The sequence below is a fragment of the Dendrobates tinctorius genome, unplaced genomic scaffold (genome assembly GCF_039654945.1).
Source record: "Dendrobates tinctorius isolate UK_male_01 unplaced genomic scaffold, ASM3965494v1 ptg000020l, whole genome shotgun sequence".
NCBI lineage: Eukaryota > Metazoa > Chordata > Amphibia > Anura > Dendrobatidae > Dendrobates > Dendrobates tinctorius.
The window spans coordinates 11176627-11301825 of NW_027361688.1; the positions used below are offsets into that span (position 1 = coordinate 11176627).

A 125199-nucleotide genomic window follows, 5' to 3' on the forward strand; every position below is an offset into this window, starting at 1 on the left:
TTAACTTGCTGCGCAGAGCTCCCCGATGAGTTAGGCTTCAAGGCAAAGAGGAAAAAATATACATAAAAAAAAAAAATTCTGACACTTTTTTTTTAACAATTCTTTCCTGCCATTGAGTACCCTAGAATCTGCGGTATGGCTGGTGATTCTGTTATGAATGAGTCACCGGAGGAGGAAAAAACAAAAATACAAGCTAAGTCCTGAAAACCGGAAAGGTTGGTAGCTAGCGGATTGCAGACCCCAGATCCTATTCACAACAACTAACAGTAGCCGTGGAGCGTTCCTACGGTGGTCCTAGACGCCTCGTCACAGCCAGAAAACTAAATAAGCCTAAAGAAAGAAAGGGGAACTCTAAACTGCCCCAGAGCAGACCCCAAAGCAATAGACAGCCCCCAACATGTATTGACGGTGAAAACAGATGAAAACACAAACACAGACAGAAAGACACGCAGAGCAAACGATGGGACCCAACTAACTAGATAGGAAAGGACAGAAAAGATGCTGGCTGCAATCCGCAAAAACCCTACCAAAAATGTCCCAACACGTTTGATAGGAAAAACGGCCCTGAAGTCACTAGACTTCAAAATCCCTATATCAGCACTCCGATATATTCTGAAGACAGAGCAAAAGAGAATTAACCGATCAGGGACAAAAATGGAAATTCAGCAAAGCCCCAGCCGGGGCTGGCTGAACACAAAACTAAGCAAATCAGACAAAATCTCATGGAACAATAACAGAGCAAAAACTTAGCTTTAGAAGACAGGAACTGAACTAGAGGCCAGAGCTCAGAGCAGAGAAATCACCAGCAACCCTACAGGGCGTCGGCTGCCTTATATCCACTCAGAGATTCCAGATGTCCAATCGCAATCCACCTGTTCAGGTGACAGGTCTCTCCCATCCAAATCAGTTTTACCACCTCCTTTCACCAGCAAAGGGAGTTCATCGGACATCAAAGGTGAACGAGAAAATGAGCTCATAACAGTTCACTCTTTCCTCAGAGGCCGGCGGTGAGTGGGAAGTACAGCATTGCTGGCTAGGGAAGTGCCCGCTACGATACATTTGAGAATAAAACTGGAAAAAATAGATTTCTCAGTAATGCCCCAATAAAATTGTACTAGAAAAGTACGAATGTAAAAAGCATTAAAGGGGCTCTACACTCATACCTTTAGTTAGGGATCAAATTTTCTTCTGGCAGCTCTTCTTTAAAGGGCATCTATCAGTGGAATCAATACTCCTAAGCCGTCAATATATGGACAAGTAGGTCATTGTCACGCATGCAGGTGGTGCACATGGTTCATGGACCCACAGTCGGGCTTGCCTAAGAGAAGCATAGCTAAGCGGCTAACTGATTTTCACTGGAGCTTCTAATGGTGGAGTCAGGCTTGAGCTGCAGGTAGTTGCCAGTTACCACTATTAGGCAGTCTCCGGTACGGCAGCTGCTGAGATTTGCTGACACGGGCTATGCTCAGAGTCACACACAGGGCTGGATTCAGTTACTGGAACAGGTTCAGACAGTACGGACTTTGGAACAGTTACCAGAAGAGACACCGATGCGGGTTCACGTATCGCCAGAACAGTTTCAGGTTACAAGTACTACCAGAGCGGCTTCATGGTTCAGGTACCATCGGTGAGGCTGCGATGTTAAGGGTACAGGTACCACCAGAAGCCGTGTCAGTGTTCACGAGCCGCTAGTGCGGCATCAGGCTCAGGGAACGGTGTCATGGATCACGTGCTGCCGGTGCGTCTTCAGGCTCTGGTACCACAGGGAACGGTGTCATGGATCACGTGCTGCCATTGCAGCTTCGGGGTCAGACACCGCAGGGAGCGGTGTCAAGGTTCATATACTGCTGGTGCAGCTTCAGAGATCAGGTACCAACGATGCAGTTTCAGGTTCAGGACCTGACCACACAAAAACCTGGGGCTCATATTTAGGCCCTGGCTACGCAAGGGCCAGGGGTTCAGGGATCTGGCCACACCAGGACCAGGGGTGCGGGTTCAAGGGTTCAGGGCCTAGCCACACAAGAACCAAGGGTTCAGGGTAAGGGCCTGGCCACACAAGGACCAGGGGTTCAGGGCATGGCCACGCCAGGACCGGGTGTTTGGGTTCAAGGCCTGCCCACACAAGGATGAGGGAATCAGGAGAGTGCACATGTACTAGGCGCGTCGCTGGGAAATCTATGCGACATATGCAGACCAGACCAGGGTGCTCACCACGCTGCCGGGGTGGTGAGTATGTTGGCGTCCCTTCATTGAGGGGACAGGGGAACCATTCAGGGGCATCGATATTAGTGTTACAGTCATAGAAAGTTGAATCAAATGATACCTTGATATCTGTAATACAATGAATGGTTCCTGAAAAATCCAAATTTTTTTAAATATGCAAATTAGCCTAAAAGATCTCTAGGGAAGATCCTTCTCTGCAACAGAGCTCACTTCAGCTCATTTACATATTTGAAAAATGGATGTATTTCTCTGGAACCGTTCATCGGATTACGTATATCAAGATATCATTTGATCCAAATTTTTATGATTTTAAGGGATTCAGAAAGAGAATTGGAGGGATCCAATGGCTGGATATCCTTAAAGACAAAAATGTCCAGGAAGGATGGGAAATCTTGAAAAATGAAATTCTCAAAGCACAGTTGTTAACAATTCCAAAAAGAGGGAAGAATAGGAAGCATTTAAGGAAACCAGGATGGATGAACACAGAACTTAAGCACATGCTAAAAAGGAAGAAAAAAATGTTTATAAAATGGAAAGAGGGAGGCATATCTAAAGAAGAATATAATGCTGTCTGCAGAACCTGCAGGGCACAAATCAGATTAGCTAAAGCTGAAAATGAATTGAGGCTTGCAAGAGATGTCAAAAGCAATATTAAAGGATTTTGGGGATATGTCAAAAGTAAAAGAAAAGTCAAAGATGCTATAGGATTTTGACAGGATGAAAATGATGAAATGGTAAGACAGGATGTTGAGAAGGCTGAACTTTTAAATTCCTATTTTGCATCTGTTTTCTCTCAGAAAGGAAATGTAACATCAACTGTTCTTCACTGTCCTATTAAGGGAATAGAAGAATCCAGGATATCTATAAACAGAAAGATAGTGAGGAAACACTTAGCTAACCTAAATGAATTCAAGTCTCCAGGTCCAGATGAATTACACCCCAGAGTACTGAAGGAGATAGCAGAAGAAATTTTTGAACCCCTCTCCATAATCTTTGAAAATTCTTGGAGAACAGGAGAAGTGCCAGAAGACTGGAGAAGAGCAAATGTTGTTCCTGTCTTCAAAAAGGGGAAGAAGGTGGACCCAGGCAACTATAGGCCGGTGAGTCTGACTTCTATACCAGGAAAGATCTTTGAACAAATTATTAAACAACATGTATGTCAATACCTGGATAAGAATGAAGTGATTAAACAGAGTCAGCATGGGTTTGTAACTAATAAGTCATGTCAGACTAACTTAATTTCCTTCTATGATGGTATCACTGATTGGGTGGATCAAGGAAATGCTGTAGATATAGTATATCTTGACTTCAGCAAAGCATTTGACAAAGTCTCTCATACAATCCTTATTGAAAAAATGACTAAGTATGGAATGGACAAGGCAACTGTTAGGTGGATTCATAACTGGCTTAGTGATTTGACCCAAAGAGTGGTCGTAAATGGCTGCACATCCAGTTGGAAGAATGTCTCAAGTGGGGTACCACAGGGCTCTGTCCTGGGCCCTGTATTGTTCAACATCTTTATCAACGATTTAGATAAAGGAATTGAGGGTAAACTGATTAAATTTACTGATGACACAAAGCTAGGAGGGATAGCTAATACTAGAGAAGAGAGAGAGAGGATTCAAAAAGATTTAAATAAACTGGAGAAGTGGGCAGCAACTAACAGAATGGTTTTTAACAGGGAGAAATGCAAAGTACTACATCTGGGCAATAAAAATGAGAAAAGCAGATATAGAATGGGAGGAATAGGGCTAAGTGACAGCACATGTGAAAAAGACTTGGGTATACTAATAGATCACAGACTGAATATGAGTCAACAGTGTGATGCAGCAGCAAAAAAGGCAAATGCAATTCTAGGATGTATTAACAGAAGCATACAGTCTAGATCACGTGAAGTCATTATTTCCCTCTACTCCTCTTTGGTCAGACCTCATCTGGAATATTGTGTCCAGTTTTGGGCACCACATTTTAAAAAAGACATCAACAAACTGGAGCAAGTTCAGAAAAGAGCGACCAGAATGGTGACCGGTATGTAAACCCTGTCTTATGAGGAAAGGTTGCAGGATTTGGGAATGTTTAGTTTGCCAAAGAGAAGACTGAGAGGAGACTTAATAGCTGTCTACAAATATCTAAAGGGCTGTCACATTGTAGAAGGATCAACTTTATTCTCATTTGCACAAGGAAAGACGAAGCAATGGGATGAAACTGAATGGGAGGAGACACAGATTAGATATTAGAAAAAACTTTTTGACTGTTAGAGTGATCAATGAGTGGAACAGCCTGCCACGAGAAGTGGTGAGTTCTCCTTCAATGGAAGTCTTCAAACAGAGGCTGGACAGACATCTGACTGGGATGATTTAGCGAATCCTGCTTTGAGCAGGGGGTTGGACCAGATGGCCCAGGAGGTCCCTTCCAACTCTACGATTCTATGATTCTATGATTCTATGATTCTATGATTAAGTCTACTGACAGATGCTCTTTAAGAACCATATAGATGGGCAGATAATTGGAGGATAAGCATTTGTAGGAACACTTGTTCCCGACTGCCTGCCTAAACAGGTCGGCACTCACCTGACGAACAAGCAAAACTCTCGATCATTGGGTGCAATGATTGTAAGTGGGTTTAAAAATTATTTTTCTCGGCAGCGCATTGTCCTGTGTAAACAGGTGATATGCTGTCAATAACGTGATATTCTATGCACACATAACAATTGTATTTTTCTGTTCGCATAGAATTCTGCTTGGCTCGAACATAGAGTCCATTAATTGGCTTGTGTATAGCCGATTGGTGGTGGTTTAACATGCACGGTTGGCCGGTATAATTGGGCCCTTACACTAGTCCATCGCCCCGTAGAGACCATAGCTTTCATCCACCTTGAGTTCTCCCCTTTGCCAGTTTTTGTTGCTACATTTCTTAGTAGTCAGTACTAATCCCCATCACAGTACAAGTACAACCTACACAATAAGAAGGTCAGAGCTCCGGTTGACTGGGGAAGAAAATCGCAATGACGGCTGTTGACATAAAGACGATACGCCTGTTAGAAGGGCGACCAATTTTTTGTTTGTAGATGGAGACTAATCTTTAAGCCTTGGTGAAGCCACAAGATGAAGAAGCATCAGTTTCATTCGCAAATATTTTCTCATGGCCAGGTCACGTAACCCTCTGGGATTTATGTTCACGCTTACAATTTTTCATATGTTTTAGTTATCCATTGTGAATATAAGAAGGGTTTGTGATTGTTTGACTTCCAAGAAAATGTAGGACACGATGTTGTCAAGGAGCATACCTCCAAAAATTTTAAAAAAAGAGGCACCTTATAATTTTCCATTTCAGTCATAAACTATCTCTTTCACCAATTTTCGGTTGGAAAGAAAATTAAACCATGGGCTTGGCCACTTATTACAATCCAATTTTGTTAGACGGATTTCCAAAGTTGATTACATGTCATCCCACTCTTGGGATCCCTTGTCATATATAGTAACAAGTGTTACATTTCCCTACAGCACCTCCAGAGGGCAAATTAGGCATTGCATGGTGTTCTTTGAAATCTATCAGATTTTTTAGTAAAGCAATCACTGATTGCTGGTGATTTCGGGATTAGGACCAAATATCAACATTACAAACCCCTTAAGACAGAATCGAAAGTAACCTTTATAATACCCGCCATGCAAACTGAGAATTTTACATGTTTTCAAATGGATGGAATTTGGACAATTTTGTTTTTATCACTACTGCTGTCTTTCACTCTTATGATATGGTCACACAACAGCTTTTGTCACTTCTTCTAACCTTTTTCTGGTTTTGGAAGCCTTGAAGTGGCTAGAAGAATTGACCTGTCCATTTCTCTACTGGCTTCATCTTGGGAAAAAAAGTTGTTGTGTGTACATACACTAGAACTACACATTAGTTGATCTGCAAGTTGTCCCCAAAGTCAGGACTTATTTGCAGAGTTTCGATGTGTGACCGGACCTGTACATCAGTCCATGTTCCCTACAGGTCTACAGGATAAAGTGGTAGCCCTATAGGGTCCCATGCCATCACCCTAGAGGCAATGAGATCATTAGGCACTTGTTTATTCTGAGGGAGTCTTATGGAAACTGTGAGAGAAAACCTCTTTGAGCTTTCATGTCCAGTTAAAGGCGCATGGCCACTCTTTCTGACGGCTATGAGCCATGGATCCAAAATCCAGCCAAGTAAAAAGATTTACAATTAATTTTTTAGAATTAGTCAGAGTCCCTATGATGTAAATTAGACTAGAACTTAGAGGAAATCTTCTGCCATGTTTCTTGAAGCCCTAAAGAGGTTATAGCAGAAATGTCTTTATCGGGAAAACCACCAAAATGTAAGGAAATTTTTTTTCCTTTCTAAGAATTGAAGAATAACAATCTTGTTGAAATCTCTTAGTCAGAGTATCCCCCTCGTCCAAACCTATTTTTGGCTTATTTCTCTTTAATGATAGACAATTAGCCGGTAACTCTATATTCTCATCTGCATTCTTTTCTGGGTCAACGAACCAAACATTGTCTCCATTTGGTTCAAGGTTGTCCAGCAATTATTCACACAAAGACACCATATTAGCTTCTAGGGGTTTTTAGCCGAGATTTAACGAGGACAAACTAGAAGAATGTATTTGGGTTTTATGTGGTTTGGCTCTAGGAGGTCCCGAAAAAAGGAGGCGCTCGTATTCTCCAGGGCAAGTTACAAATCCAAGGTCTGAACAGCATTGAAAAGGGTTTAAGACTAAAGGTTTGTGGTGGAGGCAATGACCTTAAAAATTGGGGATCAAATCTCTAGGATTTCTGTAATCTTTTAGTCTTGTTGGGATGTATACCACTGACGTTTGGGCGCCGGTTGAATAACAACTTTTGATATAGCTTGACTTGACTATGCCCGCAGTATTTGTTCATAGAAGCCAGGTCTATGGAGAAGCCTGGCCTTTACGGGCAAAAAGCATAAATTATTATATCCATGATCCAGAAGACATGTTCCAATCACTTGGTAATCTAACACCATCTTAGGAACTTTAGGGTTAATTGATGAGCGACACTAAATTTGAGACCTCCATTAACTAGTGTGAAGCATTGATGGGAGTCATATACAAGGGTCGTTACGTTAGGAAGGTAGAAGGACGAATCTCTCCCTCCAGTATGGGTCTTGCAAGTGGCCCATGGGTCTTGCAAGTGGTCCGTGGCCACGATTCACATGTAATCCTGCAGGTAAGGGTTGGGTGTGTCAGTTGTTGTTTTCAAGTGCAGCAGATTCTGTGTTTTGCCTGGCTGTGTGAGATTGAGCACAGACCAGAGACTTGGGTAAAGTTGTTACCGCACCTAGTGTACATACGGTGGTGCAGGCGCCCACAGCAACAGACTAACGGACTATATACAAACGTTCCTGACTGCGATCCGGATGATGAAGGTTTGGAACTTCGGTTTGTAAAGTTTCGAAAGTAAATACTTTTTTTTTTTTTTAACTTACCAGAGTCACTGCCTCGCTAACAAACTGACATGAAAGCTGATGCCTTACGTATGCTGGAGAATTGAGGCATACCCCAAAGAAAACTGCATGTCTGTGATTTCAGACAAGATGGAGGAGCTCATGAAGCAGTTGGTCCTCTCCAGATACTCTACAGTAGCAGACTACCAGCCTGTTGCTACTATAGATTACGGCCCTGCGAGAGACACCCCCCACCGGCAACCGGAGGCCGAGGACAAGGTTAGGTTGGCACTGAGGAAGATGAGCCCCTAGGATGACCTGAAAGCTTTTCTCACCGTATTCGAAACAACAGCGGAGCAGGAGACGCATAGAAGGCATATTTTGACCTCAGCCGGGAGTACACTCAGCACTATGGGAAACTCAAAGGTGAGAGCCTTGCCCAAATGGGGGTTAATACGTATGAAATGTACAGGAAAAATGAGTGTATCAATGGTCCTTTTGTGGAGGCCCGACCCACTAGTCTCAGGCATATGACTTACTGCATCTAGTAAAAAAGTGGATCCAGCATGAGACCTTGATCCCATCCCAGATGATTGAGAGGGTTGTAGTCGACCGGCTGGAGCGAAAACTGCCAGTAGCCATACAGTACTGGGTGTGGCAATGGGACCCGGGCAACCTTGTTCAGGTGGTTAGCCTGATCAAATGTTATATGGCCACCCAGGACTTGGTACTGGACTCTGCCTCACTGCAGGTGTCTCGCTGGCTCCCTCAAGCCCAGGAGCCTGGAAAAGGGACACGACCCTCTGCTGGGCTCAATCAAAACCAAGCCCATACTAAGGGGGAGTCCCCAGAATGAGAGTAGAAGGTACCCAATTTCCTCTAAAAACTGGTCTAGTGGACTAGCAGTGCCACCGCTATCAGGTGTTAGCGGTGTCAAGGGCCAGAACATGTGGCTGCCAACTGCCCCCTGACTGCTGAACCCAAGGACTGCGGGTTTGCTTCCCAAGTACTGATGTATACCCATAACGTTTATACCACTGACGCCAACGCTACATCTAGTGAACCCCATCTGTGTCAGCTGTGCATCAACGGGCATCAAGCGGATGGTCTCTCGGACTCAGGAAGCCTAATGACACTCGTTCACGTGTAGGGTCGGGCTGAGGGAGGCGATGAAGTGGTGCTGATCAAACAGGACTGGGGGGGTGACCCACTTCATGGTGCCGGCAGACATGAGACTGAGACAAGGGTTGTGTCCAACAGTTAAGATTTTATTGGCCCGCTTTTCGGACGATCACCGTACTTCATCACAGGAATAGTCCACAATTCACTTTTACACACAGACCCGGGTACCTTCTCTTCTTAGTTTGTCACCGTTCGTGGCGTCCTCTATGGCTCTTCTCCGCTGTGGTTGCCCTAAGCACTTTCACCACAGTGTTTCACCCTTTAGAGTACGCTGTCCACCTGACACTCACAGTCTGTCTCTGTCCGCAGCCACTGTCCTTTTGGGTCACCCCCCGTGACCGTCTCCACTGTCAGTAGCTCTCTGTAGGCCTTTTCCGTCTTTCTACCTTCAGCAAACTCTCCTCTCTAGTGAGCTCCCTTGGCTGACTGGACCTTCCAGAACCTTCCCTGACCTCTTATACTCTCCAGTCCCAGTAGCTCCGCCCACTATCACCTGACAGTAACCTTTAACCAATGGCAGTGACCTTGACCCATGGCAGGTACATAACCACTCTCTCCTACGCTCCCCACTGCCCTCTAAAGGAGGTTTTACACATAGCGATATCGCTAGCGATATCGCTATAACGTCACTGATTTTGTGACGTTATAGCGATATTGCTAGCGATATCGCTATGTGTGATACTTACCTCCGACCGGCTCCCCCGCTGTCCATCGCTGATCACGCGAGAATGTCCGGCTCCATTTCTCGTCGGGCACTTCCTGCTGGGCTTCCTGCTGTGATGACAAGCGACGCGTGGAGGCGGGCGGGAGGACGTCAGGATCGCTGTGTGTGAAAGGTGAGTATCGTGCACTGCGTCGCTGCTGCATCGCTATGAGGTCTGCCTGTGTGGCAGCTCACTAGCGATCATTTAGCGATGCACCAGCGATCCTAACCGGGTCGGATCGCTGATCGGATCACTGGTGCATCGCTAAATGTAAATGGCCCTTAAGGCTGAGTTCACATGTGGCGTTTTTTTCGCGTTTCCGCGGCGGTTTTAAACTCACGATTTTGCCTCGAAAACGCGAAAAATAAGCATCCCATGCATTCCTATGGGATTCCGCAATGCTGTGCTAATGCTGCGGTTTTTACCGCGGCGGAATCGCTTCGCGGTAAAAAACGCAGCATGCTCATTAATTTCACGGAATCGCGGCGATCCCGCACCCATAGGAATGCATTGTTCTGCTTACTTTCCGCATGTGGCTGTGCACACCATGCGAAAAGTAAGCAGAAGGAGTTGCGGATGGTACCCACGGTCCGGAGGAGAGGAGACTGTCCTCCAGGCTTTGGGTACCATATCCCTGTAAAAAATAGAATTTAAAATAAAAAATATTGTTATTCTCACCTTCCAATGTCCCGTGCAGCCTTCCCGCCTCTCTCCACGTTCCCGGTGCCAGTAATCCTTTGCGAGCGATGACATCCGTTCTCGCGGGATCGCGAAGTCTCACGGTCATTCGCGCGACATCATTGCGAATGACCGCGAGACGTCGCGATCCCGCGAGAACAGACGTCATTGCGGTAATTGTCGCAAAGGATTACTGGGACCGGGAGCGTGGAGAGAGACGGGAAGGCTGCGCGGGACGTCGGAAGGTGAGAATAACAATATTTTTTTTTTTATTATTATTTTTTACATTCTATCTTTACTATTGAGGCCGCATAGGCGGCCTCAATAGTAATAAGTTGGTCACACTCGTCAAACACTATGTTTCACGACTGTGACCAACCTGTCAATCAGTTCTCCAAGCGATGCTCCAGATCGCTTGGAAAACGCTAGTAATTCTGCAAGCTAATTACGCTTGCAAAATGTTAGTTTTTCCTCGGAAAAATCGCGGGAATTTAAAATGCGATTTTCCCACAGAATGGAATTCCGGAATTCTCGCAGTAATTTCCGTGAGAGTTCTGCTACGTGTGAACCCAGCCTAATGGTCAAACTATCACATGATACTCTTTTCTCTTTATCTCAGCCTACACTGTGCTCTCTGTCTCTTACTACAGACAGACCTGTCCGTCAGCGCAACCTCCCCACATTCTCCCTTCCTTTATCCATTGTCGTCCCCGACAATCTTATCTCCTTCTTTTCCGTTCTGAAACTTCCCCACCTTCTTTTGTCAGACCAGTTGTTGAGCCAGGCCCACGATACGCGGGGGCTGAACCAAACCGGGAGGAATCATGCTCCGAGTAGCTCACAGCTTACTAGCCAGCGCGTACGCCACCATGACCGAGGCCCTAACCTACCAGGTCATCGTCAACGTCCTCCTAACTTTCTGGGGGTTTGTGGTACTGGGGCCTGACGCAAGGACCACTGTCTGTCTACACTCGTCCTGTCTTGTCGTCCTGTCTTCTTAAATACGTCGTGGTCATCATACTGTATGCACCCGGAACCTGTTGAACACACTTTTTTTTTTTTTTTACATTTCAACCTATCAATTTCATCACACACCTCACCAGGTTTACTGCAACACGTTTTCTTTTTTAAAACAATACTCTTTAAATAAACAAACCAAGCAAGCACAAAACAACAACAAAAAATGAAATGTTAACAGCATGAGGACAGGGGTACTCCCCCTTCCTTTACGAACAACACCCCCACTGGCATTCCTGTTACATCAGGAGGAGGGTATGCTTTCTATGTGGATGCGGAACAGTCCCCTCTTTGTGCAACGGTGCACTGCAGTCCTGGCAGTCCATTGTATGGGCCCTCCGGGCCACCTCCTGGCGGCCGTTGTCTTGCCGTAACAGGGGACTCCACTGCCGTAGAGTCTCTGGGATGCCAGTAGTGTCTCTATTTTGGGGGCTCATACCCCTCAGGGTAAGCAATTACCGCTATGGCATAGAGGCCACGGGGACAGTGTTCCTTATAAATGAGACCAAGCCTCCCTCCCACAGGTCATGTTCATTCTTGACGGAGGCTACATTTAGGTAGATCTTATAGCCGGTGGCAAGGTCCCAAATGAAACCATATCCTTTTCCCTTGTTCAGGTGTATCAGCCGCCCGTATGATCGTGGAACAGACATGGCGGCCTCTCCTTTCTTATGGAGTCGCGCTCACACCTCCCTCTCTCTGGCCTTTTTCTTTTCAATTATCTCCGCAACCCAAACGGAGGGTCCGGGATATGACGCAGAGTCCGGTGGGCGGGCCGCAGCCGAGGGTGGAGCAGAAGCGGCCACGGACAAGGGGAAGCAGGCCGCCACCGGAGTAACAGGCGGGACTGAGGAGGCCGCGGGCATCTTCAGATAAGTTGGGGAGTCGGTCACAACCGAAATCAAGGCGGCCGTGGGCTTCGGTAAATAGGCCGCAGCCTTGGCTGTGGACGCAAAAACGGCAGCTGCGGGTGTTGGTCCGTAGGCCGCGGTTTTCTGTGGTGGGCCCGTGATGACGGCAGGTTCTGATGAGAAGGCCGCAACCGGACGCCAGAGCATGGCAGGGGTGGCCGTGGATTGGTTCCACGCCGGCGTGGCCGGGCGAGGCGGCTCAGAATGGTCAACAAGAGCCGTGAGCTCATCCAGGGTCATAGTCACTGTAGAGCCGGGAGTCGTCCAGGGAGGTTGATGGCTCATGTCCGGACCCGGGGTCCCGTCTGTTGCGCTGGGCATGGGGGCGGGCACTGTCGGGGAAGGTGAGCATTCCCCCGGCCCAATCGGCGGCATCGCAGCTCCCAGCAGGATGTCCCACCGCTCCTCTAATTGCGATAGATCTTCCAACGGCAGCTGCATCGGGGCACGGAGCACTGAGACTGGCTCCCAGGGACAGGTCTCCCGGCGGGCTTCAACTTCCTGATGCCATCTCCATTCTAGGCGTCTGAGGCCACGACAGCTGCAATGCCGCATTTTGCCCGAGTTTCCGAGGCTCAATGGCGCCAAACAACTACACCCAGTCTCTTCACCAGGGCCACTCCCGCTCAGGGGTGGGGCGTTAATCGGCCTCTCTACCCACTTTCCAAGGGCCAGCATGGGAGGGCGGCTGCCTTCTGATGTAAGCCGTTCCCCCCAGGGGCGGATGCTACACAGTCCTGGATTGTCAGTTACAGCTTCAAACTCCTGTGCTTCCTCCTGTCGCTGATACGTCACAGCCATATTAGCAGTACACTTTTCTGCTCTGGTTTATCTTATTAGCAGCCAGCAATCCAAAGCGTAGGTTCAAATTGTAATCCACAGGAAACGAAAGAGAAGAAAAAAAAAAACTTCTTCACCCCACACAGCTTGGGGACCTTTGTTACTTGGTGGCAGGCTTGCCGCTGAAGATGTTGTATTGGCAGCAACGATCCTTCCGACTACACCAAATGTAGGGCCGGGCTGAGGGAGGCGATTAAGTGGTGCTGATCCAACAGGACTGGGGGGTGACCCACTTCATGGCGCTGGCAGACATGAGACTGACACAAGGGTTGTGTCCAACAGTTCAGAGTTCAGATTTTATTGGCCGCTTTTCGGACGATCACCGTACTTCATCACAGGAATAGTCCACAATTCACTTTTACACACAGACCCGGGTACCTTCTCTTCTTAGTTTGTCACCGTTCGTGGCGTCCTCTATGGCTCTTCTCCGCTGTGGCTTCCCTAAGCACTTTCACCACAGCGTTTCACCCTTTAGCGTACGCCGTCCACCTGACACTCACAGTCTGTCTCTGTCCGCAGCCACTGCCCTTTTGGGTCACCCCCCGTGACCGTCTCCACTGTCAGTAGCTCTCTGTAGGCCTTTTCCGTCTTTCTACCTTCAGCAAACTCTCCTCTCTAGTGAGCTCCCTTGGCTGACTGGACCTTCCAGAACCTTCCCTGACCTTTTATACTCTCCAGTCCCAGTAGCTCTGCCCACTATCACCTGACAGTAACCTTTAACCAATGGCAGTGACCTTGACCCATGGCAGTTACATAACCACTCTCTCCTACGCTCCCCACTGCCCTCTAATGGTCAAATTACCACATGACACCCTTTTCTCTTTATCTCAGCCTACACTGCCCTATCTCTCTGTCTCTTACTACAGACAGACCTGTCCGTCAGCTCAACCTCCCCACACACGAGTCATTCATTCTCCAGCCAGAACCCACTGGAGGGAAAATCGGAGTCATCTTTATATACGGGGAACTCCAGGAATATCCGACAGCAGCGGTTACTCTGTCCACCCAATGCAGAGAGATTAAACATGTAGTTAGAGTAGTGAAGACCCTTTCTTACGGGACTATTTTGGGAAGAGATTTACCCCTGTTCCTGTAGGAGGGCAAAGCTAACCTTCCCATAGTAAAGGTCTGTCCAGGCACAGAAACCGAAGATCCCGAGTTAGGGATACCTGCCGTAGGGGAAAAGAATGTAATCCCAATAGATTTCCCCTAGAGATCTTGTCAGGAGAAGTTGAAGAGACCTCATGAATCCTGGAGCTGGAAGTATCTCGGGGTATTTTTGGGACAGTTAAGCTCCAGGATCCCACTCTGGCCTGGGCACGGAAAATGGTGATAAAGATAAATGGGGTGGCTCAACAACCTGGGGCAGAGGTGGTTTTTCCTCAGATGGCGGTCTACCTGAAGTTGCAATACCAAGTTGACAAAATCCGAGATAAAGTCATAAAACAGCTGATAGTGTCCCTATCTTATCGCTGGGCGATGCTTGAGTTGGCCCATAAATATGTGCTGGGTTTTAACCTAGGGGTTAAAAAGACACAAGAACGTATTCTGCAATGATTCTTTTGGCCCGGGATTTATGCCGAGGTTCAGAGGTTTTATGAGTCTTGCCCAGAGTGTCACATAGTCTTCAAAGATATGAAGGATTGGGATATGTTGATGCACTATTTAATGTTTGAAGTCCGGGAGGTACCGCGGTAATCAACGGGGTTCTCTCTATTGAAATGATTATATGGCAGACATCCCAGGGACCTGTTGGACATTGCCAAAGAGACATGGGAACAGGAGCCAAGGACTACCCAGGCAGCGCAGATCCGAGCGTATAATAGAAAAGCCAAAGTCGTCCTTAAAAAAAGGGGATCAGGTATTGGTTTTGGTGCCCACTGCAGAAGTTCATGGTTAAGTGACAAGGGACATATGAAGTCCGGGAAAAGGTTGGGGAGGGGAATTACAGGATATGTTAGCATGGGAAGACGAAACCTGATCAACTGTATCATGAAAATATGTTAAAGGTGTGGAAACACTGGGAATGTGTGGTTACAGACGTGACACCGGTCGTATCTACTATGGATCCTCCGTCATCGGCCCGGGAAGAGGCCTGAAATAAGGTCAAGAGAAGAGATGCTTTCTCTAAACAACCTGGACGGGAATCTTGGAAATTAGTCCAGCAGACTACGGACGTATTCTCGGAACTGCTCGTCCGTACATCTGTGATCCAACAAGACATTGTCACCGAGCCTCAGGTAAGGGTACGAATGAAACCGTACTGTGTGCTGACGCTGGGATGTTGCAATCAAGTGCGGACGCCCTGTCACGGGCACCTTGTATGGTAATACGATGCACCAGTGATCCCGACAATGATACGACCTGGTCAGGATCGCTGGTGCATCGCTACATGATTGCTGGGGGAGCCGTCAAACAGGCAGACTCAACAGCGATCAGGACCAGCGAGGACGCTGGTATCCAAGGTAAATATCGGATAACTAAGTGCGCGCGTCGCTTAGTTACCCGCTGTATACCTAAGATACCAGCGTGCTCGCGCGAGCACCCTGGTATCGAAGGTACACAGTGGGTAACTAAGCGACGCGCGCGCTTAGTTACCCGATATTTACATTGGATACCAGCTCCCAGCGTCTGCTTACAGCGCTGGGAGCTCGCTGATCGTTGGTCTCGCGCTGCCACACACAGCGATGCACGCTGGCCAGCAGGAGACCAACGATCAAAAAATGGCCCAGGACACTCCTGCATGATCAGCGATAACCGGCGGGGGGGCAGTCGCTGATGCATGTCACACACAGCGATATCGTTATTGAGATCGCTGTGACATCACAAAATCAGCGATCTCGCTAGCGATCTTGCTGAGTGTGATGGGGCCTTAAGTGTGGACTGGGTCAAGCTATTTGACCAAGTCAGATTTAGGAAAACCAGACATGGGCTTTTATTATTGGAGAGATCTATGGGAAGGTAGTGGGACAGATTTTGACCCCAGTATGGGTCTTGCAAGTGGCCCATGGCCACAATTCACATTTAATCCTGCAGGTAAGGGTTGGATGTGTCAAATGTTGCTTTCAAGTGCAGCAAATCTGGAGGTTCTGTGTTTGTGCCTCGCTGTGTGCGACTGAACAAAAACCAGAGCTAGATATCAGGGGTGATGAGATAATAAGAGGCTGCTCACACTGCAGTCCACCCAGTCCATTTGTTCTAATACACGAGATACCAAGAGTGCTGAAATAGGAAGAAGCTGCTCACACTACTATCCATTCTGTCTAGCTGGTCTAATACTGAAGATACCAGTAGTGCTGAGGTGAGAATAGGCTGCTCACACTGCTGTCCACCCTGTCTGTCAGATCTAATACTGGAGATACCAGGAGTGCTGAGTAAGAAGAGGCTGCTCTTACTTCTGTCCACCCTGTCTGTCAGACCTAATACTGGAGATACCAGGAGTGCTGCGTAAGAAGAGGCTGCTCACACTGCTGTCCACCCTGTCTGTCAGATCTAATACTGGAGATACCAGGAGTGCTGAATAAGAAGAGGCTGCTCTTACTTTTGTCCACCCTGTCTTTCTGATTTAATATTGGAGATATTTGGGGTGCTGAGGTAAGAATAGGCTGCTCACACTGCTGTCCACCCTGTCAATCTGATCTAATACTGAAGATACCACAGTTTGAGTTAAGAAGAGGCCACTCACACTGCTGTCCTTTCTGCTTTTCTGACCTAATACTGGAGATTTCCATGGTGCTGAGGTAAGATGAAGCTGCTCACACTGGTGCCCACCCTGTATATATGTTATAGTACTGGAGACAACAGAAGTGCTGAAATAAGAAGAACTGATCACACTGCTATCCACTCTCTCTAGCATAACAGGCTGCTCACAATGCTGTCCACCCTGACTATCTTATCTAATACTAGAGATACCTGGGATGCTGAGGTAAGAAGATGCTGCTCACACTTCTGTCCACCCAGTATATCTGATCTAATACTGGAGATAGCAGGGGTGCTGAGGTAAGAAGAGGCTGCTCGCACTGCCGTCCACACTGTCTATCTGATCTAATACTGGAAATACAGTACCAGTGTACTAATGTAAGAAGAGGCTGCACACACTGCTGTCCATCCTGTCCATTTGATCAAATGTTAGAAATACCAGGGCAGCTGGTAAACAAAGACTGTTAGAGCTTCTGCACTGGATCATCAGTGAAAAGAAGGGGTGAGTATATTTTTTTATGTAATGTTTGAGTATAATTTGTATATGTTGTTTTTGTTATTGCTACAAAAGGTTTCTCATTTCTAAAGCAGTTTAGCTTTACAAATTAATGGGAATTTCTGACTTTTGAAGACCCATCCTCCAGCTGTAAATTACCTTAGCAAACCAATCTGTTCTTTATTCATTTTCCCAGGGTCCTGTGCTCAGTCTGCGTCACTTCGTTGCTCCAAGTGTCTGTTATTGTCTTGTCTGCAGCGCCGTTGTAGTATTGTAGTATCTTCAGTAGTATTGGTCTTCTTATAAGAACCAAAGGAACCCATTGGGTGTGACTGCACCCTATTAGACATATCTATGGATTCCATGAAACCTCCAGTTAAACTGCAACTCTGGTAATTTTCTTTCCTGGTGCTTGGATGCTCTTCTATGAGACAGATCCAAATTTCTAATTGAGGGTTGGGGAACGAGGATGTAGAAGGTGTTGGCCAGAAAAGGAGGCATGGTAATGAAAAATAGTTTCCTACGCACTTCGGATTTTCCTGCACCTCCATCTCAACAAATTGACAACTGTGTGCCTAGAATATGACCGCACGGGCACTTTTTCAAAGTGTCAGTGGTTAGAAGGGCCTTTAACGCACCCTAAATCCAGTGCAGGAAGCATGGCGAGTTACTCGCTATCCTGTAATCTCAGCACTTCAGGGTTAAAATATTATAGCATATTTATATATATACACTCACTGGCCACTTTATTAGGTACACCTGTCCAACTGTGTGTTAAGACTTAATTTCTAATCAGCCAATCACATGGAGGCAACTCAGTGCATTTAGGCATGTAGACATGGTCAAGACAATCTCCTGCAGTTCAAACCGAGCATCAGTATGGGGAAGAAAGGTGATTTGAGTGCCTTTGAACGTGGCATGATTGTTGGTGCCAGAAGGGCTGGTCTGAGTATTTCAGAAACTGCTGATCTACTGGGATTTTCACGCACAACCATCTCTAGGGTTTACAGAGAATGGTCCGAAAAAGAAAAAAAATCCAGTGAGCGGCAGTTCTGTGGCCGGAAATGCCTTGTTGATGCCAGAGGTCAGAGGAGAATGGGCAGACTGGTTCGAGCTGATAGAAAGGCAACAGTGACTCAAATTGCCACCCGTTACAACCAAGGTAGGCAGAAGAGCATCTCTGAACGCACAGTGCGTCGAACTTTGAGGCAGATGGGCTACAGCAGCAGAAGACCACACCGGGTACCACTCCTCTCAGCTAAGAACAGGAAACTGAGGCTACAATTTGCACAAGCTCATCGAAATTGGACAGTAGAAGATTGGAAAAACGTTGCCTGGTCTGATGAGTCTCGATTTCTGCTGCGACATTCGGATGGTAGGGTCAGAATTTGGCGTAAACAACATGAAAGCATGGATCCATCCTGCCTTGTATCAACGGTTCAGGCTGGTGGTGGTGGTGTCATGGTGTGGGGAATTTTTTCTTGGCACTCTTTGGGCCCCTTGGTACCAATTGAGCATCGTTGCAACGCCACAGCCTACCTGAGTATTGTTGCTGACCATGTCCATCCCTTTATGACCACAATGTACCCAACATCTGATGGCTACTTTCAGCAGGATAATGCGCCATGTCATAAAGCTCGAATCATCTCAGATTGGTTTCTTGAACATGACAATGAGTTTACTGTACTCAAATGGCCTCCTCAGTCACCAGATCTCAATCCAATAGAGCATCTTTGGGATGTGGTGGAACGGGAGATTCGCATCAGGGATGTGCAGCCGACAAATCTGCGCCAACTGTGTGATGCCATCATGTCAATATGGTCCAAAATCTCTGAGGAATGCTTCCAGCACCTTGTTGAATCTCTGCCACGAAGAATTGAGGCAGTTCTGAAGGCAAAAGGGGGTCCAACCCGTTACTAGCATGGTGTACCTAATAAAGTGGCCAGTGAGTGTATATATATATATATATATTACTTGTCAAGCCATTCCGGGATGACCGCACTGAATTCTTGACCCTCATGTGAAACCAGGGTTGTATTTTGTGTTTAAACAAGCCAACAATTTGTGAATGGAAGCTATTTATTCTACTGCGTATATAGAATATAAATGTGGCCGCAGAAGGAGCAATTACATATAGTAAAAAGCTGAGTCAAGGTATTGTAGCTCCTTTTATATCAACCTCATTACAACCTACGTTCTGGCAGTGGAATTCACTACTGAAGTCATTAGTGTTCCATTTCATACATATGCATAGTATAATAGGCTACAATTATATATACTGTATGTGCGTGTATATATATATATATATATATATATTTATATATATAAAAATATTTGGACAGTGGCGCACGTTTTGGCATTTTAGCTTTTCAAGATACAGTTATATAATCAGCATACACTTAAAATGCAGACTCTCAGCTTTAATTTGAGGGTATTCAAATCCTAATTGGAGTAATGGTTTAGAAATTACAGCTCCTTTTGAGTTTCCAAGTTTACAGTGCTCTTTTTTTTTGCAGAATGCACCAAACTGTTGATGGCTGCTCCTAACATTTCTTCTATCCCGGATGGATTTCTTATTCTTTTTCAGTGTAATGGTTTTGTGGCGCCCCTGAGGCTCAGTCGCCACAGAGGTACTGCACCTCCTCCTGAGGTGTAGTACCCCACCATCCAGGTAAGGTGGAGACTCCTGACCACGCTCCAACACCTGCACCCCACACCACAAAGTAGTGTAGCAAAGCACCCATTGGTGGCTCCCTGCTTGGAACACGAAACGTGCTGGGAGGTGAGTGGAGTTAGATTACATTACAAAGAGCGGGAAGAGGTTACGATTAGTCGGTCAGTTGGTTAGAGAGTTGGAGAGAAGAAGATCCCCGGAGAGAGGGATAGATGGATGGAAGTGCTGCAGCAGATCCCAGTGACTTGGGTCTGCTGGCACAGGAAAGGGAGAGAGAGCAACATAGACTGGAAGCCTGACTCTCCATAGACAGGAAGATCAGTACGGAACGTGAGGAGTAAAAGAGAACAGAGGATGTGGGTTAGAAGAGAACCCTTCCTAGAAGTTCTTAGCGCAAGGCCAGGGCCCGGTCCCCGAGGTTGTATGGATACTAATGGTCCTGCAGCAGACACCGGAGAAATAGAAGTAGTGACCACTTTATTCCCACACAAGACTTGGGGGCACAACAGCAACTGGATAGTGAGCCGAGACTTAGTAGCAAGAAGTTCCCGAAGCAGGCTACAGCTGTCTGCCGTACAAGTAGAGTTCATAAGAACACCGGACAGGAGGAACTCCAGTGTAACTCAGTACTAGGAGTACTTCACATAAAGGCGCTATAAGAGGAGACGTTCAGAAAGGTACATATTGGCGGAGTGTTGGAAAGGAGTATTCCATCTGGCCTGGAGGTTGACTGAGTCCCCGACCCGGAGGACACGGCACGGAGGCAGGCACCTGTTTGTACAAAAGACTGTGAGTAAGGCTTTGGAACTACATGCCCTGGTGTCCTCCTCTTATTCCTGCGCCAACCTGCCCAGCACTGCTACATCCCTTGCGCCTGACACTACACCATCTACGTGTCACTTCATTTACTCTGCCCTGGGACTACAGCCCTGCCTGTGGAGGGCTATAACATCATTGCTGCACCACACCATCTGTCCCAGAGGATCTGTCTGCAGCGTAGGCTTATATCTTCATTGCCAAACAACACAGGTGGCGTCACGAATCACTTATAAACTTTCATCACTATAAGCACACTGAAACAACCCCTTTTACAATGGGCGCCCAGGGCCACGGGCCGGGTTACAGCTGCCGTGACATCTCCTATTGAAGCTCATCGGGCCCGGTACCGAGTACCCCACAGCCCTGGGAGGGCGACCCAGTTTCACTTCCATTGAGAGCTCCATTGACCGCATGTTGTGGGTTCACAGCAGCAGCTTCCAAATGCAAATGCCACACCTGGAATCACCTCCAGACCTTTTATCTGCTTATTGATGGTGGATTAACGCGGGAATAGCCTATGTGGCAGCACATTAAAGAGAGTTTGAGATATCTTTTTATTACTTTTGGTCCCTTTAGAAAGAGACAGCTACATATTAAAGAGCTACAATTCCTAAACACTTACTACAATTAGGATGTGAATATCCTCAAATTAAAACTGAGAGTCTGCACTTTGAACTCATATTTACATAACTGTATCTTGAATATGCTTTGGTAAACAGCCAAAATGGCAAAACTTGCGAAACTGTCCCAAAAAAATCTTACCTCTCCAAACTCACACTGCTGCAGAGCTGCAACTCCAGTTGTCTTCACCGGGTCTACAAGTGATGACGTCCCATACATACAGTCACTTGAATACTAAGACTACTGACTGGTTGGATGGCCGAGAAATCATTGTCTCTAGTGGGCTGATGTCCTATCCATCAGTTTCCTGACTAAACTGACTAATCGTTCAAGCTTAATGCATACAGCTTTATTACTAGAGATGAACGAACTTGTCGGAAAACGTTCACCAATCTCAAAGTTAGCACGAACCTTGCACATTCAGATTCGTGTTAGGATTCCTGAGCATTTTTCTCAAAATTGGCAAAATTCATCCAAAATTTGGTTTAATTAACTTAATGTGTGGAGATTCCGGCAGCCAATCAGAGAGCAGAAACCATCCAAAACTTCCAGGCACAAGGGCTTGTGTCATTTGCTGACCAAGTGACATGTCCCTCTTCATATAAAAAGCAGCAGATATGTAGCTTTGGAGCCGTTTTGTGAGTGTAAGGCTGTGTGCACATGGTGTGTTGTTTTGGACTTTCCTATGGTGTTTCCCACGCTGTCAACTGTGTGACAATGCGAGAAACACTGGCAGTTCTGATCAGCTGTGATGTTACCGCCGGTAAGATTGTTAACATCAGTCAGAGCACTGCGGAGTCACGCTGTCAAATGTCAGCATGACCCCGCAGCTGTAACTGTGACCGTCGGTAAAAAGCTTACTGCCGGTCAGCAGGCGCTGGCTGATAAGAGACTACTACTCCCATCAGCCTACGCCTGCTGTCACTGATATACTCACCTTAACGCCTAATTCCCGATGCCTATGTCACCTGGAAAAGAGAAAAAATAATATACCATCCTATCCCTCAACTACACGGCATAATCCATAATGTCCCAAGAGGATTCAGATCACATGTAGAGTAGTCACATCAGCTAATGCGGCTGCTTTACCCCGAAGCCGGCGACTCACTGAGGAGCATTTAATCACTCCTGCAATGATTAGTACTGAGCTGCCCTAAGTGAACTCTGGTGAACTTTCTCACCTCAGCTCAGTGCTACACGCTGCAGGAGTGATTACACTTTCCTGTTAGTGTGTCGCCGGCTGCCAGGACACACATCAGGATCGTTGTGGGACATTATGGATTATCTCTTCACTTTGGACAAGTGAAGAATATGGTTGTTTATTATTTTAATTCATTTGCATGGGACATTGGCTTCAGTGGACTGGATGATGACGTGAGTATGGTTTACTTTAGAGTCAATAAAGGAGTCATTCTTTCAAATAAAGGATTTTATTCTGGCTGTGTGTTTATTTACAATACAACTATAGGATTAGTAAGGCCTGTTTCACACTTCAGTTTTTTTGTGTCAGTTAAAATCCGCCAAAATGGCGGAAAGCGGATCCGTTGCTAACTGATGTGAACAGATGCCACCGGACCGTTTTTTTGACGGATCCGATGAATGAAGAATTTTAAAGGAACCACAGCCCGGGGGGGAGAGAGAGAGAATTGTTTTTTTTCCAGCCGTCAGAACAGACTTTCCGGGTGAGTGAAATCTTTCGGGCATGCGCAGTGTGAAGTGCGGATCCTGCCGGCCGAAAAAATGTTACATGCTCCGTTCGGGCATGTCGGCGGATGGCAAAATTTTGGAGGATCTGCAAAAAACGGATCCAACGGATGGCCATCCGTCAAGATCCGCCAGTAATGCAACTCAATGGGAAAAAAAACGGATCCGCAAAACAAAATGGCGGATCCATTTTTTTGCAAAACGGCGGATCTTGACTGATGGACAAAAACTAAAGTGTGAAACAGGCCTAATGGGTCTTTGAGATGCCTTTCTATTACTAAGTTGTGGGCTTGATGTCACCTGACAATACAAAGGTGACATGAACCCCACAAATATGAACCCCACTTGCAACCGCTACATAATAAATGGGAAGAGCCAGACAAAGCGCCAGAATTGGCGCATCTAATAGATGTGCCTTTTCTGGGGCGGCTGTGGGCTGCTATGTTTAGTTTGGGGGGAGGGTAATATCTATGGCTCCTTACCAGCCTGAGAATACCAGCCCCATCTGTCAGCTTTAGCTTGGCTGGTTGTCAAAAATTGAGGGGATCCCACGCCGTTTTTTTAAATGATTTTTTAAACTATAGCGCAATTGATAGGTCAATTGATGCCACTTTTCCTGGTGTCTACCCCTAATTTGAGTTGTTTTGGCAACTTTTGCCCCCTCCCTCCCGAAGGTGTCTATGCATTTGGTTTTCCTTTCCATTGTACTCAATGCTGTTCGGTAATGTTCGGCAAACATCGGGAAGTTTGGAGAACATAGCCGAACTGAACCTTAAGAGGCTCCCTCATCTGTCTTTTATTCGTTTTATGTATATGCTGTATACAGTAACCTCTTGCGCTCCCCCTAGTGGATATTGTTTTCTGTTTTTTACTTTTTATCTATTTAGGATGCAAATTTATTCAATTGATCCCAGCACCGTTGACATGAATGTAAGATAAAGTTTTTGTCATCTGTGTAAGTTGTAATTAAGAGATAAGACCACAAAGTCTATATTATTACAGCGATTTATTATACCATTAACACAAAGCACGACATCATAATAATATCATACAACCCTCTAATGACTTTCTGCTGAGCGAAAACGGAATAATACCACTGGGTATACACGGCGCAGATGAATCTAGTATTTAGTGCCAAGCAGCGAGCGTTTCATAAAATAACATCTGCGGCTACGAGTAGGAATCACAGCTAAATCTATGTACATCGTTCTTTAGCAAAAATAAAATTAGATTTTTCAAAATAATGAGACTTAAAAAGCGCCGTCCGGTCATCTGCTGGTCAATCTTACTCAATGGGGTTGTGATTTGTTGACTCCAGTCACTGGCAGCAAGCAGAGATCTTGAAAATGGTAAGAAACTGAACAGCGATGTTACGTTGTTGCAGACCCACTCACAAGATAGGATCTAAATGTGTGATCACCGGGGATCTGACTAGTGGGACCCAAACCGATCCCGAGAACAGAGCTCCCAAAGTCTCCTGTGCATTGATTCAGTCACCGCTCTCTTTACTCTAAAAAGGGCGATCACTTCTATGGGGCCAATCCCAAAAATGGGGTTCCGGAAGTCTCCTGTATGCATGAAGTAGTGGTGCCCTGTGTGGATGGAGCAGTGGTGCACATACTTGACCACCCTCCATTCTTTTCTATGGGGCCGAACCCAAGAATAAGGATCCTGAAGTCTCCTGTGTGGAAGGAACAGTGGTGTGCATGCCTGACCACCTTCCATTAACTTCTATGGTTCAGTCCAAATCATGGAGTTCCTGAAATCTCCTCCTGTGTAGATAACAGTTGTGGTGTGCATGCTTGACCCCCCCTCCTTTAACTTCTATGGGACCAATCCCAAGAATGGGGTTCCTGAAGTCTCCATTCACTTCTATGGAACTGAAACCAAGAATAAGGTTTCAGAAGTTCCCTGTGTGCATAAAGTAGTGGAGAGCATGCTTGGCCAACTCTATTCACTTCTATGTTTCCGATCCCAAGAATGGGACGTCTGAAGTCTCCCGTGTGAAAAGAGTTGTGATGTGTATGCTTGGCCACCCTCAATTTACTTCTATGGGTCCAATCCAAATAATGGGGATCCTAAAGTCCCGTGTGTGCATACAGTGATGGTGCGCATACTTTACCACCTTCCATTCACTTCTAAGAAGCCAAACCCAAGAACGGTGCTTCTAAAAGCCCTTGTGTGAATACAATGATGGTGTGCATGCTTGACCACCTTCCATTCACATTTTTGGAGCCAAACCCAAGAACAGGGCTCCTAAAGCCCCCGTGTGAATTCAAAGATGGTGCGAATGCTTGACCACCTTTTCCATTCACTTCTTTGAAGCCAAACTGAAAAACAGGGCTCTTAAAACCCCCTGTGTGAATACAATGATAGTGCACATGCTTGACCACCTTCCATTTACTTCTATGGGCCAAACTCAAAAATGGAGTTCCTGAGGTCTCCTGTATGAATGGAGCAGTGATGACCACTACATTCACATACGGTCGACATTAGGACCAATGGTGCTGTCGTATCCCCAGCGATTATATATTTATCATCTATCATGTGGCATAAAGTGGAAAAACCCCTTTAATTAACAAACATTTTTATTACATAAAACTGGAAGACCCCTTTAAAATCCTGATGTCTACAGCTGCAGGGCGTGTTTTTCCTGGAGGTATAGAAAATGGACGGAGTTATAGATTTTCAATTTTCTCTTAGGGCCTATGAACCATAAATGCACAGAAAAATTTGTCCTGACTTAGAAAATAGAATATTAGTATTAAGAAACGGCGCCACCCTTCTTCATGGGCTATGTCTGGTAATGCAGGTCATCCCTATTCAAGTGAATGAGATTAAGCTCCCTTTCCAGGCACATCCTATGGACAAGGGTGGCGCCGTTTCTGGAAAAATAGAGGCAAAAAATAAAAATTCCGGTCACCCCCATTAACATAAATCAATGCTCTTGAGAGGTCTGTCTGGTGGCTGTAGGTTAAGGCATTTTATTTGGGGCGCCCATGATCACCTTTTTTAATTTTTATTTTTTAAATAATGCCCAAGACAAGGTAATAATATTTACCCCCAAATTTTTGAAAGTGTAGTTACTCTTTACATTTTTGTTAGAAATAACAAAGCTCCAAGATAGGGGAACGGTGATGTAACTTGACCCCTCACTGGTAACAAAGCTCCAAGATAGTGGAACAGTGATGTAACTTGACCCCTCACTGCAAAATCTACAACAGTGCCCCCAACTATAACAGGCATTGGCCTATTATTTAGAACCAAAATGGCTTTTTGGCGCCCCCCCCCCTAGGAGCCAGGTCTTTGGCGCAACTGGAGTCCACTCCACCCACTATAGTTACGCTCTTAGAGAGGGTTAGAAAAACTAGTACAAATTTTGGTGTTACCAACGGCAGCCAATCATGTCGTAGCCTTCCTTCTGCCACTTAAAAATGACTAGCAGCCACCCCATGGGGGCAACTATTTAATTTTTCTAAGCACAATTTTTTTTTGTTTTGTTTTTTTTAATTCCCTCCAATGGGTTTTGGCCATGATATAAGGCAGTCATTTTCACATGGTTGACCTTGTACAACAGTGATCCACATTCATATCGGTTTAGAAGTTCAGGTTAGTTAAGTTGTACCAAAAATTTGTAAAAAATTTAAAATTAGGCCCATTATTTGACCGAAAAGTAAAAAATAAAGCACATTTTATAATTCCAACGATGATTTGTTTTGATAGGGATGCTGTACACACTAATTTTTGTAGGTTGATTGGATAATTACAGGGATCAACTGTTTCGGTAGTGATGCTGATCTTCGTAGGTGTGAGGAGAGAGGCAAAATAAAAGGTTTGGAAGACCCTATGGACCAAGAGGCCGGAAGGTAGAACATATTTAGAGTCACAATATTAGGGTTTATAAGACAGGTCAGGAATGATGTGATTACTGATGGAAAGAGAAGATTCTGATGTCACTTAGAACCAGAATTCTGATACAAATATGTTGACGTTGACGATGTTCTTGTGGGACACCACTCCACCCATGACGTAGCTCATCTCCAGCTTCAGGACGGTATGGAATGGACCTACGATGGGTTTAACTTGACGCACGACACCTGGGTAAGGAGAGGAGAAAAAAAAAAGCTGGTGATTTAAGAAGGTCTGTTGTCGGAGAAAATGAGTCCATGTAAAATGCATAGGCAGATTTTCAGGGCATCTTCCAAATGGATCTGTTGAGGCTGAGGAATCATTTACTCGGAGAATGTTCCACAATTCTTTCTTAATGGTGAGACGTGAACCAATTTTTTTTTTTTAATTAAAGTCAAACGTTCCTAGAATCTTTGACCCGAGGTTGGCCATAGTTGAGAGGTTGGCCATTAGAACATGGCCAACGCTGCCATTCTAAGGTTCTAGAATTACAGGCCAAAAATAATGTTGTTCTTAATTGGAGATATCCTTAACACCCAATTAACAGGGTCTGGTTAAACTCCACACTCACTACGTTCAAGTTCTGATAAAGTCTGGAAGAACTGGTAGTCCCCATGCTAATGAGATGATTTAGCGAGAGCCATTAGTGTGGTGACTTCTTCAAACATTTTCCACTGCCTAGTTGAGATAAATGTGGGGGCTAATTGTAAAGCAATTGATTTGGAGCAGAGGGTGACAGTACGGTATATATTGTACTCTAATTGCAAAAATGAAGACTCCAAAGATTAAATAAAGGAACACTTCACTTTTCTACAACAATACATATGGCTCATTACAATATATCAGAGCTGTTAGACAGAATGTGGGAAGTGGGGGTGTATTTGTCTCTCTACAGGAAGTGGGGGCGGGTCTTTGTCTCAATAGCAGGAAGTGGGGGGCGGGTCTTTGTATCTCTACAGGAAGTGGGGGCGGGTCTTTGTCACTCTACAGGAAGTGAGGGGCAGGTTTTTGTCTCTCTACAGTAAGTGGGAGTGGGTCTGTTTCCTCACAAAGTTGGGACTGGTGTTTGTCTCCCTACAGGAAGTGGAGGCAGGTTTACGCCTCTCTACAAGAAGAGTGGTCTAGTTTTTGTCTCCCTACAGTATGTGTGGGTGGGTCTTTGTCTTTATACAGAAAGTGTGGGTGGGTCTTTGTCTTTCTACAGGCAGTGGGGTTGGGTTTTTGTCTCTCTACAGGAAGTGGGGGGGTGTCTTTGTCTTTGTACAGGAAGTGGGGTTGGGTCTTTGTCTTTCTACAGGAAGTGGGGGGTGTCTTTGTCTTTGTACAGGAAGTGGGGTTGGGTCTTTGTCTTTCTACAGGAAGTGGGGTGGGTCTGTTTCCACACAAAGTGGGGACGGGTGTTTGCCTTCCTACACGAGTGGAGACAGGTCTATGTCTCTTGACAAGAAGAGTGGGCTGGTCATTGTCTCGCTACAGTAAGTGGAGGCGGGTGTTTATTTCTACATAAAGTGGGAGTGGGTCTTTGTCTCTATACATAAAGTGGGGGTGGGTCTTTGTCTCTACATAAAGTGGGAGTGGGTCTTTGTCTCTCTACATAAAGTGGGGGTGGGTCTTTGTCTCTCTACATAAAGTCGGGATGGGTCTTTGTCTCTCTACATGAAGTGTGGGCTGGTTTTCGTCTCTACAGGAAGTGAAGATGGGTCTTTGTCTACAGGAAGTGTGGGCGTGTCTTTGTCTTTCTACAGGAAATGGGGTTGGGATTTTGTCTTTCTACGGGAAGTGGGGGTGGGTCTTTGCTTCCACATAAAGTGGTAATGGGGGTTTATCTCTACATGAAATGGGGATGTCCTTTTGTCTTGCTACAGGAAGTGGGGGTGGGTCTTTGCCTCTCGACAGGAATTGGAGGTGTGTATTTGTCTCTCTAGAGGAAGTGGAAGCGGGTTTTTGCTCTCCACAGGAAATGTAGGTGGTTCTTTGTCTCTCTACAGATAGTGGGGTGGATTTTTGTTTTTCTGCTCCTATTATCTTTCTATTAAACTGAATACAAGCAGAACAGAGACTAAAACTTTCAGTTCAGGGCTGTAATGTATAATAATTAGATCTGTCTCTTTAAGCAAGCCAGACTTATGGGACTTGGGGGGTGGAGACAAGAAGGATGAGAAGGGAAGTTTCACTTTCACTTCTGGTAGCATGGGAATGCAACTGTTATGCTGTGTGCTGGAGGACGAAGAATAAAACATATCTAAAGTTTAATACCTTGAATTCTTCATAACGTGTGGATATTACAACTGGCGACGAGGATGGGATATAATCACCTACTGCTGTGAGTACGGACTCTATTTTACCGCTTCACACGCCAGCACCACTGAGAGACTCTATCATGGCTGACTACTTGCACACATTCCCACAGTTTGATATGACTGATGTCATTAATCTCTCCCATAACTGGAGAAAATGGCTAAACAGATTTGAGAATTTCCTAGAAGCCATGGACATAAAGGAGGAGAAAAGAAAGAGAGCTTTGCTCCTGCATTGTGCAGGCACAGGAGTCTATGACATATACAGTACGTTACCTGCAGCAGAAACAGACACATACAACAACTGCACTAAAGCTCTCACTGGCTACTTCAACCCCAAACAGAACATCAGATATGAAAGATATAAATTCAGGATTGCCAAGCAGCTTCCAGAAGAGTCCATAGACACTTATGTCACACGGCTGAAAGAGTTAGCACATGGATGTGCCTTTACAGATGTAGATGATGAAATCCTAACTCAAATAATTGCCACCTGCTCGTCTAATAACCTAAGGCGTAAGGCTCTGCAGCAGGATATCTCTCTACATGATTTGCTCAAAATGGCCCGTGCTATAGAAATAGCAGATCATCAGGCTACCGTAATGGAGAATGGGGATAAATTACATGTGCATAATCTCAAACAGAAAAATTTACCAGACAAACAAGCCCAGAAACAGAAGAAATGTTATAGATGTGGACAGGATTTCCCTCACCACCAGAACAAATGTCCAGCTATGGGACAAACCTGCAGTAAATGTGGAAAAGGGAATCATTTTGCAGCTGTTTGCAAATCAGCGCACTACAAGCCTCCGCTGCCTATGACAAAATCTGCAGAGGTAAAAGTGATAAATCAGGACACAGAAGAAATGTCTGCGACTGAGAACTATGTGTTCACTACCTCTGTCACTGGTTCAGTACAGTCTCCCTGTGTTACACTCTCAATCTGCAACACTGACATTACCTTTACAATAGATACAGGAGCTTCAGTGGATATCATAGATGGCACTACATATGAACAATTGAAAACAAGGCCAGTCTTACAACAAGTGCAGACTAAAATCTTTCCTTATGGATCTAAAACACCTCTAGCTATAATGGGACAATTTGATGCTGAAATTAGATATAAAGAAAACAGGCAGAAAACCACTTTCCACACATTACAAGGATCGGGAGGCTGTCTTCTCAGCTATCACACTGCCTTGGAGCTAGGGCTCATCCAGGTTATTCATACCATAACTGACCCTGCGGATATGGATGTACAAACTATGGTGAACAGCTTTCCCTCCCTATTTAGTGGTTTGGGAAAACTAAAGGACTCTCAAGTACACCTTCATGTGGATGACAATGTTCATCCAGTAGCCCAGCCTCACAGGCGTATTCCATTTCACCTGAGACAGAAGGTAGAAAAAGAACTCCAATTGCTCATGGATGAGGACGTTATTGAAACTGTTACTGGTCCCACTCCGTGGGTCTCTCCACTTGTGGTAGTTCCAAAACCAAAGACTCCTGATCAAGTGAGACTGTGTGTTGACATGCGCCTGCCCAACACCGCTATACAGAGGGAAAGACATATCTCACCTACGATTGATGACATTATTCATTTATTAAATGGAGCCACCGTCTTCTCAAAGCTCGACCTCAATAAGGGATATCATCAATTAGAACTGAGTCCAGAGTCCCGATACTTGACCACATTTTCCACCCATGTGGGCCTCAGAAGATACAAAAGATTGACTTTTGGAGTCTGCTCAGCAGCAGAAATTTTTCAGGATGCAATAAGGAGTGTCATTCAACACATCCCAAATGCCTTTAATTACAGTGATGACATAATGGTTTTTGGTAAAACTCAAGCTGAGCATAATCGTGCTCTATATGCTACCTTCGAATGCCTGCTTTCTGCTGGACTCACTTTAAACAAAGAGAAGTGCGAGTTTGACAAGGGTTCATTAGAATTCTATGGTCACATCTTCTCGGCAAAAGGAGTACAACCAGACCCCAAGAAAGTGGAAGCTATCAGAACAGCCTCAATTCCACAGGATGCCAGTGAAGTGCGTTCTTTCCTTGGAATGGCAAGTTACTGTGCTAGATATATTCCGAATTTTTCAACAATCAGCAATCCACTACGGGAACTTACAAAACAAAGTTGTATTTTTCAATGGTCTCAAGACTGTCAGGCCTCTTTTGAAACAATTAAAAATGAACTCTGCTCGACAACCACTATGACTTATTTTGATCCAGCTCTTCGAACTGAACTGATTGTGGACGCCAGTCCCGTGGGACTGGGTGCTATTCTAGCGCAGTACAAGGATAACAATCAAAATCCTCACATCATTTCTTATGCAAGTAAGAGCTTAACAAACACTGAAAGAAAATATTCTCAACCTGAAAAAGAAAGTTTGGCAGTTGTCTGGGGATGTGAACACTTTCACTTATTTCTCTATGGAGCTCTCTTCACCATTGTCACAGATCATCAAGCACTTCTTACGATTTTTGGAAATCCCAGAGCTAAAATGCCTGCACGAATTGAACGATGGGGCCTACGTCTACAGGACTACAACTATAAAATTGTTCACAAACCTGGAAAATACAGCAATCCGGCTGATTATCTTTCAAGACATCCTACTAATGATGATATACCTGTGCATTCCTCCATTGAAGAATACCTACGTTTTGTTACAGATCATGCCGTGCCAAAAGCACTTTCTCTTGATCAATTTATAAATGAAACAACAAAAGACAAGACACTCTGTGCCCTAATACAAATCATCCAAAATCGAAGGTGGCATGAAATTCAAAAGGAAAAATTTCCTGATTCTGAGATTGATCTGAAAGAGTTAAAACTATTCTCAAACGTACGTGAGGAATTATCAGTCACTGAAGAACACCTCATTCTTCGAGGTACCAAACTAGTTGTACCTAAGACTTTGCGTAACTTAGTCATACAGATAGCACATGAAGGTCATTTAGGAATTGTTGGCACAAAGAAGTTACTCCGAGAAAAAGTGTGGTTCCCAAACATGGATCACTTGGTGGAAGAAAAGATTAGACGCTGTTCTACTTGTCAATTAATCACTCCATCATCAAACTTAGAGCCATTACAAATGTCTCCGTTACCCACTGCTGTCTGGGAGGAAGTGGCAGTCGATATATATGGACCATTGCCAAATGGCCAATACATTCTCGTAACAATTGATGAATATTCTCGATACCCTATCATTTCATTTATCTCTTCAACATCTGCTAATAATGTCATACCAGAGCTGGACGACATTTTCTCGGCATATGGTATTCCAAGAGTGGTCAAAACAGACAATGGACCTCCATTCAATGGACATGTGTTTACACAATTTTCTGAATATTTGGGATTCAATCACAGGAAAATCACACCTTGCTGGCCGCAAGCCAATGGAATTGTGGAACATTTTATGCGTACTCTGGGGAAACGTATCAAGGCAGCGAGTCTGGAGCACATCCCACTGAAACAGTCATTATACAAATTCATGCGTAATTACCGCAATACGCCACACTCCACTACTAATGCTGCTCCAGCTCATTTAATGTTCAGCAGAACCCTGCGTATACGTCTCCCTGATGTGACCAGCCATCCCCGACCGAGTGACTCCTCAGTGAGATCCACAGATTTCTCCAACAAACAAGCCATGAAACGTTATGCAGACAGAAGGCGAAGGACACAGTCAAGTGCCATCGAAAGAGGGGATGTCGTGGTGGTACGTCAAAGACCAACCAACAAGACCTCACCTGTATATGGTCCTGCAAAATATTATGTTACTAAAAGGAAAGGCAGCATGATCACAGCTGAACGAGATGGACACTCCATAACGCGAAATTCTTCATATTTTAAAGTCATACCGCAGAATGATGACAATGAACTCTCTTTGGTGGAAGATTTGGTATCTGATGGTGGAGAGGACCAACAAGAGGTAGCTGGTCCATCAATAATGAACCCTCTCAATGAGCCCAGACGTTATCCTACACGAGAGAGAAGAGCTCCATCGAGGCTTATTGAAGAAGTGTAACTACAGTTTTGTTTGTTTTGGTTTTTTTTTGTTTCTCTGGTTTTTGAATTGAACAAATAAGACAAAACGGACATATGATTTCTTTGGACGTTTTCATGTTGTTGCATTTATCAGTAATATGGGTTACTTATAGTAAAAAAAAAAAAAAAAGAAAAAAAAAAAGGGGGATGATGTAATGTATAATAATTAGATCTGTCTCTTTAAGCAAGCCAGACTTATGGGACTTGGGGGGTGGAGACAAGAGGGATGAGAAGGGAAGTTTCACTTTCACTTCTGGGTAGCATGGGAATGCAACTGTTATGCTGTGTGCTGGAGGACGAAGAATAAAACATATCTAAAGTTTAATACCTTGAATTCTTCATAACGTGTGGATATTACAAGGGCAAACAAGTCATTGCAAAATAGCATAATCAATGCATGCTAGGTAGTGAAACTAAGAAAGGAAGTTCCAGCACCTATAGTTCTAGCAGAGTTCTGATGAAGAGAAACTGTCCACTGAAAATGAATGGATGGCAAGTTCTAAACAAAATAGAGACTGTTCCTTGACATATTAGATGATTTGATAAAAGCAATTAAAAAAAAAAGGTTTTCAAAAAGGAAATTCACTTGAAAAATTGAGGAAGTTGTAAGGAATAGAATAGCAGAGTCATCAGTGAGGGTCAATTAGTCTATTTATTTGACAGTTGGGCATATTTCTTGTATACATGACACAATTTATAGAAAACTTCAGTGAATTTGAAGCTCAAGGTCAAAACCCAAGCAGACATTACTAAGTTCATCGGTAACACACTGGACATACAGAAGTTAGAGCTGAAATTGAAGTGAGGTTTGGGCCCGGGACAAGTATTATGATCCCAATAAGGAGTAGTACTAACCTCAGAGGCATATACGTATCTTTAGGGTTTGGCATGTGTAAAATGGATTCAGAATTCGTCTGCTTTGGCAACCGGGGAAAACCAAAGTTCTTTAAACTGACAAAAATGCAGCTATCTGGAATCACTCAAACTTAAACAAGGTTTAACAATGTCTGGCATTAATGCTTCTGGGATCAAACATCTGGCCCGGCTTCCATCGAGGCTGGGTACTGTGGCCAGAGACTTCTCTGTAGCTTTCCAGGGACAGCGTGATAAATGTGTCAGCAGCTATACACTTTACAAGTCACTAATAAGTCTAAATTTAAAGGGGAGTTCCATAAAAAAAATATTATTACTTAACTGATTAGTTATCGTCAAAAACTACCCTAGTTTTTTTCTGATGATATCTTCTCACCTAAAGAGGTTGAGATCATGTGAGCCATGTATAGAGTCCTTTTTATTGGATTATCATGTGGCCTCTTTCAGATTTTCTGAATGGCTAATTGAGAGAAGCGCATTAACTGGCACCCACAATAAGTGGATCTGTCCCTTTAATCGGGTTGTCTTACTATACAAGCCCTTTCTATATGGACATCAGGGCCTCATGCTAAGAACACTCCCTTTACTCCCTTTATGTGTCAGGGTGGGGAGCTTCTCCTGCTGTGGTGGACCCTCCCTGCTCTTGTGTTAAAGACTTAAAAAGGAGTTTATGTAAATGTGAAGAAGAGAAGTAAATTGTTTAGGTGTGAAGGAAATGCTGCTGAGGTGTTTGCCAGCAGACTGGTCTCAAGTATGAGCAAAGTGTCACCAGTGTTAGCTCCTCTCTGTAACACAACTTTCCACCTCTGTTTAAAGGGATTATCTTGGACTTTTATATTGATGGCCTATCCTAAGGATCGTGATGATGGGGGGCATGTTACCCATGCAGATCAGCTGTTCCTGTTGCCAGTGGTGGACTGATTTGCTGAGATACAGAGCTGCAAATTAATAGGGGGTAGCTCCAAACGTCAGCATATTCCGCCCCGGCTGGCACAGGGAACAGCTGATTGGCTGGGGTGCCAAATGTAGCAACCCCACCGATCAGCTATTGATTACCTATCCTAAAGTCCCCGTCTCAAATAGCGACATCGCCAGCGATCTCGCTACGTGTGACACATAGCGGCGACCAGCCCCCCGCTGGATATTGCTGATCGTGCTCGATTGTCCCAGGCCATTTTCTGATAGTTGGCGTCCCGCTGGCCAGCATGCATCGCTGTGTTTGACGCCGACAAGCGACCTCGTTGGCGACGCAGAACTCAGGGATGCAGGCGGGAGTCATCAGAATAGCTGCTGTGTGACAAGGTACCAACGACCGCCGAGGTCGTTATATGGATCGCCAGATTGTTGCTGCGTTGTTTAGTAGATCTGTCTGTTTGACATCTTACTAGCGATCATTTAGCGACGCACCAACGATCCTTACCAGGTCGTATTGTTGTTGGGATCGCGGGTGCGTCGCTTAGTGGTACCCTAAGGATAGGCCATCAATATAAAAGTCCCACACAAACCCTTAAAACAGAGGCGGAAAGTTTGTTTACAGAGACAAGCTAACACTGATGAAACTTTGCTTAGACTTGCAAACAGTCTGCTGGCAAACACCTCAGCAGCACTTCCTTCACACCTACACAATTTCTTTGTCTTCTTCACATTTGAATAGGATAGACACCAAATATTGAAAACCTCAAATTGGGCCATTTAGGTACCACCACCAAAACTGACACTTCAAGGCAAGTTTGCTGAAATCTTGCCCTGCTTTTGGTTTGGAACATTCGAGTCTCCTGGCAAAATTGTGACTGTTGGCAAGTATGGAATAGATCTAATACTACTTTTATCCAATAAACAAAGGCTACTAAATGCATGTGTGGCCTCAACTGCAAATCACTAAGGATGACGATCAGCTGATCGTCATTTTGGATCTATTTCAAAAAGAGTTTGTCCTGGTGGACCTACTCACTTAAAGAGGACTTGCTCGAAAATCAATAGCCTATGCCTACTGTTGCCCATCAATTTAAAGGGATTGCCTGAGATTCTATAAAAGTTTCCTCATAGCAGCATGGAAGCTTGAGTGGTCCCTACCGGTCTTTGTATAGTTGTTCTATATTCCATCTTAGAACAGACATTTTTTTGCTTTATTTCTTTTTTTTACGTTATTGTGATCACTACTCGCTGGATCACTGGACTTTTATAGTCTCATCGGGGAGGATTCTGGGTGATTTACAGTCCATGAGGTCATACAGAAGGATGTCTTGAGTCCTCCATTGTCTCTGAGTTCCTGATAAAAATCTCAGACATTTCTTAACCCAGGGGCTGTCAACACTTGCAGCTACTTAAAAGGGCTGAGATGTTACTTTGGCTAAGAAGAAAGGACATTTATCCATCCTCTGGTAGCCAAAACATGAACTTTAACCTCCGTGTCGATTAGTAATTGTATTTATGAAGGCCTCGGGTGCAAACAAATGTTTCCCCCTGTGTGGTTATAAGGTTGGTTATAATAGCCGTATGGCTTTTTGAGCTCAGAGTAAGATGTTGTCACACCATGTAGGATAATATAGGCACCCACTGTAAATTATAAGCTTATTACAATACACCAAAGAGTCTTGGAAGTTATGAAGATGCCACCATCTTGCCATGGTATCATTTAGGCTTAGTTTGGCACTATTTTGTAGCATCATGTGAGTTTGTACTACTATTTAGCACAAAGTGGCGGTATTATTTATTTCCCCTATTTAAAGAATATTTGCTCAGCTACTCTGGGGGAATTCCTGGAAGAGATAGAAAATTTCCTAGGGTCAACAAGAACCTCCAGACATCTCCTAAGGAAGCAGTGCTTCCACAAGATTTCTTATGTGGGACATGAAATCATGAGACAAAGACCGATCTCACATTCAAGGGGCAAGAAACAGGCCACACAGGAAGATGGGGAAGGAGCATAAAGTGGTGTAGCATAGAACAGAGATTGTGGCCTCAAGGAAGTACTGATACCAATGTAAGAGGTGCACCAAACTGGCATGGCAGGCAGCAACCTGTCACGATCCATGTTTGGATCTGTGTCAGATTCTGGATTCTCTTATATAAACGTTTTTCCTTTCAGGCCATTGGGGGTTAATATTAGTTTTTTGCCCCCCCCCCCAGTGGCCACTGGTGTTACTACAAGTTTAGTTAGTCTGTTGGTGGGTTTTTGCCCCCTGGTGCTACTACGTGTTTAGTTAGTCAGCAGATGGAGGCCACTCCCATCTTCCTATATAAGGTCACCTGGTACACCGGCTGACTGTTGGTAATACAGGTGTTAGGCGTCGGATTCCTGACGCTGCACAGCGGGAATCCAGAGCCAGACATCCCGTGGTCCCCCATTCTGCTCCGACCACTCGGACTCCTGCTCAGCAATCACGGCGAGCCAGGCATTCTGCCCAGACTCGTTCTGTGAGTCTGGATGTTGCTGCCACCTCTGGTGCAGCAATGGTAGCGCAACCTGCTCTGCAGAGAACCGCTCCAGAGGCTAAGTCCTCGTGCCGTGCTACTGGGCATGCCCGCAACTTGTCCTCTCAGTGGAGAGCAGGGGTCACAGGTCCAGGTCCTGCGTCGGATCTGATTGGTTCTTCCCAGGTTACTGGAAGGTCCCGGAAGCGCATGGCTATAAAAAGCCCGCATGGCGGCTCGGCCATGCGCTAGTGTAGACCCACTATGCTATGTGTGAATTGTGATGGATGCATGTTCTGGTGGATGACTTATTCTGAAACCCCTACCCTCTGATATTACGAGTGGTGACAGAGTGTGTATAGTCAGCTCCAGGTAGTGGCTAGCTATTTGCCACTGTGCTACCGCACCTAGCACTAGCGCCCGTCGGTGTCCGCCTGTCGGCACCGTCGTCTAGCGGCGTGAGTTACCGCCGCGCCTGCGCTTAGCAGTTCTGCCGCGCTGCGCTTAGCAGTCCACTGGCGTTCGCGGTTGCGATGCCCCCGCTGGTTACCTTGTGCGTTTAACAAGGCCAGCGTTTCTGTATTTATTTGTTAAAAGGTTTTCTGTGCGTGAACAGAGCCGGCCTTAGCTGCTCGGGTGACGTTAACCCGAGCGCACTACTTCACTCATTGGAGTATCTGCCATTGTGCAGCAGCGGTCTTGTCATCTACTGCACGGTGGACCCCGGGCGGCGAACGCACCTGGTATTATTTTTATTAGGTGCGTTCTGCTGACCATAACAACAGGTCCTTTGGAAACATACTGTTGTGAAGACTGGTCCTACCTGGTGCAGAGGTGGTTCAGATTATCTGGAGCAGTGGTGATGCTGCTGAAGAGAGGAGCTTTCTGGAGCAGTGGTGATTCTGCTGGAAGTTGTGTTGGGGTGCCTTACTCTGCGGTCCGGTGCATGACTGCAGAGGAAGCTAAGTGTAGTTTGTTTTTTCCCTGTCTGTTTTCTTTCCTTGGTGTCTTATTAGTGTAGCAGTGGGACCAGTGTCCGCACTTGCCAGTTCCCTAGTAAGGGATAGGTGCAGGGCAAGTGAGGAACCCAGGTATCCTGTTCGGCGACAGGTTGAAAGAACCTGTATAGGAAACGTCAGGAGAGTTCAGGGCACATCCTTAGGAGAGTGCAGGAGGTGTCCATTTCCCCGTTCCCTATTGCAGGGCCCACCGTTGTAATTGTGTCCCCGGTGTCCCCTTGTTTGTCTTTGTTGGTTTTGTGACCAACCGATCGTCGGGTCGCGTCACGCAGGGTCAGTCACATCGTGACACAACCTCAGTATAATTTACAGGAGGGCCTTGGTTAAGGATTCTGCTCTTGGGGTGGCGTAATGCCAACATGAGACAGTGTTTGGTCAGTGGTAACTTTACTTGATATGACGCTCAGCCATAAGCATTACTTAACGTCTTTTCAGTTCTTGGAATAGGCAGTGACCAAACACACAATTCAGGGCTTCATCCGGCATCCAGCGTTTCGCTCATACTCTTCTTCAGGAGTCTCCTCCTTTTTTCAGTTCACATACGGATCGCTCTCACTCTGGTCACTGCTGGTTTTTACTCTCAGTGCCTTCATCAATTTCACACATAAGACACTAATCCCTGTAGCGGCACACTCTTCACCTACAGTATGGTCACTCCTGTTACGCACTTGTCCCAGATCCTGGCTGTGGTCCCCTCACTCCTGTCCCAAAGGGACTACAGCTCTGTACAAGGTTTAAATTAATGGTAGAGAATGTTCCCTAATCTAATTGGACCAAAGTTTGCTTTTACTAGGGAGACTTGCCTTCACAATCTAGAAGCAGATACTACGTACTATATATTTTCCATACCACAAATTTACAGATGAGACATGGGGGTGGGGAGTGGGGGATGAATGACTCCATTAAATTAAAAAGCGGTCCTCCTGCTCCATTCAGCTGTTGTAGGTCTCAGATAAATAAGAATTGGCTGAGTGGCATTTTATCAGCCTGACAAAAAAAAATCATGTGTAATACTACATTTCACCAGTAGTGGTCACTGTAGCTGATTACCAGAAGTTAGAGAAGCCCAATCGGTGACAATAACCTGATCATGACCGTGCCTTTAATTGTGGTTTATCTAGACTTTTGTAGGAAATGCCCGTTAATCATCTTGGTGGAAGGGAAACAGTACTTACCGACTATGTTTCCATCCATATAACGTTTTTGGATATCAAAAGAGTCTCTTACATTTCCCTCCGTGATATGAAATATAATGTCAGGCTGAGGGCCAGGTGAATATGCAGGAGTCACGGCGCGGAGGAAGATAATCTCTGCGGAGAGACAACAGGTTAGGTTTGTTATAAGAAGGAAATGTGAAAGAGAACTACACTGAGGGCCAGCCATAGGTCGATAGGTACCCTTAGTTGGCAACCCCCCCAAGTAATGTAACGTGTGGGGATTCTGGCCAAGGTGTATCATCAGCTGACATCTGGTTGGCTGCAACAAACTTTTTCATCTGTTCTGGTTCTGAGAACTACACATAAATGTGTCTTATGACAGACTGCTGGCAATCACTTCAGCAGCACTTCCTTCACACAAACACAATCTCTTTGTCTCCTTCACAGTCCACATTGCTGGTCATGGCACCTTCTTATGGTCACCACTCTTGGCAGTGGTACGGTACCCTGTAATAGGGTAATAGGTCATGCATACTTGTTACCCTACACACTCAGTAATTTCTCACACAGGAACCTTTATCTGGCCGGAGGACATCTGTTTCTCATGGCTGAGACTACAACCACTGCAATGATGCATAGGTCGTCTTACATGCTCCTCTGTAGCACTAACTAGTTTCCTGGGGTGGCATTCCAATAGACAATTGCTGGCCTATTATCTAGGTTTCTTGCTGTTGTCTGTTTCTGTCAGCAATCCTCTTCGCAGCACAAACAACCCACCCTCCAAACATCAAGTGAAGCTTGGCGAGACTCACTAATGCTGACCCAACACTTCCACTGATTCAGCATTTCACACTGCCGCTCAGTGTGCTAACTGTTTATGTCTGCACTTAAGACCTCACTACAACTACTGGCCTGTTGTCCGGACATGTTAGGCCCGTAGCGTTTCTCCTCTAAATGTATGGATGCACAAGACAAATCAGCGAGCTCACCTTCTGGACGACTGAATTCCCGAGAAGTGGGCAGAGAAAGGACAGTGTTGGATATGGAGTGGACGGGATCTGTTATGCAGCTGAAGTCGTTCGGTTTGCAGGATTTAATACAGCGGCTGTTGTCTGATCTCTCATATCTAGAATGTGGAAGCAGAAGGAAATGTCAGGCATGACCCATATTATAGTAATAAACATGTTAGAAATTGTGGCATGGTCATAGTCAGTGCCCCATAACATTGACAGTCCTAGTCAGTGCCCCCATATTAATGACAGGCACAGTCAGTGCCCCATAGCATTGACAGCCACAGTCAGTATCTCCATAACATGGACATCCCCAGTGCCCCATAACACTGACAGCCCCTGTCAGTGCCCCCATAACATTGATAGCCCCAGTCAGTGCCCCATAACACTGACAGTCCTAGTCAGTGCCCCCATAATAATGACAGGCACAGTCAGTGCCCCCATAACACTGACAGCCCCTGTCAGTGCCCCATAACATTGATAGCCCCAGTCAGTGCCCCCATAACATGGACATCCCCAGTCAGTGCCCCCATAACATGGACATCCCCAGTCAGTGCCCCCATAACACTGATAGCCCCAGTCAGTGCCCCCATAACATGGACATCCCCAGTCAGTGCCCCCATAACAATGACAGCCACAGTCAGTTCATAACATTAGCAGCTACAATCAGTGCCCCACAATAATGACAGCCATAGTCAGTGCCCGATAACATTGACAGCCACAATCAGTGCCCCATAACAATGACAGCCACAATCTGCCCCATAACAATGACAGCCACAGTCAGTGCCCCCATAACAATGACAGCCACAATCAGTATCTCCATAACATGGACATCCCCAGTCAGTGCCCCCATAACACTGACAGCCCCTGTCAGTGCCCCATAACATTGATAGCCCCAGTCAGTGCCCCCATAACATGGACATCCCCAGTCAGTGCCCCCATAACATGGACATCCCCAGTCAGTGCCCCCATAACATTCACAGCCACAGTCAGTGCCCCCATAACAATGACAGCCACAGTCAGTTCCTCATAACATTAGCAGCTACAATCAGTGCCCCACAATAATGACAGCCATAGTCAGTGCCCCATAACAATGACAGCCACAATCTGCCCCATAACAATGACAGCCACAGTCAGTGCCCCATAACAATGACAGCCACAATCTGCCCCATAACAATGACATCCACAGTCAGTGCCCCATAACAATGACAGCCACAGTCAGTGCCCCATAACAATGACAGCCACAGTCAGTGCCTGATAACATTGACAGCCACGGTCAGTGCCCCATAATAATCACAGCCACAATCAGTGCCCCGTAACATTAACAGCTACAATCAGTGCCCCGTAATAACAGCCATAGCCAGGACCCCATAACAATGACAGCCACAATCAGTGCCCCATTACACAGGCAGCTATAATCAGTGCCCCATAATAATGACCGCCCCAATCAGTGGCGCCATCATCTTCTATATACACCACTCAGAAGCCTGAATAATGAGGTCTATATTGGAAGTCTGTTGGGAACTCTTAGTCTTGTATCTACGAGCCGTCACCCATAGCAACCAAATATGATCCCAGCGCTCACTATTCCGAGGCCCTTTGGAAAATGAAATTAGTGACCTGATTGGTTGTCATGGGTGACTACTACACTTTTTTGCCACGCACCAGTTTGGACATAGGGCTCCCTGACAGGCCGCACTAGACCCATAGGCCTCAATTCTCCTAATCTATGGTGGGCCTACAGGTGAGCGAGCCTCCCTCAATTAACAGACATTTTACGACATATCCTGTGGAAGACCCCTTTAAGGAGTATGTCCCTTCTCTCTCATATATAGACCCTTGAAAAATCATCAAATTGCTAAAAATGACTTATTTATGCCATCCCTATTTTTTGGATAATGTAGTTGATGATCAAAATTCCTCTATAGGGGCATAGATACCAACAGAATGTTGGGGGGAAAAGGGACCCTGAGTTCCCCCCAAAAATCCCCTGACCTTCCTGGGAATGCTCTGACCCCCCATGGACCACCACTTTTAGGCAAGGGTTGGCCCTAAATTCTGGACTGTTTCTGAGGTCCAAGGGGAAACGTTTCTCCTAGCAGAGATTGACATGCCAAGCCTGATATGTCAGAGTGAGGAGACTTATAGGCCATACAATGCTCCTCTAGGAAATGAAATATGCAAATTGCCTCTCCAGAGAGGATGAGGACTAGAACGCTAGCGCCACCTATTGGAAGCAGTGATCCTAAAAGTGACCCTTTATCGAGCCTTGCCATACGACTGATTTGGCACAGTTAGAGGCTCTGGACTGGGGTCTAAGGGCTAACATTTCTCCTTGTGGAGAATGACATGCCAAGCCTGGCATGTCAGAATGAGGAGACTTATAGGCTATGTATACTCCTCTGGGAAATTAAATATGCAAAGTGTGGACTAGACCTCTAGTGCCACCTATAGGAAGCAGCGATCCTTTCTGAAAATTTGGAAAAATCCCAGCAAATTCAGGACAGTTGACATGCATGTAGGTGGTCACATAACTTTTCCAGGAGGAATAACAACGGAAATGTACATAATTCGAAGGGGAACACCCTGCTGATGTATTTGGGAATAGTGAAACCCTTTTATCACTTTATTTTTTACATTTCCAGGAGGAATAAGAGAGGAACTGTACAATTTATAATGCCAAAGGAAACACCCTGTCTATATATTTGGGAATGGTGACAGCCCTTTAATTCTCTATTTTTTACATTTCCAGGAGGAACAACAGAGGAACTGTACTTTTTTTTTTTTTTTTACATTTCCAGAAAAAATAACAAAGGAACTGTGCATAATTCGAAGGGGAATACCCTGCTCATATATCTGGGAATAGTGACACCCCTTTATCACTTTATTTTTTTAAACATTTCCAGGAGGAGAACTAGAGGAACTGTATTTTATTTTTTTTTTACATTTCCAGGAAAAATAACAAAGGAAATGTGCATAATTCAAAGGGGAACACCCTGCTCATATATCTGGGAATAGTGACACCCCTTATCACTTTATTTTTTTAACATTTCCAGGATGAAAAACAGAGGAACTGTACTTTATTTTTTTTATATATATATATTTCCAGGAGGAAAAACAGAGGAACTGTACTTTATTTATTTTTTATATATTTCCAGGAGGAAAAACAGAGGAACTGTACTTTATTTATTTATTTATTTTTACATTTCCAGGAGGAACAACAGAGAAACTGTACATAATTCGAAGGGGAACACCCTGCTCATATATCTGGGAATAGTGACACCCCTCTATCACTTTATTTTTTTCGACAATTCCAGGAGGAATAACAAAAGATCTTTGCATTTTTCCCAAACCAGACCAACAACCACATGCAACAAAGTCAACTTTATTGAATCTGTAAAAAAAAAAACGTAAAAAAAAATTAAAATAATAATAAAAAAAAAATAATCATGAGGATGAGACGCGGAGCGCGGGAGGCTTCAGAGCTCTGCTGTGACAAAGACGTGCAGTTTGGCTATAAACGTATTCAAGGTCCCATGTCGAATGAGATCCATCTGGATAATTAGGAGGAAGTCCTGGGGCTCTGTGATTGGCTGCTGGACAGCCACGAGGCCGCTGTGCGAGTTCACGTTTTTGGTGACGAAATAACCCTTCTCGTTCCCGCTGGTTATGGAGAGCTGAATGTTATCGCCAGGAAGAGCATGAGAGGGGCCCATGCGGAAAATGTCGGTGGGGACGGGGATGTTGGTGGGGAAGGAGAGGTGGTGATAGGTAATTCTCAGGGGTTGGCTCTGGCACTCAGGGTCAAAACAAGGCAAGCGCTCGCAGCGGCTGCAAGAAAAGTGAGAGACAAGAGAAGAGAAGAGTTAGTGCGGGCGAAGCGAGCGGGGCAGCGGAGCAGAAGGGACCACCCGTCAGGGCGGCCCAGAATAAAGCAGCTCAAGCCATCGGAATACTGGTTCTACACTTATATTACAGGTCACATGTCCCCCCCCCAAAAAAAAAAAAGTCCAAAAAACATTCTAACTCTCCACTCACATCCAGAGCTGCAATCACAAAGCTACTAACTTCTAAGCGCTATACAGACAATGAGTCAGCAGAGGGCAGCGGTGAGGCTCGAGGGCATGTAGCGGATAAGAGCGGTATTATTTTGGGGGGAAGCTTTGGATGTGAATGGAGTAGAAGACAGGAAAAGATACAATGGAATCAAGAAGATTCGCAGGACGCGTCCAGAGCCCTGCGGGGGGGGGGCGTGGGGGAGGGGTTTATAAAATCCCATCCCCTCCTCAGGCCGGGTCGTACCCAAATGTATCCAAATTATATATATATATATATATATATAATTTTAATTTAATTTTTTTTTTATTTATTTACATTTATGTATATATCCCATAATTTTGAATGTAAATCTGAAGAAAAAATTTTTTAAAAGAAGACAAAGAAGAAAAAAAATATATATCTTTTTTCCTTTTTAATTTTCATTTATTTATTTTTCTTTTGATTTGTCCGATTTTTTTTTTTCTTTTCGTTTTCAGATTTGCCAATGGAGTTGGGTGTTATATATATATAATTTTTTTTTTCCTTTTAGTTTTAATATTATTAATATCTTTTTTTTTCAGATATAAGTCAAAATCTCTCTCTCTCTCTCTAATAATGTATGTAAGTATTTTTTTATTTATTTTTTTAGGTCTGCCAGATGAGTTAGGTGTTCTATATGCCTGAGAGATGGCTTGGCGTGACGCTTGGCCTAGAGAACTGGAAGTGAAGCACGTATAGAATATACTGTATATACGCAAGTGCGGCCTCTTAAACAATAAAATGAAAGAACCGGGGGAATAGGAAAGAGGACTACAGATACCAGCAAACCCCAATAAGGGTGATATCTGCTGCTCCCTGCAGTCAGCTGGAGGTTACCCGCTGCTGCCTGCGACGCGAGCGCTGGTGCGCAGGCTCTCCTGTGCCGTACTCCTACATCCGCACTCTCCAGCATTTTATGGTATCGGTTAAAGAGCTTTGGCTTCTAACGTCACTCGGTGCGGCCTGGACAAGGCATCCTGGGACATGTAGTCCCCCAAGCTAAAATTTGCAGCAGTGATTTCTATTCTCTTCTGAAAAAAAAACAAGTAATCCCTAATGTAACCAAAATAAGTGGACAGGTCACTGCCCCATACAAAACCAACACACTCTTCTCCCGCCGCTGTCTACATTCTCATGATTTGATTGGTTGCACGCACTCTCGGAAAAGTAGTAGTAAGTTAGAAAAATACTTGGCCCTTCCCTAGCCAGCATCCATCGCCTTCCTTGTGAGTTTCCGTACAACTACATCAATCGCATGTGTCTACTTGGATCAGCTAAAATCCGCCGGACACGATGGATTTTACTTACGTCTCTATCGCCTTGCGGTAATTCTTGGGACATTCGAATAGCAGGCACTTGTATCCTCCCTGGACATTGAAGCAAGTCTCAGAACCGGAGCAGTTGTGCGTCCCGGTGACACACTCATCCACATCTGGGTAAGGGAAGAGATCATATGTAAGAGGAGTATATACTGCCCAGTAATATATACAGTGTAGTCTGTACTGAATTCTTCTACTGATTCTTTCTGAGGTTTCTTGCCCTTCTACATACCTTGACAGTTTCTGCCATTAGGGGCCAGTGTGTATCCGGTAGGGGGACAGGTGCAGCGGAAGCTGCCGGGGACATTGTTGCAACGGTAGGAACATATGTGTCCACCGGTGGGGAGAGCGCACTCATCAATATCTATACAGGGGATAATAGTAATCATCAGGATAGGTAGATAATAGATAGATATGAAATTTATAGATAATGAATCTTGAATACATTGTTTGTTCTCAGTACATCTTTCATTAAAAGTCTAATGCCACTGTAATAAACAATAGCTCTCTGCTGTACAATATACTGCCTCCATGTGCTGCACAGACTTGGATTAGGTCCCTAGCAGTTCAGCCACAGGAAGCATCAGGAAATATTAATTTACCTTCACATGTGATTCCGTCCACATCGCTCAGCTGATAGCCTCGGCGACAGTAGCACTGATAGGAGCCGTAGACGTTGGCGCACTCCTGGCTGCAGGGATTGCTGCCACATTCATCCACATCTAAAGAATAAACAAGAAAAAAACGTAACAGACTGGTCTCTGGCTGTACACAGGACAAGTGGCTGCAGCAGGAGCCTCCCCCCACTTCTCTGCCTGCTATAGACCAGATGAGCACCTTCCTTCAGCACCCACCTTCACAATTTCGACCATCCAAGGCCAATTTGAAGCCCGTGGAACAACTGCAGTAGAAGGAGCCATCGGTGTTTTCACACTTGTGGGCGCAGACACGACCCGAGTATCCTCTGCACTCGTTAATATCTGGAATACAGAACAGTGTTATACTGCATGCACCTCTCTCTCCCCTCTCACAGCATAAATATCACAGGCAGAAGCTGAGAGGCTGCAGCTGCATCTCCCTTCTCACTCACACAGTATTAATCTATTAGACAGCTGCTGAAAGAACACAGCTTCATCCCTTTCCTCCCTTCACAGCATAAATATCATAGGTAGAAGCTGAGAGACTGCAGCTGCATCTCCCTCCTCCATTCACAACATAGATCTTATAAGCAAAAGCTAAAAGACTGCAGCTTCATCTTCTCCTCCATTTATGGCATAGATTTCATAGGCAGAAGCTGAGAGACTGCAGCTGCGTCTCCCTCCTCCCTCTCACAGATGAAATCTCATTGGGAGAAGCTGGGAGACTGCAGCTGCATCCCCCTCTTTCCTCTCACAGCATAAACCTCATAAGCAGGAGAGAGACTGCAGCTTCATCTCCCTCCTCCACTCACAACAAAAATCTCATAGGCAGAAGCTGAGACACTGCAGCTGCATCTCCCTCCTCCATTCACAACATAGGTCTTCTAGGCAGAAGCTGAGACACTGCAACTGCATCTCCCTCTTCCATTCACAGCATAGATCTTCTAGGCAGAAGCAGAGACACTGCTGCTTCATCTCCCTCCTCCATTCACAGCATAGATCTCATAGGCAGAAGCAGAGACATTGCAGCTGCATCTCCCTCCTCCATTCACAACAAAAATCTCATAGGCAGAAGCTGAGACACTGCAGCTGCATCTCCCTCCTCCGTTCACAGCATAGATCTCATAGGCAGAAGCAGAGACACTGCTGCTTCATCTCCCTCCTCCATTCACAGCATAGATCTCATAGGCAGAAGCTGAGACACTGCAGCTGCATCTCCCTCCTCCATTCACAACATAGATCTCATAGGCAGAAGCAGAGACACTGCTGCTTCATCTCCCTCCTCCATTCACAGCATAGATCTCATAGGCAGAAGCTGAGACACTGCAACTGCATCTCCCTCCTCCGTTCACAGCATAGATCTCATAGGCAGAAGCAGAGACACTGCTGCTTCATCTCCCTCCTCCATTCACAGCATAGATCTCATAGGCAGAAGCTGAGACACTGCAGTTGCATCTCCCTCCTCCATTCACAACATAGATCTCATAGGCAGAAGCTGAGACACTGCAACTGCATCTCCCTCCTCCGTTTACAGCATAGATCTCATAGGCAGAAGCTGAGACACTGCAGCTGCATCTCCCTCCTCCATTCACAGCATAGATCTTCTAGGCAGAAGCAGAGACACTGCAGCTGCACTCCATTCACAGCATAGATCTTCTAGGCAGAAGCAGAGACACTGCAGCTTCATCTCCCTCCTCCATTCACAGCATAGATCTCATAGGCAGAAGCTGAGACACTGCAGCTGCATCTCCCTCCTCCATTCACAGCATAGATCTTCTAGGCAGAAGCAGAGACACTGCAGCTTCATCTCCCTCCTCCATTCACAACATAGATCTCATAGGCAGAAGCAGAGACATTGCAGCTGCATCTCCCTCCTCCATTCACAACATAGATCTCATAGGCAGAAGCTGAGACACTGCAGCTTCATCTCCCTCCTTCATTCACAGCATAGATCTTCTAGGCAGAAGCAGAGACACTGCAGCTGCACTCCCTCCTCCATTCACAACATAGATCTCATAGGCAGAAGCTGAGACACTGCAGCTGCATCTCCCTCCTCCATTCACAGCATAGATCTCATAGGCAGAAGCTGAGACACTGCAACTGCATCTCCCTCCTCCATTCACAACATAGATCTCATAGGCAGAAGCTGAGACCCTGCAGCTGCATCTCCCTCCTCCATTCACAGCATAGATCTCATAGGCAGAAGCTGAGACCCTGCAGCTGCATCCCCCTCCTCCCTCTCTTCTAGTATATACATATAGATATATTTTTTCCTATAGTCCTGGTGGATTAAGCGACTCACTCACCAACACACAATCTGTTCAGGGTGTCGAAGTGATATCCAGCTCGGCATTCGCATCGATACGATCCGGGCACATTTAGACAAGTGTGCCCCTCTCCACACGGGTTCTGGATGCTGGAACACTCATTTATATCTAAAATTAACACCAGGGAAGTCTGCATTATTAAATTCATTTGGATGCAGCATTGCCAAGATCTTTGCTTGTGGTCACCGAATGGAGCCGCCTAGAGGTTAAGACTTTTCACAGCTGAGTGTTTGGTGCAATTTTATCCAGTCTGAACAATCTTTCGTAAGGTAAATACTGTAGATATGGATTCTGGACCAAGACAGGACGGGTGATAAATGTATGATTTCTGGGGTCCCGGCTGCTGAGACCACCACCAATTCCGAGAATGCAGCAGTAGTGAGCATGTGCGACCATCAAACCTCACTGCACAAAGGAGATTTTGGAACCCCCCATATGGCCACTGCTTGCATGCAAGGAAAAAAAAAGGGCACCCCCTACCTTCACATTTTGTTCCATCGGCATTTAGGTGATACCCTCGTCCACAGTTGACCACGTGCCGCTGACAGGTGTAGGAGCCTTCCGTGTTGATACAGGTCTGACCCGGGGGACAGGGCGCACTGTTGCTGACACATTCATTAATATCTGGAGAGAAAAAAACACAGGGCAATAGAGGGTTAATGGGGCTTTTCAATCATATACAGTAGGTCTGACCGCTGGGATCCCTCAACAATCTTGAGAATAAGCCGGTTATAGTCACTGTAACAGGCAATTATTGCAGCAGGAGCCTCCCCCCAATTTTTTTTTGCTGTAGGAGACCTAAGAATGAACCAGTTATAGTCTCACTTACAGGAGGTGAGTAAGACAGCTAGCTGCGGCAGGAGCCTCCCCCACTTCTCTGCTGTAGGAGACCTAAGAATGAACCAGTTATAGTCTCACTTACAGGAGGTGAGTAAGACAGCTAGCTGCGGCAGGAGCCTCCCCCACTTCTCTGCTGTAGGAGACCTAAGAATGGATCAGTTATGGTCCCACTTACAGGAGATGAGAAAGACAGCTAGCTGCAGCAGGAGCCTCCCCCCACTTCTCTGCTGTAGGAGACCTAAGAATGAGCCGGTTATAATCCCGATTATAGGTGGTGAGAAGAGGGGAACTAGTTCCAGCAGATGCCTCCCCTGACTTTACTGTATGAGACCTAAGAATGGGCTAATTATAGTCCCACTTACAGGAGGTAAGGAAACTAGCTGCAGCAGGATCCTCCCCCCTCTTCTTTGCTATAGGAGACCTAAGAATGAGCCGGTTATAGTCTCACTTCTAGAAGGTGAGTAAGACAGCTAGCTGCAGCAGGAGCCTCCCCCCTCTTCTTTGCTGTAGGAGACCTAAGAAGGGGCCGGTTATAGTCTTGATTACAGGCGGTGAGAAAGGCAACTAGTTCCAGTAGCTGCCTCCCCTGACTTTGCTTTATGAGATCTAAGAATTTGCTAGCTATAGTCCCACTTACAGGAGGTACAGTGGGGCAAAAAAGTATTTAGTCAGTCAGCAATAGTGCAAGTTCCACCACTTAAAAAGATGAGAGGCGTCTGTAATTTACATCATAGGTAGACCTCAACTATGGGAGACAAACTGAGAAAAAAAAATCCAGAAAATCACATTGTCTGTTTTTTTTTCATTTTATTTGCATATTATGGTGGAAAATAAGTATTTGGTCAGAAACAAGCAATCAAGATTTCTGGCTCTCACAGACCTGTAACTTCTTCTTTAAGAGTCTCCTCTTTCCTCCACTCATTACCTGTAGTAATGGCACCTGTTTAAACTTGTTATCAGTATAAAAAGACACCTGTGCACACCCTCAAACAGTCTGACTCCAAACTCCACTATGGTGAAGATCAAAGAGCTGTCAAAGGACACCAGAAACAAAATTGTAGCCCTGCACCAGGCTGGGAAGACTGAATCTGCAATAGCCAACCAGCTTGGAGTGAAGAAATCAACTGTGGGAGCAATAATTAGAAAATGGAAGACATACAAGACCACTGATAATCTCCCTCGATCTGGTGCTCCACGCAAAATCCCACCCCGTGGGGTCAGAATGATCACAAGAACGGTGAGCAAAAATCCCAGAAACACGCGGGGGGACCTAGTGAATGAACTGCAGAGAGCTGGGACCAATGTAACAAGGCCTACCATAAGTAACACACTACGCCACCATGGACTCAGATCCTGCAGTGCCAGACGTGTCCCACTGCTTAAGCCTGTACATGTCCGGGCCCGTCTGAAGTTTGCTAGAGAGCATTTGGATGATCCAGAGGAGTTTTGGGAGAATGTCCTATGGTCTGATGAAACCAAACTGGAACTGTTTGGTAGAAACACAACTTGTCGTGTTTGGAGGAAAAAGAATACTGAGTTGCATCCATCAAACACCATACCTACTGTAAAGCATGGTGGTGGAAACATCATGCTTTGGGGCTGTTTCTCTGCAAAGGGGCCAGGACGACTGATCCGGGTACATGAAAGAATGAATGGGGCCATGTATCGTGAGATTTTGAGTGCAAACCTCCTTCCATCAGCAAGGGCATTGAAGATGAAACGTGGCTGGGTCTTTCAACATGACAATGATCCAAAGCACACCGCCAGGGCAACGAAGGAGTGGCTTCGTAAGAAGCATTTCAAGGTCCTGGAGTGGCCTAGCCAGTCTCCAGATCTCAACCCTATAGAAAACCTTTGGAGGGAGTTGAAAGTCCGTGTTGCCAAGCGAAAAGCCAAAAACATCACTGCTCTAGAGGAGATCTGCATGGAGGAATGGGCCAACATACCAACAACAGTGTGTGGCAACCTTGTGAAGACTTACAGAAAACGTTTGACCTCTGTCATTGCCAACAAAGGATATATCACAAAGTATTGAGATGAAATTTTGTTTCTGACCAAATACTTATTTTCCACCATAATATGCAAATAAAATGAAAAAAAACAGACAATGTGATTTTCTGGATTTTTTTTTCTCAGTTTGTCTCCCATAGTTGAGGTCTACCTATGATGTAAATTACAGACGCCTCTCATCTTTTTAAGTGGTGGAACTTGCACTATTGCTGACTGACTAAATACTTTTTTTCCCCACTGTAAGTAAGGCAACTTGCTGCAGCAGGAGCCTCCCCCCACTTCTTTGCTGTAGAAGACCTAAGAATGGGCCGGTTATAATCCTGATTATAGGCGGTGAGAGGGGCAACTAGTTCCCTGACTTTACTGTATGAGACCTAAAAATGGGCTAGTTACAGTCCCACTTACAGGAGGTAAGTAAGGCAACTAGCTGCAGCAGGAGCCTCCCCCCACTTCTTTTGCTGTAGGTCACTAAGCACTGTTTTGCTGCTGAGGATGACACCACACATTTCCCTTGCCACTTAGCAAGAAAGGAAACCAAGTCAAGCTTTGGGCATGATATCTGGGGAGCTGTTGTGGAGTCAGCAGGAGGCATCACAGTAGGGGGGCGGATCTGGGGGTTTCTAGGTAGCCAGTTCACCAACCCCTTTTGATTCATGCAGGACTTTTGAGATAATTCGGTTTCGATGGGTCAATCGGTGGCAGGTCTAGGATCCTCCTCACCATGCAGGATAGTAGTTAACAGCCAACAAATGCCCGGCGATCCAAAAAGCGCCTGTGTGATCTTACCAATGCAATTTCCCAGTGCATCCTGAATAAACCCAGTGCTGCACTGCACTTTAGGGCGACAGCGGAAAGATCCGGGCGTATTCTGGCAATTGAAGGTTGGGAGACAGTTGTGGATCCCGGTGGTGCACTCATCAATATCTGCAAATCACAAAATACAACTTTTTGGGGGTTATTTTTGTAAGAGTCAGTTCCGGTCCATAGCCACTAGAGGGCGGCAATGCATCGCGGAATAGAGATAATGACTCTTGCCACCAGGGGGCAGTGTGATAAAGGCTTTACTATGGATGAAATTGTAAATGGTAGACCGACCTCCCTCTCCCCATATACCTATACAGTTGTTATCATCGGTGAGCTCGTAGCCGGTGCCGCAGTTGGCTTCTCTCTGACAGCGGAAGGATCCGGGTAGGTTGATGCATCTCTGCCCCACCTTACAGTTGTGCGCTTGCGCGATGCATTCATTTATATCTGCGTAGATGGAAAGAACTCATTATCTATTTAGGCATTGTATGGCGGTATTATTTTTGGGCATTGGATGGCAGTATTGTATGGGAAATATAATGCAGGGTTACGTGGGCACTATATGATCCGCTTTTATATTGGATACTGTGATATATTATTTATGTATTGTATGGCGGTATTATATGGGCACAGATTAGCAGTATTGTATAAAAAATGGTACTATTATGCGGTCATTTTAATGTAGCATTAGATAATGGACATTATGTAGAAATATTACATAGGCATTGTATGGCGGTATTATTTCATCATTAAAGGGCAGTTTTATTTGGGCACTGAATGGCAGTAGCGTATGGGAAATATAACGCAGTGTTACGTGGGCACTATATGGTCCTTTTTTCTGCATTGGATACTGTAATGTAATACTGTAATATAATATTTATGTATTTTATAGCGATATTTAATGGGCACTGATTAGCAGTATTGTATAAGAAATATATGGCGCTATTATGTGGCCATTTTAATGTAGTATTAGATCATGGATACTACAGAGAATTAATATTCAGACCTTATACGACGGTATTATTTGGGCACTGAATGTTAGAATCATGTGTTAAATATTTGGCAATATCATATGGACACTATATGGTAGCATTTTTATACTGAACATTGTGGAGAAGTTTTATTTTGGGGCGGTAGGTTAGAATTATTTGGGCACTGAATGGCAGTATTATGTGGGAAATACACGGTAGTATTAGGCGAGCAATATATGATAGCTCTCCCTACTGGATAGTGTAGGGAAATATTTCAGCATTGTAAGGCGGTATTATTTGGACACTGAATAGCAGTATTGTATGAGAAATATGTGGCACTATTACGTGGCTATTTTAGTGTAGTATTAGATATTAAATACTGCAGAGAAGGATTATTTAGGGATTGTTTACCAGTATTATTTAGGTACTGAATAGCAATATTGTATAGGAAATATATGGCAATATTATGCAAGCATTATATAATAGAATTAGACATAGAATTCTTATGAAAGTACTAATTAGCGATTGAATGGCGGTATTATTTGAGCACTGAATACCAATAATGTGTGGGAAACATTTGCTAATATTATGTGGACACTATATGGTAGTATTTAATATCAGACCCTAAAAGGAAGTTTTATTCGTGGCTGTATGGTGGTGGTATTTAGACAGCGAATGGCAGTATTGTGTGGGAAATATTTGGTATTATTCTGTGAGCACATTAGTGATCGATGTTGCATACTGTGGCAATCTATCTTTTAGGTTGTAAGGTGGAGTTATTTGGCACTGGATGGCGGTATTATGTGGGAAATAGATGGCTGTATTATGTACGTATTATGATATGGTCACTGAAAGGCGGTATTATGTTCAAAATATATGGTAGCATTATATGAGCACTATCTAGTAGCATAGACCTTGGATATTATAGGGGGGCATTATATGAGCATTATTTGGCATTATTTGGATGAGAAAAAAATGGTAATGTTATGTGGTCATTTAGTGTAGTATTAGATATTGAATACTGCAGGAACGTATTATTTTAATATTGTACGGTGGTATTATTTGGCAGTGTTGTGTGGGCAAATATATGGTGGCATAACGAGATCATTATATAGGAGTATTAGATATTGGATATTGTAGAGAAGTATAGCTTAGGGACTATGCGCTAGTATTGTTTGGGTACTGTATGGCCGTATTGAGTGGGAAAATATATGGCGGTATTACGTAAGCATTATATAGCAGTATTTGATATTGTAGAGAAGTATAGCTTAGGGACTGTACTGTACTTATTTTTGGTAATTTTATTTAGGAACTAAATAGGCAATGTATGCAACATTATATAAGAATTATATATAGTAGTATTAGGCATGGGATTCAGTAGGAAAGTATTATTTAAGGATTGTATGGTGATATTATTTGTACAGTGAATTTCAATATCGTGTAGCAAGTATAGCAAACATACGGGTGTATTATCTGGGCACTATATGGTTGTATTAGGTTTTGCAGATGTATGAAAGTATTATACGGGTGTATTATCTGGGCACTATATGGTTGTATTAGGTTTTGTAGTTGTATGGAAGTATTATACAGGTGTCTTGTCTGGGAACTATGTATTTGTATTAGGTTTTGTAGATGTATGGAATTATTATACGGGTGTATTATCTGGGCACTATATGGTTGTATTAGGTTTTATAGATGTATGAAAGTATTATACGGCTGTATTATCTGGGCACTATATGGTTGTATTAGGTTTTGTAGCTGTATGGAAGTACTATACAGGTGTCTTATCTGGGCACTATATGTTTGTATTAGGTTTTGCAGATGTATGAAAGTATTATACGGGTGTATTATCTGGGCACTATATGGTTGTATTAGGTTTTTCAGATGTATGAAAGTATTATTTACCAAGATAATGTAATGAAGAGGTTAATCCTCTAGGACCACACAATGCAAGCAATGAGAAAAGCAGATGTAAAAAATATGTAAATAGCGCCTCTGGGAAATGAAGATACCTGGACCCCGTCCAACATGTCTTCAGAACCCCCCACCCTCTTCGCTGACCCCAGGTTAAATACCGGAGCAATTGGAATCGACCCAAGTGGCTGGAAGGTTTTATATTACAAGAGTAAATGAAAAAGAGTCTATAGACATGCACAGCACTGCGGTGCTGGATGATGGAGATATAGTACATCCTTGCAGTCGGTTTGGATTATATCGACGCACATTCATAAAACTGATACCATTGCAGGTGACTCCATCAGGTTGGAGCTGGTAACCGGCATAACAGGAACAGATGACACTGCTTCCGGTATCTCTGCACTGCTGGGAACACCGTCCGCCACCTACAGGTAGAAAAGCATCATTATTTCACGGTCTGCTTCATTGTCTTTGAAGGTTACAAAATTAAAGGGGTATTTCCGTTTTCATACATGAATACCTTGTTGGATAGAGATCGTAAAAAGAAGCACTTTTGCAATTTATTGTTTGTTAAAATTTACAGCCGTTCTTGAGATATTAACACTTTTTTGTTGTCTATAGCTCGTTGCCTAGGAGACCGACCACCGCTGCTGTCCAGCTTCTAAGCTCTGTGCCGAAGCTAGGGAGTAACAGCGAGCTCCAGGGATGCTGGCCAGCTTCAAAACAAGGCTTAAAAGTTCAATAACCAAAACCTTGTAAGCTCTGCTCATGTTCCGCTGTCTAGCAGCGGTGGTCGGTCTCCAAGGCAACGCGTTGTAAACAAAAGAAAAGTGTTAATATCTCGAGAACGGCTGAAAATTTTAACAGGCAGTAAATTGCAAAATTGCTTGAATTTGCAAGCTCTATCCGAAAATGCCCATTTCTTAAAAAATGGACTCGTCCCTTTAAAATTTCTCACCTCTGCATCTGTCATTCAAGGAGGGGTCTTCATTATCCGTGTTGGGACCTAAAGGTTTGTTGGCTTTGGGAATAAAAATATGTATTTTAGTTCCGTCTGGCAATGATGCCTCTTTTTATTTTTAGCATGTTATGTAGATTATTGCACCTTCATCCTGGTTGGGGGCATCGCTGCCCTCCTGCTTTACACAGCAGGCTCTGAACACCAGGCTGCACTGGTAGCCCAGGAACATCTGCTCGCAGGATTCACCCCGTGCCTGGGCCTCCTTACCCAGCTGGCAGCATTTGCAGCATCTCTGTAATGGAAATAATACAGAATGAAGAAGAATCCATTAATGCTCATATAGTATTTGACTTATTATTAGCCGCAAAGATTAAAAAAAAGCGGCTTTTACAAATATGCTGCGGGTCTGTGGTATGAGACAGTCCCGACGCTGAACCTGCTTCCTTTACCTGCTGTGATATTGGCAAAACGGCTACCTGCAGACACCACTAGGGGGAGCTCACTGCATACTGGCCGCGCACAGTGTTCACATCCGTGACACCACAGCGCTGTGCACTGTGCAGTGGCCATTCTTAGGTACTGCGGTTCAGTTTCTATTCATTGGACTGCAGTACCCAAGAATGGCCACTAGACGGTGTACAGAGCTATGACGATCAGGCTCTGTACATTTAGGACCCGATTCATTATTGCTTTTATGCTTTCTTTCTCCCCCTAGATTTTGGTGCTTTGTGCCTTTATTTTAAAGTCTGCTTTATATGTGTCTGTTATTGTGGGTGGATTTTTTGTTTTCTAGAAGTTTTCTGCCGAGTCATCAATTGCGACTTTTTAAAAAGTCACATTTTTAGTGCAGATGTACTACAGTACCCCCCGGTCCTTCCCTTACCTGCAGTGACTTTATATACCCCAGTTATTCAAACCCCCCCAACCGAAAATGTTTACAGAGAAAAAAAACTAAAATTTTACAGCAAATGCCACTTTTTGTGCTAGGGGGCAGTAATAAAAATGGGTATCCACTAGGGGGCGGTAATAAAAATGGGTATCCACTAGGGGGCAGTAATAAAAATGGGTATCCACTAGGGGGCGGTAATAAAAATGGGTATCCACTAGGGGGCGGTAATAAAAATGGGTATCCACTAGGGGGCGGTAATAAAAATGGGTATCCACTAGGGGACGGTAATAAAAATGGGTATCCACTAGGGGGCGGTAATAAAAATGGGTATCCACTAGGGGACAGTAATAAAAATGGATATCCACTAGGGGGCAGTAATAAAGATAGGTATCCACTAGGGGGTGGTAATAAAAATGGGTATCCACTAGGGGGCGGTAATAAAAATAGATATCGATTAGGGGGCAATAATAAAAATGGGAATCCACTAGGGGGCGGTAATAAAAATGGGTATCCACTAGGGAGCGGTAATAAAAATGGGAATCCACTAGGGGGCGGTAATAAAAATGGGTATCCACTAGGGGGCGGTAATAAAAATAGGTATCTACTAGGGGGTGGTAATAAAAATAGATATCCACTAGGGGGCGGTAATAAAAATGGGTATCCACTAGGGGGCGGTAATAAAAATGGGTATCCACTAGGGGGCAGTAATAAAAATGGGTATCCACTAGGGGGCAGTAATAAAAATGGGTATCCACTAGGGGGCTTTAATAAAAATGGGTATCCACTAGGGGGCAGTAATAAAAATGGGTATCCACTAGGGACAGTAATAAAAATGGGTATCCACTAGGGGGCAGTAATAAAAATGGGTATCCACTAGGGGGCGGTAATAAAAATGGGTATCCACTAGGGGGCGGTAATAAAAATGGGTATCCACTAGGGGTCGGTAATAAAAATGGGTATCCCCTAGGGGGCGGTAATAAAAATGGGAATCCACTAGGGGGCGGTAATAAAAATGGGTATCCACTAGGGGGCGGTAATAAAAATGGGAATCCACTAGGGGGCGGTAATAAAAATGGGTATCCACTAGGGGGCGGTAATAAAAATGGGTATCCACTAGGGGGCGGTAATAAAAATGGGTATCAACTAGGGGGCGGTAATAAAAATGGATATCCACTAGGGGGTGGTAATAAAAATGGGTATCCACTAGGGGACGGTAATAAAAATGGGTATCCACTAGGGGGCGGTAATAAAAATGGGTATCCACTAGGGGGCGGTAATAAAAATGGGTATCCACTAGGGGGCGGTAATAAAAATGGGTATCCACTAGGGGGCGGTAATAGAAATGGGTATCCACTAGGGGGCGGTAATAAAAATGGGTATCCACTAGGGGGCGGTAATAAACATGGGTATCCACTAGAGGGCGGTAATAAAAATAGGTATCCACTAGGGGGCGGTAATAAAAATGGGTATCCACTAGGGGGCAGTAATAAAAATGATATCCACTAGGGGGCGGTAATAAAAATGGGTATCCACTAGGGGACGGTAATAAAAATGGGTATCCACTAGGGGGCAGTAATAAAAATGGGTATCCACTAGGGGGTGGTAATAAAAATGGGTATCCACTAGGGGACGGTAATAAAAATGGGTATCCACTAGGGGGCGGTAATAAAAATGGGTATCCACTAGGGGGCAGTAATAAAAATGGGTATCCACTAGGGGGTGGTAATAAAAATGGGTATCCACTAGGGGACGGTAATATAAATGGGTATCCACTAGGGGGCGGCAATAAAAATAGGTATCCACTAGGGGGCAGTAATAATAATAGGTATCCACTAGGGGGCAGTAATAATAATAGGTATCCACTAGGGGGCGGTAATGAAAATGTGTGTCCTAATATGTTTTCATCCAGTTTGAAGTTATTCTCTAACCCACAGATTGGGGATAAATTCCTTATTTCTGGGGTCCGACTGATCCCAGAAATGGGGCGCTCTTGTGCCCACACACCCCCATGACAATGCATTGTTTCGCTAGTTCTCCCACTTGTTGTAGGATCACTAGTCCCAGCTGATCTCCGCTCACCTGCACAAACCTGGCTTCACAGCTGGACGCCTTCTCCTGCTCACTCGCATCACAAGAGTTTTTCTCGTTGGCGATGTTGATGCCGGTCGTACAGTGCAAGTCCTCCAGCTGATTGAGGCAGCATTGCTCCTGGATTAATCTAGGAAAACAATAAGACGAAACAACATCAGATATTTCATGAAAAAAAGTCGATGTAATTCCTCATGGAAGCTTTCTTACAGGAACAGCGCCACACCTGTCTACAGGTTGTATGTGGTACTGCAGCCTAAACACACTCACAGACAGGAGTGGCGCTGTTTCTAGAAAGAAGCAATGTTGTTGATCTAGTGGACAAACATATCAAGAACATCAAAAATTATTTAAATCGGGATTTTATGTTAAACGCATCTATTTTTCTAATTTTGTATAATGTGTTTACATTTTTTATATCACTATCTGTATTTAAAAAAAAAATTGAAATGTTAGAATTTCTGCACTGGCCACCGTGCCTAATAATAATTTATTTTTTTTGTTCTGTACAGATGACTTTTCATCAGTCTCATTATCATCACAGACAGGATTGTAATGCATGATAACACCTTTACATACAGTAGATAACACAAGATCCATCATTCACAGGTCCTGAAGCAGCAAAACAGCCCCAGACCATCACACTACTACCACCATATTTTACTGTTGGTATGATGTTCCTTTTCCGAAGTGCTGTGTTACTTCTACACCAGATGTAATGGGACATACACCTTCCAAAAAGTTCAACTTTTGTCTCATCAGTCCACAGAGTATTCTCCCAAAAGTTTTGGGAATCATCAAGATGTTTTCTGGCAAAACTGAGACGAGCCTTTATATTCTCATGGTGGAGTCATGAACACTGACCTTAACTGATGCAAGTGAGGCCTGCATTTCTTTGGATTTTGTTGTGGGATCTTTTGTGGCCTCTTGGATGAGGCGGCGCTGCACTCTTGGGATGATTTTGGTTGGCTGGCCACTCCTGGGAAGGTTCACTACTGTTTCATGTTATCACCATTTGCGGGTAACGGCTCTCACTGTGTCTCGTTGGAGTCCCAAAGCTTTAGAAATTTCTTCATAACCTTTTCCAGACTGATAGATCTGTTACTTTGCTTCTTATTTGTTCCAAAATTTCTTTGGATCGCGGCACGATGTCTAGCTTTTGAGGATCTTTTGGTCTACTTCACTTTGTCAGGCAGGTCCTATTTAAGTGATTTCTTGATTGAAGTGTGGCCGTAATCAGGCCTGGGTGTGGGTAGGGAATTTGAACTCAGCTTCCCAAAAATGTGATAAACTACAGTTAATTTATGTTTTAAAGGGGGCAATCACTTTTTTTTTTTTTACACAGGGCCCTGTAGGTTTGGATTTCTTTTTCCCTTAATAATAAAGACCTGCATTGTGTGATTACTTGTCTAATATATGTATGTTTGGTGATCTGAAACATTTCAGTGTAAAAAAACCAGGAAATCAGGAAGGGGGTGAACACTTTTTCACACAACTCTATATAAAGTAGATAGCACAGGATCCACAGATTTTGCCTTGGGGCCCAGGAGCTTCATGTTTCGCCCCCGTTTATGTGCAGAGAGCAGTATCTGGACATCAGATGCTCCCCCCGCCCCGCTCCAGCTCCAGAGCAGCGCTCACATGTGGTTCCTCTTTCAAGTCTCTGACGTCGTCTCCCAGGAGTGAACTTTTCAAAGAGAAGAGGACTTCCTAATTCACTCCTCTGAGACGTTTCGCCGTTTCCTTGTGTTTAGCCAAAGGCCTAGAAAGATTCCTTTTATGAAGCGCCAGGGAGCCCCCGAGCCAACAGATATCAGACTGCGACTGAGAGGATTTGTAAAAGTTGTATTCTGTCTAACCCTACATCTGCACCGCCTAAAGTAAAGAACGCTGGGGGAGGATTAAGCAGAGAAGGAATTGCCTGTGAGCGCTCAGGATACATTCATCGTTCAAGCTCTCACTATTTCTTTCAAATCCTCTTCTCCAGTTATTATTTTTTGCTTCTGGCAGTACATTATTAGTTTTATTTCAATCTTTTTTTTTTAAGAAGGATTTTCTTTATTTTTCTATTTTAAACAGCGCCACTTATATTCGGTGGCTATGTCTGGTATTGCAGCTAATATAAGTGAATGAGTTGCAATACCAATCAAAGCCACAGAAGGGAGGGAGCTGGTTTATTTTTTTTTTTTTGCAAGGATCATAAAGGAGATGTCCATAGATATATTTTATTTTGACTTATTAAGGAATGCGTACATCACCACTGGAAAAATAGGGATCTGTAAGTTCTAGTGTCTGTCAATATGACCCCATACATGGGAAAAACTGACTGATTACGGGTTGTGTTACTTAAACCCCTCACTTTTTTGGCCTCTATTTACTAGGATTGTATTTCAAAATGCACGAGCTGCAACGGTTTCAGCATTTTATGTTTTTGAAAAGTTGGATGTGGCCTGAGATATATTTGTAGACAATTTATTACATCATCTCATTATGTTTTTTGGTCATTAATTTATAACACTAGCCCTAACCCTAGTCAAACTCTTACACTAGCCCTAACCTTAGCATGACCCTAACCCCTAACCCTACTGTAACCTTTACCCTAGCATTACCCTAACCCTACTGTAACCTTTACCCTAGCATTACCCTAACCCTACTGTAACCTTTACCCTAGCATTACCCTAACCCTACTGTAACCTTTACCCTAGCATTACCCTAACCCTACTGTAACCTTTACCCTAGCATTACCCTAACCCTACTGTAACCTTTACCCTAGCATTACCCTAACCCTACTGTAACCTTTACCCTAGCATTACCCTAACCCTACTGTAACCTTTACCCCAGCATTACCCTAACCCTACTGTAACCTTTATCCTAGCATTACCCTAACCCTACTGTAACCTTTACCCTAGCATTACCCTAACCCTACTGTAACCTTTACCCCAGCATTACCCTAACCCTACTGTAACCTTTACCCTAGCATTACCCTAACCCTACTGTAACCTTTACCCTAGCATTACCCTAACCCTACTGTAACCTTTACCCTAGCATTACCCTAACCCTACTGTAACCTTTACCCTAGCATTACCCTAACCCTACTGTAACCTTTACCCTAGCATTACCCTAACCCTACTGTAACCTTTACCCTAGCATTACCCTAACCCTACTGTAACCTTTACCCTAGCATTACCCTAACCCTACTGTAACCTTTACCCTAGCATTACCCTAACCCTACTGTAATCTTTACCCTAGCATTACCCTAACGCTACTGTAACCTTTACCCCAGCATTACCCTAACCCTACTGTAACCTTTACCCTAGCATTACCCTAACCCTACTGTAATCTTTACCCTAGCATTACCCTAACCCTACTGTAATCTTTACCCTAGCATTACCCTAACCCTACTGTAACCTTTACCTTAGCATGACCCTAACCCTACTGTAATCTTTACCCTAGCATTACCCTAACCCTACTGTAACCTTTACCCTAGCATTACCCTAACCCTACTGTAACCTTTACCCCAGCGTTACGCTAACCCTACTGCAACCTTTACCCTAGCATTACCCTAACCCTACTGTAACCTTTACCCTAGCATTACCCTAACCCTACTGTAACCTTTACCCTAGCATTACCCTAACCCTACTGTAACCTTTACCCCAGTATTACCCTAACCCTACTGTAACCTTTACCCTAGCATTACCCTAACCCTGCTGCAACCATTACCCTAACCCTACTGTAACCTTTACCCTAGCATTACTCTAACCCTACTGTAACCTTTACCCTAGCATTACCCTAACCCTACTGTAACCTTTACCCTAGCATTACCCTAACCCTACTGTAACCTTTACCCTAGCATTACCCTAACCCTACTGCAACCTTTAACCTAGCATTACCCTAACCCTACTGTAACCTTTACCCTAGTATTACGCAAACCCTACTGCAACCTTTAACGTAGCATTACCCTAACCCTACTGTTACCTTTACCCTAGCATTACCCTAACCCTACTGTAACCTTTACCCTAGCATTACCCTAACCCTACTGTAATCTTTACCCTAGCATTACCCTAACGCTACTGTAACCTTTACCACAGCATTACCCTAACCCTACTGTAACCTTTACCCTAGCATTACCCTAACCCTACTGTAATCTTTACCCTAGCATTACCCTAACGCTACTGTAACCTTTACCACAGCATTACCCTAACCCTACTGTAACCTTTACCCTAGCATTACCCTAACCCTACTGTAATCTTTACCCTAGCATTACCCTAACCCTACTGTAATCTTTACCCTAGCATTACCCTAACCCTACTGTAACCTTTACCTTAGCATGACCCTAACCCTACTGTAATCTTTACCCTAGCATTACCCTAACCCTACTGTAACCTTTACCCTAGCATTACCCTAACCCTACTGTAACCTTTACCCCAGTATTACGCTAACCCTACTGCAACCTTTACCCTAGCATTACCCTAACCCTACTGTAACCTTTACCCTAGCATTACCCTAACCCTACTGTAACCTTTACCCTAGCATTACCCTAACCCTACTGTAACCTTTACCCCAGTATTACCCTAACCCTACTGTAACCTTTACCCTAGCATTACCCTAACCCTGCTGCAACCATTACCCTAACCCTACTGTAACCTTTACCCTAGCATTACTCTAACCCTACTGTAACCTTTACCCTAGCATTACCCTAACCCTACTGTAACCTTTACCCTAGCATTACCCTAACCCTACTGTAACCTTTACCCTAGCATTACCCTAACCCTACTGCAACCTTTAACCTAGCATTACCCTAACCCTACTGTAACCTTTACCCTAGTATTACGCAAACCCTACTGCAACCTTTAACGTAGCATTACCCTAACCCTACTGTTACCTTTACCCTAGCATTACCCTAACCCTACTGTAACCTTTACCCTAGCATTACCCTAACCCTACTGTAACCTTTACCCTAGCATTACCCTAACCCTACTGTAACCTTTACCCTAGCATTACCCTAACCCTACTGTAACCTTTACCCTAGCATTACCCTAACCCTACTGTAACCTTTACCCTAGCATTACCCTAACCCTACTGTAACCTTTACCCTAGCATTACCCTAACCCTACTGTAACCTTTACCCTAGCATTACCCTAACCCTACTGTAACCTTTACCCTAGCATTACCCTAACGCTACTGTAATCTTTACCCTAGCATTACCCTAACGCTACTGTAACCTTTACCACAGCATTACCCTAACCCTACTGTAACCTTTACCCTAGCATTACCCTAACCCTACTGTAATCTTTACCCTAGCATTACCCTAACCCTACTGTAATCTTTACCCTAGCATTACCCTAACCCTACTGTAACCTTTACCTTAGCATGACCCTAACCCTACTGTAATCTTTACCCTAGCATTACCCTAACCCTACTGTAACCTTTACCCTAGCATTACCCTAACCCTACTGTAACCTTTACCCCAGCATTACGCTAACCCTACTGCAACCTTTACCCTAGCATTACCCTAACCCTACTGTAACCTTTACCCTAGCATTACCCTAACCCTACTGTAACCTTTACCCTAGCATTACCCTAACCCTACTGTAACCTTTACCCCAGTATTACCCTAACCCTACTGTAACCTTTACCCTAGCATTACCCTAACCCTGCTGCAACCATTACCCTAACCCTACTGTAACCTTTACCCTAGCATTACTCTAACCCTACTGTAACCTTTACCCTAGCATTACCCTAACCCTACTGTAACCTTTACCCTAGCATTACCCTAACCCTACTGTAACCTTTACCCTAGCATTACCCTAACCCTACTGCAACCTTTAACCTAGCATTACCCTAACCCTACTGTAACCTTTACCCTAGTATTACGCTAACCCTACTGCAACCTTTAACGTAGCATTACCCTAACCCTACTGTAACCTTTACCCTAGCATTACACTAACCCTACTGTAACCTTTACCCTAGCATTACCCTAACTCTACTGTAACCTTTACCCTAGCATTACCCTAACCATACTGTAACCTTTACCCCAGCATTACGCTAACCCTACTGCAACCTTTACCCTAGCATTACCCTAACCCTACTGTAACCTTTACCCTAGCAATATGCTAACCCTACTGTAACCTTTACCCTAGCATTACGCTAACCCTACTGCAACCTTTAACCTAGCATTATCCTAACCCTACTGTAACCTTTACCCTAGCATTACGCTAACCCTACTGCAACCTTTACCCTAGCATTACCCTAACCCTACTGTATCCTTTACCCTAGCATTACCCTAACCCTACTGTAACCTTTACCCTAGCATTACCCTAACCCTATCTCTTGCCTGTCATTAGCTGCAGCCCTACAATAACCCTAGCCCTAACCCTAGCATAACCTAAACCCTAACTCTAGTCTAACTCTTACACTAGCCCCAACCCTATCATGACCCTAACCCTGAAGTAAAATTTAACCCTAGCCCTATCTCTAAACCTAGCTCTAACCCTAGCATAACACTAACCCTATTTTATCCTTTACCCTAGAATAACTCTAACTGTAGTCTAACTCTTACCCTTGCCCTAACCCTACTATATCCCTAATCCTAGTCTCTTATCCTAGCCCTAACTCTAGCCTAACCCTAGGCTAACTCTTATCCTAGTTCAACCCTAACCTTAGCCCTAAGCCTATTGTAACCTTTACCCTAACATAACCCTATTATAACTCTTTTTTTCTAGCATAACCCTAAGGGTATGTGCACACGTTGCAGATTAGTCTGCAGAATTTTCTGCACAAAATCCGTATCTCTTGGCAGAAACCGCTTGCTGATTTCAATCGGAATTGATGCGGATTTCCTGCGGATTGTAATGCGTTTCTGTTGTGATGATTTTGGATTTGTACATTTTCTTCCTCATGGTTGTGGAGGAGAGAGAGAGACACTGGAAAACGCTGCTGCGGATCCGCAAAAAGAATTGACATGCTGCGGGAAAAAAGCCGCTGCGAATCTGCACGGATTTTTCTGCAGCATGTGCACAGCGATTCTTAATTTACCATAGACTAACACTCCCTGCGCACTACACTGCAGATTTGATGCAAATCCGCACGGCAAAAAACGCTGCGGATCCGCATCAAAATCTGCAATGTGCGCACATACCCTAAACCTAGCATAAATCTAAACCTAGTCTAAACCCTAGGCCTAAACCTAGCTCGGATTAGAAAGGAAGAGTGTAAAACTGTAATATATATCACTTGTTTGACAGCTCTCTCAGCAGGTTGCTGTCAAAAAATTACAAGTGAGCGGAGACTCGAGGATCCCGTCCTGACTTTTTACCAACGCTTTCAGCATTTTCTATTTTTTAAAAGTTAGATATGACCTGATACTAATTTGTAGATAATTTATTACATCATTTTTAGATTTTATAACCCTAGCCCTAACCCTAGCCATAACACTAGCCCTAACCTTAGCCTTAACCCTAACCCTAAACGTAGCTAACCATAACTCAAGCCTTAAACCTAGCCCTAACCTTAGTCCTAACCCTAATCCTAACCTTTGCCCTAATATTAGCTAACGATAACTAACTCTAGCCCAAAACCTAGCCCTAACCTTAGCCCTAACCCTAGCCATAACACTAGCCCTAACCTTAGCCCTAACCCTAGCCATAACACTAGCCCTAACCTTAGCCTTAACCCTATCTTTAACCCTAACCTTAGTGAACCATAACTCTAGCCTTAAACTTAGCCCTAACCTTAGCCCTAACCCTAGTCCTAACCTTAGCCCTAATATTATCTAACGATAACTAACTCTAGCCCAAAACCTAGCCCTAACCTTAGCCCTAACCCTAGCCATAACACTAGCCCTAACCTTAGCCTTAACCCTAACTTGAACCCTAACCTTAGCGAACCATAACTCTAGCCTTAAACCTAGCCCTAACCTTAGCCCTAACCCTAGTCATAACCTTAGCCCTAATATTAGCTAACGATAACTAACTCTAGCCCAAAACCTAGCCCTAACCTTAGCCCTAACCCTAGCCATAACACTAGCCCTAACCTTAGCCTTAACCCTAACCATAACTTTAACCCTAACCCTAGCCCTAACCCTAATCTTAGTTCTAACCCAAGCCGTAACATTAGCTAATGATAACGCTAGCCCTAAACCTAGCCCTAACCTTAGCCCTAACCCTAGCCCTAACACTAGTCTTAACATTAGCTTACCATAACTCTGGCCCTAACTTATTACTTCTATCATGATCAGAGGGGACATATATTATTTTTGCCACTTTCTGTGACACATGGAGGACACTGCAGTATTATGATTCCCCTAAAATGTTTAGTGGACGATACAATTGTATTTCACTCACCTGCACTGTTTGTCTGCGTCTGAGATAGTAGGGAGGCTGGCACAGTCCTGATTGAGTGATGCCCACTCGTACCCGCTGGTGCAGCAGACATCGGCCTTCACCTCAGCAGCGGCTGCAACAGACAACATAGTATTCATCATTTTCATCAATGACAGAAACATACTGGACCCGATTCATCAATGCATTTTTGCCTGTTCTTTGACGAGTTTTTATTGTTTTTTCCTTGTTTTTATGTTTGGGCCATTTTCTTCCTTCCTTTTGGTCTTTTTTTAAGCTTATTTTACATGTGCTAACCTTTTTTTATTTTTATTTATTTTTTCCCATTTTACAGTTTAGGGTTTTTAGATGTTTTAGCCGGCATCATCATTTGCCACTTTTCGAAAAAAAATTGGCACAAATTTGGACCAGATATTTTGGTGCAATTTTCTCACCTTTTAGTGAAACGTGCGACTTTTTGGCCTAAAAAGTTGCAAAAAGAGGTTAAAGACCAAAAAATGTTGACTCTGCACAAAATTCATCAAAAGCGCGTGAAATTTTTCAGAATTTGGCACATAAAACGACAGAAAAGTGTCTTAAAAAAAAGCTTGCGAATGATGAATCGGGGTCTGTATGAGTATTTCATTACGGAAAGTCTTTGTGGCTGAAGGGTGATGATGAGAGGGCTGCAATATCAGCGACAGACCCCCTACTCCCCTCCCTTCAGTTATTGGGCTCGGGTTTTATAACCATATTGTTGTCCTTACTCCAATGACTCCGACGCTGGGAATTTATTTAATGAGCAGTAAAGGTTTCAGACGTCGGCAATTCCCAGCTCAACACAAAAGAAGTTTCTTGGAAGAAAAGGAAAAAAATGTTATACTACCAGTAATATCTTTGTTTTTCGCATGCAATTCTGGTCACTTTGGAAGTGTCCTGAACCAGAAAGGGATGGTGTTTGTGTAAACCCCACTTAAAAGTGTGTGGCCATGTCAGAATTGAGGAAATGGCATAAACATGAAAAATTGAAGAAACTAGTTGGAAAGTATATGTACAGTGCTTCAGCCCCAGATGAAGCCATTTGGCGAAACGCTAATCAGACATGCATTCTTCTTAATGGGTGTTCCCTTTCTTTTTTTTTTTTTACTATCGCCATGCTTCTTATTACTCCTGTATGGCATTGGATAATGCCCTGAGCGGTACAATATGTTGGCACTCCCCCCCCCACATAGTGTTCTGCCATACAGTAAACCATATAGTGCTGAAATATCAGCATCTTTCAGGAAAGTGCCCAAATAGCAATGCAGTACAACAGTGTTGCTGCACCAGCTGAAATATTATACTACCAGGAATTCTTTTATTTTTCTGATGAAATCTTGAAAAATTTGGGACTGCCCTGAACCAGAAAGGGATGGGGCTTCTGTAATGATCACTCAAGTGTGTGGTCATAGAGGGATTGAGAGGATGGGGTAAATATCTCTATACTATCTATTCCAATGTTGGAAAGTATGTGTACAGTGCTTCTACTCCAGATGAAGCTGTTTGGCGAAACGCACATCAGACATGCATTCTTATCAATGGTCGCTCCCTTCATTGTGTTACTTGTGCCTACTCTCTCCATGCTTATTGTTACTCCTGTACTGCACTGGATAATGACCAATATTGGCACCCCCCATATAGGGTATTGCCATACACTAAACCGATATATTACCATCATTCAGGATAGCACCTAAATAACAGTCTAATGCACTGCTATAGTTGTGCTGTCACCATCTGCAAAAACATTATACTACCAGGAACGCTTTCATTTTCGAGATGCAATCTTGGCCAATTTGGGACCGTCCTGAACCTAAAAGGATTGGATTTGTGTAAACCCCACGGAAAAGTGTGTTATCAGGCAGAATTAAGGGCATGGCTTAAACATCTTTATACTACCAGTTTAAATGTTGGAAAGTGTGTGTACAGTATTTCAGCCCCAGAAGAAGCCATTTGGCGAAACGAACATTGAGAATGCATCGTTCTCCTCCTTGTGTTATTATTATTATTATTATTATTATTATTAGAAGAACATATATAATTACTTATCAACTGGGTTCTGCACATTTTGGTTTAGTATATGGGTATTTAAGTATTTCGTGCATATAGGACATTCGCATTATTAATGTTTGGGATGACAGTCTTTTTGACTTTGCTTAGTAAAATCTGTAGCATTGTGCTCAAATAATACCAACATACAGTGCTTCAATAATTGTTCTATACATAATATCTGATAATAGTACTATAAAGTAACTAAAAAATATATATATATTAGTGGTCCATGGTCCATGGGTCTACACACAAGCTGCTTGCCCCTAAGTTTCCATCTCAAAGTCATCCAACGTACTAGACCCAATAAGGTCTCATCCTCGCCAATTCTTGATATTTAATTTTTGGGGGGGGTTTTAGCCACTGAAAATTTTTGAGTGTGTCTGGAAATTTTTTTTTGTTCCCATAACCATGCCCCCCTTTATTCAGACCAACCCCCTGAATATGTGAGGAAACAATGGGGCTGCATCTGATGGCATCACGCGCAAGGAACCATTGGGAGGTGCAACTTTCCTGTAAGTTTTTGGAGGCTTCAGCAGCACCCATGAAAATGTCCAACTCCTCACACTTCTCCCCCCATCCTCCTTTATGTTCTGGAATCCGGAAAGACCCCTAGGAAACGGTTGTGTAAGGGGAAAAAAAGGCAAAAATCCAACATAGGATAGAAACGTTTTGCAAGGTATGGGCATCTCAATGTGTCTATGTATGGAAGGAACAACGGCCACTACCGTAGCCTCCTAGGAAATTGACTTCCAATCTGTGCCTTTCTGGATGTTTCGAAACTACAGCTTCTATTATGTCCACGTAGATATAGAGATTTCCACCAATTTTGTTGCGCAATTTCCCCAAAATCAGATCATTTCTCGTGTTAAGTATTCTAGAATAGTTTTCTGGAGCCTGTAAGGATATTCCAGAAATTCATCGTAGAAGTGTGATGCTGCCAGATGTCCACCTCGCTCGATGTATGGACGACTTGGCAGGAAAACGTAACACATCATTCATCATCATTCCCAGCATTAGACCCCTTTTCTGAGTTTATAATAAAACACAATGATGAATAAGACTTTTTTTGGTGTAAATTTTCTAATACGTTCTTAAATTCTGAAAAACATAAAAATGACAAAAATCTGAAGGAGAATATTTCAGATCTCTTCTAAGAAATGTAACCGAGACAGTCCGAAATAACGTCAGAGATGCATGAGCTGGAGCCACCAGAGTTCCCAAAAGTTCCCAAAAATTACTGTAACATTGACACACCACCACAAACCACCAAAGCCAATCCACTGATATCGTTAACACCCCAACAATTTCCGGATTCTTGATCAAGTACATTACGTCCACATTTTGAGAAAAAGACCTTCACCCATGGCATCTTCTCACCCTTTTTGACATACAGAACATTACATTTAAAGGGAACCCATGAACCAGTTCAATCTGTGGGCGTCCACCAGCAGGAGGATCTGGGCAGATCGATATATACGTATATGGCAGAAGATTTAGGAGTTTACTCAGTGAAACCTCTGATTATTTTAGGCTTAGGAGTCCAGTGGGTGGTTAATCATTAAGACCGCCCACCGGACTCCTAAACCCAAATTGAGAAATTAATAAATTATTAGTTGTGCTGAAAATTTTCCCACAAAAATATATATCCATCTGCTCAGCTCAATTTGCTCTAAAACATGGAGACAACACATTAGATAGTGTGGCGAATTTCCTTTAAATGATTTTGACCCTCCCAACGACCCAATTTTTGTTCTGTCTCCCTTAATTATGTCCCAATATATCTTGGAAGCCTTGTCCTATAAATACCTAATTTGAAGTTACTTTTTGGAAATGGAGCAAAGTTCCTTTGGGTCCCTCCTTGTGTACAGACAATAAGTGGTTGTTGGGTGCTTGTTCATTAGGTGTGACTTGAGGCTTCTGGACCCAATGCAAACCCCGTAGCAGGACCCTCCACCTGCCATTTTTGCTACTGGTAAAGTAAAATTATGCGGCCCCTTAGGCACCAGCTCCCTTGTGCAATGCTGTCCCTCCACCCAATATATCTACCCTAGGCCTCAATTGACGGGATCGCTATAGTTTTTCCATCCTCATGGTACCATCAAAGCTTCAGAGGAGCAGGAGTCTACACGCCACAGTCAAAAATTTACATAAACAAAAAGCTCTTCTTCATCCAGACAAATAAATACACAAGCGGCCATTCGCGTCATCATCTTCACTCTCTCCCCATCCATCAGACATGGTGAATAATAATATTGTATAATCTCATCCAATGTCGGAGCCAAGGAAACATAGACAGAGGAGCAAGAAACGCATTACATGTTTTCGGAACCGGCCAAATGTCCTCATTTGAAAACCAAATTTCAGATACAAATTAAGTCAACAGGATAAACAATGACATGGGCGAAACCAAGATGTCAGCCAACTGGTTGATGAGGGATAAACATGGACATTCTTACGTCATGTCCTAAAAGCATTTCGATCTACAGCTGTTTTTGACCTGAATGATTTATACCATTGTATGCTCAATCGCAGGGAGAGGTCTGCGGCCAAATGGCTAACACGTTACAAAATTGACATCAATCTTTGGCAAATCGAAGAGGAGTCAGAGATTGGGATATGTCCACCATAGAAGGAAGGAACAATGATAATATAAAGCTAAGCGGGAAGAGACAGGATCAGTAATGTAATGTATGTACACAGTGACTGCACCAGCAGAATAGTGAGTGCAGCTCTGGGATATAATACAGGATGTAACTCAGGATCAGTAATGTAATGTATGTACACAGTGACTGCACCAGCAGAATAGTGAGTGCAGCTCTGGGATATAATACAGGATGTAACTCAGGATCAGTAATGTAATGTATGTACACAGTGACTGCACCAGCAGAATAGTGAGTGCAGCTCTGGAGTATAATACAGGATGTAACTCAGGATCAGTAATGTAATGTATGTACACAGTGACTGCACCAGCAGAATAGTGAGTGCAGCTCTGGGATATAATACAGGATGTAACTCAGGATCAGTAATGTAATGTATGTACACAGTGACTGCACCAGCAGAATAGTGAGTGCAGCTCTGGGGTATAATACAGGATGTAACTCAGGATCAGTAATGTAATGTATGTACACAGTGACTGCACCAGCAGAATAGTGAGTGCAGCTCTGGGATATAATACAGGATGTAACTCAGGATCAGTAATGTAATGTATGTACACAGCGACTGCACCAGCAGAATAGTGAGTGCAGCTCTGGAGTATAATACAGGATGTAACTCAGTATCAGAAATGTTATGTATGTACACAGTGACTGCACCAGCAGAATAGTGAGTGCAGCACTGGGGTATAATACAGGGTGCAACTCAGGATCAGTAATGTATGTACACAGTGACTGCACCAGCAGAATAGTGAGTGCAGCTCTGGAGTATAATACAGGAGGTAACTCAGGATCAGTAATGTATGTACACAGTGACTGCACCAGCAGAATAGTGAGTGCAGCACTGGGGTATACAGGATGTAACTCAGGATCAGTAATGTATGTACACAGTGACTGCACCAGCAGAATAGTGAGTGCAGCTCTGGGGTATAATACAGGATGTAACTCAGGATCAGTAATGTATGTACACAGTGACTGCACCAGCAGAATAGTGAGTGCAGCTCTGGAGTATAATACAGGAGGTAACTCAGGATCAGTAATGTATGTACACAGTGACTGCACCAGCAGAATAGTGAGTGCAGCACTGGGGTATAATACAGGATGTAACTCAGGATCAGTAATGTATGTACACAGTGACTGCACCAGCAGAATAGTGAGTGCAGCCCTGGGGTATAATACAGGATGTAACTCAGGATCAGTAATGTATGTACACAGTGACTGCACCAGCAGAATAGTGAGTGTAGCACTGGGGTATAATACAGGATGTAACTCAGGATCAGTAATGTATGTACACAGTGACTGCACCAGCAGAATAGTGAGTGCAGCACTGGGGTATGATACAGGATGTAACTCAGGATCAGTAATGTATGTACACAGTGACTGCACCAGCAGAATAGTGAGTGCAGCTCTGGAGTATAATACAGGATGTAACTCAGGATCAGTAATGTTATGTATGTACACAGTGACTGCACCAGCAGAATAGTGAGTGCAGCTCTGGGGTATAATACAGGATGTAACTCAGGATCAGTAATGTAATGTATGTACACAGTGTCTGCACCAGCAGAATAGTGAGTGCAGCTCTGGAGTATAATACAGGGTGTAACTCAGGATCAGTAATGTAATGTATGTACACAGCGACTGCACCAGCAGAATAGTGAGTGCAGCTCTGGGGTATAATACAGGATGTAACTCAGGATCAGTAATGTAATGTATGTACACAGCGACTGCACCAGCAGAATAGTGAGTGCAGCTCTGGAGTATAATACAGGAGGTATCTCAGAATCAGTAATGTAATGTATGTACACAGTGACTGCACCAACAGAATAGTGAGTGTAGCTCTGGGGTATAATACAGGATGTAACTCAGGATCAGTAATGTAATGTACATGACTGCACCAGCAGAATAGTGAGTGCAGCTCTGGGGTATAATACAGGATGTAACTCAGGATCAGTAATGTAATGTATGTACACAGTGACTGCACCAGCAGAATAGTGAGTGCAGCTCTGGAGTATAATACAGGATGTAACTCAGAATCAGTAATGTAATGTATGTACACAGTGACTGCACCAACAGAATAGTGAGTGCAGCTCTGGGGTATAATACAGGATGTAACTCAGGATCAGTAATGTAATGTATGTACACAGCGACTGCACCAGCAGAATAGTGAGTGCAGTTCTGGAGTATAATACAGGAGGTAACTCAGAATCAGTAATGTAATGTATGTACACAGTGACTGCACCAACAGAATAGTGAGTGCAGCTCTGGGGTATAATCCAGGATGTAACTCAGGATCAGTAATGTAATGTACATGACTGCACCAGCAGAATAGTGAGTGCAGCTCTGGGGTATAATACAGGATGTAACTCAGGATCAGTAATGTAATGTATGTACACAGTGACTGCACCAGCAGACTAGTGAGTGCAGCTCTGGAGTATAATACAGGAGGTAACTCAGGATCAGTAATGTAATGTATGTACACAGTGACTGCACCAGCAGAATAGTGAGTGCAGCTCTGGAGTATAATACAGGATGTAACTCAGGATCAGTAATGTAATGTATGTACACAGTGACTGCACCAGCAGAATAGTGAGTGCAGCTCTGGGGTATAATACAGGATGTAACTCAGGATCAATAATGTAATGTATGTACACAGTGACTGCACCAGCCGAATAGTGAGTGCAGCTCTGGAGTATAATACAGGAGGTAACTCAGAATCAGTAATGTAATGTATGTACACAGTGACTGCACCAACAGAATAGTGAGTGCAGCTCTGGAGTATAATACAGGAGGTAACTCAGGATCAGTAATGTAATGTATGTACACAGCGACTGCACCAGCAGAATAGTGAGTGCAGCTCTGGAGTATAATACAGGAGGTAACTCAGAATCAGTAATGTAATGTATGTACACAGTGACTGCACCAACAGAATACTGAGTGTAGCTCTGGGGTATAATACAGGATGTAACTCAGGATCAGTAATGTAATGTACATGACTGCACCAGCAGAATAGTGAGTGCAGCTCTGGGGTATAATACAGGATGTAACTCAGGATCAGTAATGTAATGTATGTACACAGTGACTGCACCAGCAGACTAGTGAGTGCAGCTCTGGAGTATAATACAGGAGGTAACTCAGGATCAGTAATGTAATGTATGTACACAGTGACTGCACCAGCAGAATAGTGAGTGCAGCTCTGGAGTATAATACAGGATGTAACTCAGGATCAGTAATGTAATGTATGTACACAGTGACTGCACCAGCAGAATAGTGAGTGCAGCTCTGGGGTATAATACAGGATGTAACTCAGAATCAGTAATGTAATGTATGTACACAGTGACTGCACCAACAGAATAGTGAGTGCAGCTCTGGGGTATAATACAGGATGTAACTCAGGATCAGTAATGTATGTACACAGCGACTGCACCAGCAGAATAGTGAGTGCAGCTCTGGGGTATAATACAGGATGTAACTCAGGATCAGTAATGTAATGTATGTACACAGCGACTGCACCAACAGAATAGTGAGTGCAGCTCTGGAGTATAATACAGGGTGTAACTCAGGATCAGTAATGTAATGTATGTACACAGCGACTGCACCAGCAGAATAGTGAGTGCAGCTCTGGGGTATAATACAGGATGTAACTCAGGATCAGTAATGTAATGTATGTACACAGCGACTGCACCAGCAGAATAGTGAGTGCAGCTCTGGAGTATAATACAGGAGGTAACTCAGAATCAGTAATGTAATGTATGTACACAGTGACTGCACCAACAGAATAGTGAGTGTACCTCTGGGGTATAATACAGGATGTAACTCAGGATCAGTAATGTAATGTACATGACTGCACCAGCAGAATAGTGAGTGCAGCTCTGGGGTATAATACAGGATGTAACTCAGGATCAGTAATGTAATGTATGTACACAGTGACTGCACCAGCAGAATAGTGAGTGCAGCTCTGGAGTATAATACAGGATGTAACTCAGGATCAATAATGTAATGTATGTACACAGTGACTGCACCAGCCGAATAGTGAGTGCAGCTCTGGAGTATAATACAGGAGGTAACTCAGAATCAGTAATGTAATGTATGTACACAGTGACTGCACCAACAGAATAGTGAGTGCAGCTCTGGGGTATAATACAGGATGTAACTCAGGATCAGTAATGTAATGTATGTACACAGCGACTGCACCAGCAGAATAGTGAGTGCAGCTCTGGAGTATAATACAGGAGGTAACTCAGAATCAGTAATGTAATGTATGTACACAGTGACTGCACCAACAGAATAGTGAGTGTAGCTCTGGGATATAATACAGGATGTAACTCAGGATCAGTAATGTAATGTACATGACTGCACCAGCAGAATAGTGAGTGCAGCTCTGGGGTATAATACAGGATGTAACTCAGGATCGGTAAAGTAATGTATGTACACAGTGACTGCACCAGCAGAATAGTGAGTGCAGCTCTGGAGTATAATACAGGATGTAACTCAGGATCAGTAATGTAATGTATGTACACAGTGACTGCACCAGCAGAATAGTGAGTGCAGCTCTGGAATCAGTACAAGATAAGTAATGATTTGTGTTTTTTACAAACTCCAACATGCCCGCTCCTTACAAATTACACAGGCAGCCGGTCCCATTTAAAATGGCACGCTCGGGCAACTTTTATGTATTTCAGCCCCTCAGCCCCCCATGTTTGGCCTCTTACTGGGACATCCTTCAGGCGACACTTATCTCCTACTGTTGTAGTAAAGTCTTGACTACGGTGTATCTCTGCCTCAGACCATCAGAACTTTTCTCCTGATAATAAGCTGATGACAATGTGTCCCCCCATGCGATCAGCTTTATCCTGGGCAAACGTGGCAGTAAGTATTCAGTTCTGCTGTAGCGCCACCACAGGAGAAACTAAACGTTACATCATGCTTATTCATAACGATTGGTTGGATGTGTGAAGCAGGACAGGATGGGTCCTCCAGAGCAAGAGACGCCCTTGAAGGTCTTCTTTTTGGCGAAACACGTGAGGATGCCGGAAAAAAAAAACCTCTCCCTATACTACAAGTGTATAAGAAAGTGAGTTTTCTAAGCTTTCTCTAATGATTTTAGACAAACCATACACCGACATTCTGTCATGAGGCGAATTCTGAAGGACACGTTCTTCTCATCCCGTAAACCTCAGTCACCGGATAGGACGTCTTTGAAGATCGTCAGACATTTCCTTTGAGTTTGCTCAGGTGTTCAAACAGTTGTGTGTCCTTGTCATTCACATTGGCTTCAAAGGAGCCACCTGTCATCTAATGTGGAGTAATGGCCGCCCCGTTTAGGACAAGTGGTTGTTTTGAAATTTGTGATCAAAGCCAAAAAAAAACCAAGGTTTTAACGGAACATAAAGGAAACTTTCCCAAAATCAGGACCTTCAGAACACGAGATAAAGCAGATGGAGAAATACTGTCCGTACGGAAAATCTGAACGCGGGATGTTTCTAAAAAGGCCTTTTCATAGTTTCGAAAAAGGACTTTTAAAGGCCACGATATTAAAAAAAAAAAACTTTTACAGTCTAGGGGCTTATGTATAAGTCCCCCAAAATCCTCTGCAGATCCCCAAAAATTCCTCCATATGGTGCCGTCCGGTCAGAAGGACGTTTCTAGTCTTTCTTCGACGTCTCCTCTCTCCTCATCCACCTTCCCTTCTTCGTACAGGTGCTTTGAAAAGTCTTGGAAAAGTTTTTTTTTTGGAAAAGTTTTTTTTTGGAAAAGTTTTTTTGAGCCTTTTGAATGGACTGCGGCAAAAAAAGTGAGCAAATGTAGACATGACATAGAGGTTTTTTGCTTTTTTTCAAGGTTTTGGAGCAGAAACTCTCTAAATCCTTCTTGACAAATCGAGACTCCTCAAAATCTTGGAGGATCTGCTCAGTTTCTGCTCCGAAAAGTCTGAAAAAAGGCTCCACGTGCAGATAAAGTTTGGGTACGCACACACAATGTCTTTCTCCAGCGTATTTTGCCAGGTGAAGACGTACCGAAAAAGCTCCCCATAAAATGACCTTGCCGTGCACGTGTTACATCTTACATCACTTCTTCGACAACCTGAATGAAGTGACGGCCACCGGCGGAGGAGACTTTTTGCTGAATTTTCAGAACCAAAAGTGAGTGGAAACTCCAAAGTTTTTAAGACGTTTTGAGATTCGGAGAGTTTACACTCAGTTTCTGCTAAGTTTCCGCTCCAAAAAACTCCTCGAAAAAGTCAACTTTTTCAGGCGTATTCCTTGAGGAACTTCGTCAAACAGCAGAAGCTCCAGGTTTTCGAAGAATTTGAGTTTTCGAGGAGACTTTGCGCTCAGATTCTGCTCCAAAAACTCTTTAAAAATGTGTGATCCTAAAAAGTTTATCAAGAGGAAGACATCCTGAAGCTTTTTTTTTTTTTTTTTTTGCTGTCTTTTCAGTCCTTTTTTTTTTTTTAAATTTCATTAAATAAACTAGTGAGCAGCTTCCAAGGAGAAGCACCAGAAGAAAGGTCAAGACACTTCTTTTAGCTGCCTTTAATGGTTAAAAGAAGCTCAAAAAGCTGAACATGTTGAACAGCAAGTTGGTTTTACACTTCTGTGAGCGGGTTCATTTTTTTTTTAGCATTTTTTAGTGGGATTTTTTCAGGCGGGTCACGGAGGAGATCTGTCCGAAAAAAAAGTCTATGTGTGCATAAACTCTAAGGGCAGAAAACTCTACAAATGTTCCTCAAAAACTTGTCATTTCTGCTCAGTTTCTGGTCCAAACACTCAGCAAAAAGTCTCGGTGTGAACGTTCCCCAAAGAAGACAACCAACCCTTGGGTTTTTCAATCAAAGATAAGACTCATAGCATATCTACTAATAGTTTAAATTAAAGCAGTTTTCCTATCTTAACATTCCTGACTTCTAGAGCCTCTCACCGTCCCAAATCCGGATCTCATACTTTGCACTGATGAGGGGCAAAAGCCCGAAACACCGTGTCTGCAAACTGAGATACTGATTGGGCTTTTATCCAAAACGTCATATTGCAAGGCTCGTTAAAGGGTCGATAGTATACTGACTTGTAGGATTGCTGCTTCCATCAGGTGGCGCTATAGAGCTCGAGTCCTCTTCCTCTATGAAGAGGCAATTTGCATATTTAGTTTCCCAGAGGAGCATTGCATGGCGAATAAGCTTCCTTACATTGGCATGTCAGGACCAGTATGTCACTCTCCACAAGGAGAAAAGTATCCCCTTCAGACTTCATTAAATTAGGAAACTTTTGCAAAATTGCCCCAGCACTGATTTCCATGGAGAGCTGAGGACTCGTGGTCAGACACCCCCCCCCCCCCATATTAACAACGATGTGGACATTCGTCATTAAATTCCTCTGCAGAAACAATACAAGCTCTGGCTGATAGAGAGGGGAATCATCATCAGAAAATGCGATATTAGTTATATTAGGTTTTTAGGCTAAATATATTTTTTCAGAAATGATAAAGTTATCTTTCCATGTCCCTTTCAATAAATAAAAAAATGTTATTTTCACACTGGAATGATAGCCACACTTCCAGTTCTGATCAGAAGACTTTTCAGCAGTTTCATTATCATCAAAGACAGGATTACAAAAATGATAAAACCTCAACCTCTTTATAGAGGGGAAACAGAATTCACAATAGGTGAAGTCACAGCTCACCTCCCCCTCCTGTACCATGACTGATAACACCTCTATATACAGTAAATAGCACAGGATCCACCATTCACAATAGGAGATGTCACAACTCACCTCCTCCCCATCCTGTACAATGACTGATAACACCTGTGGAGGTAACACCAAGTTGTATTCTTTCATTTCCAGGAGGAATAATACTGTGTGATACACAATGTTTGGTGTGAGGATTAGTGGGGGTGCAGTCAGTTCCCGGTGAAATCTGGTGAGTTATGATCCTCGGTGGGAGCGTCAGCAGATCCTGACCTCTGACCCTCGCCTACATGGTGGGAGCTGATGTCAGATGATCTCATCTCGACAGGATCTTGGAAGTCGTACGTGAAGATCTGGAATAAAAATCTCACATCTGGCTGAATGTACAATCTGCCCTCCATCCAGAAACCCTCCTGACAACCTACACTAACCTAATACTTCTCACAGCTGAGGGTTTGCTACAGTTGTATCCAGCGTGAAAAAAATCCTCAAGGAGCTAAAAAGCCGCTCAGATATCTTGGAATGATGGTTTGTTACAATGTATCAGCGCAGGTAAATGTTACAACCCTGAATTCCGAGGACAGTGGTTACTGCATGTTGGACCCTCATGTGTCACGATGGGGGTTATAGTTTTGCACCGAAGCCGCCATGTCTTAAGATATTTTGAAGGGTCACACCCAACGGAAAACGGCAGAAATCATAAAATCTGTCTGCGCTATTATCCCCTAATCCGATCCCAGAGATAAGCGGCGCTCGCTCTATTTCTGTTACTGAAGCAAAAACAAAAAAAAATGAAAGTAGTTACATAACCAAAAAATGCTGGGAATCTGCTAATTCCCACTCTTCTATTTTTAAAGGCTGGCAGAGAACAGCACCACCCTAGTGTACAGGCTGTGTTGGGTATTGCAGCTCTGTCCTTTTTACTTGAATTGAGCTCATTTCGACTTCTTTCACTTTATGGGACTGGAAGTTTTAAGCTGATTTGTCCCCTTTTGACATATATATATATATATATATATATATACTAGCTGAAGAGCCCGGCGATGTCCGGATGTAGTAACTAACTACAGTTATAACAAATTATAATGATTATATTAAGCTGAGTGTAGAGCCCCGCCCACTCCACTTAGCCACAGTCATTATAATATCGCACATCATCCTGTCAGCCAGAGCCACCGGACTACTACCCCTAATATCCCACATCATCCCGTCAGCCAGAGCCACCGGACTACTACCACTAATATCCCACATCATCCCATCAGTCAGAGCCACCGGACTACTACCCCTAATATCCCACATCATCCCATCAGTCAGAGCCACCGGACTACTACCCCTAATATCCCACATCATCCCGTCAGCCAGAGCCACCGGACTACTACCCCTAATATCCCACATCATCCCGTCAGCCAGAGCCACCGGACTACTACCCCTAATATCCCACATCATCCCATCAGCCAGAGCCACCGGACTACTACCCCTAATATCCCACATCATCCCGTCAGCCAGAGCTACCGGACTACTACCCCTAATATCCCACATCATCCCATCAGCCAGAGCCACCGGACTACTACCCCTAATATCCCACATCATCCCGTCAGCCAGAGCCACCGGACTACTACCCCTAATATCCCACATCATCCCATCAGCCAGAGCCACCGGACTACTACCCCTAATATCCCACATCATCCCATCAGCCAGAGCCACCGGACTACTACCACTAATATCCCACATCATCCCATCAGTCAGAGCCACCGGACTACTACCCCTAATATCCCACATCATCCCATCAGTCAGAGCCACCGGACTACTACCCCTAATATCCCACATCATCCCGTCAGCCAGAGCTACCGGGCTACTACCACTAATATCCCACATCATCCCGTCAGCCAGAGCCACCGGACTACTACCTCTAATATCCCACATCATCCCGAGCCACCGGACTACTACTCCTAATATCCCACATCATCCCGTCAGCCAGAGCCACCGGACTACTACCCCTAATATCCCACATCATCCCGTCACCCAGAGCCACCGGTCTACTACCTCTAATATCCCACATCATCCAGTCAGCCAGAGCCACCGGACTACTACCCCTAATATCCCACATCATCCCGTCAGCCAGAGCCACCGGACTACTACCCCTAATATCCCACATCATCCCGTCACCCAGAGCCACCGGACTACTACCCCTAATATCCCACATCATCCCGTCAGCCAGAGCCACCGGACTACTACCTCTAATATCCCACATCATCCCGAGCCACCGGACTACTACTCCTAATATCCCACATCATCCCGTCAGCCAGAGCCACCGGACTACTACCCCTAATATCCCACATCATCCCGTCACCCAGAGCCACCGGACTACTACCTCTAATATCCCACATCATCCAGTCAGCCAGAGCCACCGGACTACTACCCCTAATATCCCACATCATCCCATCAGTCAGAGCCACCGGACTACTACCCCTAATATCCTGCATCATCCCGTCACCCAGAGCCACCGGACTACTACCACTAATATCCCACATCATCCCATCAGCCAGAGCCACCGGACTACTACCCCTAATATCCCACATCATCCCGTCAGCCAGAGCCACCGGACTACTACCACTAATATCCCACATCATCCCATCAGTCAGAGCCACCGGACTACTACCCCTAATATCCCACATCATCCCATCAGTCAGAGCCACCGGACTACTACCCCTAATATCCCACATCATCCCGTCAGCCAGAGCCACCGGACTACTACCTCTAATATCCCACATCATCCCGAGCCACCGGACTACTACTCCTAATATCCCACATCATCCCGTCAGCCAGAGCCACTGGACTACTACCCCTAATATCCCACATCATCCCGTCACCCAGAGCCACCAGACTACTACCTCTAATATCCCACATCATCCAGTCAGCCAGAGCCACCGGACTACTACCCCTAATATCCCACATCATCCAGTCAGCCAGAGCCACCGGACTACTACCCCTAATATCCCACATCATCCCGTCAGCCAGAGCCACCGGACTACTACCCCTAATATCCCACATCATCCTGTCACCCAGAGCCACCGGACTACTACCTCTAATATCCCACATCATCCAGTCAGCCAGAGCCACCGGACTACTACCCCTAATATCCCACATCATCCAGTCAGCCAGAGCCACCGGACTACTACCCCTAATATCCCACATCATCCCGTCAGCCAGAGCCACCGGACTACTACCCCTAATATCCCACATCATCCCGTCACCCAGAGCCACCGGACTACTACCCCTAATATCCCACATCATCCAGTCAGCCAGAGCCACCGGACTACTACCCCTAATATCCCACATCATCCCGTCAGCCAGAGCCACCGGACTACTACCCCTAATATCCCACATCATCCTGTCAGCCAGAGCCACCGGACTACTACCCCTAATATCCCACATCATCCCGTCAGCCAGAGCCACCGGACTACTACCCCTAATATCCCACATCATCCCGTCAGCCAGAGCCACCGGACTACTACCCCTAATATCCCACATCATCCCGTCAGCCAGAGCCACCGGACTACTACCACTAATATCCCACATCATCCCATCAGTCAGAGCCACCGGACTACTACCCCTAATATCCCACATCATCCCATCAGTCAGAGCCACCGGACTACTACCCCTAATATCCCACATCATCCCGTCAGCCAGAGCCACCGGACTACTACCTCTAATATCCCACATCATCCCGAGCCACCGGACTACTACTCCTAATATCCCACATCATCCCATCAGCCAGAGCCACTGGACTACTACCCCTAATATCCCACATCATCCCGTCACCCAGAGCCACCGGACTACTACCTCTAATATCCCACATCATCCAGTCAGCCAGAGCCACCGGACTACTACCCCTAATATCCCACATCATCCCGTCAGCCAGAGCCACCGGACTACTACCCCTAATATCCCACATCATCCCGTCACCCAGAGCCACCGGACTACTACCCCTAATATCCCACATCATCCCGTCAGCCAGAGCCACCGGACTACTACCCTTAATATCCCACATCATCCCATCAGCCAGAGCCACCGGACTACTACCAATATCCCACATCATCCCGTCAGCCAGAGCCACCGGACTACTACCTCTAATATCTCACATCATCCCATCAGCCAGAGCCACCGGACTAATACCCCTAATATCCCACATCATCCCGTCAGCCAGAGCTACCGGACTACTACCCCTAATATCCCACATCATCCCGTCAGCCAGAGCCACCGGACTACTACCCCTAATATCCCACATCATCCCGTCAGCCAGAGCTACCGGACTACTACCCCTAATATCCCACATCATCCCATCAGCCAGAGCCACCGGACTAATACCCCTAATATCCCACATCATCCCGTCAGCCAGAGCTACCGGACTACTACCCCTAATATCCCACATCATCCCGTCAGCCAGAGCCACCGGACTACTACCCCTAATATCCCACATCATCCCGTCAGCCAGAGCCACCGGACTACTACCCCTAATATCCCACATCATCCCATCAGCCAGAGACACTGGACTACTACCCCTAATATCCCACATCATCCCGTCAGCCAGAGCCACCGGACTACTACTCCTAATATCCCACATCATCCCGTCAGCCAGAGCCACCAGACTACTACCCCTAATATCCCACATCATCCCGTCAGCCAGAGCCACCGGACTACTACCTCTAATATCCCACATCATCCCGTCAGCCAGAGCCACCGGACTACTACCGCTAATATCCCACATCATCCCATCAGCCAGAGCCACCGGACTACTACCTCTAATATCCCACATCATCCCGTCAGCCAGAGCCACCGGACTACTACCTCTAATATCCCACATCATCCCGTCAGCCAGAGCCACCGGACTACTACCCCTAATATCCCACATCATCCCATCAGCCAGAGCCACCGGACTACTACCCCTAATATCCCACATCATCCCATCAGCCAGAGCCACCGGGCTACTACCACTAATATCCCACATCATCCCGTCAGCCAGAGCCACCGGACTACTAAGCCTAATATCCCACATCATCCCGTCAGCCAGAGCCACCAGACTACTACCCCTAATATCCCACATCATCCCGTCAGCCAGAGCCACCGGACTACTACCCCTAATATCCCACATCATCCCATCAGCCAGAGCCACCGGACTACTACCCCTAATATCCCACATCATCCCGTCAGCCAGAGCCACCGGACTACTACCCCTAATATCCCACATCATCCCGTCAGCCAGACCCACCGGACTACTACCCCTAATATCCCACATCATCCCGTCAGCCAGACCCACCGGACTACTACCCCTAATATCCCACATCATCCCGTCAGCCAGAGCCACCGGACTACTACCCCTAATATCCCACATCATCCCATCAGCCAGAGCCACCGGACTACTACCTCTAATATCCCACATCATCCCATCAGCCAGAGCCACCGGACTACTACCCCTAATATCCCACATCATCCCATCAGCCAGAGCCACCGGACTACTACCCCTAATATCCCACATCATCCCGTTAGCCAGAGCCACCGGACTACTACCTCTAATATCCCACATCATCCCGTCAGCCAGAGCCACCGGACTACTACACCTAATATCCCACATCATCCCATCAGCCAGAGCCACCGGACTACTAAGCCTAATATCCCACATCATCCCGTCAGCCAGAGCCACCGGACTACTACCCCTAATATCCCACATCATCCCATCAGCCAGAGCCACCGGACTACTACCCCTAATATCCCACATCATCCCATCAGCCAGAGCCACCGGACTACTACCCCTAATATCCCACATCATCCCGTCAGCCAGAGCCACCGGACTACTACCCCTAATATCCCACATCATCCCGTCAGCCAGACCCACCGGACTACTACCCCTAATATCCCACATCATCCCGTCAGCCAGAGCCACCGGACTACTACCCCTAATATCCCACATCATCCCGTTAGCCAGAGCCACCGGACTACTACCCCTAATATCCCACATCATCCCATCAGCCAGAGCCACCGGACTACTACCCCTAATATCCCACATCATCCCATCAGCCAGAGCCACCGGACTACTACCCCTAATATCCCACATCATCCCATCAGCCAGAGCCACCGGACTACTACCCCTAATATCCCACATCATCCCATCAGCCAGAACCACAGGACTACTACCCCTAATATCCCACATCATCCCGTCAGCCAGAGCCAACGGACTACTACCCCTAATATCCTACATCATCCCATCAGTCAGAGCCACCGGACTACTACCCCTAATATCCTGCATCATCCCGTCAGCCAGAGCCAACGGACTACTACCCCTAATATCCCACATCAGCCAGAGCCACCGGACTACTGCGACTAATATCCCACATCATCCCATCAGCCAGAGCCACAGAACTACTACCCCTAATATCCCACATCATCCCATCAGCCAGACCCACCGGACTACTACCCCTAATATCCCACATCATCCCGTCAGCCAGAGCCACCGGACTACTACCCCTAATATCCCACATCATCCCCTCAGCCAGAGCCACCGGACTACTACCCCTAATATCCTGCATCATCCCGTCAGCCAGAGCCAACGGACTACTACCCCTAATATCCCACATCAGCCAGAGCCACCGGACTACTACCACTAATATCCCACATCATCCCGTCAGCCAGAGCCACCTGACTACTACCCCTAATATCCCACATCATCCCGTCAGCCAGAGCCACCGGACTACTACCACTAATATCCCACATCATCCCGTCAGCCAGACCCACCGGACTACTGCCCCTAATATCCCACATCATCCCGTCAGCCAGAGCCACCGGACTACTACCCCTAATATCCCACATCATCCCGTCAGCCAGAGCCACCGGACTACTACCCCTAATATCCCACATCATCCCGTCAGCCAGAGCCACCGGACTACTACCACTAATATCCCACATCATCCCGTCAGCCAGAGCCACCGGACTACTACCCCTAATATCCCACATCATGCCATCAGCCAGAGCCACCGGACTACTACCCCTAATATCCCACATCATCCCGTCAGCCAGAGCCACCGGACTACTGCCCCTAATATCCCACATCATCCCGTCAGCCAGAGCCACCGGACTACTACCACTAATATCCCACATCATCCCGTCAGCCAGAGCCACCGGACTACTACCCCTAATATCCCACATCATGCCATCAGCCAGAGCCACCGGACTACTACCCCTAATATCCCACATCATCCCGTCAGCCAGAGCCACCGGACTACTACCCCTAATATCCCACATCATCCCGTCAGCCAGAGCCACCGGACTACTACCACTAATATCCCACATCATCCCGTCAGCCAGACCCACCGGACTACTACCCCTAATATCCCACATCATCCCGTCAGCCAGAGCCACCGGACTACTACCCCTAATATCCCACATCATCCCGTCAGCCAGAGCCACCGGACTACTACCACTAATATCCCACATCATCCCGTCAGCCAGACCCACCGGACTACTACCCCTAATATCCCACATCATCCCATCAGCCAGAGCCACCGGACTACTACCCCTAATATCCCACATCATCCTGTCAGCCAGAGCCACCGGACTACTACCCCTAATATCCCACATCATCCCGTCAGCCAGAGCCACCGGACTACTACCACTAATATCCCACATCATCCCGTCAGCCAGAGCCACCGGACTACTACCCCTAATATCCCACATCATCCCGTCAGCCAGAGATACCGGACTACTACCCCTAATATCCCACATCATCCCGTCAGCCAGAGCCACCGGACTACTACCACTAATATCCCACATCATCCCGTCAGCCAGACCCACCGGACTACTACCCCTAATATCCCACATCATCCCGTCAGCCAGAGCCACCGGACTACTACCCCTAATATCCCACATCATCCCGTCAGCCAGAGCCACCGGACTACTACCCCTTATATCCCGCATCATCCCATCAGCCAGAGCTACCGGACTACTACCCCTAATATCCCACATCATCCCGTCAGCCAGAGATACCGGACTACTACCCCTAATATCCCACATCATCCCGTCAGCCAGAGCCACCGGACTACTACCACTAATATCCCACATCATCCCGTCAGCCAGACCCACCGGACTACTACCACTAATATCCCACATCATCCCGTCAGCCAGACCCACCGGACTACTACCACTAATATCCCACATCATCCCGTCAGCCAGAGCCACCGGACTACTACCCCTAGTATCCCACATCATCCCGTCAGCCAGACCCACCGGACTACTACCCCTAATATCCCACATCATCCCGTCAGCCAGAGCCACCGGACTACTACCTCTAATATCCCACATCATCCCGTCAGCCAGACCCACCGGACTACTACCCCTAGTATCCCACATCATCCCGTCAGCCAGACCCACCGGACTACTACCCCTAATATCCCACATCATCCCGTCAGCCAGAGCCACCGGACTACTACCCCTAATATCCCACATCATCCCGTCAGCCAGAGCCACCGGACTACTACCCCTAATATCCCACATCATCCCATCAGCCAGAGCCACCGGACTACTCCCCCTAATATCCCACATCATCCCGTCAGCCAGAGCCACCGGACTACTACCCCTAATATCCCACATCCCGTCAGCCTGGGGTCAGAACCAGAGCGCTGAGTGGGACGGTCCTAACTTCCATACTGGGGATCCCTTTAAGAGAGGCCTGGGGTCAAAACCAAAGCGCTGGATGGATTTGCCCTAACTTCCATACCAATGATCCCTTTAAGAGGGAAGATGTGCCTATGGGATGGAGGATGTGTGATGGGGATATGGTTAGGGAGGGGGGGATTCATTTCTGTAATGTGCTCTTTGCTCCTTTCTGGGGGGGCAGACAGTGGCTGGGAGCTTATGTTCCTGGGGATGCTAGATTTTTCCCACCTGGTCACTGTCTGCTATTATATATCTATCTATCTATTATCTATCTATCGATCTATCTCAGGATATTGGTCGTAAGGCCCTTTTACATTTAGCGATGCACCAGCGATCCGACCAGCGATACGACCCGGTCAGGATCGCTGGTGCATCGCTAAATGATCGCTAGTGAGCTTTCACACAGAAAGATCTCACAGCGACGCAGCGGACGATACTCACCTTTCACACACAGCGATCCTGACGTCCTCCCGCCCGCCTCCACGCGTCGCTCGTCTCACACAGCAGGAAGCGGCCGACGTGAAATGGAGCCTCGCGATCAGCGATGGACAGCAGGGGAGCCGGTCGGAGGTAAGTATCACACATAGCGATATCGCTGCTACGTCACAAAACCAGTGACGTTTTAGCAATATTGCTAGCGATATCGCTATGTGTAAAACCCCCTTTACTCCGGTTTCTTCTGAACTCCCCCACCTCACCTCTCCATGCTGCATATCCCACCCAATAAAATGTAGGTTAATCCCCAAACTTATTCCCATTACACCTCCATAATAGTAACAGCCTTAGGCTACTTTCACACATCCGTCTTCCGGAACCCGGCATAATGCGGCAAAAATGTAAAAAAACGGATCCGGCGCCTGTTGGCACTGGATCCGTTTTTTTCCCCATTGACTGTTTTTCTTGCCGCATCGTGTCGGATGGGCATGCGGCGTGTTAGGTTTCTGCCAGAGACGGCAAAAATGCGCAGTCCGGCGTCTGCAAAAAACATTCCCTGGAACGTTTTCCGAACAGCGCATGCCCGGACACTTTGTGATTTAACCCCATAAGTGACTGCCGTCTACAGGAAAAAAAATCTTTCGCTCTCTCACTCTCGCCCTCGCCCTCTTTGCGGTCTGGCTCCTTTATATCTTCACAACACCGTATCCTGCCGCGCACATACATCCGGTGTCAGCACTGCACGCCGCATCCAACAATATGGCTTTTCACCGCACGGCGCCGGAACACAAAAGACGGATGTCTGAAAGTAGCCTTAGTGCTGCCAAGAAAGCAACATGGTGCCTGCACAACACTGCCAGCCACAGTGCCCCAGAATAGTGCCAGCCATAGTGACAGCTACAGCGCCTCAGAATAGTGACAGCTACAGCGCCTCAGAATAGTGCCAGCCACAGTGACCCAGAATAGTGCCAGCCATAGTGCCATCCATACTGCCCAAGAATAGTGCCAGCCATAGTGCCCAAGAATAACAAGAATAGTGCCAGTCATTGTGCCCCAGAACAGTGCCAGCCACAGTGACCCAGAATAGTGCCAGCCATAGTGACAGCTACAGCGCCTCAGAATAGTGACAGCTACAGTGCCTCAGAATAGTGCCAGCCACAGTGACCCAGAATAGTGCCAGCCATAGTGCCATCCATACTGCCCAAGAATAGTGCCAGCCATAGTGCCCAAGAATAGCAAGAATAGTGCCAGTCATTGTGCCCCAGAATAGTGCCAGCCACAGTGATCCAGAATAGTGCCAGCCACAGTGACCCAGAATAGTGCTAGCCATAGTGCCCAAGAATAGTGCCAGTCATAGTGCCCCAGAATAATGCCAACCACAGTGACCCAGATTAGTGCCAGCCATAGTGCCCCAGAATAGTGCCAACCTCAGTGACCCAGAATAGTACTAGCCATAGTGCCAGCCACAATGCCCCAGAATAGTTCCAGCCATAGTGACCAAGAATAGTGCCAGCCACAATGCCCCAGAATAGTTCCAGCCATAGTGCCCCAGAATAGTGCCAACCTCAGTACCCCAGAATAGTGCCAGCCATGGTGCCCAAGAAGTGCCAGCCACGGTGCCCCAGAATAGTGTCAGCCATAGTGCCCAAGAATAGTGCCAACCACAGTGTCCAAGAATAGTGCCAGTCACAGTGACCCAGAATAGTGCAAGCCATAGTGCTCAAGAATAGTGCCCTAGAATAATGCCAGCCACAGTGCCCCAGAATAGTGCCCTAGAATAGTGTCAGCCACAGTGCCCCAGAATAGTGCCTCAGAATAGTGCCAGCCTTAGTGTCCCTAAATAGTGCCAGCCATAGTGCCCCAGAATAATGCCAAGCACAGTGCCCCAGAATAGTGCCAGCCATAGTGCCCAAGAATAGTGCCAGCCATAGTGCCCATGAATATTGAAGGTCACAATGCCCTTCAAACTATGTCTCTGCTGTCACAGTCCCGGTAGCTCTAATGCATTACATAGTCCTACAGGAGCTCAATCATCTTAATAATACAATAGGAGATATCAAACCATTGCTGGTAGCCACCCTGGGGCCTCATCTTATGAATCTAATAAATGATGATGAGTGCCGAGGGGATAAAATCGTAATAAACGTTTCAGGAAGCCAGTGTGTAATCACTACCTGAAGGCCTAGCTCCTCCCAAAAATCTGACTTTCTTTGAAGATAAGTCAAGTTTCTCTGTAACTTTTTGATTAAGTCTTTTGGTGCCAGAGGGACTTGAGAAATGTGACCCTCTGAGCTGTCGAGTGTTCCTCACTTTTTTTTCTTTTACATGATCTTCTAAGGGTCTTTGATGTGAGGACAGGATGTAAACAGACACTTACACCTGCCTTTAATTTTCACCCTTAGTCAAACACACAATTTCGAAAGGCATTGATGGCCCCAGCTTTATAAACAGTAGTCAGCAGGACATATTCATCACACAGTCCCCTGAATAGCCAGCCAGTGACTGAATGTAAGTATGTGGGAAGATTGTTATCAAGGAGAAGAAAATACTCAAGATGAACCTCTTAGCCATACTTACAGAAGGGTAGGGGTTTTGACGAATTAGTAGTTGACCACATCACAGATGAGGCCGACTGAGATGACGTATAGGTGTCTTCAAAAATTGGTCATAATTGTCAGCAATTCCTGGACGTTTATTGCCCCGGTTAAAAAAATAATTTTGTCTTTAATTAGCGACGAGGACTTGTGTTCCTTTAATTAGTTGTCTTCTAAGTACTTACAGTTATCAGGTTGATGCAAAAGATGGGTGTTTCGACCATTCTAGTGATGGGTTCTTCTAAGGCGACCTTGTCTTTGTGGACCATTTTAGTTGAGGTGGTGGGTTCCTCTAAGTCAACCTAGTCTTGGTGGACCATTCTAGATGAGGTGGTGGGTTCTTCTAAGTCAATCTAGTCTTGATGGCCCATTCTAGATGAGGTGGTGGGTCCTTCTAAATCAAATTAGTCTTGGTGGACCATTCTAGTTGAGGTGGTGGGTTCTTCTAAGTCCACCTACTCTTGGTAGAGAAACCGGTTGACAAGGTGCTCAATGTAATTCCCTATAAATGATGGTCAGTTCCTACTTTCTGGGTTAGATAAAGGAACTAAGTCAATTTTTATTTTAACATGGTCATGGACAGCCCAAAGATTAGAGAATAATACAGCCATACATATGGTTGGATCACTTTTGATAAGGATCTGTCACGATGACCCGTCCTGTGTGACGTGACCCGCAGGCCGGTAACTAAAACAACAAGACGAGGCACGTGATACTGTCCTGTGTGACACGGCCCGCAGGCCGGTAACTAAAACAACAAGACACGGGGAAAGGGGAAACAGTTACAACGGTGGGAAAGGGGACGTGGAGACCTCCTGCACTCCCCTGAGTCAGTGTCCCTAACGCTCCTAATGTTCCCTATGCCGGTTCCGCACCGGGCGCCGATCAGGAACCTGTCGCCCTAGCACACCCTACACCTATCCCTTGCTAGGGAACTGGGTGGCGCAGGCACTGGCCCCACCGCTGTACTAATACACACTAAGGAAAAACACAAACAGGGAAACACCACTTAGCTTTACTCTGTTGCACTTGCTCCTGGCAACAGAGTCCACCACCAGGTTGCAGCTCTCCTCCTGAATAGCTGCCACCAAGCTCTGTCAGAGCTACAAGGAAATCCCCTCTGACTCCTTCCACACCAGGGCTAAGACAGTGCTGCAAGGAACGCTCTCCAGCTCCTTCCTCCACCATGGATGGTTGGAATGAACACTATCACCAACACAGATTGCAACACCTGTGACTTTTATAGCAGAGCCAGCAATCACACCTGCATTATAATCATGTGCACTTAACTAAAGAAACCAGAGTGCAATGACGCTCACCACCACCGGGGGCAAACTTAGAACAAAAGACACCACAGTGCAATAATCCCAATGGCCACCGGGGGCAAAAACCAAACTCAAGCACAGCTTAAGAAAAAAAGGTTACCTGTGCTTTTTATCAGTCCTGATCCAGCATGGATCATGACAGGATCATGGGCATTCCAGAAGGGATAAGTCTGACGATTTTGTAATTGACCAGATCATAGGTTACTCCAGAAATTGGACGTAATTGTCTGCAATTACTGGACGTTAATTACCCTGATCATAATAGCATTTTCTTTAATTATTGACAAGGACATATGTTTCTAATGTCAGTAGTCATCTGTTTATTACTAAGGCTTGTGGCAAAGGTGGTGATTGGACAACCCTACTTGAGGGTTTCTCTTCTAAATCAATCTAGTGTTGGTGAAAAAACAGTTTGACAAGGTGTCCAATCTAATTCCTGATAAGTGAAAGTCAGTTGCTCCATTTTTTGGGAAAAATTAAGGAACTCAGTAAATTTTTACCTCAGGAAGGTCATGGATTACCCAAATATTGGAGAATAATGGAACTTTACATGGGGTTGTATTAGTTCTGAACTTTTGATAAATATTATAGGGACTTTCAAGGAGATCAAGGAGATGACATTTGAGGAGGTGAACTTTAATTAAATCTTAGCCAAACTTCTAGAAAGGTTGTTTTCTGATTAACTAATAATGGACAAGATTACAAGTGAGGCAGAGATAACATATAGGTGGCTCCAAAAACTGGACGTAATTGTCAGCAATTCCCAGATATTTATTATCCTAATCTGTTAGGGTAGTAGTCATCTGTTTACTATGGAGACCTTTTAGGTTGGTGGCATAGGTGGTGTTTGCACAATTTTACTTGAGGTGGTGGGTTCTTAAATCATCCTAGTCTTTTCAGAGAACCAGGTTGACAAGATAGCCTTAAGTGAAAAACAATACTTATTTTTGGGTAAAATTGACAAACTCAGGAAAGTTTCTTCTCAATATGGTCATGGACAACCCAAAGATTAGAGAATAATGTAACCATACGTGGGGTTGGATCACCTTTGGTAAGGATAATGGGGATTTTCAAGACGATCAAGCAGCAGAAAATACTTTAGGTGGGCCACAACTGAATCTTGGCCATACTTCTAGAAAGTTGGATTTGACCAACTAGTAATACTGTAGATCAGATTATAGCTGACAGAGACAGAGATGACGTATAGGTGGCACCAAAGGTAGGTATAATTGTTGCCAGTTCCTGGACATTTTTTGCCTTGGTCAAAGAAATAGCCATGTCTTTGTTAGAAATCTTCTGTTTCCGACATAGGGTTGTCAGGCTGGTGGCAAAGGTGGTCGTTGGACAGCTCTAGTTGAGGTAGTGAATAACAATTTCATTTGCGGTATCCTTGTCCAGTCCTCCCATCATCTCTTGAAAATAAGACTAATCACCTTGTCAACCTGGTTCTTCACTGAGAATAGGTTGACTTATATGGACTCACCACTAGAGATGAGCAATTCCAAATCGCACTGGCTTGGATGCAGTTCAGCCCTTCACTTATGGAACCAGTATCCATGGCCAGGCATCATGGTAGCCACTAACTCTTACCAGGCCCTACAATGTCAGGATGTCACAGAGACCGGGTCACTAAGTCTTACATGACGTCATCCTGGAGTGTAGACCAGCTTCCACAAAGGACTTGTCTGGATGCCGGACCAGTCGAATAGCTCATCTTTAGTGTTGAATCCATCTAAGTCAACATATCGGTGTAGAACCAAGTTGACAAAGTGCTCCATGTAATTCCACTGAGACGATGGTCAGTTATCGCTTTTTTTTAGTCAGAAGGAGAAACTCAATCAATTGTTATCTCAAGATGATCATTGACGGCCCAAAGTCTGGATAATAATGGAGCTATACAAAGGATTGGATTACTGCCAATAAGGAACATAGGGATTTTCAGATATGTTGGAAGATGTTTGATGGGATATCTGCCCCTCGAACATCCTAAGACAGCGGGGGTGGTGGGTGGGAGGAGAGTCGTTTTAACCCCAAAGACATATGTTAGCTGATCCTGCCAAAATAAGGGTCAGTTATCTAATCTGTATGGCCAAAGTAAAGGTAGCCATGGGCAAAGGATATCTGCCCTCTAAACTTGGAGTTTCTTTTTATCTTTGAAGGCCAGACAGTCCCTGTTTGGTCTCTAGTTAAAATGTTGAGCCAACGAAAATCTAACAAGACAGATCCAGTTTTGGCTAATAGGGTCTTCCAATACTCGGAGGCAGATGTAAGACCCCCTACACAAAACAGCAAAGTCGGCCAAAGAAGATATTATCAACAAACATTTTACATGTATGGTGGCCTCCAGACTCTGCCCCGACAAAGGACATGTAGGTTAGAGACTTATTTCCTCATCCCCATTGAAACCACATGTTTAGCTAATCAAATCCAGAGTGCTCATGTATGGAGGGTCGGGAGGGACGAGTGTTCAGCCAACAGCTATTGATGATGCATGGGCATCTTGAATGAGAGGCCCAGGACTGGGCTGCTATAGTGTACGGAGTGGTGGTGTCCCTGTTCCGTACACTACCTACTTACAGTAGTTATGGGACCACCGTGTCGGACCACCACCGATCTGATATTGATGACCTAGTCTCCTATATCTTAATCAATACTTTTAAGATTCTTAGTATTTGTTGTCATCGATAAGAACCATCATAAGATTCCTCATAACCAGGTCTTATATCCTGACAAGACATGAAACGTATTCCTGTAAAGTTCCTTTAATGGCTGATAAGTCATCTTCTGTATGGTCATCTTTCCATGAATCTTTCACCAAACCATCAGTGCCTTCCAATATATCTACCAAGGATCACCAGCCATCAGCTATTCCTTCCCACCTTCCCTGACACATGCACACTCTGTTTGATAGAGCGTACATGTTTTTTTTTTTAATGGGGAGAGGGGGATAGAGACATTTTTGCCTTTGAGAACAAAATATGCTCAATGCTTCTTTCACCTAAGAACATCCAACAGTGGAGAGTCGGGAGACCCCCATACACATGAGATAGTGATCCTGTCCTGTCAAACTCTGCACGTTTGTCATTGGCTTAAACGCAAAATTTACTACATTTGCTAAAGTATTGCCGAGGGACTATTGGCCCCTTAAGGACCCAGGTCCCCCTTATTTTTGCCCCCAAGAATAAGGAAGACTGCCATTCTCAGTGGGAAATATGTACGCCTGGGACCCACTTTAATGGTTTTTGCCATAGTATATGCCAAGATATTCAGCTGGATAAAGGGTGAAACCCTATGGGTACCTCACAATAGCAGAAATCAACAGATAATACGGTAATAGTAGACTGGTCTATGATGATAGCGCCAGTATTCGGCACCATGGTGCACACTCATATAGGGTATATCGTGCAAACATATGGAGAATGTTTTTACATAGGACTATTCAAACTGTGCAATAGTAAACTAAGCTCTGCCACATCTGGATGAATAAAAATCATTATATATATGCAGCTATACCTAACAGCCCATCACAGGGGCATCAGAAGCCAAGAAATTCCTTTATACATTAACAATGATGATGATGATATCTCCAAACCGTACACTACTCCGCTCTGGCACAGAGAGGCATACGGATGTAGCAGAGCTGAATTTCTTATCTCCTTAGAGTTGCGTCATTTGTGCATAGTGATAGATGCAAGACATTGTGTCGAGTGATGCCAAATGACCTTTTCAGCTCTACTACATTTCTATAATTACCAGTGTGAGATTTTGGAGGCAAAGAAGAAAAGTTTCCATCTTCGTAAACCTCGAGTAATTTTATTTGCTTAACCCATCACGATAGGTAATAAATACAAAAAGTCTTAATATTAAGATTGCGAGATCTTGGGGAAGAGTCGATTTCCAAATATATCCCCTTGATGTGTTGCACCACTTTAATGGTGAGAGTCCCAGGTCACGTGGCTTAGATACTACCTGATGTCATTTAGCTGCTATTTCTTGCCATAAATTGGCAAAAATTAGTGCAAAAAAAGTTCCATTTAAAAAAAACCAGCTCAAATCCGATTGATAAAAAAATAATCCACAAAAAGTAGAAAATTCCTACTTAACGCACAAGGACAATGGAGACATCTCGCTGCTCCAAAGAAATTGTAAGGATTATTCCCAAGTCCACAAATAATAAAATGCCCAATAGAGGCAACTTTAGGGTCCCGCTGTGGGCACGTTTACTACCCCCCTGTGGACTCACCTCTGTAAAGCAGAAAGGGGAGAAGACTCAGTAGCAGCATCATTTCTGGAAGACTCATTCTGAAATACAGGAGAAGGAGACCTGGAATTGGGAACAGTCTGAGCTCAGTGTAGGAGGAGCAGGAGGAAAAGAGAGGAGGCAGGGTCATCCCGAAAGCAGCAGGAGAGAGGGCTGCCCTCCTCTCCAAAATCCTCTTCCCTGCAAACACTCAGGAGGGGTCTGAAGAGGGGGACAGAAAGATACACAATGCAAAAATCACTGCAAAATAACCCAGCGTCAGTGTATATTTCTTATGATCTACAACTATTAGGTCACTTTCCAAAAGGTTTCCAAAAAAGACTAAGAGCTGGTGAAGTAGGGAGCAGCCCACCACAGACTATAGACCAGACCACATCAGTTTGCATGGGTTTTGTCATCCATCACCTGTGGGCACTGCAAAAATCTCCAAACCACCCTTCAGCTGTTAACTAGCGCCACATAGAGAATGACTGGGCCGCAGTATGACCCCCAAATTATTTAACCCTACCCCAAACAGAGTCACAGATATATCTATAAGAGGCAAGTAATAAAATAATTGTATTGTGAAATAATACCGTAATCCAGTGATCATATAAAATCAGCTATCTGTGACCAAATATTATCACCATGCTGTGATAGAATAATACAAATAAACTGTAAAAAAAAAAAATAATACTGCATTCCGGAACCAAATATTATCACCACTCCATGATAGAATAAGTGAAATAGTAACACTTTCATACAAAAATATCGTCAAACAGTGAACACGATACCAGCTGTCACTGCCCAAATATTAATACCGTGACAAAATAAAACCACTAAGATAATAATGCAATATCGCAACCAAGTATTATCACCGCAAGGAATAACATCTATTATCTATCTATCTATCTATCTATCTATTATCTACCATATCTATCTATTATCTATCTATCTATTTATCTATCGTCTATCTATCCTTTAATGTCCATGTTTCTTTCTTTTTCTTTCTTTCTGTCTTTTTTTCTGTCGCTTATCTATCTTAACTTCAATGTCCATCTATCTTTCTTTGCTTCTTTATCGATTGTCTATCTATTACCTGTATATCTATTATATATCTATTATCTATCTATATATTTTCTATCTTTTATTGTTCGTCCAACTTTCTTTCTTTCTCTCTATTTAAACATCTAATTAATTCTTCTGTTTTTGACCACATCACAAGTGATTCAGATTGTTTCTTCTTCCCCCATCTTGGATCCCTCCTTCACGTGGCATTTGCACAGCAGGGGCCCCGCTTATCACCTGGACCCCAAAATCTTCTTTATGAATTACGGCCCTAATGGGGGATATTCCTGTCATCCCTGGGGGTCCATGACTGACAGATGCTGTCTACGTTTTCTATGAGGTGAAGTTTACCCATTCCACCCTGGAGACCATATGTGCAGTAGGGGCTCCCCGTGATGCAGCCGGTATGTGGCCCCTCTAGAGCCAAGGTTGGCCATATACCTCATTCCAATGGGTGGTGATCCCCTCTACCTGGCAACCCGCACCACATCCTTCTGCCCATGGGGTTAGTGGGGTGGTAATGGTCACCATCTCTAGGCAGGGGTCCAATTACCCATTTCCTATGGCCCCCTCCTCACCTCCATGTTGACCACGAGTCTCAAGTGACTAAGAAAAGAAATCTTTGTGATTCCAAACCCCCCATAAGACCCCGAGCTGCTGTCTCCATAGGTGGTAGGCCCTCTTTATAATCGGTGACCCTGGAAGTGAGCGCCAACATGGCTTCTGTGTTAGGACTGAATGTGCAAATAGTCTCTGGTGCAAGATTTAATTCACTCAAGCTGTTTCCGTGAGGAGTTTGTGACTTCAGCTTTGCCCTCACTTGAAAGGCGGCCTGGAATTTACTACCCACCGGTGGAACGGAATCATGTGTGGGACATTTCTGGTCCCCTAGTAGCACTAGTGCCACGGACGCGGGCCGATGGCAGAGATAATAGCCGTAGTGTTAGGTCAGGAAATAATGACAGAAATACCAAAAAATGTGACGGAAAATATTTCAATCTGTGGAAAATGTAAAGAAAATTTTATGGCGGAGATTTCTGCTCATAACGAGGAGTGATGATATAACAAGATGATCGCTGCTCGTTTAAAGGCTCCTTTACATTAATGTTTTTACTTTTACTCAACTGATCAGTCCCCATACAGTTACACAATTGTTCTGTCCACATACAGTTACACAATTGTTCAGTCCTCATACAGTTACACAATTGTTCAGTCCTCATACAGTTACACAATTGTTCGGCCCCCATACAGTTACACAATTGTTCAGTCCTCATACAGTTACACAATTGTTCGGCCCCCATACAGTTACACAATTGTTCGGCCCCCATACAGTTACACAATTGTTCGGCCCCCATACAGTTACACAATTGTTCAGTCCTCATACAGTTACACAATTGTTCTGTCTACATACAGTTACACAATTGTTCTGTCCACATACATTTACACAATTGTTCTGTCCACATACAGTTACACAATTGTTCGGCCCTCATACAGTTACACAATTGTTCGGCCCCCATACATTTACACAATTGTTCAGTCCCCATACAGTTACACAATTGTTCTGTCCACATACAGTTACACAATTGTTCAGTCCTCATACAGTTACACAATTGTTCGGCCCCCATACAGTTACACAATTGTTCGGCCCCCATACAGTTACACAATTGTTCGGCCCCCATACAGTTACACAATTGTTCAGTCCTCATACAGTTACACAATTGTTCTGTCTACATACAGTTACACAATTGTTCTGTCCACATACAGTTACACAATTGTTCTGTCCACATACAGTTACACAATTGTTCTGTCTACATACAGTTACACAATTGTTCGGTCCCCATACAGTTACACAATTGTTCTGTCCACATACAGTTACACAATTGTTCGGCCCCCATACAGTTACACAATTGTTCTGTCCACATACAGTTACACAATTGTTCAGTCCTCATACAGTTACACAATTGTTCTGTCCACATACAGTTACACAATTGTTCGGCCCCCATACAGTTACACAATTGTTCAGTCCTCATACAGTTACACAATTGTTCGGTCCTCATACAGTTACACAATTGTTCTGTCCACATACAGTTACACAATTGTTCTGTCCACATACAGTTACACAATTGTTCGGCCCCCATACAGTTACACAATTGTTCTGTCCACATACAGTTACACAATTGTTCGGCCCCCATACAGTTACACAATTGTTCGGCCCCCATACAGTTACACAATTGTTCGGCCCCCATACAGTTACACAATTGTTCAGTCCTCATACAGTTACACAATTGTTCTGTCTACATACAGTTACACAATTGTTCTGTCCACATACAGTTACACAATTGTTCTGTCTACATACAGTTACACAATTGTTCGGTCCCCATACAGTTACACAATTGTTCTGTCCACATACAGTTACACAATTGTTCGGCCCCCATACAGTTACACAATTGTTCTGTCCACATACAGTTACACAATTGTTCAGTCCTCATACAGTTACACAATTGTTCTGTCCACATACAGTTACACAATTGTTCGGCCCCCATACAGTTACACAATTGTTCAGTCCTCATACAGTTTCCCAATTGTTCGGTCCTCATACAGTTACACAATTGTTCTGTCCACATACAGTTACACAATTGTTCTGTCCACATACAGTTACACAATTGTTCGGCCCCCATACAGTTACACAATTGTTCAGTCCTCATACAGTTACACAATTGTTCTGTCCACATACAGTTACACAATTGTTCTGTCCACATACAGTTACACAATTGTTCTGTCTACATACAGTTACACAATTGTTCGGTCCCCATACAGTTACACAATTGTTCTGTCCACATACAGTTACACAATTGTTCGGCCCCCATACAGTTACACAATTGTTCTGTCCACATACAGTTACACAATTGTTCAGTCCTCATACAGTTACACAATTGTTCTGTCCACATACAGTTACACAATTGTTCTGTCCACATACAGTTACACAATTGTTCGGCCCCCATACAGTTACACAATTGTTCAGTCCTCATACAGTTACACAATTGTTCTGTCCACATACAGTTACACAATTGTTCGGCCCCCATACAGTTACACAATTGTTCAGTCCTCATACAGTTTCCCAATTGTTCGGTCCTCATACAGTTACACAATTGTTCTGTCCACATACAGTTACACAATTGTTCTGTCCACATACAGTTACACAATTGTTCGGACCCCATACATGTACACAATTGTTCTGTCTACATACAGTTACACAATTGTTCGGTCCTCATACAGTTACACAATTGTTCTGTCCACATACAGTTACACAATTGTTCGGCCCCCATACAGTTACACAATTGTTCTGTCCACATACAGTTACACAATTGTTCGGCCCCCATACAGTTACACAATTGTTCTGTCCACATACAGTTACACAATTGTTCGGTCCTCATACAGTTACACAATTGTTCTGTCCACATACAGTTACACAATTGTTCGGCCCCCATACAGTTACACAATTGTTCGGTCCTCATACAGTTACACAATTGTTCGGCCCCCATACAGTTACACAATTGTTCAGTCCTCATACAGTTACACAATTGTTCGGTCCTCATACAGTTACACAATTGTTCTGTCCACATACAGTTACACAATTGTTCTGTCCACATACAGTTACACAATTGTTCTGTCTACATACAGTTACACAATTGTTCGGTCCTCATACAGTTACACAATTGTTCTGTCCACATACAGTTACACAATTGTTCTGTCCACATACAGTTACACAATTGTTCGGTCCTCATACAGTTACACAATTGTTCTGTCCTCATACAGTTACACAATTGTTCTGTCCACATACAGTTACACAATTGTTCGGTCCCCATCCATTTACACAATTGTTTGGTCCCCATCCATTCACACAATTGTTCTGTCTACATACAGTTACACAATTGTTCTGTCTACATACAGTTACACAATTGTTCGGTCCTCATACAGTTACACAATTGTTCTGTCCACATACAGTTACACAATTGTTCTGTCCACATACAGTTACACAATTGTTCGGCCCCCATACAGTTACACAATTGTTCTGTCCACATACAGTTACACAATTGTTCTGTCTACATACAGTTACACAATTGTTCGGTCCCCATACAGTTACACAATTGTTCAGTCCTCATACAGTTACACAATTGTTCTGTCCACATACAGTTACACAATTGTTCGGCCCCCATACAGTTACACAATTGTTCTGTCCACATACAGTTACACAATTGTTCTGTCCACATACAGTTACACAATTGTTCGGTCCTCATACAGTTACACAATTGTTCTGTCCTCATACAGTTACACAATTGTTCTGTCCACATACAGTTACACAATTGTTCGGTCCCCATCCATTTACACAATTGTTTGGTCCCCATCCATTCACACAATTGTTCTGTCTACATACAGTTACACAATTGTTCTGTCTACATACAGTTACACAATTGTTCTGTCCACATACAGTTACACAATTGTTCTGTCCACATACAGTTACACAATTGTTCGGCCCCCATACAGTTACACAATTGTTCTGTCCACATACAGTTACACAATTGTTCTGTCTACATACAGTTACACAATTGTTCGGTCCCCATACAGTTACACAATTGTTCAGTCCTCATACAGTTACACAATTGTTCTGTCCACATACAGTTACACAATTGTTCGGCCCCCATACAGTTACACAATTGTTCTGTCCACATACAGTTACACAATTGTTCTGTCCACATACAGTTACACAATTGTTCGGTCCTCATACAGTTACACAATTGTTCTGTCCTCATACAGTTACACAATTGTTCTGTCCACATACAGTTACACAATTGTTCGGTCCCCATCCATTTACACAATTGTTTGGTCCCCATCCATTCACACAATTGTTCTGTCTACATACAGTTACACAATTGTTCTGTCTACATACAGTTACACAATTGTTCTGTCCACATACAGTTACACAATTGTTCGGCCCCCATACAGTTACACAATTGTTCTGTCCACATACAGTTACACAATTGTTCTGTCTACATACAGTTACACAATTGTTCGGTCCCCATACAGTTACACAATTGTTCAGTCCTCATACAGTTACACAATTGTTCTGTCCACATACAGTTACACAATTGTTCGGCCCCCATACAGTTACACAATTGTTCTGTCCACATACAGTTACACAATTGTTCTGTCCACATACAGTTACACAATTGTTCGGTCCTCATACAGTTACACAATTGTTCTGTCCTCATACAGTTACACAATTGTTCTGTCCACATACAGTTACACAATTGTTCGGTCCCCATCCATTTACACAATTGTTTGGTCCCCATCCATTCACACAATTGTTCTGTCTACATACAGTTACACAATTGTTCTGTCTACATACAGTTACACAATTGTTCGGTCCTCATACAGTTACACAATTGTTCTGTCCTCATACAGTTACACAATTGTTCTGTCCACATACAGTTACACAATTGTTCGGCCCCCATACAGTTACACAATTGTTCTGTCCACATACAGTTACACAATTGTTCTGTCTACATACAGTTACACAATTGTTCGGTCCCCATACAGTTACACAATTGTTCAGTCCTCATACAGTTACACAATTGTTCTGTCCACATACAGTTACACAATTGTTCGGCCCCCATACAGTTACACAATTGTTCTGTCCACATACAGTTACACAATTGCTCTGTCCTCATACAGTTACACAATTGTTCGGTCCTCATACAGTTACACAATTGTTCGGTTCTCATACAGTTACACAATTGTTCGGACCCCATACATGTACACAATTGTTCGGTCCTCATACAGTTACACAATTGTTCGGCCCCCATACATTTACACAATTTTTCTGTCCACATACAGTTACACAATTGTTCTGTCCACATACAGTTACACAATTGTTCGGTCCTCATACAGTTACACAATTGTTCGGCCCCCATACAGTTACACAATTGTTCGGCCCCCATACAGTTACACAATTGTTCGGCCCCCATACAGTTACACAATTGTTCTGTCCACATACAGTTACACAATTGTTCGGACCCCATACATGTACACAATTGTTCTGTCTACATACAGTTACACAATTGTTCGGTCCTCATACAGTTACACAATTGTTCGGCCCCCATACATTTACACAATTGTTCTGTCCACATACAGTTACACAATTGTTCGGTCCCCATACAGTTACACAATTGTTCGGCCCCCATACAGTTACACAATTGTTCGGACCCCATACATGTACACAATTGTTCTGTCTACATACAGTTACACAATTGTTGGGTCCTCATACAGTTACACAATTGTTCGGCCCCCATACATTTACACAATTGTTCTGTCCACATACAGTTACACAATTGTTCGGCCCTCATACAGTTACACAATTGTTCTGTCCACATACAGTTACACAATTGTTCTGTCCACATACAGTTACACAATTGTTCGGTCCTCATACAGTTACACAATTGCTCTGTCCACATACAGTTACACAATTGTTCGGCCCCCATACAGTTACACAATTGTTCGGTCCTCATACAGTTACACAATTGTTCAGTCCTCATACAGTTACACAATTGTTCTGTCTACATACAGTTACACAATTGTTCGGTCCTCATACAGTTACACAATTGTTCTGTCCACATACAGTTACACAATTGTTCGGCCCCCATACAGTTACACAATTGTTCTGTCCACATACAGTTACACAATTGTTCGGCCCCCATACAGTTACACAATTGTTCTGTCCACATACAGTTACACAATTGTTCGGTCCTCATACAGTTACACAATTGTTCTGTCCACATACAGTTACACAATTGTTCGGCCCCCATACAGTTACACAATTGTTCGGTCCTCATACAGTTACACAATTGTTCTGTCCACATACAGTTACACAATTGTTCGGCCCCCATACAGTTACACAATTGTTCGGTCCCCATACAGTTACACAATTGTTCAGTCCTCATACAGTTACACAATTGTTCTGTCCACATACAGTTACACAATTGTTCGGCCCCCATACAGTTACACAATTGTTCTGTCCACATACAGTTACACAATTGTTCGGCCCCCATACAGTTACACAATTGTTCAGTCCTCATACAGTTACACAATTGTTCGGTCCTCATACAGTTACACAATTGTTCTGTCCACATACAGTTACACAATTGTTCTGTCCACATACAGTTACACAATTGTTCGGCCCCCATACAGTTACACAATTGTTCTGTCCACATACAGTTACACAATTGTTCTGTTCACATACAGTTACACAATTGTTCGGACCCCATACATGTACACAATTGTTCTGTCTACATACAGTTACACAATTGTTCGGTCCTCATACAGTTACACAATTGTTCTGTCCACATACAGTTACACAATTGTTCGGCCCCCATACAGTTACACAATTGTTCTGTCCACATACAGTTACACAATTGTTCGGCCCCCATACAGTTACACAATTGTTCGGTCCCCATCCATTTACACAATTGTTTGGTCCCCATCCATTCACACAATTGTTCTGTCTACATACAGTTACACAATTGTTCTGTCTACATACAGTTACACAATTGTTCGGTCCTCATACAGTTACACAATTGTTCTGTCCACATACAGTTACACAATTGTTCGGCCCCCATACAGTTACACAATTGTTCTGTCCACATACAGTTACACAATTGTTCGGCCCCCATACAGTTACACAATTGTTCGGTCCCCATCCATTTACACAATTGTTTGGTCCCCATCCATTCACACAATTGTTCTGTCTACATACAGTTACACAATTGTTCTGTCTACATACAGTTACACAATTGTTCGGTCCTCATACAGTTACACAATTGTTCTGTCCACATACAGTTACACAATTGTTCTGTCCACATACAGTTACACAATTGTTCTGTCCACATACAGTTACACAATTGTTCGGACCCCATACAGTTACACAATTGTTCGGTCCTCATACAGTTACACAATTGTTCTGTCCACATACAGTTACATAATTGTTCTGTCCACATACAGTTACACAATTGTTCGGCCCCCATACAGTTACACAATTGTTCTGTCCACATACAGTTACACAATTGTTCGGCCCCCATACAGTTACACAATTGTTCGGTCCCCATCCATTTACACAATTGTTTGGTCCCCATCCATTCACACAATTGTTCTGTCTACATACAGTTACACAATTGTTCTGTCTACATACAGTTACACAATTGTTCGGTCCTCATACAGTTACACAATTGTTCTGTCCACATACAGTTACACAATTGTTCTGTCCACATACAGTTACACAATTGTTCGGACCCCATACAGTTACACAATTGTTCTGTCTACATACAGTTACACAATTGCTCTGTCCACATACAGTTACACAATTGTTCGGACCCCATACAGTTACACAATTGTTCTGTCTACATACAGTTACACAATTGTTCGGTCCTCATACAGTTACACAATTGTTCGGACCCCATACAGTTACACAATTGCTCTGTCCACATACAGTTACACAATTGTTCGGTCCTCATACAGTTACACAATTGTTCGGTTCTCATACAGTTACACAATTGTTCGGACCCCATACATGTACACAATTGTTCGGTCCTCATACAGTTACACAATTGTTCGGCCCCCATACATTTACACAATTTTTCTGTCCACATACAGTTACACAATTGTTCTGTCCACATACAGTTACACAATTGTTCGGTCCTCATACAGTTACATAATTGTTCGGCCCCCATACAGTTACACAATTGTTCGACCCTCATAGATTTCCACAATTGTTCCGCCCCCATACAGTTACACAATTGTTCTGTCCACATACAGTTACATAATTGTTCGGTCCTCATACAGTTACACAATTGTTCAGTCCTCATACAGTTACACAATTGTTCGGTTCTCATACAGTTACACAATTGTTCAGTCCCTATACACACAATTGATTGGTCCCTATACATTTACTCAATTGTTCGGTCCCCATACATTTACACAATTGATCGTTGTCCATACATTTATACACAATTGTTCGGTCCCCATACATTTACACAATTGATCATTCTCCATATATTTACACAATTGTTCTGTCTCCAGCTGTTTACACAATGGTTTGGTCCCCATAAATTTACACAATTGTTCGGACCCCATACATGTACACAACTGTTCAGTCCCCATACATGTACACAATTGTTTGGTCCCCATCCATTTACACAATTGTTCGGTCCCCATCCATTTACACAATTGTTTGGTCCCCATCCATTCACACAATTGTTCTGTCCACATACTTTTACACAAGTGTTTGGTCTCCATAGTTTTTCACAATTGTTTGGTCTCCATAGTTTTACACAATCGATAAGTCTCCATACTTTAAAAAAATCATTCAGTTCCCATGCTTTTACTGTGTCTTTTGGTGCCAATAACTTACAAATTCATTCAATTTCCATACATTTGCACAATTGTTCAGTCCTCGTACTTTAACACCATAGTTCGGTCCCCATGCTTTTAAACGATTGCTCGATCCCCAGAGTTTTGCACAATTGTTTAGTACGCATACTATGCCACGATCATTCGGTCTCCATACTTTTAGATGATCGTTCAGTCTCCATACTTTTACATGCTCCTTCAGTCTCCATACTTTTACATGTTCCTTCAGTCTCCATACTTTTACATGCTCCTTCAGTCTCCATACTTTTACATGCTCCTTCAGTCTCCATACTTTTACATGCTCCTTCAGTCTCCATACTTTTACATGCTCCTTCAGTCTCCATACTTTTACATGTTCCTTCAGTCTCCATACTTTTACATGCTCCTTCCGTCTCCATACTTTTACATGCTCCTTCAGTCTCCATACTTTTACATGCTCCTTCAGTCTCCATACTTTTAGATGATCGTTCAGTCTCCATCCTTTTACATGCTCCTTCAGTCTCCATACTTTTACATGCTCCTTCAGTCTCCATACTTTTACATGCTCCTTCAGTCTCCATACTTTTACATGTTCCTTCAGTCTCCATACTTTTAGATGATCGTTCAGTCTCCATACTTTTACATGCTCCTTCAGTCTCCATACTTTTACATGTTCCTTCAGTCTCCATACTTTTACATGCTCCTTCAGTCTCCATACTTTTACATGCTCCTTCAGTCTCCATACTTTTACATGCTCCTTCAGTCTCCATACTTTTACATGTTCCTTCAGTCTCCATACTTTTACATGCTCCTTCAGTCTCCATACTTTTACATGCTCCTTCCGTCTCCATACTTTTACATGCTCCTTCAGTCTCCATACTTTTACATGCTCCTTCAGTCTCCATACTTTTACATGCTCCTTCAGTCTCCATACTTTTACATGCTCCTTCAGTCTCCATACTTTTACATGTTCCTTCAGTCTCCATACTTTTACATGCTCCTTCAGTCTCCATACTTTTACATGCTCCTTCAGTCTCCATACTTTTACATGCTCCTTCAGTCTCCATACTTTTACATGTTCCTTCAGTCTCCATACTTTTACATGCTCCTTCAGTCTCCATACTTTTACATGCTCCTTCAGTCTCCATACTTTTACATGCTCCTTCAGTCTCCATACTTTTACATGTTCCTTCAGTCTCCATACTTTTACATGCTCCTTCAGTCTCCATACTTTTACATGTTCCTTCAGTCTCCATACTTTTACATGCTCCTTCAGTCTCCATACTTTTACATGTTCCTTCAGTCTCCATACTTTTAGATGATCGTTCAGTCTCCATACTTTTAGATGATCGTTCAGTCTCCATACTTTTACATGTTCCTTCAGTCTCCATACTTTTACATGTTCCTTCAGTCTCCATACTTTTACATGCTCCTTCAGTCTCCATACTTTTACATGCTCCTTCAGTCTCCATACTTTTACATGCTCCTTCAGTCTCCATACTTTTACTTGCTCTTTCATTCTCCATACTTTTACATATTCCTTCAGTCTCCATACTTTTACATGATCATTCAGTCCCCATAGTTTTACATAATCATTCAGTCCCCATAATTTTACACAATCATTTAGTCCTCATACGTTTACACAATCATTCAGTCTCCATACTAATACATGTTCGTTCAGTCTCCATACTTTTACATGATCATTCAGTCTCCATACTTTTACATGATCGTTCAACCCCCATTCTTTTACTGCTCCAAGTCCTGTGTCTTCCATCGATCTCTTGTAATTGTTTATGTCATGGGAGCGCTGCAGCCTATCAGTGGCCACTGATGGGTTGCAGCGGTTACAGTTCTCTCAGTTCAGGAGGTAAGTACGCCCTTTTTTTCTTATATTAGGAAGCACACAGGGCAGTACATATTTACTGTACCCACTGTATGGGAATACAGGACGATGCCTCACACGTAGCTGCTCAGACAAAAGCCAGGCTGGAGGGATTTATTGGCTCAGTCCCAGAATGAATCAGCAGTGCTTATAGGTATGAAGGGAGACAGAGTCATCTGCAAGCGATTAACCAACAGATTTACTCATAGTTATGCAGAAAGGATGTTAACCCTTTGCAAACTTAGAAACAATGCTATAATACTTAGCACACATTCACATTAAAGGGGCTCCTTCAGGAACGCAAAAGATTTTTTTTTACTTTCCCCAATATTGAGCAGGGAGGCACTACAGTTTGATTGACAGCTTTCAGTATTGTATTATGGACATCCTTGTAAATCTCCTTTAAATACTACTAAATCTGTTGTGTTGGGACACTAAGGGCTTGAGGATTTCACTACCTTGGAGACCAAATAGACCTATTTTGGAGCTAGCTAGACATAAAGGGGTTGTCCACCTCTGGGACCATGTGGGTTTTTTTACACTTAAATACATGAATTTAGGAATAAAAATAATTTTTGCAATTGGGTTTCATTAAAAATTTTGCACCGTTTGGCTTCTACAGGCCCATTGTTTCCCTTTTCATTCCGCATCCAAAAATAGACAATAGTGCAATATAGCAGATATAGAAGGAAAACGGTGCAAAATTTTTAATGAAACCCAATTGCAAAAATGATTTTTATCCAAAAATACAGCAAGGAAAAAAATATTTCGAAAGATGGTCAACCCCTTTAAGGATATCAATAAAATGCTCCAAAAGGAAAATACCCCTCCAGTCTTGTAAAACTCTAGTGCTGGTGTAGGTATTCAACTGGTTTTCAAGCCAGCAGTGACAACCTATGTAAATCAGAAATGGGCTCACAACAGTTGTCAATCCACTGACATCACTCCTGGCAGCAGCTTCATGGTATATCAGTCAGCAGGGGGCGACAAGTAGCATAGAAGAAGGCTGCACCCAGAAGTACAGTCCCCACACATAAGAACCCCACTAAGAGACCTTGTGCCTCTACATGAAGTCTCCTAAGACTTTGCGCCTGAAAAAAGTCACACTCCTTTTCTAAATTTCTGTAAAAGGTGACACCGTAGGTAAAGTCTGGAGAAAACACTGGGATGGCGGAGTTAAGGAATAGCATCTGATATATAAAATGGGGGCTATGAAAGACACCAACAATTGGAGATTGGTGAAGGTCAATTACAGGGATCTTCATCGATGGGTGGAATAAGGGGGTCTTTTATTGTTTTACCAGGAACAGCTCCCCTCTCTTCCTTAGGATGTTTTTGGAATTGCAGGCAATGATGAGTTGTGATACCAAAAATAAGAATAAAAGTGGTGGCCTTTCATTCTTTCTTGGGATTGATGGAGGTCCAAGTGGTCAGAGTCCCACCATGTACACACAGGTGGGAAATGTCCACAGAATATGTGTGCAATCCGATGCTTTAACAGTAATAGCCGCTCTTATGAGCCATAAATCAGAATAGTAGTCACTTCCCTTTCGGCGCACTTTTTTAGTATTTCCTACAAGGCGTACTGGAGAGCATGAGCAACTATGAGCAAATAAGAAAGATCCAACCTGAAAAATGGTAGATAAGATGGGAGGAACATCAAGCAGTGCATCATCCAAGAGCAGTGTAGCTGCATAGACACTGAGATGGATTATAGGAAGTTGTGGGCGGGTCTTTGTCTCTCTACAGAAAGTGGGGGCGGGTCTTTGTCTCTACAGGAAGTTGTGGACGGGTCTTTGTCTCTCTACAGGAAGTGGGTGTGGGCCTTGTCTCTACAGGAAGTTGTGGACGGGTCTTTGTCTCTCAACAGGAAGTGGGTGTGGGTCTTTGTCTTTACAGGAAGTGGGTGTGGGTCTTTCTCTCTACAGGAAGTGGGGGCGGGTCTTTGTCTCTACAGGAAGTTGTGGGTGGCTCTTTGTCTCTCAAGAGGAAGTGGGTGTGGGTATTGGTCTCTACAGGAGGTTGTGGACGGGTCTTTGTCTCTCAACAGGAAGTGGGGGTGGGTCTTTGTCTCTACAGGAAGTTGTGGGCGGGTCTTTGTCTCTCAACAGAAGTGGGTGTGGGTCTTTGTCTCTACAGGAAGTTGTGGGCGGGTCTTTGTCTCTCAACAGAAGTGGGTGTGGGTCTTTGTCTCTACAGGAAGTTGTGGGCAGGTCTTGGTCTCTCAACAGGAAGTGAGTGTGGGCTTTTTTCTCTACAGGAAGTTGTAGGCGGGACTTTGTCTCTCAACAGGAAGTGGGGGTGGGTCTTTGTCTCTACAGGAAGTTGTGGGCAGGTCTTTGTCTCTCTACAGGAAGTGTGGGTGGGACTTTGTCTGTCATGATCCATTTTTGCATCTGTGTCAGATTCTGGATTCTCTTATATAAACTTTTTTCCTTTCAGGCCATCTGGGGTAAATATTAGTTTTTGCCCCGGTGGCCGCTGGTGTTACTACATGTTTGGTTAGTCTGAGTCTGCTGATAGTGACCAACCCCCGCCTTCCTATAAAAGTTCACCAGGTGCTGCAGCTAACTGTTGGTGATACATTTCCTTTTGAATACCAACCGTGGTGAAGACTGGTGCTACCTGGTGCAGTGGTGGTTCAGCCTATCAGGAGCAGTGGTGGTTCTGCTGAATGTTGATCTGGTGCCTTACTCTGCTGCTTGGTGCATTGCAGCAGATAAAGCTAAGTTTTTTAGTTGATTTAACCCTGAGGTGTCTATCTTATCTTTCCTTTGGTTTTTGGTGCAGTTCATTTTTTCCCTGTCTCACCTCCTGGGGAGGGGGTTGGGGGTTTAGCTCAGGGCTAAACAGGAGATAAGGACAGGTCGGTGACTTGGGCCTCACTACCATCAAGTGTACCCCCAAGTTAAGGAAAGTCAGAGCACCCCCTTAGCCTGAGGGGCACTTCAGGGGCCAAGGTTCCTCATCCCCTGTTTTCCCACTACTGCCCCGTGACATTGTCTACAGGAAGTTAATTGTGTCTTTCTCTTTCTACAGGAAGTGTGGTGGGTTTTTCTCTCTACAGGAAGTGGGGGAAGGTCTGTATTTTTCTACTGGAAGTGAGGACAGGTCTTTATCTCTCTACAGGAAGTGAGACAAGTCTTTATCTCACTACAAGAAATGACAGGTCCTTGTCTATAGGATGTGGGGAGGGTCTTTCTCTTTCTGCAAAAAGTGCAGAGGGTCTTTCTCTTTGTACAGGAAGTGAGGATGGGTTTTTGCCTCTCTATAGGAAGTGGGGGAAGCTCTTTATCTCACTACAGGAAGTGATGACAGGTCTTTGTCTACATGAAGTGGGGAGGGTCTTTCTACAGGAAGTGGTGGCAGGTCTTTGGGAAGTAGGGCTGGGACTTTGTCTTTCTGTTCGTTCTCTCCAGTATGTGAAATTGCTTACAGATGTAACAGGTGGGATTTGAATTTAGGTGAAAGCAAGATATTAAGTAACTAGATGTGTGCCCGATGCTATCGCATCAGGAGGGCAGTAACATCACGATGGGGGCAGCTTTGTGGCGCTGGGGGTGGCGGCCCACCCACTTCCGCACTTCCGTGCAGTCACAATCGGCAGGAAAGACGGTGTTTTACAGCCTGTGCTGGAGATGGTGTGCAGCGCCACCAGAGGGTGGCCGTACCCAATCTCCAGCACAGGCCTCAAGCCGCGGTCTTTCCTGCCAGCTGTGACTGCACGGAGGTGGGTGGGCAGGAAGCGGTGTGATCCGGCGCGTGTAGTCAGGCGGTGGGTCCTGGTGGGGGTCCGGCAGTGGCATCCCTCTCATTACTCCCCCCTCATTACACCCTCTCATTATACCCCCTTCATTACACCCCTCTCGTTATACCCCCTCGTTATACCCCTTTCACAGCCCCGTGATTGCAGCGGCAGCCTGGATCCCAGCGGCAGCTAGGATCCGAGCGGCTGGGATTTAAGCAGCGACCAGGATCCCAGCAGCGGTCGGGATCGCAGCGGCATTTGGGATTGCAGTGGCAGCCTGGAGATCACAGCAGCGTTCGGGATCGCAGCTGCGTCCTGAATCCGAGGGGCATCACTTGGGTGTACCAAAATGGAAGTCGGCATACTCCGGTGCAGCGCGGTGGATTGTGGGATTCGGGGACATCCAGACGGAAGTGGATGACAGACAATTTAAGGCAATTATATATATAGATGACAGGAGCAATGTATGCTGGGAGGTGACAGAAAGGACATTCCAGCTCCTATAGTACTGACAGGTCACTGACAAAAAAAGAACAGCCCACTGACATAGTGGGAGAATCAGGACAGTGCCATAGACATATGGTATGGGCAATAATAGCAGTTTTATCTTGCTGACAGAGTTGGGGGCAGTAAGACCAAGCTTTTCGACAGGTTCATTTTGTGAAAGGAGAGGGATGTTTTAAGTATCCCTCCTATAATTACTGTATTTGTAGGATTGTGTGGAGTTGTCCTTTAACTAGTGCCAGGCTTTCTTCTACATGGGACAACGCATAAGTTTGCTTCCATAGTCCTGGCCAAGGCAAATTGGCTTGGTTAGTGCCCTCCTGGCTATAAGCCATCAGACAGTAACAGTGTAAGGGCCGGTAAACTTGTGTTAGGATTATGTGACCCCCCAGATCTGATTCATTCTGCCTTAGGTGACACGACAGAGCTCACAAGTGATGACATGGCTGCCAAGTCTCTAAGTCCCACACACTGGCACTTCATAAAACCCGTACAGTACTAAACGTTATACCAGGACGCTATTTACCTTGGAATTGAAGAAATGGAAAAAATCTTAAAAATGTCATCCAATGACGAAAACATCATAAATGCGGCGTAAAAATTTTAATTATACGATTGATACTGTAAAATTTTGACAAAATTTTTTAATTTTTTTCTGTATTAGTTTCATGAAATTCTTCTTCCCTCAGCTTACACCACAGTCAATGAATTGAATGCAGGCATGAAAGCGAATACAAATATACAATGTGGGGAAATGCTAGGGTCTCTGACAGCCTTCTGCGCGGTCTCCGCATTGCACAATCTGGCAGCAGCTTGATCCGCAGATACAAGGCGGCCGTCTGGTAACACTTAAATGACGAAACCAGACTGTGAGGCCACTTATTGTAAGGATTTCAGATTTCATGGATTTAATCTGGAGGGAATTGTGGAGATAAAATGTCTCCCCCGGGATTTTTGTCATGTAATAAAATCCTACCAAGAGGAATCATTTCAAAACGTTTTCTACCATTATTGTCGCCCATAATCTGAACAAATCCACTGAAAGATAGACTGAAAATATTTTCAGATGGAAAAAGAAAAATAAAGAAGTAAAATAATGTGGTTGCATACATCTGTACACTAATTCTTTTTTTTGGTAGGGGATTATCCACTTGGCATATCTAGAATTGGACAATTTTGCCCACTCTTCCTTGCAGTAGCTTCACATCTGTCAAATTCCTCTTCATCTTCAGTTTTTCAGCAGAGGCTTTTGTTGCAAAATTGACCGATATTTGAAACTGTTCCGAAATCCCTCCACATTCACTAAAGCTGTAGTTCCAGCTGCCGAAAAACAGCTCTTAATGTTGCTTCCACCATGCTTCACTGTGGGTATGGTGTTCTTTTGGTGATGCTCGATGTTGGCTTTACGCCAAACATACCTTTTGGAATTACAGCTAAAAAGATCAACCTTGTTCATATTATAACATGTTTCTCCATATGCTTTTGGCAGAGTTGATGTAGGTTTTGGCTAAACATAGTCAAGCTTTATAAGAAGAGGTTTCCACAGACCAGACAAATGAAGAAAACGGGAGATTGTTGTCACATGCAGTAAAAAACCAAGACTTGTCAGAAATTCCTGCAGCTCTCTTAATGTTACTGCTAGTCTCTGTGCAGCCACACAGACCATCTTTCTTCTTGTCTTTTCATTAAGTTTTGAGGGACATCCAGTTATAAGTAATCACTGTTGTGCCAAATAGAAGCCACTTCTTGATGACCATCTACAGTGTTTCATGGTATATCTAATGCCCTGGAAATGTTTCTGTACCCTCCTCCTATTTGACAAATTGCAACAACGAGATCCCTGTGCTGTGTTGTAAGCTGTTTATGGACCATGGCTTTTGCTGTAAAATGCAGCTAAGAGGCATACTTGCCAACTCTTTCAGAATTTTTGAGAGGGTCCTAGAAAAAGAGGAGCCATCCAAGACTTCTGAACCAGCAAATCTTGGTGTATGCAGGATCTTCTCAAAGACTCCTGGAAAGCAAAACTTTCAAAAGGATTCTCCAGGTGGTGTGGAAGATCTCAGAAGGAGCATGAAACAGGCTCAGCGTTAACATGGAAGAAGCTAATAAGGGGCAATAAATTGTAAGGGGCTCAGATAGGGCATGAAAGAAGCTCAGAGGGGGTGTGAAATAAGTTGATAGGCAGCATGGAAAAAGCTCAGTGGGTGTATGGAAAAGGTTCAGAGAGGATATGGAATAGGCTCAGTGGGGCCGTGGAAGAAACTCAGAGGGAGCATGGAAGAGGCTAATAAGGAGCAAAAAAGTGTAAGAGGCTCAGAGGGGTCATGAAAAAGGCTCAGTGGGGCCATGGAAGAGACTCAGTGGTGGCGTGAAGAGGCTCAGTGGGGGTATATAAGAATCACAAAGGGGGCGTAGAAGACTCAGAGGGGTCATGAAAGAAGCTCAGAGGGGTCATGAAAAAGGCTCAGTGGGGAAGAGACTCAGTGGGGTATGTAAGGGGACGTAGAAGACTCAGAGGGGGCATGGAAGAAACTTAGAGGGAGCGTGGAATAGGCAAAATGGGGGTGTGGAAGTACACAGTAAAAGCATGGAAGTGTAACATCTGTGTTGGCTCCTGTCCCTTTTGCCCCTGCGTCAGCCGCCAGAAGCTGTCGCCTTTGTTGTGGGTGACAGCATTTGTTCTGTTCTATTCCTGGGACTTGTGGTGACGCTAGATCAGGGAGCTGTGGGGTTCACTGTCGATTTTTTAATTACTCCTCTCTCAGAGCCTTGAGATACCTAAACCACTAGGCTTCTGACTTCCACTGCCAATCAATTAGTTTTGCTACCTGACTTGTGCTCTGGCCCCTGCTTCTCCTGTTTTCTGACCTTGGTGTGTATTTCGACTATCCTCTTGTCTTACGTTTCTGTACCTGACATGACCTCCTGGATCTGACCTGGAGGCCTGAAAATCCTTCTTGCCAGCTTGTGCCACCTAACGGCAACTGTCTTTGTGGCTTTTACTCAGGGACCCTTGTGTAAGCCCAGATCTGTGTACAGGGCTTTAAGGGTGAAGGCCAGGGCAACCTGTGTGCTCTTGGAATCAAAGTAGCGTGCGCCAAGCCTGCTTGTGGTTGCCTTATTGGCGCTGCCAGATGACTACAAACAGTGCCCTCGTCATGGGAAGAGAATAAGGGGCATGGAAGAGGCAACACCCAGTTGTCAATTTATTCATATATTTCTTATAGGAATAGCAGAGAAATTAGAAAAACTGTGGTTACTCAGCTCCACCTCATAGATGACGATGTTCCCATAAGCAGATGTCTTCAATTTTGTCAAACTGTTCCCCTGCCCCCGGCTGTGGTGTGAAAGGGAAGTTTTGAACAGTTCATTTGTATTTGCCGCTAATTTGGATCAGTTCGTGAATTTTTTTTCATTCTTTAAGACATTTCCTTGGCTCAGAACAATCCAGTCTAGCCTCTGTTTACATCCTTTGCGAGCCAAGGACTAATCAGATGGAAGAGTCACTTCCAAAAATTGTGTAATCCGTAATCCCAGCTTGAAAGGCTCAATGAAATGACACAACCAGAAACTATTGTATGGCAGGTAAGATGTTGAAAAAAACCACCAAAATCAGTGTCAGTGGTTTCAATGAGAACACCCTTATACAAGCTTTCTTTATACATAGTTCCAAATCCCCTGCAAACGGCAGATAAAGAGGTTGTCCGGCTACAAAAAAACTACCCCTGTGGGATTTTTCCACAACATTAAAAGTTTTCACCTACCCAACGGCAGCTTCACTCTCGCCTTGTGCTCATCGCAGGACAGCGTTTTCTTGTTCATTTCAGTAGCTAAGCCAGAAGAATGGTGACGAAATCAACTCAAATTATTTGATTATTTCATCTATTTGCATAGTTTTTTTCCTCCTCTGATTTGCAAGTCTGCAAACTGGCTGGCCTGGACAATGTGTAATCAACATATCAGCAAACATGATTGTTCAATTTTCCTGTGTCTCTAGTCATTCAGGATAACAGCACAATATGTTACATCAAATGTCAACTTACAAGTCAATATTACAGGCGTACACAAAGAAAGGGGCTGGCTTAGCTATTAAAATGAACCAATCAGCCAGCTTCTTCTTACAAGTCACAGAGAGGGGGAGGGAGCTCTCTACTGTCTTGAAAGCTGCAACTGCTGCTGCTCACATTTTGAGATCGGATTTGCTTTTTTAATTACAGTATGTTAGTGTCAGGAATTTTGCATTTAAGCACACTAAACAAACTTTTTTTTTCCCCATTTAGAAAGTCCTTTTGATGCAGAGGGACTACACTACTTATGGTAGATTAGATTACTGTGTCAATAGGTCAGACATGTTTCTTCCCTCCTTCAGAAGCCTCTGCACCTCTTCTCTCTCTCTACAGTAGGTGTGGAGACACAGAGGGTCAGTGGGTGCCCTGGTCCGCTAGCCAAAACTGCATGGACCAGGGATCATCCCACCAAACTGCTCTCATTTTAATGTGGGTGTAATCCTACTCAGACAACAGAGGGTGATGGTAAGACAGTGTGGCAATACTTTATTGAACTACAAAATGGGCAAATAACACATATAACAGTCCCAGAAAAATACACAAAATGGTGCAAATTACAGAGTTTCTACCTTCCGCTGACTTGCCAGAATAAGGGCAGCTGTGACTTCAGAGCTTCCAAGGCCGACTACCCCACATGCTGAGGGAGCTTAGTCCATTAGGAAGAGTACAGTCCATTGAGGTGCAAGGCCAGTTGACCCAAGGGTCACAATCTGGCTTCTCCAAACATCTCCATGAAGCCAGGTGACCGGTGGATCCCATTTCTGGCTTTCACAAATGTATCCATGGGGCTCAGGTAACAGGGGGTTCCAAATCCTTACTATTTCAAACGTATCTATGGTCAATGGAGCAGATCTGTATTCTTTCAGTCGGGGCCTTGGTCCCCTAAGCTGGCATCCTGTAGAATGACAAATCTGTGTCCCTCATGATGGAGCCATGGTGTCTTGGCTGCTGTTCTGCAGAGAGTCTCTGGTTCTTTGGATGTCTGGATGTCTTGGCTAAATATCTGTCTGATGTTACAGAGGCATATAACCTTTTTATGCTTAACAACTGTCCTTCAAGCCAGCATTCACAGGTAAAGGGAAAGAATGATGACAAGATCAACTCACATTATTTGATTATGTAATCTATTTGCATAGTTTTTCCTCCTTTGTTTTGCAAGTCAACAATGTGTAATCAACATATCAGCAAATATCATTGTTCAATTATCCTGCATCTCTAGTCATCCAGAATAACAGCACATTATGTTACATCAAATGTCAACTTTCAAATCAATATTACAGGCTTATATGAACAAAAGTCTGTATTTTCTGGACCAATCAGAAAGAAAGACATAAATTCAAAAGTCAACATATAGATAACAGTCTATTCCTCCTGGCTTGCTAAAATTAGACGTCTGGTTAATTAAAATAAAATGCTGTGCCGTCACAGTAGGACACAAGGATTAAGGTCTGTCTCTAGTTTTTTTGTTTTAATGCAGGGATATACAGTATATTACTTTGGGTAGATCAGATTATTGTCTCAGGATGAGCTAATGTGTGTACATGGGAAATAAAACTAGGGCCATTTTGCGCCTTGCATATTTTTTTATTAGCTTCTCTTCTGCAGGCTCTAAGTTTTCTCCAAGCTGATGGGTCGAAACTAGCTGCTATGACCGCACACATAGACATGAAGAATTCCTATAGTTCTGTCTCTATGTAGCACATTTTAAAAAGCAGCAGCAGCATGGAGGGCATTATATAGCAACACTGAGCAAAATAGCTGTGAATCCAGCTCTGGGATGAAAGAAACAGTTTTAAAAACATCAGCAGAATGGAAGACACTAAACAGCAGCACTGAGTAGTATTTGTGAATCCATCTCTGGGATGAGATAAACCCTTTCTAAAAAGCAGCAGCAGCTGCATGGAGGACATTATACGGCGCTGGGCAGTGTAGCTGTGAATCCAGCTCTGTGATGAGAGAAACGCTTTAAAACAGCAGCAATAGAATGGAAGACACTATACAGCAGCACTGAGCAGTGTAGCTGTGAATCCAGCTCTGGGATGAAATAAAACCTTTCTAAAAAGTAGAAGCAGCATGGAGGATATTATACTGCAGCACTGACCAGAGTAGCTTTGAATCTAACTCTGGGATGAGATACACACTTTCTAAAAAGCATCATCATGGAGGACATTATACAGCAGCCCTTGGCAGTGTAGCTGTGAATCCAGCTCTGGGATGAGATACACCCTTTTTTGTAGAAAGAGTAGCTGCAGCAGTATGGATGACATTATACAGCGGCACTGAGCAGTGTAGCTGTGAATCCAGCTCTTGATTGAGATACACTAAAAAAAAAGCAGCAGCACGGAGAACAAAACACAGCGGCACTGAGAAGTGTAACTGTGAATCCAGATCTGGGATAAGATAAGTCTATCCCATTTCCCTCCTTCACCCCCTTCACTTCGCCATAGAATTTAATTGGAAGCTTTAATCTGATAACTCAGCGAGATGGAAGATTCTCTTGATTTGAGGACAGATTTTAGTTCAGAAATAAGAAGTGCCTCATAAGTGGAGAAAGAAGATTTCTTAGGTATATTACACAGTTTCTTAAGTTTGATTGTACTATTGATTCATGCAGAGTTTGTTGAGACGACAGTAACCATTTAAGGGAAGGACCGAAGAGCATTATTTCTGAGAAAGGATAAAATCCTGAGTAATGTCCTCCTCTGGCATGAGCAAGTTCTAAGAAAAAGGGATGTAATAAATAATCATAGATCTTCCCTTGATGCTAGCACGCACCCCCGGTCCAGCGGAGTGACTCTTGTCTGGGGATATAGTTTCATGGTCATTCTGTCTGGCCATAGAACTAAGATAATAATTAATTTCACGTCTGCGTAGGATCCAGAAATTAAACATGGGTTAAGTCAAGTTAAACCAGAAGAAGTTTCTTAATTCTTAAAATGTTTTATTAATGATCTGCGGTTACATAATAAAATGACTTGTGCAATAAGACAAGATGTTGTTGAAGTTGGCAAGGGAGAAAAAAAAGAAAAACTTGCAAGCTGAGAATTTGGAGACAGGACCGGTATGGCTGCCAGATTATAGTGACCCACAGCATGACAGATGGAGGCAGGAAATGGAAGGACAACAAGGTCCCCAAGATGCCAGGATGGAATCTGCACTATAACATAGTAGCCCGTTGGGTCAGCACAGCAAAAAGATTAACCTACGTGTCGGAGCTCCATACGAACAATCATATCATAGAAGGAAAGAAAAAAAATTCACCACCTGAATCTACCACTAGAGGGAGCTTAAAGTATACTGGTGACGCATTGAACTCAATAATAAACCTGTATGCAGTGAGCTCCCCCTGGTGGTGACTGCAGCACGGACTGTCCAGTGGAAAAAAAAAAAAAAACTTGCTAGCTTCCTTTAGTGGGGGTTTCAGGCAATGACAATTTATGCAAGTACCCTAAAAAATAAAAAAAGAACTGCAGCCCCCCCCAGGGGTAAATCAGGGCTAATATGAGACCCCTTGAAGATTATTCAGTTCTGGGTAGACCAAATTGGTCACAAAACCATTGCCTACTACAAGGGTTGGGACCCACACCGATTTCCAAAACAAGAGTTCCCTTGACCACCCTCCCATCTATGATTGTCCATTCGTGCAATCATTTCTTTGGGAGCCCACTGACTTCATAGGGAGCCTATCCACTTCTTTGGGAGCCTATTTACCTATTTAGAAGTCCCTTCAATTTATCGGAAGTCCATTCTCTTCTGTAAGAACCCACTGAAATCTTTTGGAGTCCATTCACTTCTTCAGGAGCCCATTTATTTCTCTGAAAGTCTATTTACTTCTGAAAGAGCCCATTTACTTTTTAGTAAATTTGACAACAGGCAATAAACACAGCTCCTCCTGTATCTATCGACATGTCACAGAGCATGCTCACTACGCTGTCACAGGCTATGCTCACTACATTGTCACAGGCTATGCTCACTACGCTGTCACAGGCTATGCTCACTACACTGTCACAGGCTATGCTCACTACATTGTCACAGGCTATGCTCACTACACTGTCACAGGCTATGCTCACTACACTGTCACAGGCTATGCTCACTACGCTGTCACAGAGCATGCTCACTACGCTGTCACAGGCTATGCTCACTACGCTGTCACAGAGCATGCTCACTACGCTGTCACAGGCTATGCTCACTACGCTGTCACAGGCTATGCTCACTACGCTGTCACAGGCTATGCTCACTACACTGTCACAGGCTATGCTCACTACGCTGTCACAGAGCATGCTCACTACGCTGTCACAGAGCATGCTCACTACGCTGTCACAGAGCATGCTCACTACACTGTCACAGGCTATGCTCACTACGCTGTCACAGGCTATGCTCACTACACTGTCACAGGCTATGCTCACTACATTGTCACAGGCTATGCTCACTACGCTGTCACAGAGCATGCTCACTACATTGTCACAGGCTATGCTCACTACACTGTCACAGGCTATGCTCACTACGCTGTCACAGGCTATGCTCACTACGCTGTCACAGGCTATGCTCACTACGCTGTCACAGAGCATGCTCACTACGCTGTCACAGAGCATGCTCACTACACTGTCACAGGCTATGCTCACTACGCTGTCACAGGCTATGCTCACTACATTGTCACAGGCTATGCTCACTACACTGTCACAGGCTATGCTCACTACACTGTCACAGGCTATGCTCACTACGCTGTCACAGAGCATGCTCACTACGCTGTCACAGGCTATGCTCACTACGCTGTCACAGAGCATGCTCACTACGCTGTCACAGGCTATGCTCACTACGCTGTCACAGGCTATGCTCACTACGCTGTCACAGGCTATGCTCACTACACTGTCACAGGCTATGCTCACTACGCTGTCACAGAGCATGCTCACTACGCTGTCACAGAGCATGCTCACTACACTGTCACAGGCTATGCTCACTACGCTGTCACAGGCTATGCTCACTACACTGTCACAGGCTATGCTCACTACATTGTCACAGGCTATGCTCACTACGCTGTCACAGAGCATGCTCACTACATTGTCACAGGCTATGCTCACTACACTGTCACAGGCTATGCTCACTACGCTGTCACAGGCTATGCTCACTACGCTGTCACAGGCTATGCTCACTACGCTGTCACAGAGCATGCTCACTACGCTGTCACAGAGCATGCTCTCTACGCTGTCATAGAGCATGCTCTCTACGCTGTCACAGAGCATGCTCACTACACTGTCACAGGCTATGCTCACTACGCTGTCATAGAGCATGCTCTCTACGCTGTCACAGAGCATGCTCACTACGCTGTCATAGAGCATGCTCACTACTTGTCATTTTATCATGTAAAGAAAATAAAGGTGTATCAATATCTACTTTAAGATGATCCATTCCCTGTAGGTCAAGCTTAAAGCGGACCTGTCACTTATCTAATATGTCATTTCTTACCTGGTGTAATTGCTGCTGTTCTCCTGACCCGGCGCGGTTTTTCTTTTCTTCCTGCTCCTCTCCGTTCCTGAGATACGGCCCTCTCTTCTCTGTATAGAAATCCTGCCTTGCTAACAACTGGGCGTGGTTCTAAAGAACACGCCCACAAAGAACAGTTAAGGGTCAACGCCCACTTGGCTAAAAAGAGCAACTTTATGTACGTGACAGAAGGGGCCGTATCTCAGGAACGGAGAGGCGTAGGAAGAAAAGATAAACAACGCCGGATTTAGGAGAACGGCAGCATTTACACCAGGTTGAGCAAGTACGCATTTATGATAAGTGACAGGTCCTCCTTAAAGGCAACTTTCTATTGGTTTTCTGGCCTGTAATCCACCATCCTGTGCTTCTGCTTCTCTTCATCCGCTCTCTTCCTGCACATTGATTGATAGTGAGGATCTGGAGCTTCTTGTACGTCTGTGGCGACATTTGGAAAGCTAGTAACCTCTGCACTTTGCCAAGAATGAGAACACTTTTCTGGGTCGGAGACGGATCGACGTCACGGCCCCAGTTATGGGATCTCCATTTATAGGAGTAAAGAAAATCAGCAATTTCCAAAATTGGAGAAAAAAAAAAAAAGGATAAAAGCCAATTTTCCGACTGAGCACTTTATAGGTTTAGTTGCTTCGTTTCTATGATTTTATCTTTCCTGGAATATCGTAACGTTTGTCCTGATGTCGATGTCTTGGTATTTTATGAGTTGTGGGTTTTACTAGGGGGATATAGGAAAAAGAATGGCAGATGTCAGTGCAGCTCAGATAATAGTTTCATAAAAAAAAATCCCACCGTTTTGTGTATACAGCTCCAATCCAGACCTACTTGTCTCTGTAAAATGAAAAATTAATTTTGTGTACGCAGCTCCAATGAAGTCCTATGTGTTTCCGTGTAATGAAAAATCTCATAATATTTCGTGTGTACAGTTCCAATAGTGACTGTGATGAGGTCAGCTTACGCTGAGTCGATTTCTTTAGAGTGGACCCTCTTAGGGCGAGCTGACCTTGTGAGGAACCACCCCCTATACAGGGAGTGTCAGGGGCAAGACCAAGGGGGTGAGCTACCACGACTGCTGGGACCAGACGGCCGGCTCAAGTAGACACTAAGTACGAGTGTCTGACGACAAAGGACGTGCAGGAAACAAGACAAGACGTGAATTCAAGGTATCTTCATTAAGGCAAATTCAGGATAACATTCAGTGCAAAACGTGATAACAGGCAAACACAGCAAGGTGCGTGCGTGGCACGCCAAGGTCCATGGCATGGTACGTGCCAGAAGGTAAGCCCGGTTACCGGCAAAGACACGATGGCATCGGACTCCGGACAGCTGGCAAGGATCAGGGCATCAGGCTGCGGACACCAGCTCCGGACATCAGGCCGCAGTC

At 44.5% G+C, this 125199-nt stretch overlaps 1 protein-coding gene across 2 annotated transcripts; it reads right to left on the reverse strand.

Moving 5' to 3' along the window:
- Positions 1-23991: 23991 nt before the first annotated feature.
- On the reverse strand, positions 23992-97750 carry FBLN1 (fibulin 1). 2 transcript variants are annotated; one of them, XM_073567660.1, is made up of 17 exons: positions 97619-97750; positions 67922-68033; positions 59571-59709; positions 56747-56894; positions 56600-56662; positions 55965-56066; positions 53063-53200; positions 52736-52873; positions 49580-49723; positions 49079-49207; positions 46989-47114; positions 46737-46856; positions 46367-46498; positions 46124-46247; positions 40718-40854; positions 39747-39881; positions 23992-27099 (listed from the first exon to the last, which is right to left on the reverse strand). In XM_073567660.1, the coding sequence occupies exons 1-17, from the start codon at positions 97674-97676 to the stop codon at positions 26960-26962; spliced, it is 2085 nt and encodes a 694-aa protein (XP_073423761.1). In that variant the 5' UTR covers positions 97677-97750; the 3' UTR covers positions 23992-26959. The 2 variants fall into 2 exon arrangements, with proteins under 2 accessions (XP_073423761.1, XP_073423762.1); XM_073567661.1 differs by lacking the exons at positions 23992-27099; positions 39747-39881; positions 40718-40854 and adding an exon at positions 43920-44569.
- Positions 97751-125199: the final 27449 nt, after the last annotated feature.

Coding starts and splice junctions, on each gene's coding strand:
- FBLN1 (XM_073567660.1), bottom strand. CDS start 97,676: ATGAGTCTTCCAGAAATGATGCTGCTACTGAGTCTTCTCCCCTTTCTG. Junction 49,724..52,735: donor TGCACTGGGAAATTGCATTG/GTAAGATCACAC, acceptor TTTTCTCTCCAG/ATATTAATGAATGTGTCAGC. Junction 39,882..40,717: donor GGAATTCAGTCGTCCAGAAG/GTGAGCTCGCTG, acceptor GTCTCTCCGCAG/AGATTATCTTCCTCCGCGCC.